The sequence below is a fragment of the Oncorhynchus gorbuscha genome, linkage group LG15 (genome assembly GCF_021184085.1).
Source record: "Oncorhynchus gorbuscha isolate QuinsamMale2020 ecotype Even-year linkage group LG15, OgorEven_v1.0, whole genome shotgun sequence".
NCBI classification, from domain to species: domain Eukaryota; kingdom Metazoa; phylum Chordata; class Actinopteri; order Salmoniformes; family Salmonidae; genus Oncorhynchus; species Oncorhynchus gorbuscha.
In genome coordinates, this window is record NC_060187.1 from 67,145,102 (window position 1) to 67,266,997 (window position 121,896).

Below are 121,896 nucleotides of genomic sequence, written 5' to 3' on the forward strand. Positions count from 1 at the left end.
CCCAGAACTGTGAGAGGTGAGCCGTCCTCAGGAAAGGAGCTTATCAAGGCATCAAGCTCATTGATGAACTCTCCGAGGGAACCTGGAGGGCGATAAATGATAAGGATGTTAAGCTTGAAAGGGCTAGTAACTGTGACAGCATGGAATTCAAAGGAGGCGATAGACAGATGGGTAAGGGGAGAAAGAGAGAATGACCACTTGGGAGAGATGAGGATCCCGGTGCCACCACCCCGCTGACCAGACGCTCTCGGGGTGTGCGAGAACACGTGGGCGGACGAAGAGAGAGCAGTAGGAGTAGCAGTGTTGTCTGTGGTGATCCATGTTTCCGTCAGTGCCAAGAAGTCGAGGGACTGGAGGGAGGCATAGGCTGAGATGAACTCTGCCTTGTTGACCGCAGATCGGCAGTTCCAGAGGCCACCGGAGACCTGGAACTCCACGTGGGTCGTGCGCGCTGGGACCACCAGAGTAGGGTGGCCGCGGCCACCCGGTGTGGAGCGTTTGTATGGTCTGTGCAGAGAGGAGAGAACAGGGATAAACAGACACATAGTTGACAGGCTACAGAAGAGGCTACGCTAATGCAAAGGAGATTGGAATGACAAGTGGACTACACGTCTCGAATGTTCAGAAAGTTAAGCTACGTAGCAAGAATCTTATTGACTAAAATGATTAAAATGATACAGTACTGCTGAAGTAGGCCAGCTGGCAGTGGGTGCGTTGTTGACACTACACTAATCAAGTCGTTCCGTTGAGTGTAATAGTTTCTGCAGTGTTGCTATTCGGGGGCTAGCTGGCTAGCTAGCAGTGTTGTTTACGTTACGTTGCGTTAAAAGAACGACAATAGCTGGCTAGCGAACTTAGAAAATCGCTCTAGACTACACAATTATCTTTGATACAAAGACGGCTATGTAGCTAGCTATGTAGCTAGCTACGATCAAACAAATCAAACCGTTGTACTGTAATGAAATGAAGTGAAAATGTGATACTACCTGTGAATGCGACCGGGTTGTTGAGTTCTATACAGAAGACGTTGGCTAGCGTTGGCTAGCTAGCAGAGTCACCTACGTTAAGGACGACAAATAGCTGGCTAGCTAACCTCGGTAAATTAAGATAATCACTCTAAGACTACACACTCTAAACCTAAACAACACAATTATCTTGGATACGATGATACGAAGACAGCAAAGACAGCTATGTAGCTAGCTAACACTACACTAATCAAGTCGTATTTTGCAGCATTTAGCTGCGTGTTTGGCAAGGGCCTTTCTCTTTTTATTCTCTCCCTCTCTGCTCTGCCTTTAGTTTTCGGACCATCCATTTCGCCGTGCGACTTAAAATATTAATTTTTACAAAGTCTGCTGCCTCAGTTTGTATGATGACAATTTGCATATACTCCAGAATGTTATGAAGAGTGATCAGATGAATTGTAATTAATAGCAAAGTCCCTTTTTGCCATGAAAATGAACTGAATCCCCCATAAAAACATTTCCACTGCATTTCAGCCCTGCCACTGACATCATGTCAGTGATTCTCTCTTTAACACAGGTGTGAGTGACGAGGACAAGGCTGGAGATCACCCTGTCATGCTGATTGAGTTTGAATAACAGCCTGGAAGCTTCATAAGTAGGGTGGTGCTTGGAATCATTGTTCTTCCTCTGTCAACCATGGTTACCTGCAAGGAGACACGTGTCGTCATCATTGCTTTGCACAAAAAGGGCTTCACAGGCAAGGATATGGCTACCAGTAAGATTGCACCTAAATCAACCATTTATCAGAACATCAAGAACTTCAAGGAGAGCAGTTCAATTGTTGTGAAGAAGGCTTCAAGGCGCTCAAGAAAGTCCAGCAAGCCCAGGACTGTCTCCTAAAGTTTATTCAGCTGCGGGATCGGGGCACCACCAGTACAAAGCTTGCCCAGGAATGGCAGAAGGCAGATGTGAGTGCATCTGCACGCACAGTGAGGTAAAGACTTTTGAAGGATGGCCTGGTGTCAAGAAGGGCAGCAAAGAAGCCACTTCTCTCCAGGAAAAACATAAGGGACAGACTGATATTCTGCTAAAGGTACAGGGATTGGACTGCTGAGGACTGGGGTAAAGTCATTTTCTCTGATGAATCCCCTTTCCGATTGTTTGGGCCATCCGGAAAAAAACTTGTCCGGAGAAGACAAGGTGAGCGCTACCATCAATCCTGTGTAATGCCAACAGTAAAGCATCCTGAGACCATTCATGTGTGGGGTTGCTTCTCAAACAAGGGAGTGGGCTCACTCACAATTTTGCCTAAGAACACAGCCATGAATAAAGAATGGAACCAAACACATCGTCTGAGAGCAACTTCTCCTAACCATCCAGGAACAGTTTGGTGATGAACAATGCCTTTTCCAGCATGATGGAGCACCTTGCCATAAGGCAAAAGTGATAACTAAGTGGCTCGGGGAACAAAACATCAATATTTTGGGTCCATGGCCAGGAAACTCCCCAGAAGTTAATCCCATTGAGAACTTCTGGTCAATCCTCAAGAGACTGGTGGACAAACAAAACCCCACAAATTCTGACAAACTCCAAGCATTGATTATGCAAGAATGGGAGGCCATCAGTCAGGATGTGGCCCAGAAGTTAATTGACAGCATGCAGAGGTCTTGAAACAGAAGGGTCACACTGCAAATATTGACTCTTTGCATCAACTTCATGTAATTGTCAATAAAAGCATTTGACACTTTTATTGTAATGCTTGTAATTATACTTCAGTATTCCATAGAAACATCTGACAAAAATATCTAAAGACACTGAAGCAGCAAACTTTGTGGAAATTAATATTTGTGTCATTCTCAAAACTTTTGGCCACGACTGTATGTTCGTCGCGGAGAGACCTGATTGTCATTTTTGGCATGCGCACCCTCGCACGGGGACACTGCAGCGAGAGAGTGAGAGTCACGCCTGATGCGTGGATTCTCCGTCAACTCATTCCTGCTTGCTATATTATCGCTGGTCAAGTTGACTAAATAATGTATAAATACATTCGTTGCCAACATTTTGGAGAAATAAGCTTTTTGTGTGTATGGAGAATGTCTGGGTCTTTTATATCAGTTCATGAAACATGGGTGTCACGCCCTGACCGTAGAGAGCGTTTTATGTCTCTATTTTGGTTTGGTCAGGGTGTGATTTGGGTGGGCAGTCTATGGGCTATGATTTTCTATTTCTATGTGTTTGGCCGGGTGTGGTTCTCAATCAGAGGCAGCTGTCTATCGTTGTCTCTGATTGAGAACCATACTTAGGTACCCTTTTCCCCCACCTGTTTTGTGGGAAGTTAACTTTGTCTTTGTTCAGGGCACATTGCCCAAAGCTTCACGGGTTGGTTTTTGTTCTTTGTTTTGTTGGCGTCATTTTTGAATAAAGAGAAAATGTACGCTTACCATGCTGCACTTTGGTCCAGTCATTCAGCCAGCCGTGACAATGGGATCAACACTTGACATGTTGCGTTTATATTTTGTTCAGTATATATTAGTCATTAGATAATATATGTCATTAGATAATTAAGAGATTATGAAGCATTACCTCAAATGAAATATATTTTTTAAATAGCATAAAAACAATTGGAATGCATTGTTATTCAAAACTACATGATTCAATTATAAAGATGTTTACATTGTTTTTACATGTACATTGTTCACATCACATACAATGATGGATCCCTAGACAGATATTAAACTGATTTCTCCAATACTGTCTATCTGTGGTGCTGTAATCATTACAATTCCTATCAACAGCATCATCGAACCAATAATTAACTGTTTGATCTGTGGGAGAAAATCAAAGGATTAGCTTCTGCCTGGATTTAAATGAATAAACCATATAAAACTTCTTAAAGTAGCATAGTACAATGGCTCATTTTGTAGTAAGATAGTATTATAGTACATTTCGCTAAAGCCACAAACCAAAATGTTGGTTGGAAAATAAATATAAATTATCTTAAGCCGAAATTACCCCCAGCACTTTTGGATGCCCCATCCGGAATCTTCCCAGCACTGAGAAGACTGTCTGTCCCAGACAGTGAGGGAGAGAAGTGTCCTTCATTCAGTTTCCAGAAGGATGCACATGGGTGATGACCACTACTCCATTAGTGGTTGTTGACCAAAAATTGTCAAATCAAATTTATTTATATAGCCCTTCGTACATCAGCTGATATCTCAAAGTGCTGTACAGAAACCCAGCCTAAAACCCCAAACAGCAAGCAATGCAGGTGTAGAAGCACGGTGGCAAGGAAAAACTCCCTAGAAAGGCCAAAACCTAGAGAGGAACCAGGCTATGTGGGGTGGCCAGTCCTCTTCTGGCTGTGCCGGGTGGACATGATAACAGAACATGGCCAAGATGTTCAAATGTTCATAAATGACCAGCATGGTCAAATAATAATAATCACAGGCAGAACAGTTGATACTGGAGCAGCAGCACGGCCAGGTGGACTGGGGACAGCAAGGAGTCATCATGTCAGGTAGTCCTGAGACATGGTCCTAGGGCTCTTAAATTCATACTTAAATTCACACAGGACACCAGATAGGACAGGAGAAGTACCCCAGCCACCCCAGTCATAGACTGTTCTCTCTACTAACGCATGGCAAGCGGTACCAGAGTGCCAAGTCTAGGACAAAAGGCTTCTCAACAGTTTTTACCCCCAAGCCATAAGACTCCTGAACAGGTATGATCACCAATGGCTACCCGGACTATTTGCATTGTGTGCCCCCCCCAACCCCTCTTTTACGCTGCTGCTCCTCTCTGTTTATCTTATATGCATAATCACTTTACCTATACATTCATGTACATACTACCTCAATTGGCCCAACCCAGCAGTGCTCCCGCACATTGGCTAACCGGGCTATCTGCATTGTGTCCCACCAACCACCAACCCCTTTTTTACGCTACTGCTACTCTCTGTTCATCATATATGCACAGTCACTTTAACGATACCTACATGTACATACTACCTCAATAAGCCTTGCTACTCTCTTTTCAAATGTATTTCTACTGTTGTTTTATTTCTTTACTTAACTACACACACACATACCTTTTTTTGGCACCATTGGTTAGAGCCTGTAAGTAAGCATTTCACTGTAAGTTTACACCTGTTGTATTCAGCGCACGTGACAAATAAACTTTGATTTGTTGTTACAGAGCTGGACATCTTCAGAGAGGAGAACAGGATGTTTGTAGTAAGAGGTGATCTGACCAGTCAGTGGTGTATTGATGAGCCTGGTTATTTGTACTCTACCTGAAACCTCTAGGTGACCTCTGTTAGTCATCCATCTGTGACGAAATTACATAAATGAACAGTGTGTCAGCTAGTCATTCTGCTTACACTTCTCTCTCCTTCGAATATAGGCTACTAATGAACGTTTCCAACATTGCAGGAGCTGCATTTACTTTACTTTGTTATGGGACAATGTGGACCGCGTTGACTTTCAATGTAGCAACTGCTTGCTTGCGGAGGACTACAGGAGTGAAGTAGGAACTCTTAGCAAGCAAGTAGCAAACCTACATAAGCTACTGGGGAAGCCACACCCACCTACTTTTTATTTTTCTTCCACCCCAGTAGCCGGACGGCGCTCTGGTCTGGTGGCTGTTTTGCCGCAGTGTCGGCTCTCTACAGCCTACTGGCTGGTGCTAGGCAGGGTTCCATCCCGAAGGGGTCTCCCCCTTCCCTGGAGAATGGAGCTGATCTCGACCCAACCAACCAGACATGGAGGCACGTCACTCGCCGTGGAAGTCGAGGAAGGCGTCCTCTGGCAACAAGGGTCTCCATGGAGATGTTGAGGAACTGGAACTGACACAGACCAGAAACAGTTTTGTCGCCCTGGATCCAGAGGTTCCGGCGCCTTTGTCCGTGGTTGCTTCCCAATCAAGATCTGATCCGAGGTACCTGTGTCTTCATCCTTGGCTCTGTCTCCCTCTCCGGTGGCTTCTATCTCGGGTTCAGATTCTCGGAGCTCCCAGCCTCACAGTCTAGGCTGCTCGGAACATTTGAAAATGGATTTTAAAGAACTGATTTTAGCATTAAAAGACTCCAAAAAACAGCCAAACATTTCAGGTCCAGTACCATCATTGGGTCGCGGGTGTGAAAGATTCAGCACATCTGGCTAAAAGACTACTTTAGCTCTGCCGGAGTCACTTTTATTGATAACTATGATACCTTCTAGAAACAGAAGATACTTTACAGGAATGACAGAGTCCATCCAAATCATCTTGGCTCCTGGACTCTGTCCATACATTTCAAGGCTGCGTTGAAACAATGACTGGTAAATGAACAAAGACCAGCTCAGTTACCATTGTGACAATAAGTCCTCATAATGCTGCTTCAAATGTACATGATTTTAGGGGCATTAACACCATTGAGAACCTGAAGTACGTAAAATATGCTGGGATGCAACATCAGTGGAGTCTCCCGAGAGGAGAAAGGTGAGGACCATTCTCCTCAATGAAACATCAAAAAATGTATTATTTTTTAGATAAAACTATACTAAATATATTCACGTCACTAAATAATTAATAAAACACACTTGCAATGAAGGTCTACAGTATTCTCAACAGCACTCTCTGGGGTAGCACCATGGTGTAGCCGTAGAACAGATGCTTTCCGTCCTCCTCTGGGTACATTGACTTCAATACAAAACCTGAGAGGCTCATGGCACTCACCCCCTTCCATAGACTTACAGTAATTATGACTGAATTAGAGGGTGATGCCTCTGGAATTTATGCACTGATTGAGTAGGTGAAGTTATGGAGATTGTGCTCCTATTCGAAAAATAGTGAGAGAGAGAATTCCTCAGTTTAAGGTTATTTAATGTTGATTGGAGATTAACAATATTTGCAATTCTGTGCCATGTCACTCAGCGGTGATTATCCAATTATCTAATTATCCATAAATAATAATAAAAATGAATACAATGGCATCAATATTAATATTTGTCAACTGTGCTGTTTCACAAAAGTTATATTTTACGGACACAGTATATTTGACATTAGTTAAATATACTGCCCCTAGCCCTGCCCAATATGCGTTAGATAGCCCTTTTGTTCCACCCCCCACACATGCGGTGACCTCTCCTGGCTTAACTGGTGCCTCTAGAGACAAAACCTCTCTCATCGTCACTCAATGCCTAGGTTTACCTCCACTGTACTCACATCCTACCATACCCTTGTCTGTACATTATGCCTTGAATCTATTCTTCCGCGCCCAGAAATCTGCTCCTTTTACTCTCTGTTCCGAATGCACTAGGCGACCAGTTGTTATAGCCTTCAGCCATACCTTTATCCTACTTCTCCTCTGATGAAGTAGAGGTTAACCCAGGCCGTGCAGCCCCCAGCACCACTCCCATTCCCCAGGCGCTCTCATTTGTTGACTTCTGTAACCGTAAAAGCCTTGGTTTCATGCATGTTAACATTAGAAGCCTCCTCCCTAAGTTTGTTTTATTCACTGCTTTAGCACACTCTGCCATCCCTGATGTCCTAGCCGTGTCTGAATCATGGCTTAGGAAGGCCACCAAAAACCCTGAAATTTGCATCCCTAACTATAACATCTATTGACAAGATAGAACTGCCAAAGGGGGCAGAGTTAGCTTGCAGAGTTCTGTCATACTATCCAGGTCTGTGCCCAAACAATTCGAGCTTCTACTTTTAAAAATCCACCTTTCCAGAAACAAGTCTCTCACCATTGCCGCTTGTTATAGACTCCCCTCAGCCCCCGGCTGTGCTCTGGACACCATATGTGAATTGATTGCCCCCCATCTATCTTCAGAGTTCGTACTGTTAGGTGACCTAAACTGGGATATGCTTAACACCCCAGCCGTCCTACAAGCTAAGCTAGTTGCCCTCAATCTCACACAAATTATTAAGGAATCTACCAGGTGCAACCCTAAATCCGTAACCATGGGCACCTTCTTAGATATCATCCTGACCAACTTGCCCTCCAAATACACCTCCACTGTCTTCAACCAGTACCTCAGCGATCACTGCCTCATTGCCTGCGTGCGTGATGGGTCCGCGGTCAAACGACCACCCCTCATCACTGTCAAAAGCTCCCTAAAACACTTCAGCGAGCAGGCCATTCTAATCGACCTGGCCTGGGTATCCTGGAAGGATATTGACCTCATCCCGTCAGTAGAGGATGCCTGGTTGCTCTTTAAAAGTTTCCTCACCATCTTAAATAAGCATGCCCTATTCAAAAAATGTTGAACTAAGAACAGATATAGCCCTTGGTTCACTCCAGACTTGACTGCCCTTGACCAGCACAAAAACATCCTGTGGCGTTCTGCATTAGCATCAAATAGCCCCCGCGATATGCAACTTTTCAGGGAAGTCAGGAACCAATATACACAGGCAGTTAGGAAAGCTAAGTCTAGCTTTTTCAAACAGAAATTTGCATCTTGTAGCACTAATTCCAAAATGTTTTGGTACACTGTAACGTCCATGGAGAATAAGAGCTCCTCCTCCCAGCTGCCCACTGCACTGAGGCTAGGAAACACTGTCACCACCGATAAATCTAAGATAATCGATCATTTCAATAAGCATTTGTCTATGGCTGGCCATGCTTTCCACCTGGCAACCCCTACACGGGCCAACAGCTCAGCACCCCCGGCAGCAACTTGCCTTTCCTTCCAGTTCTCTGCTGCCAATGACTGGAACGAATTGCAAAAATCCCTGAAGCTGGAGGCTTATATCTCCCTCTCTAACTTTATGCATCAGCTGTGAGAGCTGAGTCCAGGTGAGTCTGGTGACGCACAGGTGCGCGTAACGATGGTGATCGGTATGTGCCATAACGAGCAACCTGGTGACCTAAAGGCCTGAGAGGGAGCACACGTGATAGTACCCCCTCCCCGACGCGCGGCTCCAGCAGCAGGACCCCGACCAAAATGACGATTCCGGGGATCAGGAGCGGACTGGTCACCTCTGCTGAGACGCGGGAGCATGGTGACCTAGAGCGCCAGAAAGAGAGCATACGTGACGGTACCCCCTCACCGGCGCATTCGGCTCCAGGGATCAGGAGCGGACCGGTCACCCCTGCTGATGGTCGGGAACCTGTCGCCGGCTAGGGCGTGGGAACCTGACAGACAGGCTGAGGCAGGGGAGCCTGGCGATCCAACTGAGACATGAGAGCCTGTGGCAGCTCCCGGACCCAACGTCATTCCCACTGACACAAAAAAACACTCCCTGATGCTTCCCTTAGGTGAGGCGTTATTTTGTAAAGATGTGCGCTGAGAGTCGGGAAGCAAGTTCAGGGAGTGAGTCATTAAATAAAGAAACACGACGAAATACAAAACAAGAAACACAAACAACACATAGACATTGTTCTGGAACAGAAACAACGCCCGGGAAGGAACCAAAGGGAGTGACATATATAGGGAAGGTAATCAGGGAAGTGATGAATGCCAGGTGAGTCTGATGATGCACAGATGCGTGTAACGATGGTGACAGGTGTGCTAGCAGCCTGGTGACCTAGAGGCCTGAGAAGGAGCGCACATGACAGAAGTCATCTAAGTCACAACAATAGACAAACTGCGCTTAAACTAATAACACAGAAATTATTTTATTTTTCTTGTTCATATTGAATACATAATTTAAACATTCACAGTGTAGTTTGGAAACAGTATGTGAACCTCTAGACTCCTATTGGAGTCAGGAGTCAGCGCACCTGGAGTCCAATCAATGAGACGAGATTGGAGATGTTGGTTAGAGCTGTCTTGCCTATAAAAAACACTCACAAAATTTGAGTTTGCTATTCACAAGAAGCATTGCCTGATGTGAACCATGCCTCGAACAAAAGAGATCTCAGAAGACCTAAGATTAAGAATTGTTGACTTGCATTAAGCTGGAAAGGGTTACAAAAGTATTTCTAAAAGCCTTGATGTTCATCAGTCAAATTGTCTATAAATGGAGAAGGTTCAGCACTGTTGCTACTCTCCCTAGGAGTGGCCGTCCTGCAAAGATGACTGCAAGAGCACAGCGCAGAATGCTCAATGTGGGTTAAGAATAATCCTAGTGTCAGCTAAAGACTTAGTGTCAGCTAAAGACAGAAATCTCTGGAACATGCTAACATCTCTGACGAGTCTACTATACGTAAAATACTAAACAAGAATGGTGTTCATGGGAGGAGCCACTGCTGTCCAAAAAATACATTGCTGCACGTCTGAAGTTTGCGAAAATACAGTTGAGTTGTTTGGAAGGAACACACATCTCTATGTGTGAAGAAAAAAAGGCTCAGTACACCAACATCAAAACCTCATCCCAACTGTAAAGTATGGTGGAGGGAGATTCATGATTTGGGGCTGCTTTGCTGCCTCAGGGCCTGGACAGCTTGATATCATCGACGGAAAAATGTATTCCCAAGTCTACCAAGACATTTTGCAGGAGAATGTTAGGCTATCTGTCCGCCAATTGAATCTCAACAGAAGTTGGGTGATGCAACAGGACAACGACCCCAAACACAGAAGTAAATCAACAACAGAAGGGCTTCAACAACAGAAAATACTCCTTCTGGAGTGGCCCAGTCAGTGTCTTGACTACACCCCGATTGAGATGCTGTGGCTTGACCTCAAGAGAGCAGTTCGCACCAGACATCCCAAGAATATTGCTGAACTGAAACAGTTTTGTTAAGAGGAATGGTCCAAAATTCCACCTGACCGTTGTGCAGGTCTGATCCGCAGGTACAGAAGACCTTTGATGGAGGGTCAACCAGTTATGAAATCCAAGGGTTCACATACTTTTTCCATCCTGCACTGTGAATGTTTACATGGTGTGTTCAATTAAGACATGAAAATGTATAATTGTTCGTGTTATCAGTTTAAGCAGACTGTGTTTGTCTATTGTTGTGACCAAATTGTATGACCAATTTATGTCGAAATCCAGGTATTTCCAAAGGCTTTTTCTTGCCACTGTATATGAGTGACTGAGTTGAACACAACACCTCCTGTTGTTATGTTGGCATCTACTCACCAAAAAATAGGTGAGGTGAGGACGTCTCATAATAATGGCTGGAACGAAGCAAATGAAATGGCATCAAACACCTAGAAACCATGTGTTTGATGTATTTGATACCATTCCGCTGATTCTGCTCCAGCCATTACCACGAGCCCATTCTCCCCAATTAAGGTGCCACCAACCTCCTGTATTTGAATCCTAAGCAATCTGCCTGCACATTGTTGGAGGTACAATAAACCAACATAGATATTGTAGTAAGTCAAAGCTGTGTGCTGGAAAACCTTGGTAGAGCATGGGTGAAGGATGCACTGTGATGCTCATGTGAATTTCCTTCATTTTTTCGGCTTCAGACCAATGCCTACTTCACGCGCCCTCCAGTTTCACCAGAAGTTGACCTGCTAGCGGACACCGATCCTTAAGAAGTTTTAAAACTTTGTTTTTTGTTTTTAATATCAATATGGCAAAGGCCTGTTCTATATGTGCTCTGTGACACACAACAAGAAGTGCACCCAAATAGGCCAAAAAACCGTATTATGTGAGATCCACAGCTATTGAACAGCCCTATGGAAGCCTCAGCTTGCTATAATATTTTCTGTATACTGAAGCAGTAAATGTACTTTGGCTGCAGCACAGAGCCCCTTTGTATCAGCATTCAGCAGTCAGGTCGCTCCCTGTAGCTCACGCCACAATCAAAGAAATGCAGGGGTCACACCGCCTGGTTTCAAATTAAACTGGGATGAGCTGGCCTCAACAGTGATAGAATTCCTAATGGGATTTTCCTGAGAGGAATGCAGTCCCATGGACACATTGTCACATGGTCAGTTGTACAGTGGAAAAACTTAAATTATTACTATTTCTTTGTCTTTGTTGTGTTTGAATGTCACTAAAAATAACAGAGATGCTGTTTATGTCAGCCTGATTTACATACATAGAGGTTTGTGAGAGTGAAAAAAAAACAATGATTAAAAAAAGCATTGCAGCTTTGCACTGTCAGTGCAAATTTGGAAATAATAACCAACGGGAAAGTCCTATTCCCTCGTCTTCTGTGGTGTCACAGTGCAAATTGCTCCCCAATTGATTTTCATCCGAACACTCATTCATCAGGGCTGCAAGGAGTATTCTTAGTCCCAAAGGCAATGCATAGAGTAGAGTGTAAATGAGTGTTGCACTGCAATGCCAGGGAAAACATATACTACCATGATGGGATACATACTTTCACATATGCTACATAGGCATATAAACAGCAGATCCTTAAACAGGTCGGGAGTAATGTAGGGGCTTACAGGGGCTGCATAATAATGCATACTGTAAATCAAATATACAGTTGCAAAAAAAAGTATGTGAACCCTTTGGAATTACCTGGATTTCTACATAAATTGGTCAACAAATGTGATCTGATCTCCCTCTAAGTCACAACAATAGACCAATACAGTGTGCTTAAACTAATAACACACAAATTATAGATATTTTCTTGTCTATATTGAATACATAATTTAAACATTCACAGTGTAGGTTGGAAAAAGTATGTGAACCCCTAGGCTAATGACTTCTCCAAAAGATCATTGGAGTCAGTAGTCAGCTAACCTGGAGTCCAATCAATGAGACGAGATTGGAGATGCTGGTTAGAGCTGCCTTGCCCTGTAAAAAACACTCACAACATTTAAGTTTGCTATTCACAAGGTGCATTACCTGATGTGAAACATGCTATGAACAAAAGAGATCTCAGAAGACCTAAGATTAAGAATTGTTGATTTGCATTAAGCTGGAATGGGTTACAAAAGTATTTCTAAAAGCCTTGATGTTCATCAGTCCACGGTAAGACAAATTGTCTATAAATGGAGAAAGTTCAGCACTGTTGCTACTCCCCCTAGGAGTGGCCGTCCTGCAAAGATGACTGCAAGAACACAGTGCAGAATGCTCAATGAGGTTAAGAAGAATCTTAGACTGAATCTTAGCTAAAGACAGAACATCTCTGTTGACGAGTCTACAATACATGCAACACTAAACTAGAATGGTGTTCATGGGAGGACAACACGGAAGTTCTGAAGTTCGCAAAAGAGCACCTGGATGTTCCAAAATTTTATGTGGACAGATTAAACTAAAGTTGAGTTGTTTGGCAGGAACACACTATGTGTATAAAAAAGGCACAGCACAACAACATCAAAACCTCATCCCAACTGTAAAGTATGGTGGAGGGAACATCATGGTTTGTGTTGCTTTGCTGCCTCAGGGCCTGGACAGCTTGCTATCATCGACGGAAAAAATAATTTCCATGTTTATCAAGACATTTTGCAGGAGAATGTTAGGCTACCTGTCCGCCTTCTGTTAGGCTACCTGTCCGCAGGACTGGGCCTTCTGGAGTGGCCCAGTCCTGACCTCAACCCGATTGAGATGCTATGTCATGACCTCGAGAACGGTTCTCACCAGACATCCCATGAATATTGTTGAACTGAAACAGTTTTGTAAAGAGGAATGGTCCAAAATGATTTCTGACCATTGTGCCGGTCTGATCCGCAACTACAGAAAATGTTTGGTTGAGGTTATTGCTGCCAAAGGAGCGTCAACCAGTTATTAAATCCAAGGGTTCACATACTTTTCCCACCCTGCACTGTGAATGTTTACACAGTGTGTTCAATAAAGACATAAAAATGTATAATTGTTTGTGTGTTATTAGATTGAACAGACTGTATTTGTATATTGTTGCGACTTAGATGAAGATCAGATCAAATGTTATGTCCAATTTATGCAGAAACCCAGGTAATTCCAAAGGGTTCACATATTTTTTCTTGCAACTGTATATTAAATATTTATTATATGTTTTTTATTGTTTTACTGCAACCTTCAACCACAGAAGGATTCAGGAGCCCACTCTCAAAGAGTGTAGACAGCCTGCAGCTGCCTGCTGCCGCTCTGCTAATCGTCAGATGGGGGAGGAGAGGAGGTAGGGAGCCCACGTGGGTAACTGATTGATTGGGTTTAATAAAATAAACGGCATAATTAATACATGTGGCCGATGAATTGTGTGAGTCGGTGGCTGAGCCCAAGAGGCAAAATAAAATAAACAATTCATTTTTGTGTTTTATAAAAATAAAATAAAAATCCTACCACAGGAGCCCGCTCTCAATGTTCAAAATACACCAGAGAGCACAATTAACCACAAAGGATCAATAGTAAAAAAAACATTTAATCACAAGCACATACAGGTAACTTCCAAAATAAAGAAAATGTTACGCCGTGACCTTAGAGAGCCTTTTTATTTCTCTATTTGGTTAGGTCAGGGTGTAATGTGGGGTGGGCATTCTATGTTTTGTTTTCTATGTTTCTTTATTTCTATGTTTTGGCCAGGAATGTTTCTCAATCAGAGACTGCTGTCTATCGTTGTCTCTGATTGGGAATCATACTTAGGTAGCCCTTTTTCCTTCCTTTCAGTGTGGGTAGTTGACTTTGTTAGTGGCACTATAGCCCACTTAAGCGGCACGGTTTCGGGTCCTGTCCTGTCCTGTCCTGTCCTGTCCTGTCCTGTCCTGTCCTGTCCTGTCCTGTCCTGTCCTGTCTTGTCTTGTACATTCACCACGCTGCGCTTTGGTCCACTCATTCCTTCCAGGAAGAACGCCGTGACAGAACTTCCCATCACCAAAGGACCAAGCAGCATGGCCAGGAGAGGCAGCCCCCAGACATTTTTTTGGGGGGGCACACGGGAAGGTCGGCGGAGCTGAGGATGGAACCAGAGCCAGTCGGGGTGAAATTGGAAGGGAGCGAAGCAGAGACAGTGAAGGAGTTGATGGGGAGATTGGAGGAGAGAGCTATGAGAGAGCTACTGTGTTGGTGCATGAGACACGACATTCGCCCTACGGACCGTGTCCTCGGTTTGATGTCCTGAGTCAGCTCTCCATACTCGTGCTAGCCGTCTGGTGAAGACTGTGCTATCCCCACGCACCAGGCCTCCTGTGCGCCTCTCCAGCCCTGCACGTCTTGTGCCAGCTTGGCGCTCCAGACCTCCAGTGCGTCTCCACAGCCCGGTGAGTCCTGCGCTGGCTCTACGCACGGTTTCCCCAGTTCGCCAGGAGAACCCAGTGTGGCCTGTTCCAGCTCCCTGCACGTGCCGGGCTAAAGTGGGCATGCAGCCAAGAGGAGCAGTGCAAGTGCTAAGCACCAGAGCTCCAGTGCTCCCCCACAGCCCGGTTCGACCTGTGCTGCGCTCTGGAGGTGCCGGGCTAGAGTGGGCATTCAGCCTGAAAGAGTGGTGCCCATTCTACGCACCAGATATCCAGTGCTCCCCCACAGCTCAGTCTATCCTGTGCCTCCTCCATGGACCAGGCCTCCAGTAGGTCTCCCCAGCCCGGTCTATCCTGTGCCTCCTCCACGGACCATGCCTCCAGTAGGTCTCCCCAGCCTGGTTCATCCTGTGCCTCCTCCACGGACCAGGCCTCCAGTAGGTCTCCCCAGCCCGGTCTATCCTGTGCCTCCTCCACGGACCATGCCTCCAGTAGGTCTCCCCAGCCTGGTTCATCCTGTGCCTCCTCCACGGACCAGGCCTCCAGTAGGTCCCCCCAGCCTGGTTCATCCCGTGCCTCCTCCAAGGACCAGGCCTCCAGTAGGTCTCCCCAGCCTGGTTCATCCCGTGCCTCCTCCACAGACCAGGCCTCCAGTAGGTCTCCCCAGCCTGGTGTGCCCGGTGTCTGCTCCAAGGGCCAGTCGGGTGTCTGCTCCAAGGTCCAGTCCGGGGCCCGCAGTGAGGGTGCCCAGTCCGGGGCCCGCAGTGAGGGTGCCCAGTCTGGGGTCGGCGGCAAGGGTCCCCACACCAGAGGCGCCACCAACGTGGGGTGAGCCAGAGGTGGAGCGGGGTCTACGTCCCGCACCGCGGTTAGATGCCCACCCGGTCCCTCCCGTATAGGTTCAGATTTTGCGGCCGGTGTCCGCACCTTTGAGGGGTACTGTCACGCCTTGACCTTAAAGCTGTTTTATTTCTCTATTTGGTTAGGTCAGGGTGTGATGTGGGTGGGGCATTCTGTTTTGTTTTCCATGTTTCTTTTTCTATGTTTTGGCCGGGTATGGTTCTCAATCAGGGACAGTTTTGTATTGTTTTGTTGGCGACATTATAAATAAAGTAATGTACGCTCACCACGCTGCGCTTTAGTCCACTTATTCCTTCCAGGAAGACAGCCGTGACAGAAAACACCAACATAAAGTGTCTTAATAGGGTGTTGGGCCACCACGAGCTGCCAGAACAATGCGCCTTGGCATAGATTCTACAAGTGGACCTAAAACATGCCAGGAAAATGCACCCCACACCATAACATCAAATTTGAATCACTCATTTACTCAACTGTTTCCTTTATTTTGGCAGTTACTGGTTTCCTATATTCGGGAAGGCTGCAATTTGGGCAGCATGTGCACCAAATAAACTATGATTTCTTAATCCGGCCATGTCCTTGAAGATGCAGCCTGATAAATAGTGATGTTTGAATAAGTCCTGAATTTTTTATTTATTTATATCAAACTCACATCCCTGATCTATGTGTATGTGGCCTAGTCTAGCCATATACTGTGGTATCCAAAATGATTGGATCCCTTGATAAAGATGAGCATATGAGACTTGGTGAACACATTGGGAGGGATCTTAGACCATTCCTCCATACAGAACCCTTCCAGATCCTAGATGTTCTTTGTCTGCACATATGGACTAACCTTTTCAATGGGGTTCAAGTCCGGAGACAGAGGTGGCCAAAACAGGGGATCCAAAAATGTTGACCGCTATCTTTTTAGATTTTTTAAAATGACTTGTTAAACAAAATTGCTTTCTTTCTCTGAGCAATTGTATTAGTATAAAATAATATACTTTTTCCATTTATTTGAGCATACAATATAACAAAGTATTTGTATTATTATTATTTTTGTATTTTTTGCTCATCTTTATCAAGGGATCCATTGACTTTAGACCCCACTCTATTAGAAAGTTTGTCACTTTCACAAAACATACTATATTAACCATGTCCAAAGTTGTGCTTTTATGGAGATTAAGTCTACCTCACCAAATGACTCCTTTATCCATTGCAGTGTTAGTGTATGTTGTCTCACGCTTAGCCTATGATGACGCAATCTAAAGGCCTTTGCCAAAGAAGACATCTTCCACCTGTGCTGGAGTGCATCTTGTTTAACAGATGAATGTGTGGAGGTCACTTCTGGCTAAAATAAATACTTCCCGGCATGTGCAGCGGAGTCAGGCAGGCTTCTAATCAATATTGGTCGTGGTGGATATTTTGCTCAATTAAGAGATGATTTTGTCATTCATGCTGGATAATAGTCTCAAACCTGTACTGAATACCCAATACCTACGACTAGTATGGAACCTGTACTGAATACCCAATACCTACGACTAGTATGGAACCTGTACTGAATACCCAATACCTACGACTAGTATGGAACCTGTACTGAATACCCAATACCTACGACTAGTATGGAACCTGTACTGAATACCCAATACCTACGACTAGTATGGAAAGTGTGTTGCACCCTGTGATTCTTGCCATCACAGAAAATGAAGCGTATCATTTTTCTTTTTTTACAAATCTCCAAATTAATGGAGATTGGTTGATTCTTGATACTGAAAGTACAGCATTATCAATTTTATGATTACACTTAAGTCAAATTTATATGACAAATCTCATATTAAAGACACATGACAACTAAAGGTCGTTATAATTCACTTACGAACATTTAACAAATGTTTATTTCACAATCAAATTACAATCAAGTTCAAACGTGAAAATAGATTACATATTATAATTTACTTTGCTATTTCCTAACAGGCATACAAAAATATGTATTTTTTGTTTGTATTTCTCTTAAACTTCAAGTAACCTACATTACAGTTCAATCGACAGGAGGTCAATATTAAACCTTGTAGCACATAAACATTATTTCATTAAAGACAGAAATATTTCAAATGGAAGCGGGACAAGCGGTCACATTGTAAGCTTGGTAAACATTTTCTAACTTTTTTTTTCTCTTAAATCTCACTATACAAATGGGAGTTATTTAAAAGTGACAATCTAAATGTGTAAGTAACTGTAAATGTTTAGTTCTGTGAGCCTCAAACTCTCCCTTTCGGCAAATCTGTGTACAGTAAATGTTAAGAAGTGCTTCAGATTGCTTTTAATGTACAATTTGTAAAGACAACTTCACATCCACCATAGATGAAGGAAATCCATTGACATTACAGTACAACATATTGCACATGGACATATTTCATAAGCAAATTAGGTTTTGTCTTATCTTTACATTATTTACAGTTAATATGTGCTAGGAGCTCCTTCCATATGGAAAGGCACAGCATAAATGTGCAATTAATTTAGGTTAATTCTTCTAAAAGCCATCTAACAGTATTCACACACTCCAATGTAAACAAACATGCTTTCATGGGATTTCTTTGGAATTTTGTATGAAATTAATTGCACCTCAATTGACTTGTATATATATATATATTTTTTATCAATTGATAACAACATTATTACAGTGTGATACTCCTAAAGAGTTCCACATGTTGATCCCACTGTAGTCGTCAGGGTAAGTCAGGCGTGTGGTTAGACCATATAGCTAAATAGCTCTCTAAAACACAAAATCTCAAGTGATTAAAAAGTAAAGGAAAATAAATACAGTGGAAGTAGATAACAGCAACAATACAATGACAGTGAAATCTTCAGGCAATATGTCTTGAAAAGTATTTCATGGAATGCAGCATCATTCTCCCCCAAACAAACCCATCAACATGAGAGCATTTTAGGCTTGAAGTTTGACGTTTTAAAGTAGCTAACGCAAGAATTGAGAACCAGGAAGACAGGCCATTCAGAATGGCAAGGTAAGCTGTTGCTAGCATCTCTACTGTTGATTTTTTTCTTTCGACTTAAAGTGTCATAGATAGGTAGGGTGACTGAATTCAGAAGGGAAGAAAATGTATTCAGCACACGGAACAACAGGCATGACATTGGCGCACATTCTGCAGTGTGTAAACATCTAAAAACACAGAAATACGTTTCTATTTCTGTTGACTGCAAATGGTATATTAATAAATAATTTGAGGAGAAATGAAAAGAACATCTGCTGTATACCGTATTACTCAATCAACCAGCTTTCTGTGACAGCACGGAAAGGAAACACAACAAAATAAAATAGGTCACCTAAAAATAAAAATAACCATCTGCACTCGACACAGAACAAGGATGGGACTGAAGTCTCACTCTGAATGAGCCAAATTCACGTTACTAGTCCTGGTTTAAGCACTGATTGAGGATAATGACGGACTAATTAGATAGACTAATTGATCCACCACTGTACCCTCACATGTCCTTTTAAGTCTCAGTCCCCGTTGGACTCAATGACCTTCTCTGTCAGGATCTCCTGGAAGGTGGAGAGCTGCTTCATCTGTTCTGTCTGCATGGAGTGCCTCCTCATCAGTTTCTTCTTCATCTTGAAGTCTGGGCCTCTCTTGGGTGAGGCAGGGGCAACTGGAACCAGGATCTTGGGACCAGAGTGGACGGGGGAAGTGGGCTTGCCATTGGCCCGGATGTCTGGGATGGGCCGGTGGGGGTTGACATTGAGTGGGGGCAAGAACCCAGGGCGGGTGTGGGAGATGTGGTCCAAGAGCAGGGTGCCTGAGCCTCTGCGCTCCAGGAGGCCTGGGGGCCGTCTGCGCATAGTGATGGGGGAGACAGAATTGGGGATGCTCTCAAGGGACTCCCGGGAGGAGGTGGTGAGCAGAGAGAGGGGTGAGGCGTTGTACTTCCTCCGCTCCACAGACACGCGCCCCGAGTCTGGAGATCCAGGGATGGACTCAGGACACAGGTGTGTGTCTGACTCATAGTGCTCCATACGTGTAAGTTTGGGGTGAGTCAGGGTGCGTGAAGCCACCCCCCCTGTATTTTCCTGAGACTCCGGCGCGGTGTTCCTGCGGTACAGGATCTGGTGCTGTTGGACCTTGTCGGCCCAGGAGGAGCTACAAAGGGCTGCGCAGTCCTCTGAGCAGGATCGGTCAATGAGTTTGGGCGAGCAGGGGTCATGTGTTTCAATGCTGTGCCGACGAGACAGGAGAGGCCTGCCAGGACCCGAGATTGACAGACCATTCATCTCAGTGATGATCCTACCTCCACCTTCCTCCTCCAGTCCACCATCAGCCCTCTCCTGTGGGACCCTGCTGAGCACTGAGGGTGCTACCAGCCCCCAAGGCTCAGAGTTGAGCCTCTTCAGGAGTTTGCGGGGAGGCGGCCTTTTCTCCCCTAGGGTTCTAGTGGAGGGTAGGGGTAAGGCTGATGTCAGCGCAAAGCTGAAGATACTGTCCTCCTCCTCAACCTTCTCTGCTGCTGGGGAATTGGAGGTCCGGATCGCTACCTCTGAGGGCGACATGCAGGCCACGGGCGAGAGCTTGTCCACCACCCCTGGTGATGGGGGGGAGTTGAGATACTGCTTGGTCTTCTTGGTGCCCGAGGGTGACGTGTCGGTGGTGATGATGATTACCTCCTTGCCCTTGGCCTTGCAGGCGTCCAGCAGGACCTGGAGGGTGTCTCTGTCACCTCTGTTGATGGCATGGACCAGGGCGGAGGAGCCTGTGTAGTCCTTGAGGCTGGGGTCAGCTCCATTCTCTAGGAGCAAGGACACCACCTCTTTGCCCGCCTGCTCGACACAGGCATGCATCAGGGCGGTCCGCCCAGACTTGTCTGGGATGTTGGGATCGGCTCCTTTCTCCAGGAGGTAGCGCACCATCCTCTGGCGGCTCTGGGGGTCCTCGTAGCCAGCCAGGCAGGCAGCAGAGATGGGGGTCTCGCCCCGCTCGTTGCCTTCGTTGATGTAGGCACCCCCTTCCAGGAGGAGCCGGGTCAGTCGCAGCTTGCCCTGGAAGACGGCTTTGAGGAGGGCGTTCCCCTCCGTATGGAGGGCTCCTCCATCTCCCATGGTGCCTCTGGCACCTCTTCCTCCAGTCAAATCTGCTACACCCAGCTAGTTAGCTTAGCGCTGACTGGCCATCTTCAAGAGGAAGCTGGTAAACCTGTGATGAAAAACAAAGTGATGTCAGAATTCTAAACGTACAGTACAGACAGGCAGTGCTAAAAGGTGGTTAAGATGGTTAGTTTGGTTGGTCTATGCATATATCTAATGTCTAGTATGCAGCAGTACAACAGTTATACTGCATTACCAATGCCATCTCAGAGTGACTGCAATTGAAGCCTTTGATATGTAGTGTGTCTGTAAGAGCAAGACAGGGATTGTCTGGATAGCCATCTCATGAGGTGAAATGACAACAAGATGCAGCTCCCATCTGGTGTAACAAAAACATTTTAGACAGTCTTTTTCAAAGGGAAAGCGTTTTTTCTCCCTCAAGATTGACAACATCTCTGCCATGATTGGTGAAGGCATGATACTGATCCTTGACCGCACTATGCTAAAATTGGCTTATTTTACTAACTTTCCTGGTATTTTAAACTATAACTATGCAGAGTTGAATAAAGTTAGACTTTGCAGAGAATGAACTATGCATGACTTGGACTTTTTGCCTTCCCATCAGCAAAAGAGCAACTTCCCGCTGCAGTAACATGGTAATATGTAAAACGGTGAATAATTAATCATTTGGTGCTTGAAAGTGAGATTATCTCAAAATCTGCAAGTATGAGATACAGAAAGATGAGGCAATGTCTCAAAAAATAATAATCTGATATCCAACAGGATATAAGGTGAATTGACTTGTCTAAACTTTTAAATGACTCCTAATACTGATTTAATTATTATAATATTTTTTTCTGTGACTGAAAATCAACATAATGATGTTCTTGGGATATTCATTCTACCAAACCTTTCTCTAAGTAATCTATTTAAATGATCTCAAATGATTGATTATTATCCACAAAATGTCATGTTTTGTCATATATTGTCTTGTCCTTGTGCTTTCCCTTCTGTTCGTTTCCCCCTGCTGGTCTTATTAGGTTCGTTCCCTTTTTCTATCCCTCTCTCTCCCCCTCCCTCTCTCTCTTCTCTCTATCGTTCCGTTCCTGCTCCCAGCTGTTCCTCATTCTCCTAACTCACTCATTTACTCTTTTCACACCTGTCCCCTATTTTGCCCTCTGATTAGAGCCCCTATTTCTCCCCTTGTTTTCCGCTTCTGTCCTTGTCGGATCCTTGTATGATGTTCGCTGTTCTGTGTCCTTGTCTCGCCCTGTCGTGTTTTGTCTCCTTCAGATGCTGCGTGTGAGCAGGTGTCTTAGTCTGCTACGGTCGGTGCCTTCCCGAAGCAACCTGCAGTCAATGGTCGAGTCTCCAGTCTGTCCTCGTTACTACGAGTGGATTTAAGTTTTTTCCTGTTTTGTTTTCTTCTTGATTTTTCCAGGATTATTACTTTTGTCATATACTGGAATAAAGACTCTGTTTTCGTTAAGTCGCTTTTGGGTCCTCATTCACCAGCATAACACAAAATAGACAACGACAAAAAAATCCAGCCACAACTTTCACCGTGACCCAAGAGGAGGAGGGACTGGTTGCCTGTGGTTCCCGACCCACCCAATGGGATCTAGTGATCTATTTGGATGGAGAGAAGGAGATGCATCTTGTGCAGAGAGAAATAAATAGCTGTCTAGCAATGAATGAGCTTCCCACGTATGTCAGCTGGGATATTTAGTTCTATGCTAAGGAGATTCAATGTGCCCTGTTCATGTTAATAAACAACTCTATTTCATAACCCAGGTGAACAACGAGCATGGGGACAGACAGTGGCTATACAAACCCGAAACACGGAGTGTAATCATCTGGGTATAATAGAGAAGTAGTTAGTGGTGGTTGTGGGGAAGGGAGTTGAGGAGCCAGAATGAAGAAGGAAGATATTATTTGTTCTTCATTCCCCCTGAGTGTAGCAATATATCCAACAACCTCGCACGAAATAGGTTGAGAGACACGTGACTTCTGTTACAACAATAGTATAGGCCAGAGTCTTTCTTTGGCTGTGTTGAAACACATTGAGACGTCTAACTAACCATCCCTAAGCATGCATATTATAATACACACTGTAAAAATAGAATGTCTCAAAACACCATGATTGTGTAATGAAACCATGAAAAGTAATGCACCTAAGCTGAGATCAGGTGTTTGAAAGGGTGTTTGAATGTAAACCTAATGTAAGTGTTTTAATACACAGAATGTGTTTGACACATTGTTTTAGAGAGAGGAAACGCCACCAAATGAGAAGGTATCTAATTCTGCACTAAACAACAAAATAGTGTTTTCAATCTTTTCTGTTCGGGCTCCCAGTCCCTGGCAAGGTGTTGCATAACACTTGATTAAGTGGTGTTACTACACACCATGTTATGTTTCAAAACATTTCAGGATGATGTGTTTCAATACTCCTGAAAAGTTCAAACCTCCTGCAAGTCGTCTCCTTCAAATTGGTGGCAGCTCAGTTGCCACTAGTTTTGGTGTTACAGAGCACTTCATTTTAACAGTGCAGCATTTACAAACACAGTTTCATTTGAGTGAGTCGGAGTAATTCCTTACAATGGCTAGGGCTCAGTCTTTCTTTCATTCAGACTGTGATCAATACACTCAATTACATTTAATCCACCCACCCCTTTTTTATTATGGCCTATTTGCCTAAATAATTCTGTTGGGAATCAATGGCAGTTTAATAATAACAGTTGTTACTTTGTCATTACTGGCTCGCTGCCAGGGGACTCCGTGGGTGGAGTGGGAAGCAGTTGACAGGTGCTGAGTTGAGATGGGCTGAGGGAGAGGCTCTCTATCCTGAGAATGTGGCTACGAGGCTGCCACCTACAGCTCTCTCTCTCTCTCTCTCTCTCTCTCTCTCTCTCTCTCTCTCTCTCTCTCTCTCTCTCTCTCTCTCTCTCTCTCTCTCTCTCTCTCTCTCTCTCTGTCTGTGTGTGTGTGTGTGTGTGTGTGTGTGTGTGTGTGTGTGTGTGTGTGTGTGTGTGTGTGTGTGTGTGTGTGTGTGTGTGTGTGTGTGTGTGTGTGTGTGTGTGTGTGTGTGTGCGTGCGTGCGTGCGTGCGTGCGTGCGTGCGTGCGTGCGTGCGTGCGTGCGTGCGTGCGCATCTGTGGGTCTGACACTAGTCTGCCCATGCTAAAGACCCAATCTGTCGACTGGGGCGGAAGGCAACTTGACGATCCACAATGATCTGCATCAAAGTGGATGACGATCCACAATGATCTGCATCAAAGTGGATTGATGCCTTTGAAACAATGTAGTATTATTACAGTTACTGGATTAACCACCATTATAGATTATTAGCGTTTCAGAATTACAGAGATACTCTCCTTTCTCTATATATTGTTCCCCTACAATATTAAATAAATACATCAATAAATTGTTGAAGACTCCAGCCACCCAGGTCATAGACTGTTCTCTCGGCTACCGCATGGCAAGCGGTACCGATGCACCAAGTCTGGAACCAACAGGACCCTGAACAGCTTCTACCCACAAGCCACAATACTGATAAATAGTTAGTCCATCACATACGCTGCTGCTGCTGTTTACTATCTGTCACTTTATTCTTCGTTATATGTACATATCTACCTCTTCCCTTGTACCCCTGCACATCAACTGGTACTGGTAGTCCTTCTACAGCCAAGTTATTATTACTCATTGTGTATATATTATTACTATTATTACATGTTTTAGTTTTCTAGTATTTAGCTATTTTCTTTCTCTCGGCTTTGTTGGGAAGGGCCCGTAAGTAAGCATTTTACTGTCAGTCCACACCTGTTGTTTACAACGCATGATACTACTGTATACATACAGATGTAGGATCTTAATTTGAGCCAGTTTGCTACCGCAGTAAAATAATCCTGCAGCAATAGGAAATGTTCATTATTATGCAGATTATAATTTGTGGGAGTTGTTACATTTTTCGTTAAGGCAAATCAATCATTTCAATTGAAATGTCAAAGTGGAAATTACAAACGTTAGACGCCTTTTTACAACTCAAATACATTACAAGTTTGCATATTTTCTGAGTAACCTAAATATTGAGTGGCTTTCGTCAAGCTGTCCACTCAAGAAGCTGCTTCAAACTGTAACCAGTGCCTGCAACCTGGTTCAGGTTATCAGTCAACCTACCAGAGTATTCACAAACAGAACAGGAACTAAATCATCCACTTGTATTGATCACATCTAATGCTGCAGAAATCTGCTCTAAAGCAGTATCCACACCCATCGGATGTAATGATCATAATATAATAGCCATATCTAGGAAAAACAAAGTTTCAAAGATGACCTAAAATAGTGTATAAGTGATCATACAAGAGGTTTTGCAATGATTCCTATGTTGAAAATGTGTAATGAGGAACATCCTGACGCAAGCACTTAAATCATTTACGAAATTGCTTATTCCAGTTACTAATAAGCAAGCACTCATTAAGAAAATTATTGTAAAAACTATTAAATACCTGTGGATTGATGAGGAATTGTGGTTGGGAGGGGATGAGGCAAAAGGAATGGCAAAATGTCTGGTTGCACAGCTGAGTGGCAAACGTACTGTAAATTGGGAAATCACGTGACTAAACTTAACAAAAAGAAGAAGAAATGACTATGAAACAAAAATAAATTATAGAAAGAATGATACTAAAAAGCACCTTAAATTAAATGTGGGGCAAAAAGGCAAACTCAGCTCCATCATTCATTGAATCAGATGGCTCATTCATCAAAAAACCCATTGATATTGCCAACTACTTCAAAGATTTTTTCATTGAAAATTCAGAAATGACATAACAACAACATATTATGAACCTACACCTCCATACATAACTGACCAAATGATAAAAGGCAAGTATTATAATTTTGAATTCTGTAAAGTGAGTGTGGAAGAGGTTAAATAAATGTTGTTTTCTATCAACAATGACAAGCACCCAGTGTCTGAAAACTTGGATGGAAAATTACTGAGGATGATAGTGACTATATTGCCACTCCTATCTGCCATCTATTCAATCTAAGCCTACAGGAAAATGTGTGCCCTCAGGCCTGGAGGGAAGCAAAAGTAATTTCGCTACCCAAGAATAGCAAAGCACCCTTTACTGGCTCAAACAGCCGTCCAGAGTAAGCCTGTGTAAGCCAAATGTGTTTGACCAGATACAATGCTATTTCACAGTAAACAAATTAACCACAGACTTGAAGCACGCTTACAGGGAAGGGCATTCAACATGTACAGACGGCACTTACACAAATGACTGATGATTGGCTGAGAAGAATTGTTAATAAGGAAAAATGTATATGTTATGGCTTTACATCCCCTGTTATATTGTGGATCAAGACTTACCTGTCAAACAGAACACAGAGGGTGTTCTTCAATGGAAGCATTTCCAACATAATCCAGGTAGAGTCAGGCATTCCCCAGTGCAGCTGTCTAGGAACCTACTTTTTAAAATCTTTACCAATGACCTGCCACTGGCACTGAGTAAAGCCTGTGTGTCCATGTATGCTGATGACTCAACACTGCACATGTCAGCTACCACAGCAAGTGAAATCACTGCAACGCTTAACAAAGAGCTGCAGTCAGTTTCAGAATGGCTGTCATAAAATAAGCTGGTCCTAAATATTTAAAAACTAAAAGCATTGTATTTAGGACAAATCATTCACTAAATCCTAAACCTCAACTAAATCTTGGAATGAATAATGTGGAAATTGAGCGAATTAAGGAGACTAAACTGCTTGGTGTAGCCATGGATTGTAAAACTGTCATGGTCGAAACATATTGATGCAACTGTAGCTAAGATGGGGAGAGATCTGTCCATAATAAAGCACTACTATGCTTTCTTGACATCACTATCAACAAAACAACTACTATAGTCCCTAGTTTTGTCGCACCTGGACCACTGTCCTGTCATATGGTCAAGTGCCACAAAGAGACACATGGGCAAATGACAATTGGCCCAGAACAGAGCAGCACGGCTGGCCCTTAGAGGTACACGGAGGGCCAGCATGTCTTTGTGAGAGATATTGACATGTTGAAATCACCGAGCTGTCTGTTTAAGTAACTAGCGCACATCTCAGACACCTACTCATACCCCACAAGACATGCCACCAGAAGTCTCTTCACTGTCCCCAAGTCCAGAATAGACCACGGGAAATGCACAGTACTACATAGAGCCATTTCTACATGGAACTCTATTCCACATCATGTAACTCAGTCAAGTAGTAAAATCTGATTTAGAAAACTGATAAACTACACTTTATGGAACAGTTTGGACTGTGCAGGCAAACACACAGCATTCACAAACACATGTTAACACACGCACTCTACACACACATACATTTTAATATTCTTATTTTGCTGTATTATTAAATCAAATCATATGTTATCTGTCACATGCGCCGAATACAACAGGTGTAGTAGACCTTACAGTGAAATGCTTACTTACAAGCCCTTAACCAACAATGCAGTTTTATGAAAATCAAGTGTTAAGCAAAAAATTAAAATAACAAATAATTAAAGAGCAGCAGTAAAATAACAATAGCGAGGCTATATACAGTGGGGCAAAAAAGTATTTAGTCAGCCACCAATTGTGCAAGTTTTCATCATAGGTACACTTCAACTATGACAGACAAAATGAGAGAAGAAAAAAATCCAGAAAATAACATTGTAGGATTTTTAATGAATTTATTTGCAAATTATGGTGGAAAATAAGTATTTGGTCACCTACAAACAAGCAAGATTTCTGGCTCTCACAGACGTGTAACTTCTTCTTTAAGAGGCTCCTCTGTCCTCCACTCGTTACCTGTATTAATGGCACTTGTTTGAACTTGTTATCAGTATAAAAGACACCTGTCCACAACCTCAAACAGTCACACTCCAAAATGGCCAAGACCAAAGAGCTGTCAAAGGACACCAAAAACAAAATTGTAGACCTGCACCAGAATGGGAAGACTGAATCTGCAATAGGTAAGCAGCTTGGTTTGAAGATATCAACTGTGGGAGCAAATATTAGGAAATGGAAGACATACAAGACCACTGATAATCTCCCTCGATCTGGGGCTCCACGCAAGATCTCACCCCATGGGGTCAAAATGATCACAAGAACGGTGAGCAAAAATCCCAGAACCACATGGGGGGACCTAGTGAATGACCTGCAGAGAGCTGGGACCAAAGTAACAAAGCCTACCATCAGTGCCAGACATGTCCCCCTGCTTAAGCCAGTACATGTCCAGGCCCCTCTGAAGTTTGCTAGAGAGCATTTGGATGATCCAGAAGAAGATTGGGAGAATGTTATATGATCAGATGAAACCAAAATATAACTTTTTTGGTAAAAACTCAACTCGTTGTGTTTGGAGGACAAAGAATGCTGAGTTGCATCCAAAGAACACCATACCTACTGTGAAGCATGGGGGTGGAAACATCATGCTTTGGGGCTGTTTTTCTGCAAAGGGACCAGGACGACTGATCCGTGTAAAGGAAAGAATGAATGGGGCCAAGTATCGTGAGATTTTGAGTTAAAACCTCCTTCCATCAGCAAGAGCATTGAAGATTAAACGTGGCTGGGTCTTTCAGCATGACAATGATCCCAAACACACCGCCCCGACAACGAAGGAGTGGCTTCGTAAGAAGCATTTCATGGTCCTGGAGTGGCCTAGCCAGTCTCCAGATCTCAACCCCATAGAAAATCTTTGGAGGGAGTTGAAAGTCCGTGTTGCCCAGCAACAGCCCCAAAACATCACTGCTCTAGAGGAGATTTGCATGGAGGAATGGGCCAAAATACCAGCAACAGTGTGTGAAAACCTTGTGAAGATTTACAGAAGACTTTTAAGTGGGAGAACTTGCACAATTGGTGGCTGACTAAATGTCTTTTTGCCCCACTGTACAGAGGGTACCGGTACAGAGTCAATGTGCGGGGGGAACAGGTTAGTCAAAGTAATTGAGGTAATATGTACATGTAGATAGAGTTAAAGTGACTATGGATAGATAATAAACAGATAGTAGCAGCAGCGTAAAAGAGGGGTTGGGGAGGTGGACAATGCAAATAGTCTGGGTAGCCATTTGATTAGCTGTTCAGGAGTCTTATGGCTTAGGGGTAGAAGCTGTTAAGAAGCCTTTTGGACCTAGACTTGTTACTCCGGTACCGCTTGCCGTGCGGTAGCAGAGAGAACAGTTTATGACTGGGGTGGCTGGAGTATTTGACCATTTTTAGGGCCTATCTCTGACACCGCCTGGTATAGAGGTCCTGGATGGCACGATGCTTGCCCCCAGTGATGTACATACGCACTACCCTCTGTAATCCCTTACGGTCGTATTGTAGATATGTTATGGTAGAGTAGTGTGTAATAATGTGTTGTGTTATGTAATTGTGATTGGACTCCCGGAAGAGTACCTGCTGCCTTGGCAAATTAAGATCCTACATCTGAATGCAGCCTGCGGCTCTACTTAGTATTTCTCCAGTGGATTTTTCTGTCAAACACCTCTGAAGAAGTAATGTGTGACCATAAACATCTCTGTAGTGCTGAAGAAAAGAGGTAGACAAATAGTATGTATCTCCTGGTCCTTGACAGTATGGATTCACTACAACAGGAGATGATGGCCTTTTCCATTTACATCTGGGATACTCTTGACAACTCAGGGATACAATCGTAGAGGTACTGTTGCTGATCCGTCGTCATTATTGTGAAATAATTATAATGTTATTAAGGTGAGATTTTAATAGAGAAAGCTGACCCGAGAGCAGAGCTCACTTTCTCTCGATCCTATCAGTATAGACACATGCTCCAACGATGCACTCTGCGTGGTGTTTTGGGAAATGCATGTTACATATTCGGCTGCATCATTAAAACACTAGTAAAACTAAAGTCCATCGCTGTCGGTAAACCGGGCCCAGATGTATTGTGTGGGTCTGAGCAGAGTTTTTCCCACAGCAGACAGGGGAGAGAGAGCTGTTTTGTCTAAGATCTATGGACTCCAGCTCAGAGGCACTAGTCATTTCTGCCAAGATGGACCAGGAAAACAGGCACAGTGTGAGTGCTCCAGTCCAGTGGAGCCAACATAGCGACCTTGTTGCTATATTTAGTGAGTATTCAGATCCCTCCAGCGACACATTTTTTTAAAAGTGACTAGCGACTTTTTCTGGTGTTATTGGAGACTTTTGGAGACTCTGACGTGAAAGCACGTATCGTTCTTACTCTTCTCAACGAGCCGTGGGCCCCACCCCCATCCTGAAGCACTCACAGGCTGGGCCCAGTCCTTGTGCAGCAGTCCCTCCCAGCTGCAGTCAGAGCAGGAGATGTTCACCCTTCCGCGTCCAGACTACAAATGAATCGTGCATGCGGGAAGCCGCCGCTGGCTGATCCTGCCCTGGCTTACATTGAGAAAAAAAACAACGAACCTGAATTAGGGTCAGACTAGTTACCATAATTTTCTCACATTGCCATTGACAGTTTTTTCTATTGTCTCTTTTGGGTCCATTTAGATTGTATACAAAAAATATATATATATATTATGGTTAAAAATGTTTTACTGTGACTTGTTGTAGGCTCCTAAGTGGACCATAAGGTTACAAACCAAATTAAGAAAACGAAACTAAAAAACAAACAAATAAATAAATAATAAAATAAAAAACTAAGTAACTCCGCCAGAGTGTCTCTTTTGGGTCACTTTTGCCGGTCCCAAGCCAGGATAAAGGAGGTGGGTTGGAATTGTGATATAAAAAAAACAAGAATCGACAGAAGAAAGTTCATTTGTAGTTCTAAACATATTTAGGGTGTTTTTTTAACTCACTTTTTGTCTATCCCACGACGTTATTCCTCTCTCCTACAGCGTCCATCACAATTACATGCACATGGCCAATTATGCAAATTAGGCGATAACGTCATTTAGCGACTTTTAGGACAGCCAATACCTACTTTCCTTACTGAGGAATTGGCAACACTGCTCCAGTCAGATAACGATGCTCAGGGGGCTTCATGGAGATGCTAATCCAATATTGTTGCAGCATACGAATCCCCGACACAGATTCCTTCCCTGAGATGTCTCAATGATTCACACCAAATGTTTTCTTCCCTGTCATACTGTGTTTATCTAGGCATGTCAAATGAGAAGTTTTCATTTACAACCAAATCAACAAAAAAAATGTAAATGATATATTGCAGAAGGATCCATACAATTTTTTTGTGATTTCATATGTTTTAGAGTAATTTAACCCAAACAGCAAATCACTTCCTCATCCTTGATGGGCCCCCGAAAAAAAACATGAATGGCTCCAAAAACACCCAAATACATCAAACTGCAAAGCGCTCAGTCTAGTGATGCAGGTCTTTAGATGCCATACACATGAAATTGCGTAATTTCGAATTTATGCTCAACGTTAAGCTATATTCCATTTTGTTGCGACTTGAGCGATACCTCCAAAGTCAATTTTACAGGTACGCCTAACTGCCTAAATAAAGTAAACACTTGAGTAAATGAGGGATACAATGTATATTGAAAGCATGGGGTGGTCACCCAAAAATTAAGATACTATATGTTAGTACAGTATTTCCTTTTTTTGGATGTTACCTGTAGCAGCAGGCTACACGGAAAATGGAACTGCTTGAGAAGGCTTGAGTCGCAAAAAAGGGAATATAACATTGCGGATACATTTCGGAATGACACAACTTCATGGTAACAACATCTAAAGACCTGCATTATTATACTGAGAGCTTTGCTGTTTCTAAAATGATGTGTTTGGGTGTTTTGATAATTTTTTTCAGGGCCCCCAAGATACACGAGGATGAGGAAGTGATTTGCAGTTTGGGGTAAATTCCTCTAAAACATGTGAAATCACAAAAAAAATTGTATGGACCCTTCCATAACATGCCATTTACATCAAATATAGAGATTTGGTTGTGAAAAAAATATTCAGGTAGAACCTGCTGTAGCTGCAAACACATACACACGCCAACTCACACAGTGCTGTCATGATTGTCGCCGCCTCTGAGTGTCCCAGATTGACCCCTTGCTCTTGGCTGTGGAAAGGACAGGAGCAACAGAGGGGTTGACATCGATCCACCTGCAATTTTCCAACCAGACTCCTCACTTCGCACTCCCACTCTGATAAGGGAGGCAGTAGAAGCTATTTCTGGCTGGGTAGTTTCAGCTATAGCATGACATTTATCATCCTAGCTGCTATCTATCACTGCAGTTTCAACTGACGTAATGCCTTAATCTGGGTAGATAGCGCATCCACTAATCCACTAAAACCTATTATTCGCACGTTAAATATTGATAATCTATTGACAAAAACAACATATTTCATGCACAGCACAACAGCAAAAGGTAATTGATAAGCAGTTTATTTATTTTTTATTTCATACTGTTGTTGTCTTGAGTACCAACAATAGGTCTGCAGTAACTATTTATTGATATCCCTCTTAAAACATATTTCAGGCTACTAATATATCAGTCTGTGCTTTTCCATACCAATTTCTTTCCCCATCTCTCGACAGGTCTCTTCATTATTTCTCTTCCTCCCTGACTTTCCATTTATAACATCTCTGTTGTTTGGTTTACACACATTATCAGTGTGTAAACCTGGGTCTGTCTGGGTTTCTAAAACAGAGTGTGAATCTGACTGCCTTTGGAAAGTATTCAGATCTCTTGACTTTTTCCACATTTTGTTACGTTACAGCCTTATTCTAAAATTGATTAAATAGTTTTTTTCCTCATCAATCTACACACAAAACCCCACAATGACAAAGCAAAAACAGTTTTTTTTTATGTTTGCTAATTTATACAACATTAAATATCACATTTACATAAGTATTCAGACCCTTTACACAGTACTTTGTTGAATCACCTTTGGCAGTGATTACAGCCTTGATTCTTCTTGGGTATGATGCTACAAGCTTGGCATACTTGTATTTGGGGAGTTTTTTCTATTCTTCTCTGCAGATTCTCTCAAGCTCTGTTAGGTTGGATGGGGAGTGTCAATGCACAGCTATTTCCAGGTCTTTCCAGAGATGTTTGATTAGGTTGAAGTCCAGGCCCTGGCTGGGCCACTCAAGTACATTCAAAGACTTGTCCCAAAGCCACTACTGCGTTGTCTTGGATGTGTGCTTAGGGTGTTTGTCCTGTTGGAAGGTCAACCTTGGCCCCAGTCTGAGGTCCTGAGCACTCTGGTGCAGGTTTTCATCAAGGATCTCTCTCTGTACTTTTCTCCATTCATCTTTCCCTCGATCCTGACAAGTCTCCCAGTCCCTGCCGCTGAAAAACATCCCCATAGCATGATGCTGCCACCACCATTCTTCAAAATAGGGATGGTGCTATGTTTCCTCCAGACGTGGCGCTTGGCATTCAAGCCAAATAGCTTGAAGGTTTCATCAGACCATAAATCTTGTTTCTCATGGTCTGACAATCTTTAGGTTCCTTTTGGTAAACTTCAATCGGGCTGTCATGTCCCTTTTACTGAAGAGTGGCTTCCGTCTGGCCATTCTACCATAAAGGCCTGATTGGTGGAGTGCTGCAGAGATGGTTCTGGAAGGTTCTCCCATCTCCACAGAGGAACTCTAGAGCTCTGTCAGAGTGACCATCGGGTTCTTGGTCACCTCCCTGACCAAGGCCCTCTCCTCCGATTGCTTAGTTTGCCCAGGCAGCCAGCTCTAGGAAGAGTCTTGGTGGTTCTAAACTTCTTCCATTTAAGAATGATGGAGGCCACTGTGTTCTTGGGGTCCTTCAATGCTGCAAAAAAAGTTTTCGTACCCTTCCCCAGATCTGCGCCTCAACACCATCCTGTCTCGGAGCTTTCTGCACAATTACTTCGACCTCATGGCTTGGTTTCTTCTCTGACATGCACTGTCAACTGTGGGACCTTATACAGACAGGTGTTTTCCTTTCCAAATCATGTCCAATTAATTGAATTTACCACAGGTGGACTCCAATCAAGTTGTAGAAACATCTCAAGGATGATCAATGGAAACAGGATGCACCTGAGCTCAACTTTGAGTCTCATAGCAAAGGGTCTGAATAATTATGTAAATAAGGTATTTCAAGATTTCTAAAAACCTGTTTTTGCTTTGTCATTATGGGGTATTGTGTGTAGATTGCTGAGGGTGTTTTTTTTTCGTCCATTTTAGAATAAGGCTGTAACGTAACAAAATGTGGAAAAGGTCTTGGGGTTTGAATACTTTCCAAAGGCACTGTATACATGTCTTAGTTAGTGTGTAAAAGCTTGTCTGAGTACATGTACATCAATCTGTGTGTGTGTGTATTTGTACGTGTAGGCGGGCAACATTATTAAAATCCCCCCACCCCCATTCCAAAGAGCTTATCGTTCATCATCAGACCTCTTTCTCTCTCACTCTCTCTCTCTTTCTCTCTCTCTCTTTCTCTCTCTCTCTTTCTCGCTCTCTTTCTCTCTCTCTCTTTCTCGCTCTCTTTCTCTCTTTCCTTCACTATCAGCTCACTGACTCACTATGAGCTAAAGTCATGCATTTCCATCTGCTCTCAGAAGACACACAGTCTCATGGCGGAGACAGTCAGGACTGAGTACTCTAGAGTAGAATAGAATATTCCTTCTATTACATGTATGTCCCCTGGTGTGCAGCTGCACCGTGTCAAGAACTGACATCACCCCAACACCCATTACAATAATTGGCCCTGTTGTACCCCCTGATCTGCCATCCTGGTATCCCATCTCGGGTGAGCTGTTCATGTCAGAGTGTGCCACACTTCCTGTTGGAAAGATGGATGCGATGGCATATAGCACTGACAGTGCCCTCCATTGGCCCTCTAGACAGATTATTCATAATTCCAGGTTTGTGGGGGTGGATGTGACCTACACCTAACCTTTCCTCCATAGAACGCCTGTAAGAAGCCATCCACGTGTCATAGTCGTCTTATGCCCTTGTCCCTTAGTGAACCTGTTGTTTCTGAGTAGTAATTGCAGTGCTCTCTGTAACATTTACAAAACCCATAGTTCAGTAGCTATACATCTAATTGATACAGTAAATAAGCTATGAATCAATATCACTATGTGAAATACATTTAAAGATATACATATAATGCAGAAGTATAATGATTATTCTCGGGAACATGAATTACAAGGGAAGTTTATGTGTATAATGTAAATTCGTAATACAAGAAATCATCGTTCCCAAGCGTTTCATATTATTGTTTCCAAGAAACTTAATCAGGTGTATATGTATACAATTCTACAATATCATACAGGCCTAATAGCAAAAGATTCAGCGAAACTATTATGTGAAATGTTGCAAGAAACTTAAATCCATTCCAAACTACGGTCGCTATCCATGGTGCTGATTCGGTCATTCTGCCGGACCCCAACCTTCCGAGAACTGAGAAAAGCAATGTAAAGGAATTCATGCTTTCAATTCAAGTTCGTGATGGTGTTGGTAATATTGAATGAAACCGAGACGCAGCATCAGTGTTATCATATCGGCTCCAAGAAAAACTAATTCAAACCTGTTTCGGTGACCAATCACTACGTAAATTGGTTTTCTGACGTACTGCTTCTAATATTAAACTAGCAGGGAAGTTATACTATTCCAGGTTATTGGACAAAAACAGTAACTGCGCCAGTAAAAAGAAACAGCCGTTTCAACAGTCGGTTGATAGAAAACATGTTTCTCCACACTGAATGTAGCCTAGCCTATGCATTAGTATAGCAGAGATAATAAAATACGACCTAAGTTACATCCCTGCATGTATTGCCTTTCTCACACACATAACATGAAGGTCTGCTTCTCTTTTTGCCACATTCCACCATACGGCTGATCTTATAGGACCACAATAAGCCAAGTGACAGAATTTCATGACAATGCAGATTGATTCATGATTTAGGTTATAGGGGTTGCCTCTCAGGCAAGAAATGTGGTGCCTATAATACGGAAAAATTGTGACACCAAATCTGAATCAGCTGAATCTATTTGCTTTTTGTAGCAGTTTATTGATTAGTCTTTGCATATAGCAAGGCTCAACCAATCTGATTACAACTGCCAAACGAATCGTGTTCGTTGGTCTGTGGGATTTTAGGCTATTGAGCATCTTTTATCTCTTACACAAATATGGTAAGAAACAATGAATTATAAAATCGGAATAAGTTCAGTTGAATTACATATTTTTTTATTGTTGGTCTTTCATCAAATTCAACTTGTTTTATTTTTTCACATGGAATACCAACACACTGTTCTCAGTTCATGTCGATATTGCTTTGTCAAGCCATTTGGCCATGACATTAAACACTCATAAGGAATAATTTAATGGCAACAAATATTTATGTAATCTACAATATGCAAATGTAGCCTTCTATCACCATGCGCTGCAAACACGATATAAAGAGAAAATATAAATCCTTACCATAGATGAAACAAGTTTAATTCAGATCCATTTGGCATATGTTTTTTTTCTGATATAAAAGACAGACTTCAGTCTCTGTAATATCCCCCCGATATTGTGATAACGTCGAGCCTCTCTCCCCCTCCCCCTCTTCACCCGTATCTCTCCCGCAACCACTAGTTTAGAAGACGCGGAGCGTCGCAGCGGGGGTGGGGAGTGGGTCGGGAGGTGGGAGTGAATACGAACACGGTGGATATGTTGCGCGCAGACGATGCGCTATGATGATCCCTGCGCTTGACAGACAGATAAAGAAACACGAGAGAGAGAGAGAGAGAGAGAGAGAGAGAGAGAGAGAGAGAGAGAGAGAGAGAGAGAGAGAGAGAGAGAGAGAGAGAGAGAGAGAGAGAGAGAGAGAGAGACCGACCTGCTGTAATATAGACATCATGTGCAGGAACCATATGACTGTTGTTCATTAAAACAGTAGCCTATACAATGTTATACACACAATTTGGTGTCTTGATAGGCATACAAGTTTCCACACAGCCTATTAAAAAGAAATATCAACAAAGGATAGGCTATATTTAAACCTGATTGAGCTGTAAGTATGGGCCCAATATTGTCTGTTCTGTGCTTATGACACTATTCCTGTCCTGTAACCCCAAGGGAAAATAAAGAATGTGTACAAGGCTCAATGGCTTGGTTGGTATAGATGTCGCTACACCCGCAATAACATCTGCTAAATGTATGTGACCAATAAAATGTGATTTCATTTAGATTTATATAGACTGATTCTGTAGTCCTCTATGCCTTTTCGCACCTCTGTAGCAAGGGGTTTTGCACCTCTGCAGTAAGCACATCTATTATTTCCACTTGTGATCACAGCTAAAACTAATCTGCACCAGGGCCCCATCTTGTTGCTGTATGAGTTCCTGGTTCTTAAATAAGGTCATAAGAATTCAGTCATTGCAAATTTGCAGAGGAAGGAAGTGGCCCACATATCCTTGGTGGTAGCCCATGATTAGTCACCTGCTGTATAGATTATATATTGTTTCAATGCAAGGTCAGATGTATACAACAGGTAGGCCTACCTAATGGTGAATGTGAGAGCACACAATTGAAGAAGTAGCCTAACTGTTCTGCTTCAACTGACAAGTCTGGTCTCACTTGGTGTTATAAATAGTATATTCAACTGAAACACACATTAAAAGCTCAAAATAAATGAGAAACTTGCATTACTAAAGATGGAGAGGAGGAAATACGTGTACTCCCCCAAATGCATAAAATACTTATTCAGCGACTGTTTCTATTATGGAACCCAGTTGCTATGGCAACTGATTTGCTGGATTCCTACAGAAATGTTCCCACGGTGACACACTCACCGAGGCAAGCATGCTCACAAGTTCACAGACACACGCTGCATGCACGCAGGCACACAGATACAGACAGACAGACAGAGACTGACACACACACACACACACACACACACACACACACACACACACACACACACACACACACACACACACACACACACACACACACACACACACACACACACACACACACACACACACACACACACACACACACACACACACACACACACACACACACACACAATCAAAGTGATGGTGTCCCTATCCACCAATCCCCCAGATGGGAGGGGAATCATCACCAAGTGCTTTGAGATTGTAGTTGGCTTAGGGTGACTTGGCCAAAAGCTTATTTATCCTCCTTAAATAGATACAGTTGAAGTCGGAAGTTTACACACACTTAGGTTGGAGTCATTAAAACTAGTTTTTCAACCACTCCACAAATTTCTTGTTAACAAGCTATAGTTTTGGCAAGTTGGTTAGGACAGCTACTTTGTGCATGACACAAGTAATTTTTCAAACTATTGTTTCTAGACAGATAATTTCACTTATAATTCACTGTATCACAATTCCAGTGGGTCAGAAGTTTACATGCACTAAGTTGACTGTGCCTCAGCTTGGAAAATTCCAGAAAATGACGTCATGGCTTTAGAAGTTTCTGATAGGCTAATCATTTGAATAATTTGGAGGTGTACCTGTGGATATATTTCAAATGCCTACTTTCAGTGCCTCTTTGCTTGACATCATGAGAAAATCAAAAGAAATCAGCCAAGAAATCATCCGAGACAAGTCCGGTTCATCCTTGGGAGCAATTTCCAAATGCCTGAAGGTACCACGTTCATCTGTACAAACAATAGTTGGCAAGTATAAACACCATGGGACCATGCAGCCGTCATACCTCTCAGGAAGGAGACGCGTTCTGTCTCCTAGAGATGAATGTACTTTGGTGCGAAAAGTTCAAATCAATCCCAGAACAACAGCAAAGGACCTTGTGAAGACGCTGGAGGAAACAGGTACAAAGGTATCTATATCCACAGTAAAACGAGTCCTATATCAACATAACCTGAAAGGCCGCTCAGCAAGGAAGAAGCCACTGCTCCAAAACTGTCATAAAACAGCCACACTACGATTTGCAACTGCACATGGGGACAAAGATTGTCCTTTTTGGAGAAATGTCCTCTGGTCTGATGAAACAAAAATGGCCATAAAGGCCATCAAGACCATTGTTATGTTTGGAGGAAAAAGGGGGAGGCTTGCAAGCTGAAAAACACCATCCCAATCGTGAAGCACGGGGGTGGCAGCATTATGTTGTGGGGGTGCTTTGCTGCAGGACGGAATGGTGCACTTCACAAAATAGATGGCATCATGAGGAAAGAAAATTGCGTGGTTTTATTGAAGCAACATCTCAAGACATCAGTCAGGAAGATAAAGCTTGGTCGCAAATGGGTCTTCCAAATGGACAATGACCCCAAAGCATACTTACAAAGTTGTGGCAAAATGGCTTAAGGACAACAAAGTCAAGGTATTGAAGTGGCCATCACAAAGCCCTGACCTCAATCCTATAGAACATGTGTGGGCAGAACTGAAAAAGAGTGTGCGAGCAAGGAGGCCTACAAACCTGACTCAGTTACACCAGCTTTGTCAGGAGGAATGGTACAAAATTCACCCATCTTATTGTGGGAAGGTTATGGAAGGCTACCCAAAACATTTGACCCAAGTTAAACAATTTAAAAGCAATGCTACCAAATACTAATTGAGTGTATGTAAACTTCTGACCCACTGGGAATGTGATGAAAGAAATAAAAGCTGAAATAAATCCTTCACTCTACTATTATTCTGACATTTCACATTCTTAAAATAAAGTGGTGATCCTAACTGACCTAAAACAGGGAATATTTACTAGGATTAAATGTCAGGAATAGTGAAAAACTGAGTTTAAATGTAGCTGGCTAAAGTGTATGTAAACTTCCGACTTCAACTGTAGAAACAAGAACAACGATTAATAATAAACATCACCAGGATATGGTAATATCCAGACCAAGACAAACCACCTTTACAATGTCAGCAAAATTAAGTATTTTGAGCTAATGCATGCCAACCCAGCTCCCACAGCAGGGAACAAATATATCTACTTTATGTTGTATCACACTCACTCCCCTCGGAGTTTCCTACTTGGTGGCTCAAACCTTAATTTTTTATTTTATTTTTTATTTCACCTTCATTTAACCATGTAGGCAAGTTGAGAACAAGTTCTCATTTACAATTGCACCTGACAATGGTCATTAGTCATTAATGGTTATTAGATAACATTTCAGCCATGACATTCAGATAATCGAAATGAATGTATGGTACAGACATATTGATCTCTCAGATGGCAAACAAAAGTGTGACCATCATTTTTGGGGAGACACTGCATCTGGAATGAGGTTCTGGAATGTATTCAACTCCAATACAGCAGGGGGCAGTGTAGCGCAGGGTAGTCGACCCCAAGTCGCTGGAGTTCCGCAAACAACATAGTGTTTGGTAAACAATAACGTAGCCCGCGGATTTGTAAACTAGCTAACGTTAACTTCGATGTTTTAATATTTTTTATATTTAAATATTTGTAGCTCGCAATGGCGCAGAAGGTGGGAGGTCGTGAATAAGTTGATATGGTTAGTTAGTAAGCACGTTGTCTTGGTGACCGATATTTTGTCGTGATAAATCTGACAGCACAAGCTAACGTCGTTATCTAGCTAACTAGATAGTAACGTTAGGCGCTAGTCGTTTTCTAGCAAGTTCTTACTAGCTACAACTGTCATATAGCTACTGTGCAACCAAGTTATCTGAGCAATCAAGTTAGTATCACTGAAATCACTAGAAGGTAAGATGGAACAAGTTAGCAAGCCGCACAAAACTAGATAGGTAACTTGCTGGTAGCTGTTAAAGGGGCAGAATGCGATTAAACAACAACAAAGCAGGGACCCCACCATTCAGAGATGCTTAGGCTATGGGGTCCCTGATGATCTTCTTGGCCTTCCTGCAACACCTGGCGTTGATTTGGTACGCAGCTGGAGGATGGTAGCCTGGTTACCAGAGAGCCCTATTTCTGCCCAAAATCTGTCCACTTAAGCATATCCTTAATTATTAAGCAGATGAGTTTTTGAATGGGGGCGAAATGATAGTGTTGAATTTAGTCCAGATAAATATAAATTGTTATTTTGTTTCGTGAGGCTTGTTTAATCTAATATACATGTTCTAATGCTATGACTGTACTGATAAAAGTGTGATACACTTCCCTGTTGAAATTAGAGCAGGTCTATGCATATTCATGAAGCTAGCATAGCATCTCAAGCTCCAATGAATACTAGTGGTTGATGTCAACACCCTTAATCAAATATATTTTTTAAATGATTCAAATAACAAAATGTATCCACCAATCCAAAGAGTTGACAGCCCACCATTCCACTCTGTGGACAACTAATCCTATTGTTAGGGTGGAGACAAGCATCTCATTATATCCTTATCTGGCTATATTCCATTCCTTTTACTCCGTGTCACATGCAAAAGAAAAGAGTACCAGACTGGTACCCAGACCATCCATGAGACTAAAATGATAGTTTTAACCATGTTTTTAGTTTTTAGTCTATACAGTGTTTGTTTACTATTGCATTGTTTACAAACAATGGAAGTAAAAAAGCTTATAATTTTGATTGAATTGTGATGGGGTATGACAGGAGAACTTCTTCCATATCTTCTTCCATATATTTGGGGAGTCTCCCACGTGCCTTTTTGCAAACACCAAATATGTTTGCACATTTTTTTCATTAAGCATTGGATTTTTCCTGGCCACTCTTCTGTAAAGCCCAGCTCTGTAGAGTGTACAGCTTAAAGTGTTCCTATGGACAGATACTCCAATCTCCGCTGTGAAGCTTTGCAGTACCTTCAGGGTTATCTTTGGTCTCTTAGTTGCCTCTCATTAACGCCCTCCTTGCCTGGTCCGTGAGTTTTGGTGGGCGGACTTCTCTTGGCAGGTTTGTTGTGGTGCCATGTTTTTTCCATTTTTTTATAATGGATTTAATGGTGCTCTGTGGGATGTTCAAAGTTTCAGATATTTTTTATAACCCAACCGATCTGTACTTCTCCACAACTTTGTCCCTGACCTGTTTGGAGAGCTCCTTGGTCTTCATCGTGCCACTTGGTTGTGTCCCTTGCTTAGGGGTGGAACGGTTGTTAAGACAGTAACAGCTTACAGATGATAGGCAATTAAGGTTACAGTTATGAAAACTTAAGGCACTAAAGAGGCCTTTCTACTGACTCTGAAAAACACCAAAAGAAAGATGCCCAGGGTCCCTGCTAGTCTGCGTGAATGTGCCTTAGACATGCTGCAAGGAGGCATGAGGAGTCCATACGGTGAGACCCTGAAGACAGCGCTACAGGGAGACAGGATGGACAGCTGATCGTCCTCGCAGTGGCAGACCACATGTAACAACACCTGCACAGGATCAGTACATCCAAACATCACACCTGAGGACAGGTACAGGATTGCAACAACGACTGCCCGAGTTACACCAGGAATGCACAAGCCCTCAATCAGTGCTCAGACTTTTCGCAATAGACTGCGAGAGGCTGGACTGAGGGCTTGTAGGCCTGTTGTAAGGCAGGTCCTCACCAGACATCACTGGCAACAGCGTCGCCTATGGGCACAAACCCACCGTCGCTGGACCAGACAGGACTGTCAAAAAGTGCTCTTCACTGACGAGTCGCGGTTTTGTCTCACCAGGGGTGATGGTCGGATTCGAGTTTATCGTCAAAGGAATGAGCGTTACACCGAGGCCTGTACTCTGGAGCGGGATTGGTTTGGAGGTGGAGGGTCCGTCATGGTCTGGGGCGGTGTGTCACAGCATCATCGGACTGAGCTTGTTGTCATTGCAGGTAATCTCAATGCTGTGCATTACAGGGAAGACATCCCCCTCCCTCATGTGGTACCCTTCCTGCAGGCTCATCCTGACATGATCCTCCAGCCTGACACCAGCCATACTGCTCGTTCTGTGAGTGATTTCCTGCAAGACAGGAATGTCAGTGTTGTGCCATGGCCAGCGAAGAGCCCAGATCTCAATCCCATTGAGCACTTCTGGGACCTGTTGGATCGGAGGGCCATGCCCCCCAGAATTGTCCGGGAACTTGCAGGTGCCATGGTGGTAGAGTGGGGTAACATCTCACAGCAAGAATTGGCAAATCTGGTGCAGTCCATTAGGAGGAGATGCACTGCAGTACTTAATGAAGCTGGTGACCACACCAGATACTGACTGTTACTTTTGATTTTGACTCCCCCTTTGTTCAGGGACACTTAATTCCATTTCTGTTAGTCACATGTCTGTGGAACTTGTTCAGTTTATGTCTCAGTTGTTGAATCTTATGTTCATACAAATATTTACATGTTAAGTTTGATGAAAATAAACGCAGTTGACAGTGAGAGGACGTTTCGACAGTTTACAACAAAATAGGAAAAATGCCAAGGAGGGTTAATACTTTTGCAACGCACTGGCCAGGATAGAAAATAAGCTTATATACAGTTGAAGTCGGAAGTTTACATACCCCTTAGCCAAATACATTTTTTTTTCACATTTCCTGACGTTTAATCCGGGTAAAACTTCCTAGTCTTAGGTCAGTTAGGATCACCACTTTATCTTAAGAATGTGAAATGTCAGAATAATAGTAGAGATAATGATTTATTCATGTAATCTTCTGACCCACTGGAATTGTGATGCAATGAATTAAAAGTGAAATAATATGTCTGTAAACAATTGTTGGAAAAATGGCTTGTGTCATGCATGAAGTAGATGTCCTAACCGACTTGCCAAAACTATAGTTTGTTAACAAGAAATTGTGGAGTGGTTAAAAATGAGTTTTAATGATATACAACCTAAGTGTATGTAAATGTCCGACTTCAACTGTAGCTTTACACAGATAGTTTGGGAAAATAGAAGTGCTATTACTCAGTACTCTTTTAGTGCCCATTGCATTCTTCCTCCCTTGACAGATTTACCTGTGAACCCCCCCGCTGTGTGCTCGCTCCATGGCTGGCCTGGGCCGCGGCAGAGGTCGCGGCAAGGGGTACATGAGCTTCAGTATCGAGGCAGTCGGGATTGGGAAAGGGGAGAACCTGCCGCCTTCAATTCTCCAGCCTACACCTCTGTTCCCTGTGAGTAAAGGGTGATGTGACTGACCCTGTAGCTGTCATCTTTTCATTTTGGATGCACCTCATTGTTGTCAAATATTGGCTTTATTTAGAGGCTATTCTCAGTCTTTTCTCCTGATTTTTCTATTTGTCTAAGCAACATCCAGGGCTGACATTTTTTGTTTAAATGTATTGAGACAGTAAGATATGTGTTTGGTTGGGAGCAAATAAGAGCATGCTATTTTGGGAAAGCATGCATTGAGCCTTTTGTTGTCGTTTTAAGGACTAGCCTAATATGTATGATGTTTTTTGTGCACATGTAGCCCATGGAACACAAGCCTGTCCCCTTGGTGATGGGAGAGGAAGCAGAGTACATGTTGGCACTGAAGCAGGAGTTCAGGGGAAACATGAAGACCCTACCATTTTATGTCCGCCAAGCCGTCTCCAAGAAAGGTACCTAAGCCTGGGAACACACCATCTCTGTGTGTTAGCGATGAAAAGAGTCATTACAGACATCCAAACGTAGCAGAAATTAGACAGTCAATGTCTTGTCACTGTCAGCAGCTCCCAATGGTGTTATTTTATTAAATTGATACAAGATTTTAGGTGATACAAGGTTTGGCTGACATTACTTAAATCAGGGGTGGAAATATTTTTCAATTATTCAATCAAGCAATTATGCAATCAAGTAATTATGCTTCGATAAGAACATTTGGGAGCAGCAAATGAGGTAGACATGATAATACACAGAGGCTTTATTTTCAAATACATGTTTGTTCTTGTACCATGTTTAAGAAATGAATGAGCTTCTTGTCTGACTTCCAGATGTGGAGCGGTATTCTGATAAATATCAGAACAGTGAGCCGTCAGACAACACCATTGAGTGGAATCCAGGTGGGTCAGCTGCATCATACCTCCAGTTCAAAAAATGTAACTGAAAGGAGATAGAGACTATGGAACATGTATTAGAAGGATTGCATTGTACGATCTGATTACCAGCATAACACTGTTAAACAGGGATTAATAGAATCAATGATCTAATCCTGAAGCAGTATGAAATCACTCGCTACGCCGCCCCAGAGATGTCAGCCACAATGGAGTGTGAACGGTCCTGATTGAAACTGTCAGGTGACCCAAAGTGTTTCAAATGGGAGAAATTGAGCTGTCGCTCACAATTTGGGTCCGCTGAATAGAGGCTGATTGGGAAAACAATTTGAGGTTTTAGTCCCTCAGCTTTACCGGATGTGAACCAACATTCCATCATTTTGACAAGGTCATTGCTGTGTAAAAACATTATTGTAGAACCTGTGTCTGCTGATTGATTATGTTTGATTTTTGTCTTTTTAACGCCAGACTGGAAAAGGCTACCAAAAGAGCTTCGAATCCGTGTCAAGAAGCCCCTAAAAGAGAGTAAGTGGATGATACAGTGTTGTTTTATACCTCACATTGACTGACTGGACATTTTTGTGAGTGATACAGATTCACTATGAAAGCTCACCCACCACCATGTGATCACAGAAGGCTATTGCAAAAAGAAAAATCCATTCATTTTGCAGTTCTGTTTAGTTTGCTTCCTGCAGGACTTGATGACATGTACGTTGCTGGCGAAAGACCTGTCTCTTTCAGAGCATATTACGACCACATTATTTTTTTCCCTTCCTATTTCCTGGGAGGAGTGCTGAAGAGAGAGGTGTCTTCAGAAGAATATTGTGTCTGACTGCTTGTGTCTTCCTAGAGACATGAATGCATCAATTTGCCCTTCTGCTTTGAACAGAAGGATAAGATAAAATCACTACTGGTTACTGACAATGACAATATTGCCTGACTTATACATAAATGATCTGCCATTTTCTATTATGAGATAAATATAGCTTTTGATTGAATGGCCTTTTAAATGAAAGGAGAGGAAGGGGAATAGATAGAGGGAGTTGGTTTTCACTAATGATTGGCTTTTGCCCCTTTTCGTCTGTTACAGACACCTCTCTTAGTGTGGATACACCAGTGGACCCCAAACCCAGCAAAAAGACCCGGGTGGACAAAGAGGAGATCATCCATAAACTAGAGGTGGGAATAGTAGGTACTCAGCCAGTACATCAGACATTAACTCCATAGTCTGTATTCTATTGACCTCTTCACCACATCTATAGGCATGTAACACAACTCAACCTCGGCACACTAGATGAGGGAAATGGTTCTTGCTGTTAAACCTCAAACTTAATGTAAGCCTGGTGGTGTAGTATTTTACTATCAATGTTCTTTTTCTTTTAGTTTATTTTGTATTCATTTGTGTCATATTTCAGACATTGGAGAAAAAAGAGGAGGAAGTGACCTCAGATGAAGAGGAAGGGGAGAAGAAGAAGCAGGAGGAAGAGCAGCAAGATGGGGAGGAGGAGTATGATGAAGAAGAGTTTGAAGAGGTAAGCATCTGTAGCCAATGTTAAATGGCTAGCTAGTAAGCGGTGCTTAATTTTTTTAGTTTAATTGTTTTTTTTACTAGGCAAGTCAGTTAAGAACAAATTCTTATTTTCAATGACGGCCTAGGAAAAGTGGGTTAACTGCCTGTTCAGGGGCAGAACAACAGATGTGTACCTTGTCAGCTCGGGGATTCGAACTTGCAACCTTTCGATTACTAGTCCAACGCTCTAACCACTAGGCTACTCTGCCGGTGTGCGCTAGTAATGTTCAATCGGTGATGTCACCCACTCTGAGACCTGAAGTAGTTGTTTCCATTGCTCCGCATTGACAGGTAACGATGCTTCCTGGGTGACAGTTGTCGTTTCGTTCAGGTTAGGGAAAGGAGAGGGACGGATGCCAAACTGTTACACATCCAAGCTCTTTCTTACTTTTTTCATCAGGGTTCATGCCCCACACAACCTCAGTGAGATAATATCACTTTGACTTGAATCCTTACTAGAGACAATTTCCCTCATACATATTCCATTGACACCAATGCATGATTTAACAGAAAGTGAGCAAACACAGTTCACAAGGTTGGAATGAGCTCATACGTATAATTTTTTTCCCACTCTGATTGTGTTCCCACAGGAGACAGACTATATCATGTCGTACTTTGACAATGGAGAGGAGTTCGGAGGGGACAGTGATGAGAACATGGATGAGGCCATTTACTGATACTTTGAAAAACAACAACAACAGAGCACTGTGCATGCCTAGGACCCAAGAGTCCTGGGAAAATATATGTGACACTCCAGAACTGAGAGAGACTCCAAAGCTGAAAGGATGTGCTGTTGTTCTTTGGTCCATCTTGTATACATGGCCTGAAATGATCTTAACTTGACACATGAATCTTCAAAATAACCCAGGATTCAGTCAGTTCCTGACTTAAAAAAATAATCTCAAATTGAGAAGCAGGTTGCACAGTTCAAACCTGCAATAGTTTTAAATGGCTCTTAAGTGTGGTGGTGTTATGGAGAGAGAAGTATGTCATTCTTCTTAAGCCGACATCTTTTCTCCTGACACCAATTATAGTATCATTTCTTAGAGGGTTTTTATCCAATTTTAGAAATGTTAAAGAACTTTGAAGATATAAAATGTCTAATACACCAATTTTAATGTTATGCTGTTGTTTTATGTAGTTTATATGTAGTTCTAAAAAGTTATGTTTTGTAAAACTTTTATATTCATGTAATATGTAATATCCAATGTTCTCTGTTAGGTTTGTTATGAAAGAGGATTTTACTTCACTTGAAATTCTGAAAGAATAAATGGCAGCTAATTTGTAAACCAGGCGGTTTTATTTTCTACGCTACACAAACTGTTTTCCTACTAGAAGCTGTACTAGTTCACCAGATGTCGCATGATAATACTTATTTCACACCAATAGGTGGCGTAGTGCTGAATGTTGAAGTTATCAGCAATACACCATGCTTGGTCAATACACATACACTGCTCAAAAAAATAAAAGGAACACTAAAATAACACATCCTAGATCTGAACGAATGAAATATTCTTATTAAATACTTTTTTCTTAACATAGTTGAATGTGCTGACAACAATATCACACAAATTATCAATGGAAATCAAATTTATCAACCCATGGAGGTCTGGATTTGGAGTCACACTCACAATTAAAGTGGAAAACCACACTACAGACTGATCCAAATTTGATGTAATGTCCTTAAAACAAGTCAAAATGAGGCTCAGTAGTGTGTGTGGCCTCCACGTGCCTGTATGACCTCCCTAGAACACCTGTGCATGCTCCTGATGAGGTGGCAGATGGTCTCCTGAGGGATCTCCTCCCAGACCTGGACTAAAGCATCCGCCAACTCCTGGACAGTCTGGTGCAACGTGGCATTGGTGGTTGGAGCGAGACATGATGTCCCAGATGTGCTCAATTGGATTCAGGTCTGGGGAACGGGCGGGCCAGTCCATAGCATCAATGCCTTCCTCTTGCAGGAACTGCTGACACTCCAGCCACATGAGGTCTAGCATTGTCTTGCATTAGGAGGAACCCAGGGCCAACCGCACCAGCATATGGTCTCGCAAGGGGTCTGAGGATCTCATCTCGGTACCTAATGGCAGTCAGGCTACCTCTGGCGAGCACATGGAGGGCTTTACATTTACATTTAAGTCATTTAGCAGCCCCCCTATCCTAGTGTCTCCGGAAGGTGGTGATGCCACCCCACACCATGACTGACCCACCGCCAAACCGGTCATGCTGGAGGATGTTGTAGGCAGCAGAACGTTCTCCACAGCGTCTCCAGACTCTGTCATGTCTGTCACGTGCTCAGTGTGAACCTGCTTTCATCTGTGAAGAGCACAGGGCGCAAGTGGCGAATTTGCCAATCTTGGTGTTCTCTGGCAAAAGCCAAACGTCCTGCATGGTGTTGGGCTGTAAGCACAACCCCCACATGTGGACGTCGGTCCCTCATACCACCCTCACGGAGTCTGTTTCTGACCGTTTGAGCAGACACATGCACATTTGTGGCAGTGCTCCTCCTTGCACAAAGGCGGAGGTAGTGGTCCTGCTGCTGGGTTGTTGCCCTCCTACGGCCTCCTCCAAGTCTCCTGATGTACTGGCCTGTCTCCTGGTAGCGCCTCCATGCTCTGGACACTACGCTGACAGACACAGCAAACCTTCTTGCCACAGCTCGCATTGATGTGCCATCCTGGATGAGCTGCACTACCTGAGCCACTTGTGTGGGTTTTAGTCTCCGTCTCATGCTACCACTAGAGTGAAAGCACCGCCAGCATTCAAAAGTGACCAAAACATCAGCCAGGAAGCAAAGGAACTGAGAAGTGGTCTGTGGTCACCACCTGCAGAGCTACTCCTTTTTTGGGGGTGTCTTGCTAATTGCCTATAATTTCCACCTGTTGTCTATTCCATTTGCACAACAGCATGTGAAATTTATTGTCAATCAGTGTTGCTTCCTAAGTGGGCAGTTTGATTTCACAGAAGTGTGATTGACTTGGAGTTACATTGTGTTGTTTAAGTGTTCCCTTTATTTTTTTGAGCAGTGTATTTACATAACAACTGATATTTTCTGACCTTCATTTTCTTATTTTCTGACCGCTATTTGCTGACCTGTAATCAAAGCTGACGAGAATCAAAGCTTGTATATGTACAGTAAGCACATTCTCTGTCCTGAGTCTCTCTCTGCAGGGTGATGCACTAAAAGTTAGAAGCATTAGGCTATAAATGCTCAAAAAGGGTGCATTTTATTAATTCAATACAATGTAGTTTAGAAGGCATGTGGAAGTGAAGAGGACACACACACACACATTGCTAAGGTTTGCACTGACCCAGCAGTTTCTAAGGGTTTCACTTTAAAGCCACAGCTATCCTTACTGTAAGTGTAATGTAGTTATACACTCACCGGACCGTTTATTAGGTACACCCATCTAGTACCGGGCAGACCCCCCTATGTCTAAAGAATAGCCTGAATTCTTTGGGGCATTCTACAAGGTGTCAGAAACGCAGTTGCTACAGATTGGACGGTGGTACATTCATGCTGGGAACAGGCTTGTTCCATCTCATCCCAAAGATGCTCTATTGGATTGACAATGGGGACTGTGCAGGCCACTCAAGTAAACTGAACTCGCTGTCATGTTCCAGCAGATGTTTTACCACTCCTCAATTGTCCAGTGTTGGTGATCGCGTGTCCACTGGAACCGCTTCTTGTTTTTAGCTGTGGAACCCCGTGTGGTCGTCTGCTGCAATAGCCCATCCATGACAAGGATCGACGAGTTGTGCGTTTCGAGATGCCGTTCTGCACACCACTGTTGTACTGTGCCGTTATTTGTCTGTGGCATGCCTGTTAGCTTGCATGATTCTTGCCATTCTCCTCCGACCTTTTTCATCAACAAGCTGTTTTCGTCCACAGGACTGCTGCTGACCTGATGTTTTTTGTTTGTTGTACCATTCTCGGTAAACCTTAGACACTGCCGTGCGTGAAAAGTCCAGGAGGATGGCTGTTTTCAGAGATAATGGGTCCGGCATGCCTTCCGCCAACAATCATGCCACGTTGAAAGTCGCTAAGGTCACTTGTTTTGCCCATCCTAATGTTCAATCGAACAGTAACTGAATGCCTCAATGCCTGTGTGCCTGCTTATATAACAGGCCACGGCCACTTGACTCACTGTCTGTAGGAGCAATCCATTTTCATGAATGGGGTGGTCTACCTAATAAACTGTCCAGTGAGTGTATATCTTAGCATCTACTTTGTAAGTCTATCTTAAGCTTTATTGGTCTGGGTGGCTATACTTGGAGTTTGGGGTAGATACGGCTTTGCTGTGCTACTGTTAGTTGGTTTGTATATAATTTCATGGGGGCGTGGAAATGTTGTACTTCTGAGGTTGGTTGCATCTGTGGCTTTTTGTTGTGTAAATACTTAGTATGGAGTCTCCCTGCTGTAGAAAAGCCTGAGGTACGTTGTCGTCTCTGTGCAGTAAATCTCTCTCTCTCACACACACACACACACACACACACACACACACACACACACACACACACACACACACACACACACACACACACACACACACACACACACACACACACACACACACACACACACACACACACACACACACACACACACACACTAAACAAAACTAGAATTAAAAACAGGTTCAGCCCCAGGTTCAGCCCCTGGTTCGACAGTGATCTTGCAGAGTTACTCCACCTCAAGAATTGCATATGGCGAAAGGCTTGGCACATACATACTCAGACTGACTGGCTCTCGTTCAGGCAAATGAGAAATAAGTGCACTCAGGCTATCCGGGACCCAAAATCTGAAAATCTGCTGTCTCAGCCACTGCCTGTCACCAAGGGCGTACCCCAAGGCTCAATCCTAGGCCCCAAGCTCTTCTCAACAATAACATAGTTCAGGGCCTCCCGGGTGGCACAGTGGTTAAGGGCGCTGTGCTATCAGAGACCCTGGCTTCGCGCCCAGGCTCTGTCGTAAGCCGGCCGCGACCGGGAGGTCCGTTGGGCGACGCACAATTGGCCTAGCGTCGTCCGGGTTAGGGAGGGCTTGGTCGGTAGGGATGTCCTTGTCTCATCGCACACCAGCGACTCCTGTGGCAGGCCGGGCACAGTGTGCGCTAGCCAAGGTTGCCAGGTGCACGGTGTTTCCTCCGACACATTGGTGCGTCTGGCTTCCGGGTTGGAGAGAAAAAGGGGTAAAAAACAAAAACAAAAAAAACAATAACATAGTTCAGGCAGTAGGAAGCTCTCACATCCATTTATATGCAGATGATAGTCAGCTGGCCCCTCCTTGGATTTTGTGTTAAATGCGCTACAACAAGATTTCTCTACCCTTAACCTTGTACTGAACACCTCCAAAACAAAATTCATGTGGTTTGGTAAGAAGAATGCCCCTCTCCCCACAGGTGTGAATGCTACCTCTGAGTATTCAGAGCTTGAGGTAGTCACCTCATACAAGTACTTGGGAGTATGGCTAGACTGTACACTGTCCTTCTCTCAGCACATATCGAAGCTGCAGGCTAAAGTTAAATCTAGACTTGGTTTCCTCTATCGTGATCGCTCTTCTTTCACCTCAGCTGCCAAACTAACCCTGATCCAGATGACCATCCTACCCATGCTAGATTACGGAGACATAATTTATAGATCGGCAGGTAAGGGTGCTCTCTAGCGGCGAGATGTTCTTTTCCATTCGGCCATCAGATTTGCCACCAATGTTCTCATAGGACACATCACTGCACTCTATACTCCTCTGTAAACTGGCCATCTCTGTATACCCGTCGCAAGACCCACTGGTTGATGCTTATTTATAAAACCCTCTTAGGCCTCACTCCCCCCTATCTGAGATATCTACTGCAGCCCTCATCCTCCATATACAACACCCATTCTGCCAGTCACATTCTGTTAAAGGTCCCCAAAGCACACACATCCCTGGGTCATTCGTCTTTTCAGTTCGCTGCAGCTAGCGACTGGAACGAGCTGCAAACAAACACTCAAACTGGACAGTTTTATCTCAATCTCTTAATTCAAAAACTCAGTCATGGACACTCTTAATTACAGTTGTGGCTACTTTGCATGATGTATTGTTGTCTCTACCTTCTTGCCCTTTGTGCTGTTGTCTGTGCCCAATAATATTTGTACCATGTTTTGTGCTGCTACCATGTTGTGCTGCTACCATGTTGTTGTCATGTTGTGTTGCTACCATGCTGTGTTGTCATATGTTGCTGCCTTGACATGTTGTTGTCTTAGGTCTCTCTTTATGTAGTGTTGTGTTGTCTCTCTTGTCGTGATGTATGTTTTGTCCTATATTTATATAGTTTTTATTTTTAACATTTTTAATCCCAGATCCCGTCCCCGCAGGAGGCCTTTTGCCTTTTGGTAGGCCGTCATTGTAAATAAGAATTTGTTCTTAACTGACTTGCCTAGTTAAATAAAGGTTAAATAAAAAATAAACACACATAAAAATGATTCTGTGTACTGTGCTCAGCTTTCTAAAAGTCAAATGTCTGTTTTCCGACTGGTTACTGCACTCTATCTTAAGCTTTGGACAGTGATGAACTTGCTTCACTATGCCTGAACAGAGGCTCAATGTGCAGTAAGAGTATTATTCCTCTTTCATGACTCCAAATTTGTCAGCATAATAACATTTGAGGTTTTATGCCTTCGCTGTAAATCTACCGGACCTTGGACATCATCCATGTGGCAGTGGTTAAGGCAGGGCCTCGTCTCCCTATTTGACCTTTACTGTTACACGGCAGGACCAGGTGGTGGGCTCTTCCAGTAGCTTCCTGCCACTGTGCTCAACAAACATCTGCGATCTGTCTCTATCAATGCCACCTGACTCTCTCATGGCATGCTATTTTATAATCATTTCAGGTACTCCTCTATGAATAGTGTGCATCACTGTACAGGCCTTCTTTCTAATGTGTTCATTTCACAACCGATAATGTTCATATCAAGTTTGTTACACAGAAGCTTTAGGTCCCCTGTCTCCTGCTCAGTGCAAATACCAAGGCATTGAAATAAGAAAGGTATTGCAATGGCATTTGCATGACATTACAGTGGCATAATTTCTTTATCAAGTGTGATGTATTATGATTATTCAAGTGAAATGTTTTGTGTCTAGGGTGCAACTCTAGAATGTTGAGCCCAGGCAAGGTGTAATCTAATCTGCTGTTGAATGTCTCACTCACCCAATCCTGCCTAGCCCATAGAGGGGCAAAATGATGATGTGTGGCGACTGTGCTGCCTGTCCTCCAAGGAGCTGGGACTAATATAATCCTTCTCTACAGGAGTACTCATTCAGGAGCACAAATCAATATGATTGTGACCTAGGGAGCTGTCTATCCAATGAAAGATAATTGAGAGTTGTGTTGGTGGATTCCCATCTGAGAAAAGGATATGTAATCAGTCTCTTTATCTATCGACCCGTTTGAGATTTGGGTCGTGCCATGTGGCCTTTAGCATGTGTCTAGTATTTTATGATTCAGGCTTTTGCATTCTGACAGGAGCTACTTGGTAAATGACAGTCATGATACCCTATTCAAAGAGGCCTTTGTCCTGCAGACTGCTTCCTCAAAGGGGTTTGGGACATGTTGTAACCTACTTGACTGGGTTCAAGGAGTCAGCACTCTGCAGCAACTGTGCAATCACTCTGCCAAGGGAGTGGGTTCTGAGAAAGGACTGTTGCTTTGATGTGAAGGCCGCTTCTGATGAAAGTGCTATTGTAACAGCACAATGCCATTCAGACAGGGGTCTTCAGATCAAGTTATGGCTTGAATGGGTCTACATCGCTAACAACTGAGGGAGGGCTATTTGATAAACCTTACAAAAAAACATTCCAAGTACCAAGTAGGTCAACAGAAATGGAGAGCACGATGAGTGTGAAGTAAAACATCCCAAATTATGGTTACAGCAACCCCTGTTGTCAAAGCTACTTACTTCTGAGAGGTCTGCCTGGAATAGATAGTCTGTAGAATTCATTCCAAGAAACCAAGCTGAGGCTAAGTATTGTGGCAGAGTACTCACTGCCACTGAACATGGGCTGAAACCAGAGCTGATGAGAGGGTCCAGGGAAGAGGGGGGATAAAAAGGTTACTGTATAAATGCATTTGGGGGGGTTAACAGTACCCTTGACTTTTATGCACTTATCAGTACTTTCCAGAAGCCATTTCAAAGGTTCTCTGTGGCTCTTCCTGGAAAGTGAACAGACATTTTACTCAATCATTCTCATATTTTTTAAACCTGACCATAGTATCATCATGAGTCAAGTCAAACTAGATGATAGGTGATGCCTAGTCCATTTAACATATTTCATGGCTAGCATCATCATTTTTAGAAACGAAGCAAATGTTTCTTTACTAAGAAAAAAGGCACTACAACTTTTTTTTAAAGCTGATAACAATAGACGGATGGGTTTGACAACGTCCCGACAAAAGTTGCGCTCAACCCTGAGACAAAAGGCTTTGTGTTGTCATTTTCGTAGGTCAGATAGCTAGCAACAACGACTAGAAGCTGCTGTCCAGTGAATGTAGATGGCTTGTTTCAGTTAGTTGTATTTTCTTCTTGATACCATCTCTGGTTTGACATGTTTTGACGCTTGTCACGTCTATGCTAATATGGCTAGGGTTCGCTAGCTAACTAACAACTGTAACAATGTATTTGAAAAACAAACGTGCTTTATTGGGCAAATGTATTTTTGTTTTTAACCTCTCTGGGATATGTGGGACGCTAGCCTAGAAAAATCTAACTTTCATGAAATCACACATGTAAGATAGCAAATTAAAGCTACACTTGTTGTGAATCCAGCCAACATGTCTGATTTCAAAAAGGCTTTTAGGCGAAAGCAAACGATGCTATTATCTGAGGATAGCACCTCTGTAAATAAAGAGAGAAAAGCATATTTCAACCCTTCAAGAGTGACACAAAATGCAGAAATAAAAATATAATTCATGCCTTACCTTTGATGAGCTTCTTTTGTTGGCACTCCAATATGTCCCATAAACATCACAAATGGTCCTTTTGTTCGATTAATTCGGTTGATATATATCCAAAATGGCCATTTATTTGGCGTGTTTGATCCAGAAAAACACTGGTTCCAACTTGCACATCGTGACTACAAAATATCTCAAAAGTTACCTGTAAACTTTGCCAAAACATTTCAAACTACTTTGTAATACAATTTGAGGTATTGTTAACGTAAATAATCTATAAAATTGAAGACAGGATCATCTGTGTTCAATACAGGAGGAAAACAAAGTGTAGCTAGCTTTCTGGTCATGTGCCTCTATCTAACAGTACACTTGAAGTGACCCTTGTTCTGAACAGGGCTACTTCTTCATTACACAAAGGAAAAACCTCAACCAATTTCTAAAGACTGGTGACATCCAGTGGAAGCTGTAGGAACTGCAAGAAGGTCCCTTAGAAATCTGGATTCCGAATGAAAACTCATTGAAAAGAGAGTGACCTCAAATATAAAAACTGAATGGTTAGTCCTCGGGGTTTCGCCTGCTAAATAAGTTCTGTTATACTCACAGACATGATTCAAACAGTTTTAGAAACTTCAGAGTAGTTTCTATCCAAATCTACTAATAATATGCATATCTTATCTTCTGGGGATGAGTAGCAGGCAGTTGAATTTGGGCATGCATTTCATCCGGATGTGAAAATACTGCACCCTGTCACCAAGAAGTTAGCAATGTGTTAACTATATTTTGTCTGCAAATGTTTATTATCAAAATAAAGAAATTCGCACACTCCATGTGTAATCTCCCAGCAATTTAATGGGTATTTACCAACATTTCGGCATCACTGTGCCTTTAATCTTGCCACTTGGATCCCTTTAGCGGGATCATTTTCATCTAGATCCGGTGAATTGCAGAGCGCCAAATTCAAATTAAATTACTAAAAATATTTAATTTTCATGAAATCACAAGTACTATACACTAAAACACAATTTAACGTGTTGTTAATCCAGCCGGCGTGTCAGATTTCAAAAAGCCTTTACGGTGAAAGCAAACTATGCGATTATGTGAGGACAGCTCTCAGCTGACAAAACATTACAAACAGCTTGCAGCAAAGTAGATTGGTCAAGAAAGTCAGAAAAGCAATGAAATGAATCACTTACCTTTGATGATCTTCGTATGTTTGCACTCACGAGACTTCCAGTTACACAATAAATGTTTGTTTTGTTCGATAAAGATTCTCTTTATATCCAAAAACCTCCATTTGGTTGGCACGTTTTGTTCAGCAATCCACAGGCTTGTGCTGTCACGACGGGCAGACGAAAATTCCAAATAGTATCCGTAAAGTTCGTAGAAACATGTCAAACGTTTGTTTATAATCAACCCTCAGATTGTTTTTACAATAAATAATAATATTTCAACCGGACGGTAGCCTTTTCAATAGAAGAGAGAAAGAAAAGGTCTCGCTCCTGGCGCGCGCGCATGCACAAATCTGAGGACATCTGGCTATCCACTGACGCGAAGGCAATCATTTTCACTTATTTTTCAGAATAAAAGCCTGAAACTATGTCTAAAGACTGTTCACACCTTGTGGAAGCCATAGGGAAAGGAATCTGGTTGATATCCCTTTAAATGGAGGATAGGCTTGCAATGGAAAAGAGTAGTTTCAGAAAAACAGCACTTCCTGGATGGACTTTTCTCAGGTTTTCGCCTGCCATATCAGTTCTGTTATACTCACAGACAATATTCTGACAGTTTTGGAAACTTTAGAGTGTGTTCTATCCTAATCCGCCAATTATATGCATATTCTAGCATCTGGGCCTGAGAAATAGGCAGTTTACTTTAGGAACGTTTTTCATCCAAACATCAAAATACTGCCCCCTAGCCTAAAGAGGTGGGTATTTGCTGGGAGATTACACATGGATTGTGCAACTTTCTTTATTTTGATAGTTTATAGTTTATTCACCGTTAGTCATCACCTGCACACTAACTATTATTCTGGGTGTGCGGCAGCTCATGTTTTTTTACCTGCAAATGTTTATTAACTATATGTAATATGTTAACTATGTTAACTATATGTCATTTCCGGTCACAATTTGCAGACTTGTTTACGTGCTGCTGTGCGTTTTGTTGCCAACCTTACTTTGCTACCTGACAACTTTGCAGTTTTTACTTTTTAATTATCGTTTATATTTTTTGTTTTTCCCTCACTCAACTTTTTTTCATTCAACTTTTTCACTACGGACGTTTTATCTGGACATGGTTCGTCAGGACTTCCAACAGCCGAAGCTAAGTAGTAACATTAACATGATGCCTTCTAATTGCAGTCGCTGTACTCATAATATACTGGAGAATGATCGCCCTACAGCGAGGATAGCTGTGCTGCAAGCCCAGCTTCAGACGCAATCGTTAGGCAAGGGTAATTTCAGTGTAGGAAAGGATGAAACAGCGTCTGTGCCACCAGTAAGTACAGATAGTAACGTTAGTATAAATCCCCTCGCACGGTCCCCGCAGCCGGACAACTTTCTCATTGCTTCTGGAGGGAAATGCTGTAGGAATGCTCAACCGGTGTCGCTCATTCAGCCGACAGAAACTTTCAACCGGTTATCCCCATTAAGCAGCGAGTCAGAGTCAGAGGCCGAGCCTTCTCTGGTCTCTACTCCTCCCGTTATGAGGTCTGAGACACCGAAGGCTCCCACCATTAGCTCTGACAAATTGAAAACCATAGTCATTGGCGACTCCATTACCCGCAGTATTAGACTTAAAACGAATCATCCAGCAATCATACACTGTTTACCAGGGGGCAGGGCTACCAATGTTAAGGCTAATCTGAAGATGGTGCTGGATAAAGCTAAAACTGGGGAGTGTAGAGAGTATAGAGATATTGTTATCCACGTCGGCACCAACGATGTTAGGATGAAACAGTCAGAGGTCACCAAGCACAACATAATTTCAGCGTGTAAATCAGCTAGAAAGATGTGTCGGCATTGATTAATTGTCCCTCCTCCCAGTTAGGAAATGCAAATAGTCTGGGTAGCCATTTGATTAGCTGTTCATGAATCTTATGGCTTGTGGGTAGAAGCTGTTAAGACGTCTTTTGAACCTAGACTTGGCGCTCCTGTACCGCTTGCCATGCGGTAGCAGAGAGAACAGTCTATGACTTGGGTAACTGGAGTCTTTTAAAATTTTTAGGTCCTTCCTCTGTCACACGCCTGGTATAGAGGTCCTAGATGGCAGGAATCTTGGCCTCAGTGATGTACTGGGCCATATGCACTACCTTCTGTAGCAGTGGCAGTTGCCATACCAGGCAGTAATGCAACCAGTCAGGATGTTCTTGATGGTGCAGCTATAGAACCTTTTGAGTATCTGAGGACCCATGGCCAAATCATGTTCAGTCTCCTGAAGGGGAATAGGCATTGTCGTACCCTCTTCACGACTGTCTTGGTGTGTTTGGACCATGATAGTTTGTTGGTGATGTGGACACCAAGGAACTTGACACTCTCAACCTTCTCCACTACAGCCCCGTCAATGAGAATGGGGGCATGCTCGGTCCTCCTTTTCCTGTAGTCCACAATCATCTCCTTTGTCTTGATCACATTGAGGGAGAGGTTGTTGTCCTGGCACAACACAGCCAGGTCTCTGACCTCCTCCCTATTGGCTGTCTCATCATTGTCAGTGATCAGGCCTATCACTGTTGTGTCATCTGCAAACTTAATGATTGTATTGGAGTCGTGCCTGGCCATGCAGTCATGAGTGAACAGGGAGTATAGCAGGGTACTGAGCACGAACCCCTGAGGGGCCCCTGTGTTGAGGATCAGCGTGGCAGATGTGTTGTTACCTACCCTTACCACCTGGGGGTGGCCCTTCAGGAAGTCCAGGATCCAGTTGCAGATGGATGTGTTTGGTCCCAGCGTCCCTAGCTTAGTGATACGCTTTCAGGGCACTATGGTGTTGAACGCTGAGCTGTAGTCAATGAATAACATTCTCACATAGGTGTTCCTGTTGTCCAGATGGGAAAGGGAAGTGTGGAGTGCAATATAGATTGCATCATCTGTGGATCTGTTGGGGCGGTATGCAAATTGGAGTGGGTCTAGGGTTTCTGGGATAATGGTGTTGATTTGAGCCATGACCAGCCTTTCAAAGCACTTCATAGCTACAAACGTGCGTGCTACGGGTCGGTAGTCATTTAGGCAGGTTACCCTAGTGTTCTTGGGCACAGGGACTATGGTGGTCTCCTTGAAACATGTTGGTATTACAGACTCAGTCAGGGACATGTTGAAAATGTCAGTGAGGACACTTGCCAGTTGGTCAACGCATGCTCAGAGTACATGTCCTGGTAATCCATCTGGCCCTGGGGCCTTGAGAATATTGACCTGTTGAAAGGTCTTACTCACATCAGTTATGGAGAGCGTGATCACACAGTTGTTTGGAACAGCTGATGCTCTCATGCATGTTTCAGTTTTACTTGCCTCGAAGCGAGCATAGAAGTAATTTAGCTTGTCTGGTAGTCTGTAATAGTTTGCAAACCATGCCACATCCAACGAGCGTCAGAGACGGTGTAGTATGATTCAATCTTAGTCCTGTATTGACGCTTTGCCTGTTTGATGGTTCGTTGAAGGGCATAGCGGGATTTCTCATAGGCTTCCGGGTTAGAGTCCCGCTACCTGAAAGCGGCAGCTCTACCCTTTAGCTCAGTGAGGAAGTTGCCTGTAATCCATGGCTTTTGGTTGGGGTATATATGTACAGTCACTGTGGGGATGACGTCATCGATGCACTTATTGATGAAGTCATTGACTGATGTGATGTGCTCCTCAATGGCATTGGAAGAATCCCTGAACATATTCCAGTCTGTGCTAGCAAAACAGTCCTGTAGCTTAGCATCTGCTTCATCTGACCACTTTTTTTTGACCGAGTCACTGGTGCTCCCTGCTTTAGTTTTTGTTTGTAAGCAGGAGTCAGAATTATGAATTATGGTCAGATTTGCCAAATGGAGGGTGAGGGAGAGCTTGTACTTCTCTCTGTATGTGGAGTAAAGGTGGTCTTGTAACGGCATTCCTCCTCCATAACGTTTTATTTTAAGATATAAACTGAACACTATGAAAATACAAAACAATAAACGTGAACATGAACGAAACCGAAACAGTACCGTGTGGCAACAAACACACACACAGAAAACAAACACCCACAACTCAAAAGAGAAACCCAGGCTACCTAAGAATGATTCTCAATCAGAGACAACTAACGACACCTGCCTCTGATTGAGAACCATACTAGGCTGAACTCCAACATAGAAAAACACACATAGACTGCCCACCCCAACTCACGCCCTGACCATACTAAATAAAGACTCCGGCAGCTCCGGAGTGAAGAGCAATTCTGGCATCGCCTGGCTGACTGACGGCTCTGGCAGCTCCTGGCTCACTGACGACTCTGGCAGCTCCTGGCTGGCTGACGGCTCTGGCAGCTCCAGGCTGGCTGACGCCTCTGGAAACTCCTGGCTGGCTGACGCCTCTGGAAGCTCCTGGCTGGCTGACGCCTCTGGAGGCTCCTGGCTGGTTGATGCCTCTGGAGGCTCCTAGCTGGCTGGCGGCTCTGGCGGCTCCTGGCTGACTGGCGGCTCTGGCGGCTCCTGGCTGACTGGCGGCTCTGGCGGCTCCTGGCTGGCTGACGGGTCTGGCGGCTCCTGGCTGACTGACGGCTCTGGCGGCTCCTGGCTGGCTGACGGGTCTGGCGGCTCCTGGCTGACTGACGGCTCTGGAAGCTCCTGGCTGACTGACGGCTCTGGCAGCTCCTGGCTGGCTGACGTCTCTGGCAGCTCCTGGCTGGCTGACGCCTCTGGAAGCTTCTGGCTGGCTGACGCCTCTGGAGGCTCCTAGCTGGCTGGCGGCTCTGGCGGCTCCTGGCTGACTGGCGGATCCTGGCTGACTGGCTGCCCCTGGCTGACTGGCGGCTCTGGCGGCTCAGGACAGACTGGCGGCTCTGGCGGCTCAGGACGGACTGGCGGCTCTGGCGGCTCAGGACGGACAGGAGACTTTGGCGGCTCAGGACAGACGGGAGACTCTGGCAGCTCAGGACAGACGGGAGACTCTGGCGGCTCAGGACAGACGGGAGACTCTGGCGGCTCAGGACAGACGGGAAACTTTGGCGACGCTGGGCAGGAGGAAGGCTCTGGCGGCGCTGGACAGGCGGGAGCACCTGTAGGGAGAAAACGGAGAAACAGCCTGGTGCGGGGGGCTGCCACCGGAGGGCTGGTGCGTGGAGGTGGCACTGGGTAGACCGGACCGTGCAGGCGCACTGGAGCTCTTGAGCACCGAGCCTGCCCAACCTTACCTGGTTGAATGCTCCCCGTAGCCAGGCCAGTGTGGCGAGGTGGAATAGCATAGAATATTATTCATGTCGTCATTCAGCCACGACATGATATTACAGTTTTTAATGTCCCGTTGGTAGGATATACGTGCTCATAGTTCATCTATTGTATTATCCAATGATTGTCCATTGGCTAATAGGACCGATGGTAAAGGCACTCGCAGTCGGATCCTTACAAGACACCCAGATCTACGTCCCAATAGCTCTGTCTCTTTCTCCTGCGAATAACAGGGATGAGGGCATTGTCGTGTGTCTGGAATAAATCCTTAGTGTCCGACTTGTTAAAGAGAAAATCTTCTTCCAGTACGGGGTGAGTAATCGCTGTCCTGATATCTAGAAGCTCTTTTCCATCATAAGAGACAGTGGCAGAAACATTATGTACAAAATAAGTTACAAATAACACGAAAAAACAAATACAATAGCACAATTGGTTAGGGGACTGTATAACGGCAGCCATCTCCTCTGGCACTATTATCAAACACCTCACACGTCTATTGAGGTATTCTTTAAATCCTTAGTGGTGATGGTGAATGTGCCGTGTTAAGAACGTGTTGCCCATATGAGACAGACGCTAGAGCCCCAGTTTCATGGCACGAACTGTGTGTTATATGAACTCATGACTAGTACATTTGGGACTTAAATATGGCATATAGATTGAGTGTCTCAGTTTCACTGCTTGGGGACATGACCCTGCCCCAAATGCTGTAGTTCAGTAATTACAACACAACATTGGTACAGAATGATAGTGACAAATAAAGAATTCCGCTCATAACATTTGAATGATAGGTACGGTTATTGAATATCCTCAGCATGCAGTTCCTGCTTGCTTGACTAGAGTGAGATTATCCTTGTCAAGAAATAAAACAAATTCACGGGCATCCGATGATCAACTACAATATGTTTAGACCCTTGCAAGCTATGGCAGTATTCGTGAATGGTTATGCCAACACCCACAGGTTGGTATGTCATGGCAAACCCCGTCAGCCTGTGGTGGTTCTTATGAAGTTGATTTGAGCTATATGAATGTTCTCATACTTTAACTCAATGTCACAGAATCAAAAAAGCTAAAACACTCATATAAGAGGTCAGGCACAAGTATTGTTTTCACCGTTTGGGTTTTCCAGACAAAGTCACTTCTCAACAACCCCACAAAGGACAAACACTCCACTATTTCCTGATATCTCTGACTTACCAACTGCCCAATATAATTTCACCACTATCAGAAAAACTGCTGTTGACATAATAACCCTGTTGACAATAATATAATAATAATATATGCCATTTAGCAGACGCTTTTATCCAAAGCGACTTACAGTCATGTGTGCATACATTCTACGTATGGGTGGTCCCGGGGATCGAACCCACTACCCTGGTGTTACAAGCGCCATGCTCTACCAACTGAGCTACAGAAGGACCATGGCAGGATAATAGAAATGCCATGAACAACAGGATAAGCTGAAGAGTATGTTTAACAATAAAAATAAATTGTCATGGATTTTAATTAAACTAGACTAACTTTATGTGGACATAATGTTGTGGACGTCAGTGTAAATTGCAATAAATGTTCACATAGTCAAGTAACAACATTGTAAATGTGTAGACTGAGCACATCTTGCATTTTGTCTGTCCTGACCTTGCAGGTCTGCCATTTCTTCTGGACTTAGCACTCACAATTCAGTGTTTATTCCAGACTTCAAGGCTTCCCTGATGTCCTCAGTGTGTGCATGTTTTGTGTGTGTCATTCCTGACATCCTGTTTTGACTAAGATTGTATTATTCAAAATCAGTTAGTTTCTTGAAATGTGTTGTAATTTCAAGGGGGTTGGGGAGTTGGTTATAAACTTTGTCTCATAAAATGTTCTAAAATGAGTATACAGCAGAGAGGGTCACTGCCATCTGTCACTGTCAAATGTGTACAGCATGCAGCAGTGTGAAGAGTAGCCAGGATGTAGAGAATGTAGGGAATAAACCCTCACCCAAACAAAAATAAACACACATATCCCAATGACTGTACTAACGAACACTATGGCACATCCAATGACATTAGAGGTCAACTTGTGAAGAATCTTGACTGTGAGTGGTTGTAATATTCCTGAAAACATGAGATGAGTGCATGTTCAGTTCATGGGTGAAAATGAAAAGTGGGCCAACTTGAAGTCAGGGGGGGGGGGGTTATCCCCAGTTGAGTAGCTTTGTATCCTTTATCATTACTACTGCATTGTAGTTATTGTTTTACTGAACTCAGTATTATGACATATTTCAGTGCTATTCATAAATATCACCTAGGTCATAGCCATTCTGAGGAACCACCAATCATCATACGACACAGTTCCCAGCCGTCTGCCTCCTCGCTGATGTCCACCTCTTTGACCTCTCTGAATGGGCCCCTTGTCCACGCGCTCTTTGATTTCTTCCTCTCCATTCCTATCATGCTCTATTTGAAAGAAATGGCATGTTTTCACACCCTTTTATATGGTGACCAACTGTGATTACCATTATGTGAAATCAATTAGCAATAACGAGTAGTCATTATGTATGGTTATCATGTATCATACATATCATTTAGATGTTTATACATTACAAACACACATTTTATTTCTGTAGTTCTCAAAATCCATAAATAGTAGACAAACCAGTTTAAAGTCTAGAGGTTTACCTAACGGTTAAGTGATTAGCCATTAAACACAGTTGGATTAAGTGATGGTCAAAAATGAGAAGAGAATCATATGAGAAGTAATGTGAGCATTGCATTGTGAAAGGCAATTACCTTATATGAAAGGTATTTTGGCATAGATGAAACACTGAATCAGGTTTGGTGAAAAAGTTACTGTGTGATTTTGTGTGTTGTACTTAGTCAATTCATGTGCTTAAAGTTGATAAAAAACCCAGTCCTCTAGCACACGTCATCATCATCATCCCACACTGAATTCATGTAAATTAGACATCCATCAATCATAGACTACGCGACTGGAACTGATGGCCAATAGGGTAGTGAGGATGGCTCATGATCACAGAAAGGTGATATCATGTGTGAGGGGGAAATAGAGTGTGCTTGAAAAGAGTGGGGAGGAGCATTGTACGAAGGCAAAGCCAGGTCAAAGCAAAAATCAACCCAGCTCTCTCAAAGGGACCCTGAATTAAATGGTTGGCCTTTGAAGAGCTGTTGCTTTTTTCAAAGTTCATGTTAAACCTTTGGACGAAGTTGCAGAAGTTAGCCTATATTTAGCGGGTTTGTTAACCATCTCTTTCTCTTTGCTTTCAGGGTAGCTGAAATAGAAGTACGCTAGAGTGCATGCATACTGTCCTATATCTGTAACAAACCCACTTAAAATGCTAAATGGATGGAAGGTTGATTTTCGGCCATATAGACTGCAACAGTACTGAATGACAATTGATACAAGATATAAGTCAGATTAAAAGCACACTAACTAAAGCATTTCAACAAATTGTCTTTGTCAGAGCAACTGATTTTCATTGTGTTGCACAGTATGGCTATGATTGAGCAGTGGTTCAAGTGGGCAACATGGACGAGCCTGGAGACCTGTCACAATTATGAGGCATGTTAGGACGCTGTTCGAAGCTTTGCTGGTTATATAAACACACTGTCCAATGGACCCCAGAGGACTTTTTCACCATGGGAGCAAAAGTTAGTGCGATATTATTAGACCCCAACTAAGTTTGATCTTCTGTACTTGTGCTATATCGAGAGGTGTCAGCTTCTAATTCTATCACAGTGGGATGTACTCGTTGATATGAGAAGTGTGCCATTATGCTGCAACTCATACTAACAGTTCAAGGGAAATTGAATTACATTTTTTAGTACGTATGTGTGTCTCTCTGTGTGTAATATAATTGTTTTGATGCATTCATGTTTCCAAAAATAATGTAGTTCCATATTTGGTCAAAAGGCGGCAGGTGCCAAATCATACGTTGAGATTCAAACACAAACACTCAAACTGGACAGTTTTATCTCAATCTCTTCATTAAAAGACTCAATCATGGTCACTCTTACTGACAGTTGTGGCTGCTTTGTGTGATGTATTGTTGTCTTTACCTTCTTTGTGCTGTTGACTTTGCCCAATAATGTTTGTACCATGTTTTTGTGCTGCTACCATGTTGTGTTGCTACCATGTTGTTGTCATGATGTGTTGCTACCATGCTGTTTTGTCATGTTTTGCTGCCTTGTGTCGTCGTCGTCTTAGGTCTCTCTTTATGTAGTGTTGTGTCTCTCTTGTTGTGATGTGTGTTTTGTCCTATATTTATATTGTATTTTTTTTTATCCCAGGCCCGTCATTGTAAATAAGAATTTGTTCTTAACTGACTTGCCTAGTTAAATAAAGGGTCAATAAAAAATAATAACAAAAAAAACCCAGTTGGGTAGGTTTTAGGTTGGCATCAGCCATGCTCTAGAGGTAGATGGGGGTAGTGACAACGACCTACTTGGCAAGAACCTATGGGATAGCATTGAGTTGGTGGGCCCTCAACAGATAGCAGGGTAGCTAGGAAATATAGAGAGAGTGAGAGCGAGAGAGTGAGACAGATGCTTTTTTGAGAGGGGTTGCTCTTTGCGAACAGCTGTAGAAGTAAGTAAACAACAGCATAGGGTTTCTGGTGGCTTGCTGCCAGCTACCCAACTTGGTGTGGTTGTCATTAACCACCACCCCAGCCCCCTGCTCTGCAGGCTAACGCATGCATAGAGAGTGCTACATGAATGCCACTTTACAATCCTGTATGTAATGGGAACAGCAGTAGCCTCGATGGGAGGCGGGAGTGAGCCGGGCAACCTAATACTGATATTCCCTTGAGAAAGGAACCCCCTAAACTGCTCATTAAGAACTGCACTGCGGCTGTCCTCTCCTCCAGCCTCTCCAACCTAATGTGTGTGTGTGTGTATCGGGGGTTGGATAAAAGCATAAGTCAAATGTCCATCTCATGTGAACTAATAAACTATGTGTTATCTTATGTTAGGACTACTGAGTGTTGTTTCCAGATGACCCATAAGTATCCATATGTTTTCCCTGCTTAACATAACCCTGGTTTATAGTGTACAGAGCCTGTCACGTTTGTCCTGTCCAGTTAGAGTGTGTTACATCACCTCAATGCCATTCACAACCTAGCTAATACCTAAGAGTAACACTGGATCTTCTGTGCCACATAGGGTTGGTCTCAAATTGTTTCCCGCTAATCAGAAACTGTGTGTGTGTGTGTCTGTGTGACAGTAAGAGTGAGAGAGACAGATTGATGCACTGGGTTATTTTGGTCAGCCTATCTGTTCATTTCCATCACTCTCCTTTATATACAGTATCTGCTGATCAACCTTTCCCCTAATTCTTCTTGAGATCTTTATTTTCAAACACTATACATAAGTATTTCAGCCACACCCGTTGCTGATAGGTGTATAAAATCGAGCACACAGCCATGCAATCTCCATAGAAACATTGGCAGTAGAATGGTCTTACTGAAGAGCTCAGTGACTTTCAATGTGCACAGTCATAGGATGCCACCTTTCCAACAAGTCAGTTTGTCAAATTTCTGCCCTGCTTGAGCTGCCCTGGTCAACTGTAAGTGCTGTTATTGTGAAGTGGAAAAGTCTAGGAGCAAAAACAGCTCAGCTGCAAAGTGGTAGGCCACACAAGCTCACAGAATAGGACCATCAAGTGCTAAAGCGCACAGCGTGTAAACATTGTCTGTCCTCAGTTGCAACACTCACTTCCAAGTTCCAAAATGGTCTGGGGCAGTTTTTCATGGTTTGGGCCAGTGAAGGGAAATATTAATGCTACAGCATACAATGACATTCTAGACGATTCTTTGCTTCCAACTTTGTGGTAACAGTTTGGGGAAGGCCAGTTCCTGTTTCAGCATGACAATGCCCCTGTGCACAAAGCGACATCCATACAGAAATGGTTTGTCGAGATCGGTGGAAGAACTTGACTGAATTTATGACATGTCATTGTATCAATGTATGTAATTTGGTCATGAGTTACAGTTCATGGTCAGTGAACTACAATAATAACATCTCATCAACATTTCATTCTGCTGATGAACTGTGGTTTACCTAAGTCATTCACAGCAGGTATATTTGTATCATCAGATTCCCTGCTGTCAGCTCAATAATTATATACTTTTCCATAAGTTACTGTTTAGTAAGGATGAATAAGTGACTTAATTATTAGGCTGTTGCTCTCTGCTTCCCATTGTCGATAATCCAGAGTAGTGGGGCAAAGGTACAGGACGACAGGCAGACTCAGGGCGGGATGAAAAGGACAAAACAGGAACAATAAAGAGACAGAAACAGAGGGGGGAAATGCTGGTAGGCTTGATGAAACAAAATGAATTGGCAACAGACAAACAGAGAACACAGGTGTAAATACACAGGGGATAACGGGAAAGATGAGTGACACCTGGAGGGGGTTGGGGGGTGGAGACAAGCACAAAGACAGGTGAAACAGATCATGGTGTGACAGTAAACCCCCCTCTCTCTAGGGATGCCACCTGGCGTCCTACCTGGGCGCATACCTGGTTGAGCGGGGTGCTGGCGTTGGAACTCTGAGATAAGGCCTGGTTCCAGGATGTCCCTAGCGGAGACTCAGCACCTCTCCTCCGAGTCATAAAAAATAATAATAATAATAACCTTCCCAGTCAACCAGGTACCGGAATCCCCTGCCCGAGGTCGAACCTTCAGGAGACTTCTCACCCTGTACGCCGGTTGGCCATCGAAGAGACGAGGGAGAGGGGTGGGCCATGGTATTAATTCTAGACACAGGAAAGGTGGGAAGTGTATGGAGAGTATGGGGCAACAGAGGACAAACAGCAGGGGGGATAATGTTCTTGGAGACAGGAGGCAAAGGTCTCAGCTTTCGGGGGTGTAGCCACGGGGCTATAGCCACGTGCCATTGCATCTGGCTTGACCTTCTTGGATACCGGTGTTGTGGAAATGAAGTGGCCCGGACCTTACGGAATCCCTCCCGGAGGTCCTGGGACTGCAGGGCTGGTGGAGAGGTCTGGGGCAATTTCCAAGCCCCCAGGAAGACGTCCCGGGGCAAGGCAGAGCTGACTTCAGGCAATGAGTGTGTCAGGGCGGGCCCCTGCCCACGATGGCACCAGTAGCCCTGTCAATAGAGGGCTAGCAATTGTGTTGCTGGAGACAAGAGAATCCCAATACCGCGGGAACCTGCAGAGACTCAACTAGCAGGAATTGGATCGTCTCGCTGTGGTTCCCTGACACTCGTAATTTGATCTGGATAGTATGGTGGGTGACCCGGCCTATAGAGCACCTGTCCTGCGCTATGGAGAGGGGTTGAGTGGGGATGCCCAGCTCGGACGCCAGGGTAACGTCCATAAGACTCACATCGGCCCCTAAGTCGATGAGTACCTGAAGAGACTTGGACTGGTCACCCCACAGCAGGATGGCATGGAGAGGGGGGGTGAGTAGGTGGAGAAAGAAAAAATATATTTTCTCACCTCCGCCACAAATCCCCCCAGACTGAAGCATACGGCCAACTGTTGTTCCCAAATGGCCGTAGCCCAGGCGAGGGCCCTCACGGACATGATGAGGTACGCTATCTTAGAGCGGTCTGAGGGGAAGGAGGAAGGCTGCAGCTCCATGACGAGGGAACACTGAGCGAGAAACGCCGACAGGTGTCCGAGTCTCCATCGAAGCGCTCCGGGGGAGGTAAGCGAGGTTCCCGGGAAACCGGGGTGATGAAGCTGCTATCAGCCGGGTTACTGAGGGGCTGGGAGGTTACCGTCGTGGTAGGCTGCCTAGTAGACAACCCACGGAATTGCTCCCAGTGTGTCCAATGCTAGGTTGTGCCGTTCGGCCACGGCCAGGAACTCTTCCATCAGACCACGAAGAAACTCCTCGTGCCTACCAATAGTGGCTCCTTGGGAGGAGTTGGCGTTGCAGAGGGGATCCAAGTCTGTTGGGTAGGTCATGGCCAGTTCGTACTATCACATTTTAGGTAAGAGCCAAATGCAGACTGTATCGAAGTAACATTATTTATTAAAGCAACAGGGGCAGGCAAGCGACAGGTCAAGGCAGGCAGGGGTAGATAATCCAGAGTAGTGGGGCAAAGGTACAGGACAGAAGGCAGGCAGGCTGGCTCAGGGTCATGGTGGGCAGAAAAGGTCAAAACCAGGAAAAACAAAGTGACAGGAACAGAGTTAAAACCACTGGTAGGCTTGATGAAACAAAACTAACTTGCAACAGACAAACAGTGAAGACAGGTATAAAAATACAGTGGATAACGGGGGAGATGGGTGACACCTGGAGGGGGGTGGAGACAAGCACAAAGACAGGTGAAACAGATCAGGGCGTGACAATGACAGTGTCAATATGCAGCCCCTCTGTTGAGAGGTAATTTATGAAGGGCCATTGGTAAACTGCAGTGGCATTGTGTTTAGAGTGTCGACCCTGATATTGAAAGATTGGGGGTTTGAGTCTTACCAAAGACGCCAAAAATGGCCTCGCTGCTTGGTACTCAGTGTTAATGAGATGGATTTGGGGTATATCCCTGTAACAGATGAGCGTCCTGTCTGAGATGTACTTCTACATCAAGCTGCCTCATGCTACAGAAACAGGAGATAAGCTCCTGCTGTTCTGGCTTGGACAAGGCTTACGTTCTGGTCAAATGCATTGACAACCTTGCTGGTGTCACGTTCTGACCTTAGTTCCTTTGTTTTGTCTTTTGTTTTAGTATGGTCAGGGTGTGAGTTGGGTGGGTTGTCTATGTTAGTTTGTCTATGATTTTCTATTTCTGTGTTTGGCTTGGTATGGTTCTCAATCAGAGGCAGCTGTCAATCGTTGTCCCTGATTGAGAACCATATTTAGGTAGCCTGTTTTCCATTGTGTTTTGTGGGTGGTTATTTTCTGTTTAGTGTGGTGTTGCACCTTACAGGACTGTTCGTTGGTTGTTTATTGTTTTGTTTTCAGTGTTCATTCAAATATTTAAAATATGAACACTTACCACGCCGCACCTTGGTCCTCCTCTCCTTCCACCACAGACAAGCATTACAGAACCACCCACCAAGAAAGGACCAAGCAGCGTGGTGATGAGAGGCAGCGATACCTGGAGAACTGGACTTGGGAGGAGATCCTGGACGGCAAAGGACCCTGGGCATAGGCTGGGGAATATCGCCGCCCCAAGGCAGAGCTGGAGGCAGCGAAAGCTGAGAGGCGGCGGTATGAGGAGGCAGCACGGCAGCGCGGCTGGAAGCCCGAGAGGCAGCCCCAAAAATGTATTGGGGGGGACACACGGGGAGTGTGGGTAAGTCAGGTAGGAGACCTGAGCCAACTCCCCGTGCTTACTGGAGAGCGAGAGGGACCGGGCAGACACCGTGTTATGCCGTGAGGCGCACGGTGTCCCCGGTGCGTGTGCATTGCCCGGTGCGGTACATTGCAGCTCCTTGTACAAGGATGGCCGGGCCGGGCTCGAGTGGGCCCCGAGCCAGGTGCCATGAAGCCGGCTCAGCGCATCTGGTCTCCAGTGCTTTAATTGTCTCCTCGGGCCGGTGTACATGGCACCAGCCTTTCTGCCCTACGCATGGTGTCCCCGGTTCGCCAGCACAGCCCAGTGCGGGCTATTCCACTTCGCCGCACTGGCCTGGCTACGGGGAGCATTCAGCCAGGTAGGGTTGGGCAGGCTCGGTGTTCGAGACTTCCTGTGTGCCTTCACGGTCTGGTCTATCTGGTGCCACCTCCACGCACCAGCCCTCCGGTGGCAGCCCCCCGCACCAGGCTGTCTCTCCGTCTTCTCCCTACAGGTTCTCCCGCCTGTCCAGCGCTGCCAGAGCCTTCCTCCTGTCCTGAGCTGCCAGAGCCGGCAATCTGTCCTGAGCTGCCAGAGCTGCCTGTCATGTCGGCGATGCAAGAATCGCCCTTCACTCCGGCGCTGCCGGAGTCTCCCGCCTGTCCGGCGCTGCTGGAGTCTCCCGCCTGTCCGGCGCTGCCAGAATCTCCCATTTGTCCGGCGCTGCCGGAATCTCCCGTCCATTCGGGACCCATGGCTAGGGTCCCCAGTCCGAGGTCGGCGCCGAGGGTCGCCGCTCTTAAGAGGCCACGGAGGCGGTTAAGGAGGCGGAGAAAGACTATGGTGGAGTGGGGTCCACGTCCCGCGCCAGAGCCGCCACCGCGGACAGACACCCACCCAGACCCTCCCCTATAGGTTCAGATTTTGCCTAGGCCGGAGTCTGCACCTTTGGGGGGCCAGCTGTCACATTCTGACCTTAGTTCCTTTGTTTTGTCTTTTGTTTTTCCCTTTTTAGTTTTTCGTGGTCAGGGAGGAGTTGGGTTCTTTCTCGGGACGTGCTGGAGTTGATCTTTGATTTCCTCCGTGGGTTGTCTATGTTAGTTTGTCATTTATTATCATGATTTTCTATTTCTGTGTTTGGCATGGTTCTCAATCAGAGGCAGCTGTCAATCGTTGTCCCTGATTGAGAGCCATATTTAGGTAGCCTGTTTTGCATTGTGTTTTGTGGGTGGTTATTTTCTGTTTAGTGTGGTGTTGCACCTTATAGGACTGTTCGTTGGTTGTTTATTGTTTTGTTTTCAGTGTTCATTAAAATATTTAAAATATGAACACTTACCACGCCGCACCTTGGTCCTCCTCTCCTTCCACCACAGACAAGCGTTACAGCTGGAATAGACACATTCCATATTCCAATTTGTTAATTTACCTAAGGTCAAATCTAGAGTCTTTGGAGACAAATATTTTTCATAACTTGAAAATAAGCAAATATAAGAAAGGCAGAGACAAGGAAACAATTCAGAATTTAATATTTTTTCTTTGCATAGAAAACCTACCCATAGGTTCTCCTCGTATAAAATACTTCTCGCATTTTCACATACCCAAATTCAAAACATAATGTAGATCTCCCATTTAGTCATTCCCATTCGGCAAGCTTGGTCATTACCATGAAAAGTCACTCTCTTCTACCATAAACCACTGAGTTAACATTATTGTAAAATGACCTAGTATAATCTGGAAGACTATTATGAATACAAAAATATGTCATTTTTAATTATCTAATTAAGAGCCAATTATATTAACATAAAGTGCAACAGAATATAAAATTGAAACATTCTATCCCTTCACTACTTTTGCATGGTCACAGCATTGTATCTGTCTGACCTAAAATGATAGCTGTGCACACTCAATGTATGGATGTGAATTCTAACATTGTTTCATTCCTCTGAGAGAATATGTCAACTGTCAAAATGCTCGAACACACTGAGGTACAGAACTACCGTGGAATGACTAGAGGGTTACAGACAGACATACAGTTGAAGTCGGAAGTTTACATACACCTCAGTCAAATACATTTAAACTCAGTTTTTCACAATTCCTGACATGTAATCCTAGTAAAAATTCTGTTTTACGTCAATTAGGATCACCACTTTATTTTAAGAATGTGAAATGTCAGAATAATAGTAGAGAATTATTTATTTAAGCTTTTATTTATTTCATCACATTCCCAGTGGGTAAGAAGTTTAAATAACCTCAATTAGTATTTGGTAGCATTGCCTTTAAATTGTTGAACTTGGGTCAAATGTTTCGGGTAGCCTTCCACAAGCTTCCCTCAATAAGTTGGGTGAATTTTGGCCCATTCCTCCTGACAGAGCTGGTGGAACTGAGTCAGGTTTGTAGGCCTCCTTGCTCGCACATTCTTTTTCAGTTCTGCCCAAACATTTTCTATAGGATTGAGGACTGGGCATTGTGGTCACTGCAATACCTCGACTTTGTTGTCCTTAAGCCATTTTGCCACAACTTTGGAAGTATGCTTGGGGTCATTGTCCATTTGGAAGACCCATTTGTGACCAAGTTTTAACTTCCTGACTGATGTCTTGAAATGTGCTTCACGGTTGGGATGTTGTTCTTCGGCTTGCAAGCCTCCCCCTTTTTCCTCCAAACATATACGATGGTCATTATGGCCAAACAGTTCTATTTTTGTCAAACCAGGGGACATTTCTCCAAATAGTATGATCTTTGTCAACATGTGCAGATGCAAACCGTAGTCTGGCTTTTTTTATGGCGGTTTTGGAGCAGTGGCTTCTTCCTTGCAGAGAGGCCTTTCAGGTTATGTCAACTCTTTTTACTGTGGATAGATACTTTTGTACCCATTTCCTCCAGCATCTTCACAAGGTCCTTTGCTGTTGTTCTGGGATTGATTTGCACTTTTCGCACCAAAGTATGTTTATCTCTAGGAGACAGAACGTGTCTCCTTCCTGAGCGGTATGGCGGCTGCGTGGTCCCATGGTGTTTATACTTGCGTACTATTGTTTGTACAGATGAACGTGGTACATTCAGGCGTTTGGAAATTGCTCCCAAGGATGAACCAGCCTTGTGGAGGTCTACAATTATTTTTTTGATCTTGGATGATTTCTTCTGATTTTCCCATGATGCCAAGCAAAGAGACACTGAGTTTGAAGGTAGGCTTGAAATACATCCACAGGTTCACCTCCAATTGACTCAAATGATGTCAATTAGCCTATCAGAAGCTTCTAAAGCTATGACATAATTTTCTGGAATTTTCCAAGGCACAGTCAACTTAGTGTATGTAAACCTCTGACCCACTGGAATTGTGATACAGTGAATGGTAAGTGAAATAATCTGTCTCTAAACAATTGTTGGAAAATGACTTGTGTCATGCACAAAGTAGATGTCCTAACTGACTTGCCAAAACTAGTTTGTTAATAATACATTTGTGGAGTGGTTGAAAAACTAGTTTTAATGACTCCAACCTAAGTGTATGTAAACTTCCGACTTCAACTGGAGAACGATCAGTTTCTGAAGACTGCAATGGTGATAGTGAATGTGGAGTGGACACCAACATCTACAATCCATACTCATTCAACCTGAATAGTTTCACTTCAACTTGACTCTCAAGTCCACATCTCAGTTCTGTTCCTTGAAAGAGTCTTCAGGGCTAGGGTCCCACACTCTTTCTGCTTCACAGCTGTGCTGCTCTTTAACCAGTCACCAGTCCGTTCCCCGATCTCACTAAGGCTAACCACCAGTGCTTAGACTACAACGGGGATTAATTGCAACTCTTACTCGTGGTTCAGCAGACCCGAAGAACATGGCCATTGCTGTTTGAGATCCTCGTCAACCTGAGAGAAAGTTGAAAAGAAAGAGAGAAACATTTGGGGAAAAAAACAATTAGACCACATTTGCAACAGTGCAAACTCAGTGCTATCTGCTTCACTTTTCACTAGTAACTGACTATATCGGTTAAATGTCTATCTTCTATTCTCCATCTCCTTACCTCGGTGTAGGCAGGGGGAGGAGGGTACCAAAGCTCGGGGGCGCGCATGAACAGTCCTTCATCCTCATCTGCGTCGTAGTTGACCAGCAGAGGTGTGAGGGCGGAGTCGATACGGCAGTCGCGGGAGATGTTGCTGTAGCTGGGGGGTTGTGACGGGAGGCACAGCGACCCAAAGCTACTGAAGGGGGTGTTCAGGGACTCTGCCTGGCTGCTCATGCTGTTGGTGCGGCTGCCAAAGCCATTGAAGGGGATGTTCCCGATGACCAGGGGCAACTCTAGGACCACCTTGTCACTGCCGGGAATGTGGACATAGATCTGATGGATAGATAGATATGTCATTCCTAAGTCACAAGTCCTTTCAATCATTTTCAATGTGAGGTTTATGGTATGAGCCTATATCAAGCAACAAGTTGTCTCAAGTTTATGACTCACCCTGAGGGCATAGTCCACGTGAATGAGGTCGCACCCCAGGAGTGAGGGCTTGAGCCTAGGCACTCGGATGGTCTTGCTCTGCCACATGTCACACATGCCCGAGATGATATGGTTTCCCCTCACGACTGAGAGCTTCTGCCCCAGGACCTTGGTCCTGCCATTGGCCTGGTAGGTGTGCTTGACCATGATGGCTGCCTTGGGCACCACGATACGTGAGCAGGTGTTTTCAAACTTTGCATTGATGCAGATGTCCTCGCCCTCGCAGAAGCCCTTGCGCTCGATCTTGGCACTGATGGACACATGTCCATCTGGGATGAACATGCAGGTGAGCTTCTTCTCCTTTGTACCTGCAGCTGGAGCCTGGACGAGAAACAATGAGAATCATTAACATGAGTTAAACATAAATCACCAAACATGTTGATTGCAAGTCAACCATCAAGTCTAACACCATCCACCCACACCTTATAATATCTCATGTGTAGCTAGTTATGGCAAAGTTATACAATTGTCATTAACATTATTAAGCCATGCATCATCATTACATGGCTCATTCAGGAGAACAATGTGTATAATGTAGTAACTATCAAATGGCATTATTCCTTGTGGTGATAATTATGATGATTTGAATGAGCTGTTATGTACCAGGAGGTCAGGGGTGTTGACGTCCAAGGGCTCCTCCACCTCAAAGTGTTTCTCGCACTGCAAAGCAGGCTGGGAAGGCCTCTCCATCACAGCCCTGACATAATACTGGACACAGCCAAACTTCCCCTTGTAGGATGACACCAGTTGCCTGTGACAAAAGCAGGAGGAATTTTAGTTGTGGGATGCTGTCATTACCACATAATGCTATGCCTTTATAGGAAACAAACAACAAGGTTTTTACAGTCCTTGATGCTTACCCAGGATGTGGCAGCTCAAAGCCAAACATGTACTCATATCTGTTCCCTGGTCTGAGAGTGACGGAGCCATTGGAATCTGAGGACGAGAGAAATACATTATGGTCCATTCATTAAACTATGAATTTAGCCAATCTCTCTTAGGTTAATATATTTTGGTCTATTTGTGCAATCCACTGTAGACCACAGGACACCCGTGGTCCACTTAATATATGCCATTTAGTTCTTATGGGCCAATAACAACCACCCTTGGCGCATTTGATAACCCATAAACATCGACGTATGTAAATAAAACATATAGCTAGTCTATAAAGCATCATTTCTCATTATCCATTTTTGCGCACTACACTGCACTCACAGACTGCAATAGTCAGCTAGTGACAGTGCATAAAAGCTGGATGACACCGGATGTAGCCTGCCGACTGCTTTGAAAGGCTATTTTCACATTCGAGACAAAGACATTTACTTTTTGTATATTTTTGTTTGTAATATTACCTCTAGGCTGGTGGTCCAGATAAACGGTATCTTCGTATTTCAGATATTCAATCTCTTCACGGCATCTGTGCTTTCCTTTCGCGTACTCCACTTTTGCGCATCCAATTCCAAACACTCTCATAGCGGACACCTTGGTCACCTCGGACACCTCAACCACAATATTCCCGGATACCTTGTCACCACTGGAATAGAAAGCCTTAGTAGGATCATGGAAAACGACCTCAAAGGTCTTCAATTTCTTTGTAATGATGACCATTTTAATATTTGTTCAGTGTCCCGCGGTTAAGAAAATATGAGTGGAAAATAGCCGACCGCTATTATTAGCTAGTTAAGCCTATTGAATTCCACTGATGAACAAATGTCCAACAATTTGATTGCATTCCAATCCCTATACTGTCACAATGTTAGCTACTTATTGTCATCATCCGTACAATTCTGAGCTGACTGTGAACAGCAAGTCTCCGCATTGGTTTTATATGGATGGCGAGTAGACATCCCAACCCAGTCTCGCCAGCCGCATACTCACTATCCCGTTACCGGACTGTGCATGCTGTCGGTGAATGCACCGTCTGAACTGCTGCATGTACAGCCCTCTCATTGGTAAAACATATCTTGTTTGTGGACCTCCTTGCCAATCAGCACACAGAAAGACCGCGTGGACACCTCATGGTAAAGTAACGAAGAGGAGTATATCGCATGTAGAGGCGTGGTTCTGGGGTTAGATCCATCTAGATCCCCAAAATTAGTCAACCAATCATTATACCCAACATACACGTGTTAACGTAATATGTTCTCTAAATCTCTAATAATAAAATGTTGATTGAACGCAAGCACGAACAAGTTTGTTACTTCTAACCAACACCTTACATTTGGGTAGGTAGACAAATATGTCTCTGATGGTAGGCTATGCTTGCTGACTGTCAACACTCAAAAAAAGTGTAGGTAGCCTATAGGGTAGAGTCAGGTTCAAATCCCAAATCTGACGGGATGATTTGGTGGGATGTGACAGGATGTTGCAACATGGTCTGAGAGCATTTCGTATTGTAGCGTCCCGCACGGACAGCTGTGTATTGAGTTATGCTGTTCGTTTGTTGTATTGTATTTATCAGTACCTATTATTCGCTGGGTTCGGCGTGCCAGTCAACCTGCTATCTGCCAACCACAGAAATGCCTGGAATGTACCGGTGCGGGCATCCTTGTGGTTGGTGGAACAGCCGGGGGGATTTGGCAGGGGGTGGAGCACCGTAAATATAAGACCATGCTTAGCCATTGTTTTCTCGTTTACGTTTTGTCTTAACAGCAGATGGTCACCGTTGTTTTACACTTTGATCCTTGATTTATTTAGCGCGGGCTACGGCCGAACAGTATCCTTCCTGTGTTGAGTTGGGTTAATAAACCGGGAATTCGTGAATTCAACCTGTCTGGACATTTGTTCGTTTATGATCTAGCCAGGTCAAATTTATCTAAGACACTCCATTTATTATGATATATGTTATGTTTCGTATGGTGTGTATTATTTTCTGGTTGTCCATCCATTTCTTACATGTTACAAATTGCAATTCGTATGATATGCTACAAATTGCAATTTGTACAATATGTTACACATTTGCAAAATGTACAATATATTAAGAATTTGCTAAACAAATGAGGAATTCCAATTTGTTCTGGCTAACGCTAAAGTAAGCTAGTTCTAGGGTTTAGGAGTTAGGTTAAGGCTAGTGTTTCGGGTAGCTAAAACGCTTATAGATTATCTAACATGCTAAGTAGTTGCAAAGTTGCTAAAAAGAATTCGCTAAAAAAAAATTCGCTCAAATTGTCCGTGATAAGATTCGAACAAATAACCTTTAGGTTGCTAGACTTTCTTGTTATATGCCCACCCCGAACAACCACCCTTGTTGCTGATTTAAATATTTTAACGCATTCATAAAGCTCCTGTGGTTCCATTTGCAAGGCATGGTCATACATCCTGGTTGCTATCTGGAAGAGTGAAAGACTATTTTTCACTACACAGATCAGAGGTTAAACATAGGCATAACCATTTCACAGCGCTGAGGTAACAAGTAACAACCTTCAAATGCACGGACACACCTGTAGCGTTTGCCGGCACCTTTTGAACAGAGTGCAGGCTGTATTTTGCAAACTAAGAACAAACCCATTGTATATTTAGAAACCGGGTGAAAATATCGGCAGTCAGACACCTACCTAGATTTGTTAAAGGAGAAAACACATCGCACTGAATGACGGTCTGCCTTGCCTAAAATGTTGGTAAGCCTCTGATTACCGACATTTTCCCCTGAATCCCTTTACGAAAAATATTGCAGTCGGATTGCAGTATAACGGCAGTATGCTGCAAATACTGCGTCCAAAATAACACCGTTTTTTAAACTGCAGTAATTTTGCAGTATAACTGTAGTTATTCTGCATTTACTAGGTCCAAAATACCACAGTCAAATGAAAAATCAAATCTTTTGTCAAATGCGCCGAATACAACAGATGTAGACTGAAATGCTTACTTATAAGCCCTTAACCAACAATGCTTTAAGAATTTAAGAGAACAGTGTTAAGTAAAAAAATATAGAAAATAAAAGTAAAAAATTAACTAAACATCAGCAGTAAAATAACAATACAGTTGAAGTGGGAAGTTTACACACACCTTAGCCAAATACATTTAAACTCTGTTTTTCACAATTCCTGACATTTAATCCTAGTAAAAAATTCCCTGTTTTAGGTCAGTTAGGATCACCACTTTATTCTAAGAATGAGAAATGTCAATTAATAGTAGATTAATTTCAGCTTTTATTTCATTCATCACATTCTCACTGGGTCAGAAGTTTACATACACTCAATTAGTATTTGGTAGTGTAAGAGTTTAGCTTCTGTCCCTCTCCTTGCCCCTATCTGGGCTCGAAGCAGGGACCCTCTACACACATTGAGAACAGTCACCCTCGATGTATCGTTACCCATTGCTCCACAAAAACGGCGGCCCTTGCAGAGCAAGGTAAACAACTACTTCAAGGTCTGAGCGAGTGACGTCACCGATTGAAATGCTATTAGCGCGCACCCTGCTAACTAGATAGCTATTTCACATCGGTTACATTGCTTTTAAATTGTTTAACTTGGGTTAAACGTTTCAGGTAGCCTTCTACAAGCTTCCCACAATAAGTTGGGTGAATTTTGGCCCATTTCTCCTGACAGAGCTGGTGTAACTGAGTCAGGTTTGTAGGCCTCCTGGCTCGTACCCACTTTTTCTGTTCTGCCTACAAATGTTCTATAGGATTGAGGTCAGGGCTTTGTGATGGCCACTCCAATACCTTGACTTTGTTGTCCTTAAGCCATTTTGCCACAACTTTGGATGTATGCTTGGGGTCATTGTCTATTTGGAAGACCCATTTGCGACCAAGCTTTAACTTCCGGACTGATGTCTTGAGATATTGCCACAATTGCCCCCCCCCTCCCATGATGCCATCTATTTTGTGAAGTGCACCTGTCCCTCCTGCAACAAAGCACCCCCACAACATGATGCTGCCACCCCCGTGCGTCACGGTTGGGGATGTTGTTCTTCGGCTTGCAAGCATCCCCCTTTTTCCTCAAAACATAACGATGGTCATTATGGCCAAACAGTTCTATTTTTGTTCCATCAGACCAAAGGACATTTCTCCAAAAAGTACAATCTTTGTCCCCATGTGGAGTTGCAAACCGTAGTCTGGCTTTTTTATGGCGGTTTTGGAGCAGTGGCTTCTTCCTTGCTGAGCGGCCTTTCAGGATATGTCAATATAGGACTCGTTTTACTGTGGATATAGATAATTCTGTACCCATTTCCTCAGCATCTTGACAAGGTCCTTTGCTGTTGTTCTGGGATTGATTTGCACATTTCGCAGCAAAGTACGTTCATCTCTAGGAGATAGAACGTGTCTCCTTCCTGAGCAGACCCCAAGTAAATGCAATCAGTTTCACGTTGATTCAATGTCATCACATACATTTCTGGGGGTTTAAATGGAGGTGAACGTTGATTTAACCACTTTGTGCCTAGTGGGATGGCACCTGTGCAAATTCCTGCCAATTCAATCAAAACCTGCCAGTGGCTGACTATGGTCCAGCCCTTTCTATGGATTTTGAGAGTAGACTACTGGAGAGTGGTGGTCTCTATGGATGTATAATGTTCTGAAACCACCCGTGTCTGCTGCATAGCATTAGTCAGACCAAGTAACGTTTGATGAGTGACTGCTGAGGTAGAGGAAATGGGCTTGTTATGGTATGGCGCCATCTAATGGTTAGATTCATTATGGGTTGGTGTTCAGAATTAAAGTTCAGAGCTCGACTTGTCAGTTAAAACAGCCACACAATTACCACAACTGTCTTGTCTGTGCACCTACTGCAGTTATTTTTTAATAAACTTTGGTTTAAATACTATTACATTGGCTATCAGTCCTAATAATAGACCCCCTAGGGCAAGGCATCCTCATCATGAACCTATAACACAGATTAATGTCTGCTACATTCACCCCCTTGTACCTCCTCCCCCACGTGAGACTGTCCCACGTTGGGTGCCATTTTAGCGGGCTGGATATAAACCCTGGTCTCCCATGGGAGAAACCAACATCTTGACCATTAGACCAAGAGGAGATTCCCTTTGGGCTGAGGGTGACACTGATTTTGAAGTCGCAGGCAGGGCTACCTCATAACGAGACCATGAGCCTGACTCATGTCCACTACATAGACATTTTGTACACATACATGTTGGTTGGTGTAATACCGGTGAAAAGCAATAAAGATTCAAACAAATTGGATTGGTGACATCAGAGACTCTGACCATGTTGCCTGGGTCACACACATCAGCTGGGCCAAAACATGTTAACCCCCTCAAGGAAGACCCCAGTGATAATTGAACTTCCAAACCCTGATTAACAAGACCAGTGTTCTAACCCTGTTCTTCTTCTAGACGCTGCTCTGCACAGTTGATGACGTGACACAAACAATGGTTGATGCAGACAGGTTAATGCAATGCCTGCGCATTTAGTTGGGCAGGAATTAGACCTATGGGGGGTGATTCGTGCCAGAATTAAGCATCTTGGAGCTACTGATACCTCTCACCAAGTCACCTAAGGTCTTCCTAGCGTCAGAAAATACTGCCATAAATGAACATGCATTGTCAATGGAGACAAGTTTTTTTCTATGGCATCAAACTGCCATCGCGTTCATGTCATGTGACACGTACATGTCATGTTCACGTCGCGTAACGTGGCACTGACACGTGACATGTCAGTTTGCTTATAAGTTTACTATGAAAGATCTCACCATAATGCCTTAAAAATATCTACATGACATCTACATCATGCTTTCTCATCATTTGATCATAAATAATAATAATAATAATATCATAAAGCCTGAACATTTCAGCTGTTTGTCATTGATTTAGCCCACAACCGCCTACAGATTTGATACACATGAAGACATATATTTAATCTGGATTTGACAAACAATAGCCTGACTAGGATCCTGACTTTTCTCCACATTATATTTGTTCCCAATTAGGCTAAATGTAGTTCCATTAATAAGCTTTTAATATTTTCCTATTAATTTGCATAGGCTAACCGTTGCGATTAATGGTATTTACCATCTTCCACTTTTTATGAATAAACAGGCATTGGGTTAAAATATATCATTTCTATGCCCACCCACACACATTGTTACCTTACAGATCACAAAGTCAGCTAATTTCCACTACATTCATATACATTTGATTTGTACACTGGCTTGTCTGACTGGCATGTTTTTATTTAAAACTGGCCTTCCCTTATCTACACTGAAATAATATTTTCTAGTCCTCTATTATGGTCCTTCTGTAGCTCAGTTGGTAGAGCATGGCGCTTGTAACGCCAGGGTAGTGGGTTCGATCCCCGGGACCACCCATACGTAGAATGTATGCACACATGACTGTAAGTCGCTTTGGATAAAAGCGTCTGCTAAATGGCATATATTATTATTATTTTTTTTAAATTTATTAATCGCTCATTAGTACACCCGTGTGGTTGAATATATATAGAGAGTAGGTGCTAGGATACAACAATGAATAATGTTAAACCAACAAATATCATCAAGGGATATGTTACAATTTACAATAATAAAAAACCTTGTGAAACAGCTGTGAAAACCAGTCTGGCAATTTTCAAGATTTAAATATATAAACTTAGATTTTTTTTGGTACATGTGTGCCAATTGACTTTCACAGATGTTTTGTACACTCACATGGCCATCATAGACAAATACTGAATTCTGGCGTGTGGAATAGAGAGGAGGCGCATGTTGTGGGGATGGGAGGATCTGCCTGTCACTTGTTCTCAACAGTCTTTGAAGGGGACTCAAAGAGGGAGACTGCAAAGTTTTTAGCTAATCTGTGTATCTCACATTATGTGCCCAGTATGATAGTTTTCTTGCTCTTTCTTAGCAGATGACAACATGACAATAACCGTAGCTATATGTAATGAAAAGTTGGAGGGTGGTTGGTAATGGAGGACATCAGGTGGATCCATGTCTGAGTGTTAGGCAGAGCCCCTGGGTCTGAGTGTTAGGCAGAGCCCCTGGTTCTGAGTGTTAGGCAGAGCCCCTAGGTCTGAGTGTTAGGCAGAGCCCCTGGGTCTGAGTGTTAGGCAGAGCCCCTGGGTCTGAGTGTTAGGCAGAGCCCCTAGGTCCTGGAGAACAGGAGCAGAGTAAAGGGAACAGGTTAGGAGACAGACGTACACAAGCAAACACATAGGTTACAGGTTGATCAGGTATGTACAAATACAGTTATTGAATGATTTAATTAGACATGCAATAATGTTAATGGCAGACAGAAAATAAAGGATACCTGTCTGTAATTGTTTATGTCAGTGGGGTTGATGAGGGAGGTAAGGGATGGCCCTGGAAAAATTAAGAGAGATGAGCTGTAAGAGAAAGTCCAGAGTGGCGTCATGACCACTGGAGTCATACACCTTAACAGTACCTACCTGGAAGTGGTGGTTACTTAACGTGACCCAGTGGTTAACCTTGAGATTGACTATTAGGAGAAACTACTGGGCCAGTGTTGGTACTGCTGACAGCATGGTGATGCCGCCCACCACGAAGCGGCAAATGCATATAGTTATCATCTGAGATTTTTATATTTACCTTAACGGATGGTGACCCCAGCTAGGAGTGAAAGAGAAGCAATGTTTCCCAGTTCTCGCCTTCCTTTCATCTTTCTTCCAAGCCAAGTCATTCTCCCGGATGTCGAATCACTTGGTCCCATTGATTGTCCTCTGGTGGCCCTCCTTCTGTTTCTCCTGGGCCTTGTCCATGTTCAGTCTCACCTTGATTGATAATGGAAATAAATGCAATTATATTTCATTTACATTTACATTTAAGTCATTTAGCAGACGCTCTTATCCAGAGCGACTTACAAATTACAGACACATCTCTTGCATATCTCTTGAAGGGCCAGGAAATGAATTAACAGTGGGCAATACTTTTGACCTGGACAAAAACCTCCAAATCCTTCTCAGCTTGAAGGTGGTCTTCGAAGGCATTCTGATCTGGTTCGACAACATCAGGTGGAGTTTCAGTGATCTCAAAGTACGTTATACAAAAATAACAATAGACAAACACTAAGTCAATCACATTTTTTTACTACATTATATGCAATAATTGTATATACAATTGCATTGTTTACCTCAGTAAACAGCTGTGGCTCCAGTCCATACAGCAGGCGATAAGTTGAGTACTCTGGAGGCCTGGACGCTGCTGTTGTGTGCAAAGATAATTACCTTCAGGTTGTCCTCTCCCTATTCCTGGTAGCTGTCAAGGGACTTGCCCATGGCAGTCTTGAAGGTCTGGTTGGGCCGTTCATCCAAACCTGGAGTCACCATACATCTACACACATATATATAAATAACTCACTATACTATCAGTGTCAATTTCGAGAAAAAATATATATACAGTGGGGCAAAAAAGTATTTAGTCAGCCACAAAGTTCTCCCACTTAAAAAGATGAGAGAGGCCTGTAATTTTCCATCATAGGTACACTTCAACAACAAAATTAGAAAATAAAATCCAGAAAATCCCATTGTAGGATTTTTGTTGAATTTCTTTGCAAATTATGGTGGAAAATAACTATTTGGTCAATAACAAAAGTTTACATTTACATTTACATTTAAGTCATTTAGCAGACGCCCTTTGTTGGCAATGACAGAGGTCAAACGTTTTCTGTGCAAGTTCTCCCACTTAAAAGTCTTCTGTAAGTCTTCACAAGGTTTTCACACACTGTTGCTGGTATTTTGGCCCATTCCTCCATGCAGATCTTCTCTAGAGCAGTGATGTTTTGGGGCTGTTGCTGGGCAACACAGACTTTCAACTCCCTCTGCAGGATTTGAGTCCCTGGCGGCGTAGTGTGTTACTGATGGTAGGCTTTGTTACTTTGGTCCCAGCTCTCTGCAGGTCATTCACTAGGTCCCCCCGTGTGGTTCTGGGATTTTTGCTCACCGTTCTTGTGATCATTTTGACCCCACGGGGTGAGATCTTGCGTGGAGCCTCAGATCGAGGGAGATTATCTTCCATTTCTTAATAATTGCTCCCACAGTTGATTTCTTCAAACCAAGCTGCTTACCTATTGCAGATTCAGTCTTCCCAGCCTGGTGCAGGTCTACAATTTTGTTTCTGGTGTCCTTTGACAGCTCTTTGGTCTTGACCATAGTGGAGTTTGGAGTGTGACTGTTTGAGGTTGTGGACAGGTGTCTTTTATACTGATAACAAGTTCAAACAGGTGCCATTAAAACAGGTAACGAGTGGAGAACAGAGGAGCCTCTTAAAGAAGAAGTTACAGGTCTGTGAGAGCCAGAAATCTTGCTTGTTTGTAGGTGACCAAATACTTTTTTCCCACCATAATTGGCAAATAGATTCATTAAAAATCCTACAATGTGATTTTCTGGATTTTTTTTTTCATTTTGTCTGTCATAGTTGAAGTGTACCTATGATGAAAAGTACAGGCCTCTCATCTTTTTAAGTGGGAGAACTTGCACAATTGGGTGGCTGACTAAATACTTTTTTGCCCCACTCTACATGACTGGAGACCTATGTGAAACAATGCTACAACCATTACATTATTAACTACTAACATGTAAGCTAACATTGACTGAAATCAGCTAGTCTAGGGCTAAATAACGTTAGCGTTTAGCCAAGCTAAATTTGGTTACTATCAAGTTTGCAAACTGTTAAACGCCAATTTTCTACAAATATTAACACTAACATATTTTTACCTAAACTAAATTGAGCCTTTGTTCATAGAAAATAAAACAAATAGGATCTAAAACGTTGTAGAATTAAAAGTACAGAAAGTTTGGACGCCATCTTAATCCCTTCTCATGTAAACCATTAGCAACCTATCCAATCTCCATTACTTACAAAGGGGAAAATACCAACCAGTTTTTCACTTGGTTAAAACTCCCTTCAAACATTACCAAACTCATGAACTACAGTGGGGAGAACAAGTATTTGATACACTGCCGATTTTGCACGTTTTCCTACTTACAAAGCATGTAGAGGTATGTAATATTTATCATAGGTACACTTCAACTGTGAGAGACGGAATCTAAAACAAAAATCCAGAAAATCACATTGTATGATTTTTAAGTAATTAATTTACATTTTATTGCATGACATAAGTATTTGATCACCTACCAACAGACCTGTTAGTTTTTCTTTAAGAAGCCCTCCTGTTATCCATTCATTACCTGTATTAACTGCACCTGTTTGAACTCGTTACCTGTATAAAAGACACCTGTCCACACACTCAATCAAACAGACTCCAACCTCTCCAGAATGGCCAAGACCAGAGAGCTGTGTAAGGACATCAGGGATAAAATTGTAGACCTGCACAAGAATGGGATGGGCTATAGGACAATAGGCAAGCAGCTTGGTGAAAAGGCAACAACTGTTGGTGCAATTATTAGAAAATGGAAGAAGTTCAAGATGACGGTCAATCACCCTCGGTCTGGGGCTCCATGCAAGATCTCACCTTGTGGGGTATCAATGATCATGAGGAAGGTGAGGGATCAGCCCAGAACTACATGGCAGGACCTGGTCAATGACCTGAAGAGAGCTGGGACCACAGTCTCAAAGAAAACCATTAGTAACACACTACGCCGTCATGGATTAAAATCCTGCAGTGCACGCAAGGTCCCCCTGCTCAAGCCAGCGCATGTCCAGGCCCGTCTGAAGTTTTCCAATGACCATCTGGATGATCCAGAGGAGGAATGGGATGTGGAGACAAAAATAGAGCTTTTTGGTCTAAACTCCACTCGCCGTGTTTGGAGGAAGAAGAAGGATGAGTACAACCCCAAGAACACCATCCCAACCGTGAAGCATGGAGGTGGAAACATCATTCTTTGGGGATGCTTTTCTGCAAAGGGGACAGGACGGGACAACTGCACCGTATTGAGGGGAGGATGGATGGGGCCATGGATCTTGGCCAACAACCTCCTTCCCTCCGTAAGAGCATTGAAGATGGGTCATGGCTGGGTCTTCCAGCATGACAACGACCTGAAAGACACAGCCAGGGCAACTAAGGAGTGGCTCCGTAAGAAGCATCTCAAGGTCCTGGAGTGGCCTAGCCAGTCTCCTGACCTGAACCCAATAGAAAATCTTTAGAGGAAGCTGAAAGTCTGTATTGCCCAGCGACAGTCCCGAAACCTGAAGGATCTGGAGAAGGTCTGTATGGAGGAGTGGGCCAAAATCCCTGCTACAGGAAACGTATGATCTCTGTAATTGCAAACAAAGGTTTCTATACCAAATATTAAGTTCTGCTTTTCTGATGTATCAAATACTTATGTCATGCAATAAAATGCAAATTAATTACTTAAAAATCATACAATGTGATTTTCTGGATTTGTTTTAGATTCCGTCTCTCAGTTGAAGTGTACCTATGATAAAAATTACAGACCTCTACATGCTTTGTAAGTAGGAAAACCTGCACAATCGGCAGTATATCAAATACTTGTTCTCCCCACTGTATGTAGTTAACTATGTTACCTCAATATTTTGAGTCATTTTGCCCTTTTGCACATTAAACACCTGAAATAATAGGGTAAAATGATGAGACAGAGAAACGTTAGTCTTCAGTAGTATTTGTTCTCCAAAATTGAAGAAAAAACCCCCCAAGCAGTGTAGCCAACTCCTCAGTAAGGAAAGTAGCTATTGGCTGTCCTAAAAATCGCTAAATGACGCCATTACCTAATTTGCATAATTGGCCATGTGCATGTAATTGTGAGGATGCTGTAGAAGAGAGGAATAATGTCGTGAGAGAGACAATAAAGTGAGTAAAAAGACACCCTAAATATGTTTAGAACTACAGATCAACTTTCGATTCTTGTTTTTTTTAAATATCACAATTCCAATCCCTCTCCTTTATAAGGGCTTGGGACCGGCAAAAGTGACCCAAACGAGACACTCTTGCGGAGTTACTTAGTTTATTTTTATTTTTTTTAGTTTCGTTTTTACATTTACATCCCGCCCTTAATGTAAACCAGGGCGGGATCAGCCAGCGTCGGCTTCCCGCATGCGCGATTCATTTGCAGTCTGGACGCGGAGGGGTGAATATCTCCTGCTCTGACTGCTCTGCGAGGACTGGGCCGCCTGTGAGTGCTTTGGGACGGGGGTGGGGACCACTGCAGCATCCGCTGCTTGTTGAGCAGAGTTAGAACGATACGTGCTTTCAATACCAGAAAAAGTCGCTAGATTTGTCGCTAGTCACTTTTTTGAAAATGTGTCGGTAGAGGGGTCTGAGTACTAGCTAAATATAGAAACAACGTTTCTAAGTTGGCAACACTGCCTCCACGATCTCACTAACGCACTCTATTGATGTCACAGCACCCCATAGCGACAGTTATCATATACATTATTTAAATGTAAATACCTAGGAGGCCTATACAATTATACAAGGGATGGCTCCATACAATAACAAATGAATAAAACATCACAAATATGACCATACATATTTGTATGTGTCACATATACACATGGCATATGCTTGGGTACCACCTTGACATCTTTGATCTGCTTGCCCTCAATAAATTAATGCTAAAACATTGGTAGCCAAGATTAGTTATTTGTATCTAGTCTCTTAATTATTCAATAACGGTGCAAGTGGGGCGGCAGCGTAGCCTAGTGGTTAAGAGTGTTGGTCTAGTAACCGGAAGGTTGCAAGTTTAAACCCCCGAGCTGACAAGGTACAAATCTGTCGTTCTGCCCCTGAACAGGCAGTTAACCCACTGTTCCTAGCCCGTCATTGAAAATAATAATTTGTTACACGGTATTTGCATGTGATCATGTCTTTTTTTGTCAGTCCTGTCGATGTTGAGTGATCACATGACTCAGCACACATAGGTTACTTTGCCTGCTTGCAAATGTGTGCTAAAAGTGGGGATGTTTCAAAGTACTTTTGATTATCTTCCTAGCTAGCAGGAAAGGGAACGTGTCTTCTGCATTTAACCCAACCCCTCACTACCAATGGCAGATGGATGGGTGGGTCGTGCGGCAAGTGCCGCTTCTCCTCCAGATGCTATTTTATCTAAAACATCAGGTGTACACCGACCCCAGATAAGTAACTCATGCAAAGATTTAATGCACAATTATGCATTTTATCTCCAGTACATTTCCACGATTGTCAGTTATGTAGTTGCTTTACTGATCATCTCAGTGAGTCCTTGCTGTGATTACACAATCAATCTACTGCCGGAGAATGCCAACACCCCAGACAAACACATTGATTTACAGTTCCACGGGAGCGGACAGTACACAGCATACCATAATATTCTGAATAATGGCCAAATCTACCTGGCTCCCTATTTGACTGAACCGCTAAGGAGTAACAAACAAGTCCAACATTTATTGGAAACTGCTAAACTACCTGTTCACTACCCTCCTGCTCTCTGGGGATGTGCAACTCAACCCTGGGCCTAACATCAACGAGCCAGCGATACTCACTGGAGTGGAAAGCAGTGGATGGCCTCGTCCACTGATTGTCATTCCCTTGGAAGTGGATGAGTGCTATGGTTTCATGGTTTCTCTTGAGTCACCGGGCTCCAGGATGGAATTTGACTCTCCAAGCATATCTAAGTCGCTTCTGGCACGCAAGCTGTTTTAATTAGCTCCCTGCATCCAGTGCAAGCGGAAGGGATAGTCAATTGCACTACCGCCGCTAATCAAAACGATACAAAACAGCCTAAACCCAGCCATCAGAAAACGTTACTTTTTTCAATGTGTCAATCACTCTTGTGTCATCTGGGACCCACGAGCTAAGGCCAAGGGACTGCTAGGGGGGCACTTGAACATTTGCAGTGTCATTCCAAAAAGTGATAAAATTCAACATCTTTTCAGACTCCAACCTTGACTTCCTCTGCCTTTCAGAGACTTGGCTCCAGAAAAACTCTCCATCTGCTGCTTTGATTATGCCTGGCTACAATGTCTTCAGGAGAGACAGGATTGAAGGAAGAGGAGGGGGTCTGATGATTTACATTAAAGAACATATCCGATGTAAACAAATTGAGTGGTCATGTGATAATGAACTAGAATGTATTGGCCTGAACGTTACACTGTCTCCCAAAATGTATTTTACCCTTATTGGAATGTATAGACCAAAAGTGTGTTTTTTGATCAGTTTATAACATGCTTAGGGAATGTGATTTTGGGAAAGATGTCATCTTAATGGGAGATTTTAACATGAATTATGAAGACAAGTATTGTAGGAAAACCCTCAAACGGATCACTAATACCTTTGACCTTACACAGCTAGTTAAAAGGCCAACCAGGGTGACTTGTTGCTCTAAAACACAGATTGATCTGCTGTTCAGTAATAAACCAGAGAGAGACTAAATCATTCAATATGGTTACTGGGCTGTCTGTCTGATCATAATCTGACACTTATAGCCAGATAGCTTTCCAGGTACAGGTTAGGCTACACTCTACTGTTAGAAAGCCTGATCCGCTCAGAATACCTAGGAGTGAATTCAATTATTTTGAAAACGCAATTATGGGAATTAACTGGAATGATCCCTTGTCCTATACAGATGTGTAAGCTGATAGAAAAACCTGACTATCCACAATCCAGACTACAATAAATGGCTTCCTAAAGAAAAGAAAATCCAAACCTGGCCAAAAGAGCACTCTTCCTCGGCTAAATGGAGAAATCTGGAAACTGATGAAATGGGATCATGCTCTAAAAACAGCCCCAACGTCCGAATTAGAGCATGATGGACATAGGTTTACCAGGTTGAGAAATAAGGTGATGAAAGAAATCAGACAGGCCATGGCAAACTTTATCAACATAATTGGTGAAGCAAAGGGAAATTCTAAATTGATCTGGGATAATCTAAAAAAGTTATCAGGGAAACACCATAGTAACACTGGAAAAACTCTAGAAATCATGGTGAATTACAATCTAACACAGGATGCAGTCAAAATAGCAATAGCGTTCAATTCCTACTTTGTTTACTCTGTCAGGGTACTGACACAAAACCCCTCTACTGGTTTATTGGGCTCAGTGCTAGTGAATGACACTCAACCCGTCTTCATCATAAGGGAGGTTTCGGAGTCAGAGGTGAACAAGGTGAATAACTCACTAAAAAACTCTAAAGCCAAAGATGTGTTTAGGCTGGACTCTTGCCTTTCTTAATAAATACCAAGACTCACTCATTGGCCCCATTACTAAAGTTACCAACACATTTATTGGTCAGGGGGTGATTCCAAGGATCTGGAAGTCAGCCATAATAATGTCCATCTTTAAATCAGGTGACCCTGCTGACATGAGTAACTACAGGCCCATTAATATACTACCTGTGGTGTCAAAGGTTGCTGAAAAGTGTGTAGCAGCGCAACTGATAGCCCACAACAACAGCCCCTACACATTACACTCCATGCAGTTTGGCTTCAGAGCAAAATACTCTACAGAAACATCCAACCGCTTTCTTCTGGGAAATGTGAAGTCCAAGCTGGACAGAGGGGGCGTTGTTGGGGCTGTATTTCTAGACCTAAGGAAAGGTTTTGATTAGAGGTCGACCGATTATTGGAGGACCAAAAAAGCCGATACCGATTAATATATATATCTAACACACACACACACACACACACACACACACACACACACACACACACACACACACACACACACACACACACACACACACACACACACACACACACACACACACACACACACACACACATAATTGAAATCGGAAGTTGACATATACCTTAGCCAAATACATTTAAACTCAGCTTTTCACAATTCCTTACATTTATTCCTCATAATAATAATATATGCCATTTAGCAGACGCTTTTATCCAAAGCGACTTACAGTCATGTGTGCATACATTCTACGTATGGGTGGTCCCGGGGATCGAACCCACTACCCTGGCGTTACAAGCGCCATGCTCTACCAACTGAGCTACACAGGACCACTAATAATTCCCTGTCTTAGGTCAGTTAGGATCACCACTTTATTTTAAGAATGTGAAATGTCAGAATAATAGTTGAGAGTGATTCTTTCAGCTTTTATTTCTTTCATCACATTCCCAGTGGGTCAGAAGTTTATACACTCAATTAGTATTTGGAAGCATTGCCTTTAAATTGTTGAACTTAGGTCAAACATTTTGGGTAGCCTTCCACAAGCTTCGCAGAATAAGTTGTGTGAATTTTGGCCCATTCCGCCTGACAGAGCTGGTGTAACCGAGTCAGGTTTGTAGGCCTCCTTGCTCACACACGATTTTTCAGTTCTGCCCACAACATTTCTATAAGATTGAGGTCAGGGCTTTGTGATGGCCACTCCAATACCTTGACTTTGTTGTCCTTAAGCCATTTTTCCACAACTTTGGAAGTATGCTTGGGGTCATTGTCCATTTGGAAGACCCATTTGCCACCAAGCTTTAACTTCCTGACTGTCATCTTGAGATGTTGCTTCAATATATCCACATCATTTTCTTTCCTCATGTCATCTATTTTGTGAAGTGCACCTGTCCCTCCTTCAGCAAAGCACCCCTACAACGTGATGCTGCCACGCCCGTGCTTCACGGTTGGGATGTTGTTCTTTGGCTTGCAAGCCTCCCCCTTTTTCCTCCAAACATCACAATGGTCATTATAGTCTCCTTCCTGAGCAGTATAATCGCTGTGTGGTCCCATGGTGTTTATACTTGCATACTATTATTTGTACAGATCAATGTGGTACCTTCAGGCGTTTAGAAATTGCTCCCAAGGATGAGCCAGACTTGGAGGTCTACAATTTTTTTTCTGAGGTCTTGGCCAATTTAATTTGATTTTCCCATGATGAAAAACAAAGAGGCACTGAGTTTGAAGGTAGGCCTTGAAATACATCCACAGGTACACCTCCAATTGACTCAAATGATGTCAATTAGCCTATCAGAAGCTTCTAAAGCCATGACATCATTTTCTGGAATTTTCCAAGCTGTTTAAAGGAAGTCAACTTAGTGTATGTGTAAGGTGTGTGTGTTAGTGGCAGGGAGGTCAGGTGCAGGAGAACAAACTTGGTATAAACGGAGTCATTTAATAAGAAAGACAAACAAACTCCAAAACATACAAAAAATAAATAAAATGGGTACAAAACCCGTTGCGCACCAACACATAATAGCACTAACATACAAACAAATCTTCAACAAGGACATGAGGGGAAACAGAGGGTTAAATACACAACATGTAATTGATGGAACCAGGTGTGAAGGAAGACGAGACAAAACCAATGGAAAATGAAAAATGGATCAGTGATCGGTAGAAGATCGGTGACGTCGACCGCCAAACACCGCCCAAACAAGGAGAGGGACCGACTTTGGCATAAGTCGTGACAGTACTCCCCCCCCTGATGCGCATATCCAGCAGCACGTCGACACAGACCTCTGGGACGACCTGTAGGTCGAGGTGAGGTGCAGGGAGATCCGGATGGAGACGGTGGAAGTCTCGCAGCATATAAGGATCCAATACGTCCTCCAACGGAACCCAGCATCTTCTCCTCCGGACCATACCCCTCCCAGTCCATGAGGTACTGAAGGCCCCTCGCCCGACGTCTCAAATCCAGTGTGGAACGAACAGAGTACAACGGGGCCCCCTCGATGTCCAGAGGGGGTGGAGGAAACTCCTGCACCTCAGACTCCTGGAGCGGGACAGCCACCACCGGCCTGAGGAGAGACACATATGGAACGAGGGGTTAATGCGGTAATCGGGGGGAAGCTGTAACCTGTACTATACCTTGTTCACTCTCCTCAGGACTTTAAATGGCCCCATAAACTGCAGACCCAGCTTCCGACAGTGCAGGCGGAAAGGCAGGTTTCGGGTCGAGAACCAGACCCTTGCCCTGTCCCCCGGTGCGAACACCAGGGCCTCACTGCGGTGACGGTCTGCACCCCTTTTCTGGCGCAGTACGGTGCGCTGAAGGTGGACATGGGCGGTGTCCCATGTTTCCTCCGCGCGCCAGAACCAGTCGTCCACCGCAGGAGCCTCGGTCTGACTCTGATGCCAAGGAGCCAGAACTGGCTGATACCCCAAGACACACTGGAAGGGAGAAAGGTTAGTGGAGGAGTGGCAAAGCGAGTCCTGGGCCATCTCTGCCCAGGGCACGAACGCCGCCCACTCCCCTGGCCGGTCCTGGCAAAAAGACCTCAGAAACCTACCCACATCCTGGTTAACTCTCTCCACCTGCCCATTACTCTCAGGGTGAAAACCTGAGGTAAGGCTGACCGAGACCCCCAGACGTTCCATGAACACCCTCCAGACCCTTGACGTGAACTGGGGACCCCGATCAGACACTATATCCTCAGGCACCCCATAGTGTCGGAAGACGTGTGTAAACAGGGCCTCCACAGTTTGTAGGTCCGTAGAGAGACCAGGCAAAGGGAGGAGACGACAGGACTTAGAAAAAAAGAGAGCACAGCTCCTATCCCAGCCTCGGACGCGTCCACCTCCACTATGAATGCTAAAGAGGGATTCGGATGAGCTAGCACAGGAGCAGAGGTAAACAAAGCCCTCAGGTGACTGAAAGCCCTGTCCGCCTCAGCCGTCCACTGCAAGCGCACTGGGCTCCCCTTCAGCAGTGAAGTAATGGGAGCTGCTACCTGACCAAAACCCCAGATAAACCTCTGGTAATAGTTGGCAAACCCTAAGAATCTCTGACCTCCTTTACCGTGGTGGGAGTCGGCCAATTACGCACGGCTGCAATGCGATCACTCTCCATCTCCATCCCTGAAGTGGAAATGCGATACCCTAGGGAAGGAGATGGACTGTTGGAAGAACAGGCATAGGTCATGCTCCAACAGGCGACCAAGCACTTTGCGCACCAGGGACACATGCTCGGCGCGTGTAGCGGAGTATATCAAAATAAAATGTAAAATATGTATATATCCTATAGCACCATGTGTATATTTTCATTTACAATTTAATTCATCCATTAAATAAATAATACTAGCACATTAAATTACGTTATTATTGTACACTAGCCTACTCGACAATACGTTATCAACTTGTGTAGTTGTGGACCTGTTGGCCTGTATATTCTTTAGCGTTTTCTTAGCACTATGTGTTCTCTCCCAGGTGCTTGTAATGGCACAGATGACAGCCAGGTAGGATTCAAATCCAATTTTATTGGTCACATACACATATTTAGCAGATGTTATTGCGGGTGTAGCGAAATGCTTGTGTTCCTAGCTCCAACAGTGCAGTAGTATTTAACAATTCAAAACAATACACACAATTCCAGTTGAGGTAGTTTAATGACACTGATTCACAGAGCAGGAACAGCACAGTGCATGGCTTGACAGTTGTGTTAACCAAGAGTGTGTGTGGTTCTGAAAAGGGGGAAATGAAATACAGTAGTAAATGGCATAAACTTAATACTAGAGGTCAACCGATTATGATTTTTCAATGCCAATACCGATAATTGGAGGAACAAAAAAAGCAGATACCGATTTAATCAGCCATATCAATTAATAATGAAACATGATCAATTTGGTTAAAATAATGCAAAAACAAAAGTGTTGGAGAAGAAAGTAAGAGTGCAATATAATAATATATAGTGCAATTGTAAAAAAAGCTAACGTTTAAGTTCCTTGCTCAGAACATGAGAACATATGAAAGCTGGTCGTTCCTTTTAACATGAGTCTTCAATATTCCCAGGTAAGAAGTTTTATGTTGTAGTTATTAAATAACTATTTCTCTCAATACCATTTTGAAGAGGTCACCCGCCGTTTCCAGGCAGTCTTCGACCGGCAGGTGAGCGCCTAAGAAAACCATACGGGCTTGTTGGGCATACAGGGTGGCAGGTAGCGGTTAGAGGTGTGAAACCCTTATTTTTTGGAGGGGTTGGGTTTGAAGCGGAAGTCAAATTTAAATTGCATAATTTACCGATAAAATTATGTTAATCTTGCGTTATTTTATGTAACTGCGATGAGTGTTGGCAGAGTGTACCATCGAGTCAATCAATCAGTCGATACTTTAAAAATGTCCATACGTTAATGCTTACCTTGTACGTGTTTGTCCAGTGTAACTGCGTTTTTATTTCATTTTGGTGCTGCAATCTGTGGTTTAGTTAAACACTTAATTTGTTCTGTGCTGCAATCCGTATTGTTTGTTAAAAACTTCATTCTACATACGCACGGTTGTTTAGCTATCGGGAAACGGCGTCCAGAGTTTGGTCACACAGGCATTCTGTTTTTTTCTACACAGAGAGGAGATTCACTGGAGTTGGTGGGACCAGGGGGGAGCGAGAATGGGCGGGGTAATCTCACCGGCGCCACTTTAATAAAAAAAAAGCAGCCGCACAGACCTGTCAATCAACAAGCAACCCAGACAGACATCAGCCCCCAGTGGCTGGCTGTGAGCTGTAAGAGAGCAGCGTCATAGTTGGCCGAGAGCCGCACCGTCTGGAATGAAACGGGCGCAGCGATTGGCTCGACTTTTTTGCCCTAGACAACTCACTCTCTCTCCCCCTTTTGTTATTGCAAGCAAACTGGAGAAGAGCCGAGGGAGTAACAGGATGAACGAAGGGAGCGAGAGAGGGCGATAGACTGATAACAGTCTAGACAGACAGCTCCACAGAGAGAGGGGTAAAAGGGGAAATACATTTGGAATACTGCTTCAGATCTCCCTCTACATATTTGTCCAGTTATCCTGTTGATTTGTAAGTAAACTACATTTTGGTATTGACTATTCCCATAGGGATTTTAGCTGACCAAACCAGAGTCACATGGATTGTTGACAGACCTATAGCCTACAGTTAGGTCAACGTAGTGAGACAGACAGCCAGACGGGCCCCCCACCCACCCAACTACTCTCAAGTCAATGTGTCTATCTATCCTCTGTCAAAGTACTGTGTACACTGTAGCCTACACATAACGTTGCTTTTCTTGTAGAGGTATTTATATTTTTCTCTCAGTAGGCCTACATGCTTTTGTAAACATGTAAACAAATTACTTTTGACCTCCTAAATGCTCTTAGAATTTCTTTGGTGGAGCATGTATGTTTTTATAGTTTATTAAAGTTGTATTATTGTTATCAAAGTGGATTGTAATATACCCTACTTTAGTAAATCACACACTTTCTGCATTATTGTTTTTTTCTGACTAGTTGTGCAAAGCAAAACAAGCTCAGCTTCATCACTAGCATGACACACATGGAAGGATGTTTGTAAACAACATCGGTCACCCTTAGTCACCGACATTTAAATAATTTAGCAGATGCTCACTTACAAGAGCAATTAGGGTTAAGTGCCATGCTCAAGGGCACATCGACAGATTTTTCACCTGGTCGGCTTGTGGATTCAATCCAGTGACCGTTTGGTTACTAGCCCAAAGCTCTTAATTAACTGCAAGGCTACCTGTTGCCCTACACTTCACATGCATCATAAGGATGTCAATTCTCTTTAGGGTAATGTATTTTCAGATAAGTAGTATATACCTATTTAAGGATAAAGTAATTTGGCCTACTCAATTCTGTGTTTCCATGGCCTGCTTTGTATCTTCTGCTCTGTAAAAGCCCCATACATTGTGTGTTGTTAATACTGGTGAAGTTGTTATTAGATTGTTATAGGGACCTTGGTTGCTGATAGCCTATGACTTGAACCTTGACCTAAAGTACCATATCAGGTCCAGACTTCAGTGTTGTGTCAGTGATCAAACAACAATCAAATCAATGAATAAATCAATTGCATTTGGTTGCTTCACCATAGTGGTCTCTCACCTCCTTCTCTCCAACCCCCCTCAACCCAGGGAGATGTCAGTGAACTCCCCCAACAGTAACGATGCCTGCCTGAGCATCGTGCACAGCCTCATGTGCCACCGACAGGGCGGTGAGAACGAGGGCTTTGCCAAGCGTGCCATAGAGAGCCTGGTGAAGAAGCTGAAGGAGAAGAAGGATGAGCTGGACTCGCTCATCACCGCCATCACCACCAACGGAGTTCACCCCAGCAAGTGTGTCACCATCCAGAGGACGCTTGATGGACGCCTGCAGGTAGGCTACTGTTATGTTGGGTTGAATGAGGCCTAGGCCGGTATGTTATCACTGATTATAGAGGGACTATAGAGAGACTGTTTATGAAATCAGTGGATCTCATTAATAAATTATTCACTGATGAATTGTTATTGGTGGTATGGCACAAAGACTCTGTCAACTCAGTGACCAATAGCTGGTCGCATTTGATGACTGACTAATACACCTTTCAGGTACTGCCAGCAACAAAGCCTATACTTTTATTTCAGCCAGTCATGATTGCGGTAATACACTCACTACATGATCAAAAGTAGGTGTACATCTGCTTGTCGAACATCTCATTCCAAATCATGGACATTAAAATGGAGTTGGTTCGCCCTTTGTGCTATAACAGCCTCTACTCTTCTGGGAAGGCTTTCCCACTGGAACATTGCTACGGGGACTTGCTTCCATTCAGCCACAAGAGCAATAGTGAGGTCAGGCACTGATGTTGGGTGATTAGGCCTGGCTCGCAGTCAGCGTTCCAATTCATCCCAAAGGTGTTCGACAGGGTTTATGGTCAGGGCTCTGTGCAGGCCAGTGAAGTTCTTCCACACCGATCTCGGCAAATCATTTCTGTATGGACCTTGCTTTGTGCACAGTTGTCATGCTGAAACAGGAAAGGGCCTTCCCCAAACTGTTGCCACAAAGTTGGAAGCACAGAACTGTCTAGAATGTCATTGTATGCTGTAGCATTAAGATGATCCTTCCCTGGAACTAAGGGGCCTAGCCCGAATCATGAAAAACAGCGCCAGACCATTATTCCTCCTCCACCAAACTTTACAGTTGGCACTATGCAATGTCTGAGCCCTGTTGCTCCTAGACATTTTCACTTCAAAATAACAGCACTTACAGTTGACTGGGGCAGCTCTAGCTGGGAAGACATTTGACGAACTGACCATGTTGAAAGTCACTGAGCCCTTCAGTAAGGCCATTCTACTGCCAATGTTTGTCTATGGCTGTGGGATTTTATACACCTGTAAGCAACGGTGTGGCTGAAATAGCCAAACACTAATTTGAAGGGGTATTCACATACTTTTGTATACATAGTGTATGTTATAAAGTCCCGCCAACCCCTCAGTAAACGTCCCTAACCATTTTACCGGTTTTGGAACACATAAAATCATGAACATTCTATTGTTGTTCTCAGACATCAAACTTGTCCTTGTCATAAAGAAAAAGTATAAACAAAACGTCAGTCTGCATGCAGCAACGTTACCTGCTCTTATTTTTTGCTCCAAAAAACCTATTCATTAAAATATGTATTTAGAATATGTAAATCTAGCAAGCCAGGCAACTAAAATTAACTTTCTGACAATGTTTTGCTTTGTTGCTTGTTTCTTGTAACAACTTTTGAGGATTTTACATTTTGGGGTTGTCGTCTTCAAAGTTGTTTCTGCTGGTCGCAAAAAGCAAAGTTATCATGACACAAGATGAATTAAATGTAAAAGGCTTTGAAAATAAAAAGCTTGTTATATGCTCAGTGCTCCGTTGACATTTCACAGAGACACGCTTGTTTGTGCAAAAATCCAGTGTTTCTATGTCAAACGGTTTTGCCATATTTCAGTCTTCTATGATGTGTATAAAGTGTAATATTGTGGCGCAAAATCAAAACTGAATATATTTCAACTCTAAATCTGACTTGGTACAGGTGTTGTACTTTTTTAAAAGCCCATACCATGTGTGTGCAACCTGGTGTCAGAGCATTTCATATTATTCTGTACGTAAATTCCAAGACACTCCATTTAGTATAATATGTTACGTTTCGTATATGGTATGTGTTAATTTGTGGATGTTTATCACCCATTCCGTATGATATGTTACGAATTACAATTCTTATATGTTACGAATTTGCAAAACGTACAAAATGGTATGAATTTGCTTAACATATGATATGTTTTGAATTCTAGCTACATGGCTAACGTTAGCTAGCTGGCCTAACGTTAGCTTGGCTAGGGGTTAGGGTTAATCTTAGGGTTAAGTTTATGGGAAGAGTTAGCTAAAAGGTTTAGGGTTAGGGGAATGGTTAGTTAATATGCTAAGTAGTTGCAAAGTAGCAAAAAAAGTAGTAAGTAGTTGAAAAGTTGCTAATTAGCTAAGTTGTCTGATGAGATTCGAACTCAACAAGTGAATCATTCAACACATGGGTTACTTACACACTTCAGGGAGGTGAAACAGGAGAAAAAAAGTAAAGGGGTTTAGGTCTCCCTGTAGGCTAACTTCTAGAGAATGAACATAGTATCGAATACTTAGAAGTGTAACCCACGAGTTGCTTACAGAGAGAGAGCAAGGGAATGAGAGAGAAGGAAACAGAGGGAGTTCCCCTCCCCCAGCTCTTGTGAGGGAGAGCGAGAGAGAGAGGGAGGGAGTACTGGAGGGGTAGCACGGGTTGTTTTGTCTGAGACACAGGAAAGGGGCAGGGTTAAGTTAAGCCTGTCTGTCTCTGGTGTGTGTGTGCGTACGTACGTGTGTGTTTGTGTCTGGAGTTTTTCCAGTGTTAAAGTTTGTGGGAGTATATTTGTAATCTCAGACATACCACAGTATTTTCTGTGTGTGTGTGTGAGAGAGAGGTGTTTATTATTGAATGTAAGTTTTGACTTACATCAACAGTTTCTACATTTGAGATTGCCTGTGGATATACGGATGTTAGTGACACGTATTAATGTGATGTGTGAGAATATATATGAGAATGTACTGCATTATTCTCTGTTCAGGACTGTAGGCTGTGTGTGTGTTTGTCAGTAGTTGGCTGTAATTGAGCTGGCACTCTGCCAGCTCTGACTCTTTGTCTGAGGAAGGTCACTTTGGTTTTCAGGAAGAAAGAATAATCAAAAAGAAAATGTAAAAGTTTACAGAGTCCATTCTGGCTTTCTCTTGCTGTTAGTGCAGAAAGGGTATGTTGATCCCAAAATACTGATCTTTTTCTCTGACACACACACACACACACACACACACACACACACACACACACACACACACACACACACACACACACACACACACACACACACACACACACACACACACACACACACACACACACACACACACACACACACACACACACACACACACACACACACAGACCAACTCTGACACACTTGAGTACACAGTACAAGGACAGAGTAACATTGGTTCCTTAAGAACATGGGAATAATCCTGAGACACCATTGATGACTCAGTCACTATTTGTGCTATTCAGCTCTGTCTGATATGTTTTAATGGCTCCAAGGCTATTCCCCACCCAGAGTGTGTGCCTGGAGAGAGTGTGTTTAGCATTGATGTACATTTCCATTCATGACCCGTTTCCTCGACCACTCCCTGTCTACCAGCTCCCTCTTGCTCTCCTCCTTCTCATTCTCTTTTCTCTCCATTTCTTTCCCCCTTTCCCTGCACTTAGATTCCCCACAGTTCCACTCCCTCCATGTTCAATTTCCAACCCTATCATGGCCTCCATACTGTCCCCCATTCTCTTCCTGAGACTCACCGTCCTACTGTAAATAATCACCCTAAAAGCCTCAGCTGGATGTTGGAAAGGAATACCTCCATACCTTCTCCATTCTCTCCTCTGTCCCTCCAGGTAGCTGGGAGGAAAGGGTTCCCCCATGTGATCTACGCTAGGCTCTGGCGCTGGCCAGACCTCCACAAGAATGAACTGAAGCACGTCAAGTTCTGCCAGTTCGCATTTGACCTCAAGTATGACAATGTGTGTGTCAACCCCTACCACTACGAGCGAGTGGTATCGCCAGGCATTGGTGCGTCTGTTCACAATTTCACTTCCACGAATGAAACAGAAGCACAAATGGGGAATGAGAAAATGAAGTTGTTAACAGGCTCTTTGGGTCACAGGCTTTTTCAGAACTTCCATGCTGTTTCTAACTTTGCTTCCCTTTCTGTCCCTCTACTCAAGTTGGTCTCAGCATTCAAAATGCAGGTGAGGAGGAAAACACTATTTTCAGCATCATCAAACATCATCAAAATGGTAATAAGCAATAGCGAGTCATTCTAACCAATCTGTTTTTATCGCATTTCCCAAAGTGCACAGGCAATACTACTGTTTTGATACAGATATACTGTAGATGTGTTCTTGGCAATCTGACGAAAAATATGGAATGCAGAGCTTCCAAACCAGCCAGATTCATACCTGTCTGAGCTAGTCTACACTACAAGAAGGACACCTCAATCAAATTGCAAGAAGGTGTCACAGGCTGCATGACAGGGCAAAGATCACTCCCATTTGGAGGCAACAATAAATGCCATCCATCAATTTGATCGTAATTACAGTAAATTCCGGAATTTATTCAAAATGTATCCATTCATGAATCGAAAATATAATAATATGACATGACTCATGCCTGATTTCTGCCCGCCCGCCTGCCGGTCTCTCTCCCTTTCTCTCTCTTTCTGTCTCTCTCCCTCCCACTCTCTGTCTCTCTCTCTCCCACCTCCCTTCATTACAAGGTCCTCCAGGTCGGCTGATCAAAGAGGAGTACATCCATGACTGTTTTGAGATGGACCTCCCCTCCAGGATGCCCCCCCAGCCCGAGCGCTACAACCAGCCCCTTCCCCCTCTGCAGATGCCCCCCGAGCCACCCCACGCCCCATCCTCCGTCAACCTCTACCCCAGCATGCCCCTCTCTCCGCCAGGTGAGATAGACTAAAACTGAACCTGGTAATAAGAAGTACTACCGTACAAGCAATTCAGCTGAGAAGAACCAGACTCTTGCTTTTATGTCTAACTCTATCCCTTACAATTTCCATCTTTTATTCCACTTCCCCCATCTTTTTCCTCCAGTGAGCAGTTCCATGATGGGGCCCATGTCTGGGGGCCACGGCGAGGGCCTGCTCCAGATCGCCTCTCCCCAGAGCCAGGGCATGCCCCAGACGCCGCCACCCACCACTCCCACACACGGACCACCCCCCCAGCCCCCTACCCCTCACAGCCAGATTGACTACAGCAGCAGCTCCAAACACACACAGACACAGAGCTCTTATCACAGTGAGTTACTAACGAACCAGGTTGGCAGTGTCACAGAGATGGTGTCAATTCCATGGTGTCAGTTTCAACTCTGTTTGTTCTCTTTCTTCACAATCTTCCAGCGACCTGGACAGGCACCAGCACGGCCTCCTATACCCCTGTAGGAGCCCAGCAGAATGGGCGTGGCCACCAGCAACCACCACTGCACCACCCCAACCACTTCTGTATGTCAATCACCTGTCAATCAATCGTTCTGTCAGAATTGCAGGACTGTTACTATATGTATATGGCAGCGTTGTCATATTTGCTAATTAATTTCTCTTAAAAGGGTCTCAGCAACATCACAGCGCACCCGCCTTTCCTCAGCCAGTCTCCAACCATCCAGGTACAGACACAGCGTACACCCACTCACACACACTCACCCACACACATGATGTTAGGCATCTCACCCCATCCACCACCAATGTACAGTACCCATATGAGGGACACATGGCAGCCATTTTGCAGTGTTTCATATTATATTTCATGTTGTGTGTTGCCAGGTCCAGAGTTCTGGTGCTCCATCTCCTACTTTGAGATGGACATCCAGGTTGGGGAGATGTTCAAGGTCCTGGCTAACTGCCCCGTGGTGACAGTGGATGGATACGTGGACCCCTCGGGGGGCGACCGCTTCTGTCTGGGCCAGCTCAGCAACGTGCACCGCACCGACGCTAGCGAGAGAGCCAGGTCTAGCAGCGTGCCCCTAACCTTGCCTAACCGCTAGCTATTTGAGAACTTTGTTGGGTTGCAGAATACACAGGGCAAATATGCTTTTATCGCCTAAATGCAATCCCCAGTGTCTGTGATTTTCTCTTCACCAGTGTGAACTCCTATCTCCATTTCCCAGGTTGCACATTGGGAAGGGGGTGCAGTTAGAGTGTCGTGGTGAGGGGGATGTGTGGATGCGTTGCCTTAGCGACCATGCAGTGTTCGTACAGAGCTACTACCTGGACCGGGAGGCGGGGCGAGCCCCGGGAGACGCAGTTCACAAGATCTACCCTGGGGCCTACATGAAGGTGTTTGACCTGCGTCAGTGCCACAGGCAGATGCAGCAGCAGGCAGCCACGGCCCAGGCTGCAGCAGCAGCACAGGCTGCAGCAGTGGCAGGCAACATCCCAGGGCCTGGCAGTGTGGGGGGAATCGCCCCGGCAGTCAGTGAGTGCTTCTGTCCTTCTCTCTTGCTCTCTCTTTCTTTCTTTCTTTCTCTCTCTCTCGCTCTCTTAATCACTCAGTAAATCTCAATTCTCCCAGGTCTGTCGGCGGCAGCCGGGATAGGTGTGGACGACCTGCGGCGGCTGTGTATCCTGCGGCTCAGCTTTGTGAAGGGCTGGGGGCCCGACTACCCCCGGCAGAGCATCAAGCACACCCCCTGCTGGGTGGAGGTCCACCTGCACCGTGCCCTGCAGCTGCTGGATGAGGTGCTGCACACCATGCCTCTGGCTGACCTAGGAGGACACGGACATGTCAACTAAGCAGTGTGTGTGTGTGGGTGTGTGTGAGAGAGAGGTGGCAGTGTCTCAGTTGCTTGGTTTGGATGATAACTGCCCTTCATGAACACTACAGTACGTTTTGGATTGGATACCTTTTTCCCCACCACCTGAAACAAAGACTGTAGGCTTTAATAGAAACTTCTATCGAACTTCTATTGAAAAGGTATTTTCATGCTTTTATATATTTTCCTTGAATCGCCTGATTTTCCTGAAGCAGTTTAGACTGCAAAATGTACTTGCTCAACAGACAATCTTTTCACAGAGACTGGAACTTGCACTAAAGGCATCAATTTTTTCTAGTAGTGGTAGAGACTGTAAGGGATGGACTGTGTCACAACAATGGAAACTGGCCTCGTACCTCCAATGACCTGGTAACCTGCCTGGATAAAACACTTTGGGAATTGTTCAGAAAGTCAGAATGATAGCACATGTGCTGCAGTGGATTCTCACTTAAGCAGTGTTGGAATTATGCCTTGATTACAGGGCAGCAGACTCAGACAGGTATATTGCATTTGGAGAATGCTGCTGTCCTTTAACTGCCTTCATTAGGGTCTGTTTGTTCTTCAGGGAGAAATTGAAATAATAGTCACCACAATCTCCATCAACCTTTTCTCTTATCAGTCTTTTTCATCAACCTGCATCATGTGACTCAGTTATATTTATACTGGACAAAAATATAAATGCAACATGTAAAGTGTTGGTCTCGTGTTTCATGAGCTGAATTAAAAGATCCCAGAAATGTTCCATAAGCACAAAAAGTTAATTTTTCCCAAATGTTGTGAACACATTTGTTTACATTCTTGTTAATGGGCATTTTAGCCTTTGTCAAGATAATCCAACCACCTAAGGTGTGGCATATCAAGAAGCTGATTGAACAGCATAATCATTACACAGGTGCACCTTGTGCTGGGGACAATGAAAGGACACTCTAAAAAGTGCAGTTTTTCCACACAACACAATGCCACAGATGTCTCAGGTTTTGAGGGAGCATACAAATGTAATGATAACTGCAGGAATGTCCACCAAAGCTGTTGCCAGAGAATTCAATGTTAATATCTCTACCATAAACTTAAATTTGGCTATAAATTCATTCTGATTGTCTGGGTCTGGCTCCCAAGTGGGTGGGCCTATGTCCTCCCAGACCCACCCATGGCTGCGCCTCTGCCCAGCCATGTGAAATCCATAGATTAGGGTCTAATGATTTTATTTCAATTGACTGATTTCCTTATATGAACTGTAGCTCAGCAAAACCTTTTACATTGTTGCATGTTGCATTTATATTTGTGTTCAGTATAGTTACCAAAAACAAGAAATGGAATATCAAGAATCTCATTGATTATATTTATTGATGGAAATTTCTACATAGGATTTGTAACGTTTTGTTCATTCAGATAAACAGACCAAAGTTGTCAGAACGATTTTTCACTGCTATTTTATGGCCAAAAAACCTTTGCTGAATGTGCTTATTTTCGTTTTGTGTCCTGCCTTTGTTCAACCAAAGCATGTATTTGTGTTGATGTATGCCAAAATATGCCTTTAACTAAAGTACCGCTAGGCCTAATTAAAGACAAGGTCATGAATTAATTAATTTGGTGCCTTCATTTTGAACTACTGACAAAAGATTACAAACCCCACAGAAAAAACGGCCTTCATTTGTTGGTTTTCTCAGTACATTCCTGCTGCAATGCGCCTCTCGTCAGCCAAAGTGATGTATCTACTGCAATTTACGATTGTGTTTTAGTAAAGTGAGAACACAAATAGCCTCATGCTGTACATGTCGTACAGTATGACTTCATTGGCTGTATTACATTTGTCCAGTAGGACACCTAGTGAACTTTCTGGGTACTACGTGCATTTGCAGTCCTTCCATGTTGATGTAAGGCCTGTGACTGGTTTAACTCACCAAATGATATATCCAGAATATACTAGTTTGTAATACAAATGTATTGTTTTATATGTTTATTTATGTCTAATTTGAGACACATAAGCAGTCTCTGCTTCTCTTTAAGCTCCTAATGATAGCCATGTGAGGGTCAACGATGAGAACATAGCTATAATATTACATGATTTGTAATGTATTTTTTTGTGTTTTTTTTACAGTATTTTTTCAGCTGTCTGTAGTCAGCTTGATTCTGTCTCTTTGGTAGATATAAATAGGATTTATTATTGAGTTAGAATTGACCAAAATCTACTATTTTTGCATTCGTCTTGAACATAGCTTTATAATGGTTGTTTTAGTGCTTTTTATGTAAAATGATGATGTATGTAGGTTATAACTATTGTAAAGTTTAGTAAGAATTAAACTGTTTTTATAAAATCTGTATGGTCCTAAATCCTATTGTGGAATGTTGCCAAGCAACTATTTGAATGAAAGTGTGCTACCCATTCACCAGTAATTGGTCATTTACATACATACACAGTTTCATACATGGAAAAATGACACTTTCCGACGCCACATGGGGGCGGGTCTAAAACCTCCTGCAAGTCCGTGAGTACCAGTCTCGAGCCCCACGCAGCCTCCACATCCGATAAATAATAGCATCGTTGAGTTTGGTGTATAAGAGAGCGAATAGACCATTTGAAAAGAGCAAGACAATCATTATTTATTGACCTGTGAGCTCATTTTCTGGAATATTTGGTTGAAGTATCGTTACTCATTCTCTATGGATATAAAATAGGGACAAATCAGCTTTATATTCGTTCATTTACCCTTTTTATCTGGGCGGCCAGTAAAAGCATCCTGCGTTAATTCTCAAAATGGCTGAGATTACAGATTTACGACCTGCATATGGTAAGTAGCAGGCCTTTTTCGGATTTTTTTGGCATTTTGTTTATTGTGTCGTCAGATGTTAACGTTATACGAGGTCTTATATTTACATTGCGTGAAATGTTAAAATAATGCCCAGTCGTTTTAGAAATAAGGCCATATGAGATTGAACACACCCAAATAACATGATTAAGTTTATTGCATTCATCAAAGATTGCCAAATGTAAATTTGACATCTACTCATTACCATGGCCTATGTTAATGTAAATAACGTCGAATGTAATTTGGAAATGGAACGAAACTGATTACACAGGCCTATTCAACAGAGATAGTAGCATCACTAGGCACAGACGTCAACGTCTATTCCAAGTTGGTTCAACTTCATTTAATTGAAATGACGTGGAAAAAGGTTGATTCAACCAGTGTGTGCTCAGTGGGAGCCTATTACAGTATTTGCTATTATGAAAGTACTTGATTTCAATTCGTGAATACTTTTGTCAACAACATAATAATTGTAGTCCTATTCTATCAAAAATATATTAAGTACTGGGGCCCATTCGCAACATTGTCACTTCTCCTGTGGTTTTCAATGTGCGCGTACGATGGGGTGGGTAGGATGACGTGATGTCTATTCCAGCATAAGCATCGCCAGCCCCCGTTCCTTTGTTTTTGTGAAAGCACGCATCCCGGAACTAGGAGCTTGGCCAAATGGACATATTTTCATTTGATCAGACCTCGAGCTTTAAATTAAGATCCATGAACAGTAGTTTAATGCCACATTGCCACAATAAGAAGTGTAGTGCTCTGAAGGCAGGGGGTGTTGGTGACCCCAAAAGTGCCAGACCCTCTCAGCAAGTGACATGAATAGGTAATGGGGAGGGTTATGGATATTATATAGGAATAGGAATAGAAGAATAGGACAACCCAAGTGCAGAAACAAATCGGATTGTTCTAAACCCTAAAACCAAACGCATATTAACACTGTCTGAGGAATGGGGCCTGTAACCTATTGGAGATGATTCATGTCCATGCAGAAGAGGAGGCTTTTTAAAAGAAATGCACTCACATTTATTGGTTGATTGAAGATTAAACCTTGAAGAACCTCATTACAACAAGCAGGTGGCCTTTTGTCTCAAACAGGCTCAAGATTAACAGTTGTGCAATCAAGGCTTGAGTGTTAGAGATGTGTTATTGCAAACATAATGTTGGCCCTGAGCCTGCTGGATGCAGCAGAACATTTCATGGTAGCAAAGAAACAAGAGAGTACTGGAGTTGGATATCTGCAATTCAGCCCAACAGACTCAAGAAACCCAGATTACAGCCAGGGATCTAATCTGGGTCACTCATCAGGATTAAGACACATCTGGTCCACATCACAATCTGAGTTCTGCAAATCAACTGAATCTTATGCTCACAGGCAGCATACAATAAGACATGTAGCCAATGCAGACAGATTGTCTCTCAGTGCTCCATGGTCACTCAGCACTCAGCGGATGATGGGGTTTATGCTGTGCCAACCGGTGCCAGGTAGGAAGAAAGACAGGCAGTTTGTCAGAAGATGGAGAATTTTGCATTCTTCAAACACACGAAACAGCTTTTTCCTGCAATCAGAGCCATAATCATTATGACTAATTCTATGTCAAAACTGTATTTTTTTTCTGAAAACATTATCTAAGCATATCTCTTTACCTGTTCAATTGTCATTTTAGTTAAGGATGCACATTGATTCTTTAAGAACCTTTTTGCCTTCCAGTTTAGTACAACTGCCACACTGGTATATAGTATAATAACCCAATCATTAAAGCAATTTCAGTCAGTTATGTATCTATTTATTGTCATTTGAGTTTTGAAAAGAACAATCAAAATGTCTGTCAATCTTTGCATGCATAGCTCTGTCTATGAACAGTGGTTACATTTCCCCAGCCCCATGACTCAAATGACTCAAATGCTGTGTGTGTCACTCTCCTCCTCTACTCACAATACCTCACGCACTAGAGTATCTAGCGTCCTACCGAGACATCTCTTTGCTCAGTGCACCTTGGAAGGAACCACTTACTAGGGGAGAACTTGGCATGTGTGTGTTGTTCATATTTTGAATGACAAACTACCTATACAGTAGTGTGGTCTGATCTGTAATCTATGGTTAAATATAATTGCATAATTCCTTGCAAATCAACCTGAGCTCTTTTTCTTGATGAAGGATCTGAGATGGGTTATGCAGAAGGCATAGAGATGGGACCCACAGACAAAATGCTCTTTAAAGTTACCCACAGAAAAAAACAGAACTGAGGAGATTGGCATTGTGTCTAGTTATGTTAATGAGTACACTCAATTTATGCTATTACTTTACACATTTTGTGGACAATGCTTGGACCCACTGAAGCGGTAGATTTGAGAGCTCACTACTGAAATCCCTCTGGGGTATGTTTCCAGGGCAACGGGCTCAGCTGGCATTAAGCTCCTTCCAAAATCTGACATCATCCTCCTGGTATCCCTACCCAGAATGCCAATGAAAAACAATAGGAAGGAAGGGCAAGGTATTTTGTTGAAAGACAGACAGTTGAAGCAGGGAGAGGAGAGACAGACAAAGACAGATGAAAATGGAAACGGGAGAGAGATAGAGAAAAACAGACGTAATATAAATATAGTTAGAAAGCTGAGGTAAAGAGGGTGGAAAGATCGTGTGTGTGTGTGTGCACGTGTGTGCATACATGTTTGCCTGCGTGCTTAACATATGTTCATGCTCATGCACATGTAGTGTATAGACTGACAAGTTTACGGGGGGGGGGAGCGAGAAAGGCAACAATGCGTCTCTTTTCAGGGGCTTGGCCAAACAAAGGGTCCTCTCCCGGCCCAGCCCGCCCCACTGCAGCAGGCTCTGTCCACTGAGTCCCATTATAGCTGGGATCAGCACAGTCAGCCTTACCATGTGCGCACAGCACATAGACACAGTCTCTCACTCACCACCAGCAACAAATGAGTGGGTGGGGGCTCGCACACACAGTCACACATAGATGCATGCGTACCTGCATGTGCACAGACACTTAGACCCCCACCCTTCGCACATACACACACGGAGAGACACACACACAGAAACAGGGTATGGGGCTATACCTCCCAGACACATTGAGACAGACAATACACGTCCTAGTCTGTCTGTGTGTGTGTGTGTTTGTGTGGTGTGGGGGGCTGACATTTAAGCAACCTGGTGACACCTGGTTGAATGACGTCCATATTGCTCATGTCTTTCCCACTCACACCGTGCCTCGTGCTCTGTGAAGTCACTACTGCTGTATGGCACAGTCACAGTGTTGAGTCACAGTGGAGTGGAGTCACCCTGGGTGGTGTGGTCACACGACTTACATTATTTAGCCTACCTGACAATAATGAGCCACTGAAAGGCAGTTACATGATATCCTATTTGATGTTCAGTACTGCATCACTTGGTGCAGCTGAAAGAGTTGAATTTCTTTCATCTGAGTCAGTTCCAGTTCCTGGCTGAACTAAATGCAACCGACAGTTTGACTATCTACTTGATTTAGAGACTCCAGTATGAATATTTCTTACACCAGACATTGCAAACACATCCCAGTCTAGACTGTGCAAAGGTGTTAACTCATTCTATGTTCCCCTCTCTTTCAGACATGTCACCGGTGCTGGCCGGTTTTATCGGTGCGGCGGCTCTGGTGGTTGCCGTGGTGATCCTGGTTCTCCTGTGGTCCTTCTGCCAGCGTCGACACCTCCGGGTGACGGGCCGATACAAGCTCCATGGTGATCAGTACTGTGACTCTGCTGAAGACCCGCCCTACAAGTTCATCCACATGCTGAAGGGCATCAGTATCTACCCAGAGTCCCTCAGCAGCAGCAAGAGGATAGTACGGGTGGCCAGGCGTGCTGGGTGGCAGGGGGAGAGAGACAGAGAGAGGGGTGGCGGCCGCGGGATGGTCCTGGTGGATGCGGAGAACAACATCCTGGACGCGCCTACCCATCTCCAGATGAGCCACCTGGTTCCCCCTGCTGGCCAGCCCAGGATGGAGCGGGCACTGCCCGTCAGAGCCGACTACTGCTGCCTGGATAGCTCAGCTACCAGTAGCGAGAACAGCAGCAAGACTGTTTCACCTTTCACCCCCGCGTCCTCCGACCCAGAATCAGAGCCTGAAACCAGCCTGGGCTCCCTCAGCCTGGCTTTAGACTACAACTTCCCTAAGAAGGCCTTGGTGGTGACCATCGTTGGAGCCCATGGCCTGCCTGCAGTAGACGAACAAGGGAACAGCTCTGACCCTTACGTGAAGATGACCATACTCCCTGAGAAGAAGCACCGGGTGAAGACCAGGGTCCTGAGGAAGACGCTGGAGCCGGTGTTTGACGAGACGTTCACGTTCTACGGGGTGGCCTACAGCTCGCTGCCCGAGCTCACGCTGCACTTCCTGGTGCTCAGCTTTGACCGCTTTGCCCGTGATGATGTCATAGGGGAGGTGGTGGTCCCACTGACAGAGTTGGAACCCAGCACGGGGCGGGTGCACATCACCCAGCAAATCAGCAAGAGGAACATGCAGGTGAGGAGGAGGAGGGGGGCAACCCACACACGTTTCAAAGCATGAGCAAACAATTCTGACATTACAATCATTATTGGAGGTAGGGGCTGGCTCACACATACAGTACACACACACACACACACATGGAATTGAGGGCAGTGCAGTACACAGAGGAGATTGTCTGACAGGAAGGTCAATGTGTCTCTTGATTCGGCCCCATTCAAGTCTTAACTGCAGCCAGACTGAGGAGACAGAAACAACGCCTCCATGTAATCTCTCAATGCAGCCAGCCATCCATCAGGCTCCCTTTATCATCACAGCCACACATGTGAGTGTGTACCCAACTCTGACTCGCCACGGACTTGTTTTGGTTTTTGTTCCCACATGTACCTGTGGCACTAGTCCTCACTGTGTGGCCATTGTGTATAACCCATCTGCTGGTCATCTGGATATGTTTTGCTGGATGCATTGCAGGGGTTATTACTTCCTCATTGAAGAAAATTGTCTGATCGTAAAAACGGGTAGTGTTCCTCAGTACTCAGTGTGGAGGGCAACCTATTGCAGTAGCACGGGGGAAGTCGATACACCATGCATGGGAATCAACCGCATACCTGACTAGGATACCAAGTTGCAGGTGTATTAAAACTACACTGGAATGAGACGAGAACTTTGGCTCACTGTAGTGGTGTCAGGGCAAATTTGTGTGGCTAAGCTTTCGGTCAAACAACCTTCATCAAAGCAATGTCAATGTCTTCGAAACAATAATCCATCATAAGCATACAAATCACCAGGACACTCACCTATGGATTTTTCTCAGCAAATCCTCATTTTATAATCATTAGATTAGAAAATTCCCTTTTAGTGATGGGTTGGAATAATATGAAAACAATTGCAAGTCAGTGAATATGAGAAAGTGCATGTGTGTGCTGGTCTTAGGCATCATACATCATGTCTACCTACTGTCATCTGTATTAATGTATACAGTACCATTATCTGATGTACATTTATATGGATATACAGTGTAAAGGCCAGATATGACAGATTTTTCCCACAGTTTATCTGATTCATTGTTTAATTTCCTTGCTCTTACTATGCAGAACACCTAGATTATACAAACCGCTATACTGTATACATTGTGATGTTTCTCACAGAAACACTCAAATAATCACACTAGTCTGTTTCCACACACAGATATGTATGGTATATTTAAACAATAAGGCCAGAGTGGGTGTGGTATATGGCCAATATACCACGGCTAAGGGCTGCTCTTAGCAAGACGCAATGTGGAGTGCCTGGATACAGCCCTTAGCAGTGGTATATTGGCCATATACCACAAGCCCCAGAGGTGCCTTGTTGCTATTATAAACTGGTTAACAATGAAATGGGGCGGCAGTGGTAGCCTAGTGGTTAGAGCGTTGGACTAGTAACTGAAAGGTTGCAAGTTCAAATCCCTGAGCTGACAAGGTACAAATCTGTCGTTCTGCCCCTGAACAGGCAGTTAACTCACTGTTCCTAGGCCGTCATTGAAAATAAGAATTTGTTCTTAACTGACTTGCCTAGTAAAATAAAGGTTAAAAAAACAAAAATTAGAGCAGTAAAAATAAATGTTTTGTCATACAGCCAATCAGCATTCAGGGCTTGAACCACCCAGTTTATAATTGTGCATGTAGATCAAGGTTGACAAATAGATCATTCCAAAGACTGCTGAGTTGTGTTGTCCTGGCAATTGGTGCCCCATTACTCTTTTAATATATGACTATACGATTATGGCTGTTTGATTGTTGCATTGTATCTTAAAGGCTGAGTAGGTGGGTTTGATAATTGTTCCTTTTGAATGAGTCAATAGTTAAATCCTCTATGTGTCTGTCTCTTCCTGCAGTGTGAGAGCCGTGGGGAGCTGTTGGTGTCTCTGTCCTACCAGCCTGTCTCCCACCGCCTCAGTGTGGTGGTGCTGAAGGCCAAACACCTGCCCAAGATGGACATCTCTGGCCTGTCTGGAAGTGAGTTCAACCACTGAGTTTGTCTGTGTGTGCCTGTGGATAATTCAAAAAGGCAGAGCTTGTGTAGATGTTCCCTTTACATTTGACAATATTCCAAAATCTCCTTCTCTCCCTTAGACCCATATGTGAAAGTCAATGTGTTCTACGGACGCAAGCGCATCGCCAAGAAAAAGACGCACGTGAAGAGGTGCACGTTAAACCCCGTCTTCAACGAGTCCTTCATCTACGATGTGCCCCCCGAGCTGCTCCCAGAGATCTCTGTGGAGTTTGTGGTGGTCGACTTTGACCGTACCACTAAGAACGAGGTGGTGGGGTGTCTGCCCCTCGGCCTGCACAGCCCCTGTCCCTCTGGCGCCACCCACTGGCGGGAGGTCTGTGAAAACCCCCGTCGGCAGATCTCAAAGTGGCACAACCTCAGTGAATATTAGCTCCTCCCACCGCCTAATGCATTATAGTTCTACTTGTGTATATAGGGGGAGGTGGAGGAGGGGAAGAGAGGGACTTCTTGCCGAAAGAGTGGCTTTTCCTCATGCCATACTTTCTCTTGTGAATAATACCAACAGAAAATGAACAACATTCCTGGTGGGACTTGTACAGTGGACTTTACAGTGGTTAAGGTTCAACTACAGGATCGAATCAAAGTAACAAACATGCATACAGATAAACATACACATATATAACCCACACCACTACAGAATTATAGAGACACTCAGTCTCAGCATTAGGTTAAGAGTAATGAAAATGAAAAAGTTGTTTGTTAACCAGAATGTGACTATGATCACACATTCAAGGCTGTTATGAATTATTGTCTGGCCATGTTGTATGAAGTTTAGGCGACGGGAGGATACATGCAAATGCTAAAAAAAAACGAATTGTCAGACTTCAAAATCCTCCCCTTGCCAGTATTGTACTTCAATTCATCGCATGTCTGAATTAAACAGAAATATCATCAAATCAAATGTACTAAGGAAACAGAAGTATTGCTTGTATTGATAGTGATACTTTAATTATCTCTTAAACTGAGAAAACCTCATGCAACCCTACTCTCTGTTGCAGTTTCTCTACAGGTAGGACCAAATAGGACAGCTAGAATTTTCTTCCCAATAAATATTTGTTGAAAAAAGTCTTGAATGTTTTGGAGCCTAACTATTGTCGTTTAGTGGCATTACCATATTTCATGTCGAGCTCTGTATCTAAAATTAAAACCATCAAGGTTTCAAACCAATTAATGCTATGTTGTAAAGACAAATGTGATTTCAGCGCAAAAATATTTATTTTGAGTCCATTTTTAGAACTAATTCGGACTGAAAATATGAATGTAATAAAACAACCACAACATTATTACATGGATACATGTCATCACAAAAAATATGACAACTGTGGCATTGAAAAAGCATTCACCACAGTATAAGCGAATACCTGAAATATCACTGCAGCAGGTTAGTCTTAGTACTGTAATAACCAGGTAATAACACATGCTAGTTAGCAGCTTGTAGTGCCAGAAGATGTTCTTTGAAAGTCACTGATATTATTGTGAAAAATGGTTTTGACATGAAGAGTTGTAAAGGGTCATGTTTTGCTGTATGGTTTCCAAAATGCTTACACAGTATGTTCCACTATTTTGGCTAATGCCGACATGCTCATCTTTTACGGCTCGATTCAATCCGAATCACCAGTTCTGCACTCTAGAACGCTTGAAATGGAAACATAATTGTCTATTGAGCTGACATATGCAGCGTTTACCGTGAATTCAGTCTTCTCGAACTTGGAACATTGCCTTCACATTTTAATAGCGATGATCTTGAGAGATACGGATTGAATCGAGCCCTTCATTATTTTTGTTCTCTTTCATTTGGCTAATTTCAAGAATATATTGTATAAAAGAACGGTACTTTATATCTTGAAGGCAACAATTTTGTATAGTGAATAGCCTCACAGGTTGAAGCTCCTGTATGTTGTTGGTGATACTCTGCGTGTGTGTGTGTGTGGAGACTGCAGAGCCCAGGTGCACTGTTTGGAACAATGTAAGTGGTGATGGGGTTCAGAGCAGGACATGGCAGTGGGGTGGCTACTGCTAGCTTCTGGCTACCCCTCGTCCTTCTGGCTTTGACCAGAAGGAAGAGACACAGGTGGGCAAAACCCCACTCCTCCACTGTCACTAATTAAGCTCCATCCTCTCTTCCTCCTCTTTTTCTCTCGCTCTCTCACTCTCTTTCACCCTCCTTTGCTTCTTTCTTTCTAGCTCTCTCTTTACAGTCCCTTATTTCCTCAATCTCCTTCGTTCTCCCATGTCTCCTCTTTCTAACTCTTTCTTTACAGTCCCTTATTTCCTCAATCTCCTTCGTTCTCCCCTGTCTCCTCTTTTTAACTCTTTCTTTACAGTCCCTTACTTCCTCAATCTCCTTCGTTCTCCCCTGTCTCCTCTTTCTAACTCTTTCTTTACAGTCCCTTATTTCCTCAATCTCCTTCGTTCTCCCCTGTCTCCTCTTTCTAACTCTTTCTTTACAGTCCCTTATTTCCTCAATCTCTTTCGTTCTCCCGTCTCCTCTTTCTAACTCTTTCTTTACAGTCCCTTATTTCTTTGTCATTTTATTTGGATCACTAATATCTCAAATTCCTTTTAATGCTTCATTCCTCATAATGAGAGATGTCACAGTATTTGACCGATTAGTGAACCCATCATAACACCTATCACACCCTGTGAGGATTTGGCTGTATGACTGTTATGCTCTGTCATCATTGTACCCTGTAGGCAAGGGGTGTTAAACTCATTCCATGGAGGGCCTAGAGTGTCTGCAGGTTTTTGTTTTTCCCTAGACAACAAGTTGTGGGGAGTTCCTTACTAATTAGTGACCATAATTCATAGTCATAATTCAATGAAGTACAAGGGAGGAGCGAAAACCCACAGACACTCAGCCCTCCGTGGAATGAGTTTGACACCTGTGCTGTAGGCCTACTCAGTGGAGACATGGGGAGCTGTAAGCAGCAATGGCTTTACATCACACTGTGTAACATTTACTGCAGTGCAGTCTGTACAATTGACTGTGGGAAACTCTGGGAGGATAGTAAATCACAGTGAAGCCAAGGTGAAAATACTTAAGTAAGACTGCAGCTCTGTGTCGACAAGGCAAGGGGAAGGCAGAAATGTGTGTTGCAATACACATGAGCTGCCTTGTTTTTCTTTTGGCAGCAAACTCCTGCAATTAGAACCCCCACCATTTTGAATGTCTATATCCCCATTTATACCTGGTGCTAAGGTGGGTCCTTTGTCCTGATGTAGTCTACATTCTGATTGTGCCCACATTTCCAGAAGTGTGTCTACACATTTCTATTACAATTAGTCTTTTATCTGTCCACTGTGTCTGCATTCCTGGTCCCTTTATGCAAATAATTTCACAGCTATAATATTTATATATATATTGACTGTAAGACACATATTGATGTAATCAGCCACCTGTCACTGATTTTAGAGGCCGGAATAATGATGATTTAAATGGTTTCTCTGTCCAGATCTGTCTACACTTGTAAGATGTCCAGACACAATAAGATCACAGTCAGATCACAATGTGTCTTTTGATTGTTAACACCTGTCTAAAATGTGGGCACAATCAGAATGTGGACAAGATCAGGACAAAGGACGCAAGTTAGAACAAGGTATAAATGGGGCTTACTTCACCTCGTCTCCCCAACTTTGACCTTCAGTGTAGCTATTTCCTTTGTTGATATATCCTTATTAACTAATTTGGAATAAAATATGAAACGTAATGAAAACAAACTGTAATAATGACTGATCGTGGACTGGTACAAATTATTATTTCAAGGTATCCTCTGTCCATAAACATGGAGTTAAACTACAGTATGTAAAGAAATACTTGCCAGTAATGCGAACGGTGTCTAAAACTTTCATTTTCCTATATGCTGAGTATATTACGCAGATGCTAACTTGTGTGTTGGTTTCATTGACAGTCATTCAACGTGCAAATAAAATGTTATACTCCAGTGTTTGCAGCTAATTTTTAAAACAGCTTCACATCACCAGAATCTTGACATACATGCATGGAGGCATGTTTGTACACAGGCTTGTAAGCATGTACACACACTCACACACTCCTCATAACTGAGCTACATTAACAAATCTTAGGGATAGCTCCCTTTTTTCAATTTTCGCCTAAAATGACATATCCAAATCTAACTGCCTGTAGCTCGGCCCTGAAGAAAGGATATGCATATTCTTGGTATCATTTGAAAGGAAACACTTTGGATTTTGTGGAAATGTGAATTGAATGTAGGAGAATATAACCCAGTAGATTTGTTAGAAACAAAATACACCATCTTTGAAATGCAACAGAAACGTCCCAGTTCCTACCATCACTCTGCTTGTAATTCTGATGGTGTCCACAAGATGGTAGCAGTGTATATGCAAAGTGTCAGACAGATAACTTGAAGTATGAGCGAACAACATGACATTTAGTGTGTCACCCAGGTACATTTGGGCAAATCGTGAAGGAGACATTTGCATTCATATTACATTTTTCTACAAGAATATCGTCAAATCTGTATACTTGGACTTTGATTGAGCTTTTCCAGTATTAATAGCCATATTATAAGTTCAACATTTTTAAAACAACCAGTTTTCACAACTCTGAATATTCTTATAATTTTTGTCCAAAAGGTAAAGGCATGCTGTCGCACAAGGTTAGCAGGTACATTTTGCGACAGATACAGGGTTTCCAGATGCTCCCGTAAAGCTCAGCTCATTGGCTATCTAGCTAGCTTTGTTTGACCACGATTGGTGAATATTTGACAAAGTTAGAGTCGATCAAGTGAAGACCGCCCGCGTCATCGGCGTGCCATGAAGGCATCGCTCTCTGATCAAATTTGGTGTCCTATAGGATATACTACGCACCTAATGGTATAGTGAAGTCTGGTTACCTTCTAGGATCTCTGAGGAATACATACGGACGTGATTTGACTGGTTGAAACAACGTTTAGTGTTAGATTTTCACAGATTCCTTTCTTTGCAAATTGAATGAGTGGAAATACAAAATCAATCGTTTATGCTATATGGACCTTTTTAGGACATGAAAAAGGATCCATGTATGTGACAACTTCTTAAATTACACAGATGACTAGTGCTGCTTCAACCACAGGCCTATATTACACCACAAGAGGGTGTTGTTTGTCATGATATGTTCAATATTTTCATGTTGCATATTGTGCTTGAAGTTAATGAGGAGCAGCTGATTGAATTACCAATCTTGAAGAATCCATTTGAGATATCCGAACTGGTGGAGAGAGTTCTGGGTAAAGTTAAGTCTGTCACGTCCTGACCTTAGTTCCTTTTCTATTTCAGTTTGGTAAGGGTGTGAGTTGGGTTGGGCATTCTATGTTTTGTTCTGTGTGATATATTTCTAGGTGTTCGGCCTGGTATGGTTCCCAATCAAAGGCAGCTGTCAATCGTTGTCTCTGATTGAGAACCATACTTAGGCAGCCTGTTTTCCCACTATGGGTTGTGGGTAGTTGTTTTCTGTTTAGTTTATTGCACCTTGCAGAACGGTTCGTTTGTCGTTTTATCATTTTTTGTTCAAGTATTCGTATTGATTAAAAGGTATTATGAATACTTACCACGCTGCACCTTGGTCTTCTCCTTCTCCCTGACAACAGCCGTTACAAAGTCTGTGAGGATCACGAGAGGCAGGCTTGTTTTGATTTTCTGTACTTCCGAGGATCAGAATGAATATGTGTTGCGTCTCACCCGATTTGAGAAGTTTGTCGTGTGTGTCTCTTCGGAAAAGGGGGTAATATCTGCCGTCTCGAGGGAAGTCGATGTTGAACAGATTAAAAATATTCCTGGATGCACGTCGGATAAATTGTGTGGTGAATTATGAAAAAGTGAAGAGCCTATCGGTTCTTTTGTTTTTGATATGGAGTCTCTAAAGCTTTTGGATGTGTTTCAAGTATTTGTAGAAGGGAGAAACCAATATGTCCAAGTTGTGGAGAAGATCATGTTGTGTTTTAAAAGTGATAAAAATGTGACAAGTTGCAATTGTGGTGGGAATCATGGAGCCATGTCTTTGGAATGTGAAGGGGTTAAACCAAGGCCTTATACCTTTTAAAGGGTTAATTGTTTTATGATAAACTGTAAGGTCTCCTCTTCAGGAGACCTCTGTGTGTTAACCCCTGTTTTGAGTGTTGTGCCCTTCAGACACTATCAGAAGGTGGAAACCGCTTACGTTCGTTGTCATACCCTGATCAGTTTCACCTGTCCTTGTTATTGTCTCCACCCTCTCCAGGTTTTGCTTGTGTTTTGCTTGGTGTTTTTATCCCTGTGTTTCCTGTCTCTGTGCCAGTTTGTCTTTAATGTTCCAAGTCAACCAGAGTGTTTTTCCTGTGCGCCTGCATTTTCTATTCTCTTTTACTAGTCCTCCCGGTTTTGACCCTTGCCTGTTTTCTGGACTTTACCCACCTGCCTGACCATTCTGCCTGCCCTGACCTCGAGCCTGCCTGCCACACCGTACCTCCTGGACTCTGAACTGGTTTTGACTTTTTGCCTCTCCACGACCATTCTCTTGCCTACTCCTTTTGGTTATAATAAATATCAAAGACTCAAACCATCTGCCTCCCGTGTCTGCATCTGGGTCTCACCTTGTGCCCTTATAGTTCATACTCCTCCTGTCTGGGCCCCACCTGGCTATCTGAGGTTCTGAGAATACGACTGGTTTTCTGAGAACACAAGGCTGCCACAGGCCTGTTGAAAACGGCCACCTGTCAGAAGATGCTTAGACTCATTCACCTTGTTATGACCCAAAACTTGTGATGAAAGGTCAAGTTTCGGTCAAACCCACTTTTGAGCTTTTAATTGCTGACAAGACGGTTGCTGCTGTCAGGGGGAGGTTAGATTTATTAAAATGTTGTTGCCAGGGAAAGTCACACAAGACTGGGGAGGCTATATGAGTTACAAGATGTCTTAGCTCTCCCCAGGTTCTGCAAAATGTATATTATATACAGGACTCTGTACCAACGTCTGCCTACAATTGTATTACTAGACGATGTCAAGTCATAAAAATGAAATAAAACGTTTTTATTTCAACTTTATTTAACTAGGCACGTCAAACACGGATGATGCTGGGCCAATTATTATTAGTCCTTGTTTGCCTTGATAGCTTAGATTCAATGGTGGTTATTGGTTATTGAGTGGAGATTGGGACGGGGTGGCTAGTAGGGCATCAGACACTTCTTTGAAGTATGTGTGTTGCCGCCCTTCACTCATCTCACTTCGGTCACAAAGTCCTTCTCTATACCATCTACTACATCTTGCCATCTTGATGTAATGTATCACTAGCCACTTTAAACAATGCCAATTTATCAAATCAAATCAAATCAAATTTATTTATATAGCTGTACTCTATACCATCAGCTGCATCTCAAAGTGCTTACAGAAACCCAGCCTAAAACCCTCAAACAGCAAACAATGCAGGTGTAAAAGCACGGTGGCTCTTGAAAACTCCCTAGAAACCAAAACCTAGGAAGAAACCTAGAGAGGAACCACTGCATCTGGGGTTACCAGTCCTTACTCATCTGGCTGTGCCGGGTAGAGATTATAACAGAACATGACCAATCTACTGATGTTCAAATGTTCATAAATGACCAGCATGGTCAAATAATAATAAGGCAGAACAGTTGAAACTGGAGCAGCAGCACAGTCAGGTGGACTGGGGACAGCAAGGAGCCATCATGTCAGGTAGTCCTGGGGCACGGTCCTAGGGCTCTTGTCCTCCGAGATTAGAAATGAGAGAATTAGAGACTGCATATGTGGGGTGGCCAGTCCTCTTCTGGCTGTTTGGAGATTATAACTCAACTCAAGATGTTAAATGTTCATAAATCCAGCATCTTGTTTACATAATAGTTAGG

The 121,896-nt window shown here is 43.5% G+C and overlaps 5 protein-coding genes and 1 long non-coding RNA gene across 14 annotated transcripts; 3 read left to right on the forward strand and 3 right to left on the reverse strand.

Moving 5' to 3' along the window:
• Positions 1 to 17,659: 17,659 nt before the first annotated feature.
• LOC123997514 (ankyrin repeat domain-containing protein 34A-like) lies at positions 17,660 to 36,473 on the reverse strand. 2 transcript variants are annotated; one of them, XM_046301843.1, is made up of 2 exons: positions 36,276 to 36,473; positions 17,660 to 20,997 (listed from the first exon to the last, which is right to left on the reverse strand). In XM_046301843.1, exon 2 carries the CDS (start codon positions 20,901 to 20,903, stop codon positions 19,314 to 19,316), a length of 1,590 nt encoding a protein of 529 aa, XP_046157799.1. In that variant the 5' UTR covers positions 20,904 to 20,997; positions 36,276 to 36,473; the 3' UTR covers positions 17,660 to 19,313. The 2 variants fall into 2 exon arrangements, with proteins under 2 accessions (XP_046157799.1, XP_046157800.1); XM_046301844.1 differs by lacking the exon at positions 36,276 to 36,473 and adding an exon at positions 30,153 to 30,285.
• A 3,644-nt stretch (positions 36,474 to 40,117) lies between these two features.
• Positions 40,118 to 47,531, forward strand: polr3glb (RNA polymerase III subunit GL b). Of its 5 annotated transcripts, none has more exons than XM_046302418.1 (8): positions 40,118 to 40,490; positions 43,650 to 43,811; positions 44,111 to 44,240; positions 44,613 to 44,681; positions 45,141 to 45,197; positions 45,763 to 45,860; positions 46,088 to 46,204; positions 46,833 to 47,531. In XM_046302418.1, the coding sequence occupies exons 2-8, from the start codon at positions 43,686 to 43,688 to the stop codon at positions 46,917 to 46,919; spliced, it is 684 nt and encodes a 227-aa protein (XP_046158374.1). In that variant the 5' UTR covers positions 40,118 to 40,490; positions 43,650 to 43,685; the 3' UTR covers positions 46,920 to 47,531. The 5 variants fall into 5 exon arrangements, with proteins under 5 accessions (XP_046158374.1, XP_046158378.1, XP_046158375.1 ...); XM_046302422.1 differs by having other exon boundaries at positions 45,763 to 45,851; XM_046302419.1 differs by having other exon boundaries at positions 40,118 to 40,281.
• A 26,673-nt stretch (positions 47,532 to 74,204) lies between these two features.
• Positions 74,205 to 77,212, reverse strand: LOC123997191 (thioredoxin-interacting protein-like). The gene is made up of 6 exons (XM_046301332.1): positions 76,648 to 77,212; positions 76,156 to 76,231; positions 75,899 to 76,046; positions 75,257 to 75,616; positions 74,825 to 75,139; positions 74,205 to 74,669 (listed from the first exon to the last, which is right to left on the reverse strand). The coding sequence occupies exons 1-6, from the start codon at positions 76,901 to 76,903 to the stop codon at positions 74,610 to 74,612; spliced, it is 1,215 nt and encodes a 404-aa protein (XP_046157288.1). The 5' UTR covers positions 76,904 to 77,212; the 3' UTR covers positions 74,205 to 74,609.
• A 10,724-nt stretch (positions 77,213 to 87,936) lies between these two features.
• On the forward strand, positions 87,937 to 106,271 carry LOC123997833 (mothers against decapentaplegic homolog 4-like). Of its 4 annotated transcripts, none has more exons than XM_046302424.1 (12): positions 87,937 to 87,970; positions 96,377 to 96,830; positions 97,918 to 98,158; positions 101,757 to 101,931; positions 102,087 to 102,158; positions 102,638 to 102,823; positions 102,972 to 103,175; positions 103,277 to 103,378; positions 103,483 to 103,539; positions 103,697 to 103,880; positions 104,041 to 104,348; positions 104,445 to 106,271. In XM_046302424.1, exons 3-12 carry the CDS (start codon positions 97,922 to 97,924, stop codon positions 104,663 to 104,665), a joined length of 1,746 nt encoding a protein of 581 aa, XP_046158380.1. In that variant the 5' UTR covers positions 87,937 to 87,970; positions 96,377 to 96,830; positions 97,918 to 97,921; the 3' UTR covers positions 104,666 to 106,271. The 4 variants fall into 4 exon arrangements, with proteins under 4 accessions (XP_046158380.1, XP_046158381.1, XP_046158382.1 ...); XM_046302425.1 differs by having other exon boundaries at positions 102,647 to 102,823; XM_046302426.1 differs by having other exon boundaries at positions 87,938 to 87,970; positions 102,087 to 102,110.
• Positions 93,193 to 97,885, reverse strand: LOC123997835. Its single transcript, XR_006832186.1, has 2 exons — positions 96,174 to 97,885; positions 93,193 to 93,837 (listed from the first exon to the last, which is right to left on the reverse strand). It is a non-coding gene; the product is annotated as an uncharacterized LOC123997835 (long non-coding RNA).
• A 916-nt stretch (positions 106,272 to 107,187) lies between the features above and the next one.
• On the forward strand, positions 107,188 to 117,984 carry LOC123997834 (synaptotagmin-11-like). Its single transcript, XM_046302428.1, has 4 exons — positions 107,188 to 107,474; positions 111,093 to 112,006; positions 113,865 to 113,985; positions 114,103 to 117,984. Exons 1-4 carry the CDS (start codon positions 107,441 to 107,443, stop codon positions 114,411 to 114,413), a joined length of 1,380 nt encoding a protein of 459 aa, XP_046158384.1. The 5' UTR covers positions 107,188 to 107,440; the 3' UTR covers positions 114,414 to 117,984.
• The last annotated feature ends 3,912 nt before the right edge of the window (positions 117,985 to 121,896 follow it).

Bases quoted from the DNA above. Each gene is read 5' to 3' on its own strand.
- LOC123997191 (XM_046301332.1), bottom strand. From the start codon at position 76,903: ATGGTCATCATTACAAAGAAATTGAAGACCTTTGAGGTCGTTTTCCAT. The intron at 76,047-76,155 runs GTAAGCATCAAG...CTTTTGTCACAG, and splicing joins TTTGAGCTGCCACATCCTGG to GCAACTGGTGTCATCCTACA. The intron at 75,140-75,256 runs GTGAGTCATAAA...TCTATCCATCAG, and splicing joins ACGTGGACTATGCCCTCAGG to ATCTATGTCCACATTCCCGG.
- LOC123997834 (XM_046302428.1), top strand. From the start codon at position 107,441: ATGGCTGAGATTACAGATTTACGACCTGCATATG. The intron at 112,007-113,864 runs GTGAGGAGGAGG...CTCTTCCTGCAG, and splicing joins TCAGCAAGAGGAACATGCAG to TGTGAGAGCCGTGGGGAGCT. The intron at 113,986-114,102 runs GTGAGTTCAACC...TCTCTCCCTTAG, and splicing joins CATCTCTGGCCTGTCTGGAA to ACCCATATGTGAAAGTCAAT.
- LOC123997833 (XM_046302424.1), top strand. From the start codon at position 97,922: ATGTCAGTGAACTCCCCCAACAGTAACGATGCCTGCCTGAGCATCGTG. The intron at 101,932-102,086 runs GTGCGTCTGTTC...CCTCTACTCAAG, and splicing joins AGTGGTATCGCCAGGCATTG to TTGGTCTCAGCATTCAAAAT. The intron at 103,379-103,482 runs GTATGTCAATCA...TTCTCTTAAAAG, and splicing joins GCACCACCCCAACCACTTCT to GGTCTCAGCAACATCACAGC.
- LOC123997514 (XM_046301843.1), bottom strand. From the start codon at position 20,903: ATGGGAGATGGAGGAGCCCTCCATACGGAGGGGAACGCCCTCCTCAAA.
- polr3glb (XM_046302418.1), top strand. From the start codon at position 43,686: ATGGCTGGCCTGGGCCGCGGCAGAGGTCGCGGCAAGGGGTACATGAGC. The intron at 45,861-46,087 runs GTAGGTACTCAG...GTCATATTTCAG, and splicing joins ATAAACTAGAGGTGGGAATA to ACATTGGAGAAAAAAGAGGA. The intron at 46,205-46,832 runs GTAAGCATCTGT...GTGTTCCCACAG, and splicing joins ATGAAGAAGAGTTTGAAGAG to GAGACAGACTATATCATGTC.